The sequence below is a fragment of the Pipistrellus hanaki genome, assembly GCF_964339955.1.
Source record: "Pipistrellus hanaki genome assembly, chromosome: 3".
In the NCBI taxonomy this organism is placed as follows: domain Eukaryota; kingdom Metazoa; phylum Chordata; class Mammalia; order Chiroptera; family Vespertilionidae; genus Pipistrellus; species Pipistrellus hanaki.
In genome coordinates this window covers 163,996,950-164,118,845 of record NC_140505.1, presented here as the reverse complement: position 1 = coordinate 164,118,845, position 121,896 = coordinate 163,996,950, and the positions used below count along the sequence as shown (strand labels likewise).

The window sequence follows — 121,896 nt, the reverse complement described above, 5'->3', positions numbered from 1 at the left end:
TTTTTGTTTTTGTTTTGTTTTGTTTTGTTTTGTTTTGTGATACCATTAATCTGATAGTCAATAAAACACTTTCAGAAATCAAGAGAATTAGAGGTTGGTCAGGGAGGAATGAATGCTATAAATCAAGATTATCTGAAGGGGATATGAGAGATAAGGGTTTAAGCCAAGTAAAGAGATAGTAAGGGGAAATGTCCAAGAGCTTGGACAGATTTACCAATTTCTAGGAGCAGATTTCTGAGTGCTTTTTCAAGATAATAATAATAACAATAAGCGGATCTCCGAGTGCTTTTCCAAAATAATAATAATAACAACAACAACAACAACTGGTGAAAACATTTTCATATAATAAGAATATGGTTTTCTTAATTTTGTATACAGGCTCAATGTAGGGGCCTTTGGCTGCATTGGATTGCAGTGTTACAAGAACAAAAGAAGAAAGAGATGTCCCTGTCAGTTGCGGATGGGGTCAGACCTGTGCTCTGCAGGTCACAGAAAACGTTCTCAAATCCCCTGCCTTTCAGGTCTTGGCCATGGACAGAAATAGAGCACAGAAGGTACTTCCTAGGGAAGGCTTCATTTTCCCAATCTTTCCCAAGTGAAAAATAGAGCAAATGAGTGGCTGGGTGTAGACCCTTGGCACTGAGTGCCTGGGAGAAAATGGAACACTACAGGAATGCAGAACCTTGCCCGCCACTGATCATATTACCAGAGAAGTACAGTACAGACCCAGCAGGCTTCTGCAAACAACGCATCCCTTTAAGTTAATTGGTGTTATAGAGAAGCTGAAATGCTCTGCTTATTTACAAAGCTACAGATTTATGTAAAGCAAAACCAATTACACTTAATGCCTAAACTATTCCAGGTGCTCAATGATAATGTTGCTAGGCACTAGAGAAGAAACTGCTGTGTGGATGCATCCCGTTCCGAATGGAAGCATGTGTAGTTACTGCAATTTAGCTAATCACGAGTGTCAACCCCAATGTGAGAATTCTAAGCTCTTTGGGTGTTTGCTTCGGGTCCACTTTATAATTCTGTGGATCTCTTTTTATCTCTAAGGACGAGTGAAAGCAGAATGAGCACTTTTTTTTTTTTTTTTATCATGATGTAGAAATTAAGAGAGGAAGGCACATTTTATTTTATTTTTTTTTTGAAATAACAACAAAATAATACCCTTTTTCTAATGATGAGAGAGACTGTTCGATCTTCTCATGTGTACTAAGGTGAGGTGTTTAAAGTTGTTTTGATCTTTTGGGTGTTCATTAAAAACTCAAGTTGCAAACTTGGCATTGAACCCTCTGTAGCAAAGAAAGCATCTACCACACATCAGGGGTTGGCCTTACTGTTTTGTCAGAGAACAAATGCTAAAAGATGATTGGAAGAAATTATAGGGCAAGTATTGATGTCTGTAAAAGCTGTTTTTTCCCTTGTTTTTTTCACTTGTCCTTAAAACAAGCCAATGAACAAAATATTGTTTGAGTAAGAGAAACACCCAGTGCTTTACAGCTGCTCTTTTGCAATAAAAAATGCATATCATACCTAATCAAGATAAATACATCTTTTATTCTACAGATCTAAAACAATTTAGGTATACACCAGGGAGAGCACTTAATTGCAGAATCATTTGCAGTCGGCCGATAAACCCGCCTATCCTATTCAGTGTGAACTGTCCTAGAAGGCAGGGGAGCTAACCAATAATTCAGGTCTGTCTGTTTAAACCACTGATTCTTGGAAAAAGATTGGCAGTAAGGCAGTCTGTGGTATGGGGTAGAAGGTTTGCCGGAAGCAGGTGGTCTTCAATCAGACTTGGACATGCACTGCTGCGAAGATACACAGTGGTAGTTTTATTTACCTTTTTAGAAAACGAGTTTTCACATAGTTTTGCCTATCCAGGAAACATCTCTTCTGAAAGACAATTTTCTGAATGTGTTGGAATTGGTAGCAATGATGACCCAAAGATCTCATTTGGGTTGCAGTGGTTCTCAAAATTTCTAATGCCACAACCCTTTAATAGTTCCTCATGTTGTGGTGACCCCCAACCATAAAATTATTTTCATTGCTACTTCATAACTGTAATTTTGCTACTGTTATGAATCATAATGTAAATATCTGTGTTTTCTGATGGTCGCGACCCACAGGTTGAGAACCGCTAGCAGAGTTGCCTAAGACCATCGAAAAACATTACGATTCATAACAGTAGCAAAATTACAGTTATGAAGTAGCAGCGAAAATAATTTTATGGTTGGGGGTCACCACAACATGAGGAACTGTATTAAAGGGTCACGACATTAGAAAGGTTGAGAACCACTGGGTTAGGGGATCCTGTAAGCATCTCTATTTGATTTGACCTGTTGCCGCCTACTTCTCAGCACTCATTTAACCTTCCTTAATTTTTTTTCTTTCCTTTAATCCCAGTATTTGCACCACATAATTTATTTTACAATTTCTTCAGCATTTGGGTATCTGCTTGTTGTTAAGATCCTTTGTTTTAGTAACATTGCTTTTCAATTCTGAGAAAATTTCCTTAGTTCACATATAGATAGTGTAACATCAAGATCCAATATAGTTCAATTATCTGTAGGTTTAGTATTTGCTTAGACATAGTATACAATCACAATGCCTGGCATATAATAAATGCTCAATAAATATATTAAAAGGAAGAATATAACTACCATACTGTTATTTTTATTCTAATGGCACATTTAAACAACAACAAAAAAAATACCACATCTGTTGCTTTGAATGGCTGAACCATTGTAAAAAGCTGTGAAATATTGTGATGTATAGGAAACTGTCATTTTGTTGTATTCACTTAGACTTTGAAATTACTGTATTAATTAAAAAAATACATTTTATTTATTTTTTTACAGAGAGGAAGAAAGAGGGATAGAGAGATTGAAACATAAATGAGAGGAAAACATCAATCACCTGCCTCCTGCACACCCCCTACTGGGGATGTGCCCGCAACCAAGGTACATGCCCCTGACCAGAATCGAACCTGGGACCTTTCAGTCCGCAGGCCGATGCTCTATCCACTGAGCCAAACCAGTTAGGGCTACTGTATTAATTCTAATACATAGCATATTAAAGCAAAATCATACTGATTTATTAGAGTCACAATTAGTCTTTGTAAATATACAAAGTAGTATTCATAAAGGCACTCCATACGTATCAGCTCAAACTAAAATGCATAAAGTGTTCATTGAGAAAAACATTGAATACTTTGCTCATAAGACAGGTGGAATCAAATATAGTTTCAGAGGGCTGTCTCCCAGAGATCAATCCTGGAAGAAAATTCCCGTGTACTGCCATAAAGTTTCGGAGACTTTTCATGCAGGAAAAGTGTTTCCTCAAGATGACTTACACTGATGTTCTGGGCATTAAAATGATTTAGATTACAATATCTAAAAAATAAAGAAAAAAAGGGTTTTTTTTTTAGGACCAGATCATTTGCTTTCCTCCTGTGCTTGTGTACCTTTTATTATGGAGCCATAGATACTGGCACAACAGTGATGATTATTTAAGAGCACCGCTCACCAAAAAGTCTTTTATAACCAACGAAAGGCGGTTTAGTGCATAGGAAGGTATCTGTTAAAGATCTTTAGGTGGTGCTCTTTCACAACAAGCTGTGAGTCTGACAGTGAGAAAGTGAAGTGTGAAACCCTGTCGCCTTCAAAGATTTGGAGGCAGCCAGGGTTCACCAGTAAGGCTCATCAGATGCAGTGGGGATTTGTAAAGTTGATGCTGAGATTATGTGGAAAACATCATTGTTGAAGAAAAAAAAAATCCATGGACATATTTCTAGAATGTGTGCCTTCTACCTTGACCCAAGAAAGACCTGGCTTTCCTGAGTGTCTTCAAAATGCCAAGTACCATGCTAGGGCACTAACTATGCTCACCCCAACTTCTGAATTCTCCCGACAGCCCTAGAAAGATGGAATCATCCCATTTCACAGGCATGGAAACTGAGGTTCTAAAAGGTGAGATAACTTGCTTAGGGTTTGTATGAATAGTGGTTGGCAGAGACTGGATTTGGAATCAGAACTCATTTCTACTTGGAGTTCTGGCCTTTTCCTTCTATGTCCTGCTGCCTCTAAAGGCAAACAATTTTCTTAAACACATAAGCCTCAGGAGAATAGGAATCTAAGTGCTTTGTTCACTGCTTTTTCCTAGTGCCTTGAGCAGTACCTGGTACATAGCAAATGTCTGATATTTATTTATTGAATGAAGAAGTGAATATGGATTGTAAGTCCGATTTTATCAAGAACATATCAATTTCTGGGATAAGACATCTATAATATTTTGACTTGTGAAGGTTTCCAAAGCTGATCTCACCTTCTTTTCCTTCCTAATATGTTGCTAAAAATAACTGTAAGAGAAGAATATTCATGGTCATTTATAACTGACATATGCCACTTTCAATTGATATAGGTTGTACACAAAAGATTACTGGCATAATTGACAAAATAAGTGCAATGATAGATATAAACTCGATGTGTTTTACAACATCCTATATAATAAAAGGATACTATGCAAATCAACTGAATGGCAGAATGACTGGTTGCTATAATGCACACTCACCACTAGGGGGCAGATGCAGAAAGCAGGAGCTGTCCCCTGTGGTCAGTGCACTGCCAAAGGGGGAGTGCCCCTAGCCAGAAGCTGGGCCTAAGCCGTCAGTTGGACATCCCCTGAGGGCTCCTGGACTGCAAGAGGGTGCAGGCCAGGCTGAGGGACCTCCCCTGAGTGCACGAATTTCGTGGACCAGGCCTCTAGTTGATGATAAAACAAACACCCTTTTGCCATCTCCCCTGGAAACATGTATAACACCTGTTAATGTTAGCATCCAATGAGGGATAGGTATTGATATTAAGTACTATAGAGATATTTATCTAATACTTTTCAGCAAGAAGAAGATATTTTTTTTTCTGCCTACGTACTTCACCCACAACCTGGAGAGCCTCAGTTATGACATGTCACCATTTCTCTATTTCAGATTTCTTTGCAGAGACTCTATACAAAGTCAGGAAGCTCTTGTTTTTTTGTTTGTTTATTGTTTTTGCGTTTGTTGTTGTTTTTTGTACAAATTAAAGGTAAGTTTGGCCTGACATCCATGGGTAAATCATAACTCTACTCAGGTGATATCTCAGTGACCCTGACAAGATTAGGATGGATTTCAGACTTACATCAGGATGGCATCACACTGATATAACCTTGGTGATGGGGGTTGCCCTCTGGTGCTAACACAGACCTAATGACACCTGTATATTGATGAGGGTGCTGTTTCATAATTAATCCACTGTCCTTAAAATCTTTGGGGAAAAGAATAGGTCGGGACTGTCCTGTTCTTGATAAATGTGCCATTGCTGTTATCTGCCTCTGAACACCTTTGTGTTTGATAAAAATTGAATTGTGATTGGATGTGTATTGTGACCAAACACTATCTGACTCATACATAATGTTTCCACAATACGGTCCCTGAGACACCTGTGTTTTCTCCTGTTTCTTTGCATACTTGTTGTTCATTAGCATTTGACAATAAATATCAGTATAAAAATAAATCAGAGTCACGCACTTCTCCCTGAGGTCACTGATAGTCCCACCTTAATTTCCGTACAGTTTCTTGCCTAGATCTTCTGGGTTGGTCCATTTTATCCCAATGGGCAACACATACCCAAGGCAATATGTGCCTTTGCTCTAATAGTTGGTTCTAGCTATTTAATCTCTTTAGGCAAAATTTCCAAACTCTTTTTTCTTCTAATATGTGACACTCATTCTTTCCCTTTGGAGTGGCTGATTAACATGTGATGGTGGTTATAGTCACTTTAATGGAAGTGACTGGTTTTCTACCTACCTATGAGAGTGAAGGGGTTGTCAGAAAGAAAAAGAGAGAGAAGGGAGGGAGGGAGGGAGGAAGAGAGAGAGAGAGAAGAAATTGTTGTTCCACTTAGTTACCCATTTATTGGTTGACTCTTGGATGTGCCCTGATAGGAGATTGAACCTGCAACCTTGACATGTTGAGATGACGCTCTAACCAACCAAGTTACCTGGCCAGGGCTCTTTAGTTTTTTAAGTACAGTGTAACAGGGAGGTGATAGATATAAAATGAGGTTATCTGTGTGTACCTAGCATGCTGACTAAGACACATGGAAAATTATATTTTCCCCTTCCTGCTTGTTTTATCCTCTCTCTCTCTTTTTTGCCCTTCCCTTAAAAAGTATGCATTAAAAGAGAAAAGAGATGAAGAAGATTTAGTAAGAATCAGATTCATTCTAAATAAACCCTATATTATCATTTAGTTCGTTCTCATCCTCGGTTCCCCTAATCTCTGGTGCTTTGTATATTTTTAGTTTTGCCTCCTCTGCATCCCACTTCTTTATGGTAACTCATTTGCTTGACAACCACAGAGCAAGAATCACACTTACATATTTTAATTTGAGCACTAGATGCCAGCTTCATGTAGACTGGTGCTTTGCTTTTTTCAATTCTATTTTTCTAGTTCCTGGAACACTGCTTAGTATGCTGGCTGAATGAATGGATGAATGAATAAGCGAGTAGCTCCCTGAGCTAATAGTCTCTGGTTCCAGGGCTAGTTCTACCTGAACTCAGCTCATAATCATGGTCATCGTGGCCACATCTCAGCATGGGTCTAGAAGAATGAAAAGGAGGAAAAGGGAAGCATAGAGCAGAGTATGAGGCCATTATTATTAACATCACTAACTTTCTGAGCACTTACTCATCCTTACAACTTCACAATTGCTATTCTTATTGTTTCCATGTTACAAAAGAAAAAACAGGTTTAGCAAGATTAAACAGCTCCCTGAGGTTAGTGCAGCTAAATTGTGGGACTGAATTCAACTGAGCTGACCTTAGAGATTGCCTATTAAACTACGCCAAAACAGACAAGGGTCAACTCTTACAGCGGGGGAGGGGGGGGGGGAAGCAAACATTGAGAAATAGTACAGGCGTGTGAGAATTGGCAGATGGGCATCAGCCCTGTGCTTGGAGCCAATGGATGGAGGGGAAAGAGGCCTTGTTTCAGCTTCAGTTTTTGTTGCTGAGTCTATTTTTATTACAAAGCTGGGGATATTCTTGCTAGATCCTTCTGCAAGACTGATTATTTTATTTTTAACCCTTTGCACTCCGCTGTCCCCTCTCAGGGGACATCGGAATTCTAGCATATCACTCGGATGTCCCCTCTCAGGGGGGACATTGCAGTTTATTAGTGATTACGGGGAATTGAGTTAATTCAACGCACGTTTCCGCCGCAAAGTAGCGTCGAGTAGCTGGTAGCCAATGTCCAGAATGGTTGGGAGTGCAAAGGGTTAATTTCAGAATGAAATAGGCATTTTAGGGAAAGCATGCATTGTGGAGGGTCATTTTGATAACGTACACCATGGAAGGAAAGAAATGATGAAACTCACGCAGCCATTCAGATGTTTTTCATTGGATTTTTGACTGTTTATTTTTATTAAAAATATTGGGGTGACATAGGCTAAGAAAATTATGTTTCAAGTGTACAATTCTATGATACACCCTCTGTATGATTTGACCGTTAATCCCACCTCTCTCATGTACGGGACCAAATGCTCCATGAGAGCAGGATCAGAGGTGGCACTCTGCATTATTGACTCATTGACTTTGTATCCTTCTAATAGTTGACCACAGTACCTATCACTGACTGATGTTCTAAAGGAAACTTACTAGGTGGGTAAAAGGATGATTTAAGCAAGGGAGAAGTGATGATGGGGTAAACTTGATTAAATGTATAAGTGAATGGAGGGAAGTGAGGAAAATAAAGATCTGTTTGTTCCCACTATGTGGCAGGTATTATGCTAGAATCTTTATAAGACTTTATGTCCTTAAAGCCCATAAGAGGTCCTTATTATTGTCTTTATTTTTACATGTGGAGAGAGAGAGAGAGAGAGAGAGAGGGGGGGGGGAGAGAAATACTGGCAATGGATGGATGAATGGTAGATGAAACATATTAAGCCACCGAAGGGTCTCAGGTGACTGGCTAAATGATTTTTCCTAGTTTGTTATTGACATTGAAATGGTCACTGCTGATTCAAAAGCCTGAATGGAATCGGAATCTTAAGCATCATAGCTATTTATTTAATTATACTTGCTTTTAATGATAATGATTCATTCTCTTTTATTACCAATATAGTTATTTCTTTTTCTTTTTTTTTTTTAAACTTTTAAAGATATATTTTATTGATTTTTTCACAGAGAGGGATAGAGAGTTAGAAACATCGATGAGAGAGAATCACCGATCAGCTGCCTCTTGCACACCCCCTACTGGGGATGTGCCCACAACCAAGGTACATGCCCTTGACCGGAATCGAACCTGGGACCTTTCAGTCCGCAGTCCGACGCTCTATCCACTGAGCCAAACCGGTTTCGGCACCAATATAGTTATTTCTAATTCTAAAGTAGTACTACGTAATGGAGGAAGAAAAGTTTGCTTTAGAACATCTTGTAAAATCAACTAAAGAACTGTTTTTATTATAAGGCTTGATGAAAAAAGTGAATTCTAAATGGGACATTTCTGGCTCTGAATAATCTGTTAGATTTCTCTAATATGCTAATTTGTCTAGTCATGGCATACAGGATTCCCGTTGGCTCAGTGATGGTTCCCAGGTCGATATTTCTTGAACTCAGAAATTTTTCATTTTACCACACACATACCTTTGTGAAATACTCCAGAATCCCAGGACGTTCAACAATGTTAATGATGCCAAGAAGAAGAAGAAGCTCTCTAAATTGCCTTTGTTTAATGTGTTTGGAAACCAATTGCCTGTTTGGAATAAGTGTAATTGTTATTCAACAGCAGAGTTGTAAGTTTCTGTGAATATTTTATCATTCCACGATTCATAGAGCTTTATTCGCTTCAATAATACCTACAAAGCAAAAAAAAAAAAGCTCATCTGAAACTCATTGTCAAAATTTATTTAATTCTGTAAATAACAGGAAAATGACAAGCAAAGCACCCAAGGTCAGAAAAACTTAATTTACATAACAGTGTAAGTGCCAGAAGAACGGGGCTGTAAAAGTAACCCTGATTATCCTATTAATTTGCAGGAACCACATTTGTCTTATTCCTGTCTAGTATGTAGAACAGTGGCTGGCATGTAGGGATTGTTTAGTAAATATACATTAAATGAATGAAAAATATTTGCCATGACCAGGTAGTCTGATGCATATGCTAATTGTAAGGTTATTGAGATAATATGTGTAGATGCTAGATGCTACATTATTTTGACAACTTAAATAAATCTAGTGTTATTTTATTATAATTACTTGCAATCTGATTGTCAGAAACTATTTTCTTGAACTGGTGAGTAATTCCTTCAATTTAATACTTCCTTCTGATCAAACTAGTACATATGAAACTATTAAATAAGAAAATGTGAAATTATTTAGGATTCAAGGTAATTGTTTTTATTTTGCTCCTAAATTTTGACTTTTGATTTGGGTCTTTGCTATAACTCTGTCTCTCATTCCATATCCAAATCTCTCTCTCTCTATCATTCTGTCTTTATCTTTCTATCTCTATTATCTCTATTTTCAGCTATACCTATATAATCTATTAACATCTATATCAATATCTCTGTGTATCATTTCTCTATACAGTTTTTCTTTAGTGAGTTTGAGATATTATTTAATACATTGTATGAAATATACTGTATTATGTTATATATGCAGTAGTCATTCTATGTAATGCCTTTAAAACAGCAGTGAGATCCTAGTATTAACAAATACATTGCAGATACATAGTATTTCAGAATGTTTTAAAGGGTGTTCAAAAGAGAGCTTCAATTCAATTGTGGTTCTGCATGTGTAGAATATTTTCAAATAATGAGAACAGAAATTGATCATCTTTGAAAAGACAGATGTCAAAGTTTCTGGCATTTTATTATTATTTTTTGAAATAGGAGCAGCTCCTACAATGGGTTGTGAAGAGGGTGTAGGATCAGGGCAATCAGTCCATATGCCAATAGACTTGATTTTCAGTGCCATCATTGGCACATGGATTGTGGGTTGCTTCCTGAACTAGAAAATGGTTCTTGGCCTCTCCCTTGACAGTGCATACTTTTAAATGGGATTTGAATTAAATGCTCTGTTCAAGGTTGATAGTCAGCAAGTGCATAAGTATGACAGTTGTGATTAATTGTGCCACTTCCCATTTAAAGCTGTTTCTCCTCTGTCATTTAACTTCTCAATGACTATTATTATGGATCAACCATGAAAATTAGCTTTTGTCCATTATAGTCTTGGACCTATAAATGAAATGTGGTATTGAGTTTAAAGCTATTTGTAAGTTCTACTTTCACATTTTATTAATTTGTGTTCTATTACAATAGAAATTTATGGTTTTATTGCTATATTGACATGATGCCTTTATCTGATATTTAGGAGCAGTTTCACTAATGTTTTCTCTAGGTCTGGCCATTGAATATTTTGTATCTCTCTCTCTCTCTCTCTGTGTGTGTGTGTGTGTGTGTGTGTGTGTGTGTGTGTGTGTGTGTGTGTTTGTAGAAACTAAGCATTTGATTGTACTTAAAAGGGGGGGGGGCGCGCGGAATGGAAGTCCATGTTGAGATAACATCACACATATTTCCAGAAAGAACTAATCCATCCTGCGAAGCTATTCGAACAGTCCTATTTTCTTATTTCTCTTGAATTAATATCCCAATCATATTTCTGCCCTTTTCATTTCACATCAGCACTTTGCATGCCATTCGATTATATCATTTGATCACTGTGTTTCTCTGGCTACAGTAAAAGGAGTTTGCACAGAGTATGCAATGCCTCAGAATTAACATGACATTAATTCTTCTTGGAGCATGAATTTTGGTCCATAGTAAGTAATTGGAAATTCTGTCTTTACATTATAATGAAGTCAGATGAATGAAAAGAATATAAATTCTATGAGATCTTTAAAGATAAAACAATATTTCTAAAATTGTGTAATTAGAGCAACTACTGGTTTATTGGGAGACAGCACCAGACCCTGGGACATGCCAGTGTGCTTTTGTCTGTCACTGGGGATACCGAGATGACCACCTCAGTATCCACAGATGAGAAGGACTATGACTTGGTATTATGGGCATTTGGGATGATAGAAGAATGTCTTACTAGAAAGGCTAGAGAAAGGCAGTGGAAGTTTTTGAGTAAGACAAAATAAACTGAGTGGAGTTATTTAAAAATAAAATGAAAGATTGCCCTATCACCTACCCAAACTCCTGATAACACTCCTATATTCCTCCTTAAATATCATTTTCAGAGTTCAGCTTTCTTCCTAATCCTGATCTTTACGTTAGCCTTATATTTTTGCCTTATTTAACTATAATTTAACATCCTCTGTGTAGCTAATTTACATGCTGAGCTTCAAGGTAAAGGGAACCATCACCTGAATTGATAGTGTGGAACAAACACTAGCATCAAATTGGAAAGAGAGATTCTTTATAAAACCTAAAAGTTGCTTTATTTATGTAGAGATTATCTATCTATACAAAGAGGTAGCATTTGGGTATAAAAAAAGCTATAGAAAGAGCAGGGCTTTGGAGTCAGAGAGTCTTTGGATGTCAATATTGTCTATTATTTAACAGTTTTGTTGTTGGGCATTTGCCCAACTCGACCACTTTAGCCTTGATTTCTTTTTTCTAAAATACAATAATAGCTCTCTCACTGAGCTGTTATGGGAAGTAAAAGAGATAATAGATATCAACAGTTGAACACAGAGGAGGCAGTCCATAAACATTAGATGATCTCCTCCCCATGCTGACTTTTAAGATAGCTGTTCCAAAAGCAGGTAGCCTGAGCTTGATCTTGGGCCCATTTCCTGTCAGATATTTCTTCATGTTCTGTGTGCTACACTTTTTTCTTTTTATCATTATCCCAGGACTGGTTGTAAAATGTTCCATTTAACATTGTCAGTTGACTCAGCTCTTAGGTACTATAATTTTATTTTAGTAGCTTATAAACTTTTATTGTCATAATTCACATTTGTGCCATTTTTCATCTGCCATTTCTAGTAGCTGATGGAAATCAGGAGTTTCCTTGCAAAGGAGATAAAGAGAACACTTTAGGTCTAGAATGGAACCAGCTAAACTTCTTCAAATCTTAGGTTGGTTGGGTAGGAAGATTAACAATATGAGAAAAAATGTGCCCTATAAAGATTCTGGGGAACAGTAAGTGACATTTGTTAATGCTCACAGTGAACCCCAGTTAAACATTTTAATGTTATAACCAGATAGTTAATAATGAGGCTAGATAACTGAGATAATACCACACACAAAATATTTGTTCTGAAGTCCCCCAAATATTTCTTGCTCAGTTATAGTTATTTGTTAATTTTAAAAGAAACCCCAAAAACTAATTTGAAAGAATATATGCACCTCTATGTTCACTGTAGCATTATCTAGTATAGCCAAGATTTGGAAGCAGCTCAAGTATCCATCAGTTGATGCGTGTATATAAAAGTTGAGGTACATGTATACAATGTAATACTACTCAGCTATAAAAAAGAGAATGAAATCTTACCTTTTGTAAGAGCATTGATGGACCTGGAGAACATTATGCTAAGTGAAATAAACCAGTTAGAGAATGACAAGTATATGATTTTGCTTATGTGTGGAATCTAGTGAATAAAATGAACTAATTCATGCACTTGGGGTGGGGGGGGGTGGAGTGGGCCTAAGCCATCAGTTGGACATCCCCTGAGGGCTCCCGGACTTTGAGAGGGGTCAGGCTGGGCTGAGGGAACTCCCCACCCCCCACAGTGCACAAATTTTATGCACAGGGCTTCTAGTATGTATATGTGTGTGTGTGTGTGTGTGTGTGTGTGTGTGTGTATGTGTGTGTGTGTGTATGTATATATATATATATATGTGTGTGTGTGTGTGTATATATATATATATATATATATATATATATATATATAAATAAATAAATAAATAAATTGATTTCAGAGAGGAAGAAAGAGAAACATCAATGATGAGAAAGAATCATCTCCATGCACGTCCTTTATTGTGCCTCCTGCACACCTTTTATTGTGGATTGACCCCAATTCCCTGACTGGGAATCCCCCTGACCTGTTGATACATAAGTTGATGCTTAACTACTGAGCCATACCAACCGGGCTCAGAGCACCTTTTTATCTACTAGATAGGATGCTGCCTGATTCACAAATCAAGCCAATTAGATCTTCAAATTTACTCAGTTGAGTTTTGTTTGTTAACAGATTGAAAATAAATGAGGTAAATATTAAACATAAGAAAATTACAAAACAAGTCTAAGGGAAGTAAAATGAAAAGAAATAAAGACGAGAGAAGAAAATCAATATATTAAAGTATAGTAGATTTAATGGTCCTAAGAGCTAATTCATTACTCAAAAAAAAAAAAAAAAATGTAACAACAAGAGCCCTTGACAAATCTGTTCAAAATATATGACAAAAAATATTAGAGAAGCCCTGACCAGTTTGGCTCAGTGGATAGAGTGTTGGCCTGTGGACTGAAGGGTCCTAGGTTCAATTCCGGTCAAGGGCATGTACCTTGGTTGCGGGCACATCCCCAGTGGGGGTTGTGCAGGAGGCAGTTGATTGATGTTTCTCTTTCATCGATGTTTCTAACTCTCTATCCCTCTCCCTTCCTCTCTGTAAAAAATCAAAATATTTTAAACAAACAAAAAAAAAATAGAGAAGACAACAATGTTTAGTGATGAGTGTTCTATATTAATGTAAAAAATCTCATAAAAATGGGATAATTATCTAGGAAAATATTAATTGCCAAAATTGAACCAAGAAGAAATGAAAACTATAATATCAAGAAATAGTAGGGGAAAGTTACAAAGAATTATGTGCAAAACAGACATTAGGTCCTGAATGCACCTTTCAATTTTTATGGAAGAAATGAATCTTTCCTTTAGATCTTTCCAGAGTGTAGCAAAAGATCATCAAGTATTGATGCTATCAAGTATTATTTATTTCTTGTAAGTAAAGGTGATTTAAAATTTAAAAATCTATTAATTAAATATACTATATAATGGCAGGAGCAGTAAGAAAATCAAAAGGCAATCTCAAGAGCTGTTTAAGAAGCATTCAATAAAATGTAACCTGCTTTGTTTAAATATCAGAAAATAAGAAATAGAAATCTTCTTATACTAAAAAATAACTTTAAAATTATCTTTATAAATCTACAAATATGCTTATTAGAAAAATAGAGGTTAATATTAAGGTCATAAGCAAGATAAAATGTGATTCTCTTCTGGTATAACCATTACTCTAGAAGTTCTATGTCCTGATAAAGACACAAAACATAAGAGCGAATGTTGGAAATATGGATAAAAATTATATTTAAGCTCTGCCTGGATAGCTCGTTGGTTAGAGCATTGTCCTGATATGCCAAGGCTATGGGTTCAATCCTGTCAGGGCACATATAAGAATCAACTAGTGAATATATAAATAAGTGGAAGAGCAAGTCAATTTCTCTCTCTCTCTCTCTCTCTCTCTCTCTCTCTCTCTCTCTCTCTCTCTCTCCTTCTCCTCCTCCCTCTTTCAAATAAATAAAAAATTAAAAAAAATGATATTTAAGATTAGATAATTTTGATTTAAACCTAAAAGATCAACTAAAATTCTCTCATAAATTTAAAAAGTTTAGTGTAAGGTCTGGCCGGTGTGCTCAGTGGTTGAGTATCAGCCTATGAACCAGAGTTCATGGTTCGATTCCCAGTCAGGTCATATGCCCGTTGTGGTCTCAATCCCCAGTGGGGGCATGCAGGAAACAGCTGATCAGTGATTCTCTTACTATTGATGATTTTATCTCTCTCCCTCTCCCCTCCTCTCTGAAATCAATAAAAATATATTTTTCAAAGAAGTTCAGTGCAAGATGCAGACAAACATTACTAATCTTATGTAATAGTGATTATCTCAGTGAGTTGTAATGAGGGGAAATGACTCAGTTCATAACAGCAAAAAGAAAATGAGCATAAAATTCCTACAATAACTCTGACAAGAAATGTTCAGAATATATAAGGAAAGAAGAAAATTTTGCTAAACTGAATTTTTAAACATTGAATAAATAAAAAAGTTATGCTGTAGGTGTTGATGGGATATGAAATATTATAAAGGCTTTATATTTTTTCTAAAATTAACTTACCAAGTGTTACTTATTAAAAAATAGAATTTGGAGAAAACTGATAAAATGATTCTGAAATTCGTCTGGAAATATAAACCATAGGAAATATTATTTTTATTACTGAAGAATAAGCCATAAGGAGAAGTATGATCAGTAATATCTGATATGTAATTTTAATCACCAAATTGTAATAATTACAAAGAAGATGATACTAAATCAAGAGATAGCTGAAACTGTTGCCAGCATATGCCATTGGTGAAATTCCTGTGATGCTAGTGGGAGTGGGGTTCTTGCAATATCTTGAGATAAAAATTTTTCTAAGACTTGCATTTCTGATTTCTTTTAAAACAACAAAAAGGGAGGGTTTTTCATCACAACCAACTTTTCTTCAGCAATTGAAGACTTGGATAACAACCTCAACACTAAAACCTGAAAATCATATGCTATTCATGAAACTGTCCTAAGACATTGTTTTGGAAACCCTCATACTCTACGTAAGCATAGTAGTCTATTCTGAACCCTAAAATTCACTCACCTCAGGCACACATGGCATTATATTCAGTGCTACAGCATATTGCTTTCTAATCAAGGCAGATTTCTGCCGTAATTTTTTAGAGGCAAAAAACCACAATATTTCCTCTTTTTTTACTAATTACTATTTAATTTTGAATGTAATGGAAGTTTTCAAATCTGAAAATGTGCCTTTTGGAATCTTTCAAATAATAGTTGGGCACAGTAAGCAATTATTTTCCTCAGACTTGGTTACTTTTCTTTTTTTAACGTTACTTTCTCTAATGCTCATATCTATCAATAATCCAAAGTTGCTGAGACAAAACTGAAATGAATTTTATACCTCAGTTTATTTTAGACACATCTATGCTTTTTGCTTGGGAGCGAAGAAGTATGCAATTAAAAAGATGTAGCAGTCTTTCTCCAGGGGGTATGTGCTGAGGTGCCACGGGAAATAAACCCTGTGCAGTGAAGAGAGCTTTGGTATCGGGAAGCCACCATTGCTATGTGATTTAGGCGACTTATATAACCCTCTGAGCTCATTTTCTTCTTGTATATGGTGGGGCTACACATATCTACCACCAAAGGATTGCTGTAAAGATTTAATGAAATAATATCTTTGTGAAATGCATACAGCAAGGTCTGCATGTAACTGACACTTAATAAATGTTAATTTCTTTCCTTCCTCCTTTCAGTAACCTGATTTAAATGCTTCATTTGAGATTCATAGCTCTCCTACCTGAGTTAATTTTTAAAACACATTAATTTTCATGATACCTGAAGGAAATAATACCTAACAACTATATTCTACTTTGACTTTTCTGTCATTTTTTCATATTTATCTAGTAAGTACTCAAACGATCACCTTTATTTCACAGATAAGGAAACAGAGGCACAGGGAGGCTGAGCTGTATTTCAAAAGTCATTTCAAGGAGATAGAACAAATGCGTTGGATAAAATGGGTGAGCTGAGATGGGGTCCCAAATCTGCAAGAGCTCAGTAGTTTGCTCTCATAACATTGTCGGCATGGACACTTAAATTTGTATTTCCACTTCTTGGGAATTGTGGATTAAAATGAAGTCAGTTTGCTGTTTTGGGGGATACTGTGCCTTTCAAAACTGTAGAGAATTCACAGTGCATTGTTCACCTGATCTGCACGGAGAACTGCATGGGTGATATTTGGGATAAGAAGCTTTCTTATACTGTGAGTTTCTCTTCTTGAAGAGCACTGGGAGGTAAAAACCCATCAAGATAGTGTGTTCTCATGATGATTTCAATGAATTATCATGGAAATGAGTTTTAGAAGAGAGGTAATGCTTTGTGATAATAGCCCGATAATGTCATTAGGCATGAACTGTAATTGTAATAGCATTAGTCAAATGAATATATCTGATATTAATTTCAGTGTCAACTATTTCTATAAGGCTCTTCTTGTTAATTAAATATCGGACTTGGTATTATTAATTGAGTACTTACACATAGTAGGAACCCAGTATGTATTTGTGGACTGAATTAATAAGTCAATTCCTAAGTGGAGCTACTTAAAATAGTAAAATGTTTAATTTAAATCATTTTATGGATATAGCAGGAACTGACTTTGCCCAATATCTGCTTATTTGTAAAGTCTGTCCTCTTATTTGCAACTCCAGTTAGCTAATGGTGTAGACTTAATTAATTTCAGAATTTGAGAAGAAAGCTTTTCTCAATCTTTTTTGCGGATTTGGAAAGAAATAGCCTATAAGACTTACCCCAAATTACTTTAATTCAAGACTAGAGTTAGTGCCTTTCTTCCTGTATCTTGTAGTCTTTACACCATTTAAAGATCTACTGGGTAGCTTCATACCTTGAGCACCTGAATGTCACTGGACAAAATAATGTTTCAGGTACTTTGGTTATCAGTCTTTATCATCACCAGTATTAACTGGGCCTTCAACACTGCCAATGATACCATTGTAATTAATTTAGTTATTAATAACAGGAAAGGAGCAAAGGGAAAGCCAGATATTATAGGCATGTCATTTAGGCAGCTTCACCAGGAAACTACAACTTTACACTCCCCAGGGGTCCAACAAAGGGGAGATGGATGCATGCCCAGTGAAGTTGAGGGGACTAGCAAAGGTGCTTATTGTCAGTTACACTTGGGAACAGAAGGTTGGCCAGAATGAGTGTGGCCACTGCAAGTGCATGAAAATTTGGGATATTTAATCCCCCGAAGAAAGCAATTTGCCCTCTTGTTGCTCTTGTGCTTTTGGGACCATTGAACTCTTGCTGCTTGGGTGTGCACTAATTTTCTGTGGGCCATGTGGACCACCCTACACACACACACACACACACACACACACACACACACACACACACACTATACTGCAACTAGCCTGATGCTGTACTTGACCTGGCTCCAATATGGAAAGGAAACTCCTGATGCTGGTTTTGCTTCTAGCTGTACTGAAACCCTAGCTACACTTCTATGACTGGATTAAGCGAAACAAACACTGGAAACCCAGGCATGGAATTCCATACAAATAAAAATCACTCATCTTCTCATGCAAGTCTCAGAAAATTTGTTAAGGAAAAGAATCCCCGCCCCTTCATCCATTATCACCAGCATTGTAACATTTATCTTCTAAATCAGCTTTGCTCTCTCTTGCAATGAGTTCATGTTCCCTTGTTCTTCATATTCATTCTCATCTTAATCCCCTTGTGTTCTCATGATTGACATGCTGCTTTATAAAGAATTGGGAGCCTTGAAAGGAAGGCTCCAGCATCTTTCCAAAACCAGAGCTACACCCACTTGCACCAGCACCATCCTCTCCTTTCTCTCTGTTTCAGAGCAGGGAAGAAGTATCCATTCTTTGATAAGTCAATCTCCCTCCTTTCACTTGCATTTTTAACTTCTCCAGATATTTTTATCTGCTAAATATGCTCAAGATTTCTGAAATAAGAAAGTATCTTGAATCCACATCCAAGTTTCCCGGATAAAATATAGGGCTCATAGTTAAATTTGAATTTTAGATCAACAATAAATTATTTTATAGAATAAGCATGCCCTGAATATTGTACAAATAATTTTTTTGTTTATAGTATACCTACAATATTTCATAAGACATATTTATACTAAAAATTATTCACTGTACACCTGAAATTCAATGTAACTGTGTCTCTTATATTTTTATTTGCTAAATCTGGCAAATCCTTTTACATCTTCATCCAACCACCGTTTTATTTAAATCTTCAGTGCCAACTTCTTCAAAAAAGGTGTTTAATGCAATACCTTTATTTTTTTCCCTTACTAGATATTTCTTCACCCTACTCCAACCAGGTTCTCATTCCCCTGTCACCACTGAAGTGACTCTTTTTAAAAAATATATATTTTATTGATTTTTTACAGAGAGGAAAGGAGAGAGATAGAGAGTTGGAAACATCTATGAGAGAGAAACATCGATCAGCTGCCTCTTGCACACCCCCTACTGGGGATGTGCCCGCAACCAGGGTACATGCCCTTGATTAGAATCAAACCTGGGACCTTTCAGTCCAAAGGCTGACACACTTTCCACTGAGCCAAATCAGTTTCGGCTGAAGTGACTCTTACTGAAGTCATTAGTGATCATAATTTTGTTAAATCTATGAATATTTTTCAGTCTTTATTCTACTTGATCTCACAGTAGCATTTAATACAATTTACTAATTTCTACTTGAAATAACCCTCTCATCTTCAGTGAAATATACATAAGCATACACACATATGTATGTATATAAATATATACACACACACACGTGTGTGTATAGATTTGAAATTTTTTCTCCCACATCTTTGGCTGCTAATTGTCTTTCTTTGGCAGGCCATTTCTCCTCCATCTAACCTCTAATATTGAGGATATTCAGGTCTAGGTCCAGAGCTCCTTTTTCTCCTTATTCTTAATACTCACACTAGGTAATTTCATTCACTTCCCTGGGTTCAAATGCTATTTTTGTGCTAAAGATTCTCATATTTATATATCTGACCCAGATCTTTTTTCTGAGCTCCAGATATTTCTATATGGATGTCAAACAAGTATGTCAAACTTAATGTGTTAAAAAAATGAATGGGTGACAAGTTTTTAAATCTATTCGTCTTCTAGTATTCTCCATTTAGAAAATGGAAGCTCTGCCTACCCAGTTTCTCTTGGCAGCATTTGGGATGCCTTCTTTATACCTCTCCTTTTTGTACCATACTGCCCCCTGACTCTATGAAAACTATCACTAAGGACTATTGATTCTACTTTAAAAATCAAACTTATATCCATTCATTTCTCTCCATCTGCTCACTTTCTCATTAATCCATCACTATCTAGATTTGCCTGGGTGACTTCAGTTGCACCCTTCTTACTACTTCCCAAACCATTTTTTTTTTCTCTTCCAAATTATATCGTATCCACAGTGATCTTAAAGCCAAATAGGTCATGCCACTCACCTGATGTCTTTATGAATTCTTATTACCTTCAAATTAAGTAAATCCCTGCAAGCCAAGGATCCTGCATGATTTTGTTTCTAACTTTATGTGATTCTCTCATATTCTCTGAATATTTACTGAAAATATTTACTGAATATTTGTAGGTTACTGATCTTCTTTGAGTTCCTCTGATGTACCTCTTGATTCTCTACTTCCAAGACTTGGTATATGTGCTCCCTTCTGGAAATAATTCACTCCTATGCTTACCAAGCCAAATACAACCCATCCTTCTAGTGTTGATTTTAATCACATTTCCAGGTACTCTTAGTGTGGATGTGATTATAACTATCTAGATTTCTAAGTTTGCCATGCAAAGGGACCTCCACTAATGACATGGGTACATGAGACCAAGAAGAATCTCAGAGCACGGCTTTCTTTTAGCTCATCCTCATCTAGACTTGGAATTGAAGTTGAATAGGATGACTGAGCTCTGCATTTATGAAATACACCCTTTTTTGAATAATTATTAAGTGCCATACCAGAATATCATATCCATGACAATCCTACAATAGTTCACTCTAAAAATATTGAAATCTCACTCAAATTACAATAGCAACAACAACAAAAATCATTTTTTTTTTTTTTTTGCACTTTGATTTATCTGGTGCTTTATATTTAGTTCCTCTTTTCCTCATAGAATTCTTGGAAGATATTAGTGACACCATGTTAGAGGAGAAACTGAGTCTCAGAAAGTTAAATAATGTGCTCAAGATCTCACAACTCTTTTTTAAAGTTTAAATTCAGGTTTATCTGACTCATAGTTGTGCCCTTTCTACCACTTGTGGGCCAATAGCCATGAACAATTGCTTTCCATAGTCTGGAGGGTGATCTGGGCTCTGCCTGATGCTATTATGAACCTAAGGCCTCTGAGCAGCTCCAAGGGTTTCTGTAGAGATGAAGGTTGAGGGTGTAGAATAAATTGTTTCTGAAATGCATAACACCATTGTACAAGGAGGGCTCTGCATCTAATTTTGACTGAGGACCATAAGCGGGGTCTGCCCATGGGAACTGTTGGGGTCCTGCCTACTTAGCCACAGGAACTCGGGCATAAAGCCAGTGGACAGGCAGTAGAGTTTGGTCAACTAAAGATAGATTATGGGGAAGCAGGCCACTTCTTTTCCCCCCTGGCTTTAAAAATCTGTCATCTCAAAACCCATGTGAAGTTGGACCTGAGGCTTTCATCTGAATTTGAAGAAACACATCTCTGGAAAAATAAGCATGGGCCTGTGAACATCTTTCCAGGTGCATAATAAATATTTTCTTCTTTCAAGTTTACTGCAACTGCAAACTCCTCTTTCAAGAGTGACTAGGTGATTCATGCTGACATGGCTGTCAGGGGCCTCAATAATCATAGATATTTAAATGAGAATTTTAAAATCATATTTTTTAAATTTAAAATGATCTTGATGGGAATTAAACAGTTAAAATTCTTTGTTTCTTTCCTGAATTCTGAGGAAGAAGGACTAGCAGGAACAAAAAGATGTATACCTTGACCTCTTGATTCTGTCCAATTATCCCCTTTCTCTTTAGACGTTTTGCTTTGGATCTTTCAATCACCTGCACGTCCATAACAAAGATGTCATTTTCCACTGAATGCTATTTTGTTATTTTTTTGTCAAAAGGTAAGCCCGAACTCGTGTGAGAAAATTGATCTGGTTGCTAATGGGATGTAGTTGAAATAAGCAGTTTGACTGACTTCTTCACTCCTTTATATTAGCATTGCTACTTTTAGATAAACTATTCCTGAAATGATTAGTGTAGGAGGATGGGTTTAGTCTTGTATCTTCTTTAAAGCACTCAGAGTTAGAGATCCCAGAAGGATCAGTTTTCTCACTTGTACTGAAAATGTCACTCTAACAGCTATCTGTCTGCAAAGTCAAGTTTTGAGAAATCTTTTGAATTTACCGCATTCACACCATTCTCCATCATGGTGCTAAAAATGACTAATGTAGCTTGGAGACTAGGAGACTGTGATAGCTGATTATCTTTTCCAATCATGCACTAACACTCACACGCTCTCATATGCACACATGCTCAGCTGACATGAATCTGTAAAGGTTTAAAATATCCTATGTGCTAAATGGAATGTGGAGGCATGTGGGGTGCCTAAACATATTGTAGTAGTGTTGGTTTTATTATGCTCAGCTCTGTCAAAAAATTGGTCTGGTTGTTTGACTAAACTGATTTTGTTTGTAAGCAAATGGGCCACTATAATTTTATATTTAAAGTAATCTCTGACATTGAAATTTTCAAATGCTTATTTAATTTTATCTTCTTATCATCTCTGAGAAAAGTGAAGTACAGCATTTCCTCTTTTAAATAAGAGGAAATAAGAGAGATGATGACTTACCCAAAGTCAGGCATAAGGTCAAAGGACCCTTCTCCTTTAAGGGATCTAATTAGTCACTATAAGGCAGTAAAAGATCACTAGATCCAAATCATGTAAATGAACTTCATTTTTTTTCTTGATAAATGCTAAAGGGACTGTCATAAACAAAGCCATATACTATTCTGAGAAAAACATATGACAATGTGTCTTGTGATGTCATTCAGGGAATGATGGAAAAGTGTGGAGGCTAAATATAGTAATTAAATGAAGTGGGAGCTGCTTAAGTCCCAAAGGGAAGGGTTAGTTGATTGTCATTAACTTGCAGTGAGGTCTTTAGGAATTTCCCATAGGCTCTATTTTTGGTTCTGTCCAATTCAACAATTTATCAATTACCTGGAAGAGTCTAGTAACTAGACTCTAGTTACTTCTTTCTAAATTGGCACATGATGCAAAGCTAATAAAGAAGTGAATGTTAGTAATTCAATGGGTGACAGAATTAAGTTTTTAAAATGTGTTATTTAGGATGATGAGCTGACATTTATTAAGGATAAATATAAATTCATGTGTTTAATTAGAAAAAAATTGTGATGAGTGAAACTGAATGGGGAGAAGCTGCTAAAAATAGAAAATAGTTTAGGTTTTAATTGCCCATAAGCATGATGCACTACTGAAAAAAATCAATGCAATCCTTGTTGGGATTCAGAGAGAGAGAAAGGGGGTGAGGGGGGGGGGGAGAGAGAGAAAGAGAGAGAGAGAGAGAGAGAGAGAGAGAGAGAGAGAGAGAGAGAGAGAGAGAATGAGAGAGAGAAGGTTAATCAACATGACATATCTATCATCTTGAGTATTGTGTTTGATTCTGGAAACCATATTTTAAGAAAGATACTGACAGATAGTTTCTTGTTTAATTGATGGAGGGGGTTTTATAGTGAAAAACCAGGTAATAATGCAATGTGAGAAAACTGGGTAGTTTATAAAATAGAAAAGGATCATAACAGCTCTTTATTGAGCATTTACCATATGCATTAATTACTTAATCCTCAGAAAAACATGATAAATTATTTATTGTCATTGAAACTGAGAAGGGCACATAGCTAGACTATCTGGATTCAACTCCAGAAGCTACTTTCTTAACCCTGTTCAACATTATTTCTTTGTTTATTTTAATTTTTTAATTAAATTATTATCTGTGTACCTATACCATTGCCCCCCCTCCCATACATGCCAAATTATTTCTTTGAATGTTTATCAAATGCTTGAATAGTTGCTATGTGGACAGAAAATTAGACTTTTTTCTATGGAACATAATTCTCAACAGATAGGCAGACTCAGTTTGGCTGCTTTTCTGATCAAAGTTTCTATGGGGAAAAATTTTCAAGATTACTGGTTAATCAATGCATAATTTCTCTTTGGTTGCATAATCATGATTTCTGGTGAATTACAAGGAATAAAGGATTATCCAGATACCTCTATTTACACAGGCTGTATCTTTTCTGAAGATTATCTATGTGAGCTATGATGCATTATTAAATTTGGCCTCATTGAAAGACCTAATAAGAATATAATGACCAGTTTGTTTTAAAATACACCAAAGAAAGACAGCAGGCGAGGTCTCATGAGAAATTATATTCTGTAATTACCTCTTCCTATCAAAAGAAATACAATTCTCAGAAATTAATGAATGCAGCAAGAGTACTTTCCTATTTTAATTGCAAAAGTGGAGCAATTAAAGGAACTACACTGGCAAAACCCCTCTTCTTAAGGTTTTTGTCTTCCAATTTTCTAGTCATCAAATCAATGTAGATATAAACATACCATAGACCTATTTTTACCTGCTGAGATGAGGTATACCAATTCCACCAGCAGTGCTCCCATGAAACAACCAAATCCATTGAACAGGGTCAAAAAATTCATCCAGGTTCTTCTGATGGTACTTGGAACAAATCTGTATGATAGTACGGAGACTAAGAGAAAAGAGATCTGAGTTAGAACAGTCTCTCTAACATACTTTCACAGATACCATTCAAATTAGTGTTGATTATATGTCAAAGAAATGTTACTGATGGAATTAAAAATTACTACAGTAAGATACATTTTGGTCTTAAAATTTATAGAGGTCTACAAGGAATAAAATATGGCTAAATATGTCTTTGTACAGCTACAAGAAAATTTTGATCAGTTAGTGGTTGGGGTGCCAATATACTATGCATCCATAAAAAAGCATGAAAATTTGCTTGTGTTACAATCTGCATGGCCTTGAGGTTATTATGCTAAGTGAAATAAGTGGGATGGAGAAAGACTAAAATCCTTTGATTCCAATTAAATGTGGAAGCTAAACAAAAGAAAACAAAACAAAACTCATAGATACAGAAAATATCAATAGAATGGTGGTTGCCAGAGGAGCGTTAGGTAAAATTGGTGAAGGGTCTGAAGAGGTATAAACTTTTAGTTATATAGTAAGTAGCTGATGTGGATGTAGTGTACAGCATGATTATAGTCAGTAATTTTATAGTGCACGTCTGAAAGTTGCTAAGACAATAAATCTTACAAGTTCTCATCATACACACATACAAATAAACCCATCAAAATTCATAATTTTTCATGGTGACGTATGGTAGCTAGACTTACTGTGTTGATCATTTTGCAGTGTATTCAAATATCTATTCCTTAAGTCATACACCTGAAACTAATATAATGTTATATATCAATTATACCTCAATAAAAAATGAAAAAGTTAATTAAAATAATTTTTTATATTATAAATAGATGAAAATAAGTATGTATACTTTTGAACATACCATATTAACATAACTACTAAAATATGTATGAAAATATAAGGCATATATGCTGAAATATTTATGATATATATATATATTATATCTGGGTTGTAATTCAACATTATACAACAAGAAGGAACTTAGTATGCAAGTGAGGGTGGAGATAAAACAAGTTTGGCTGTGCGTTAAAAATTGTTGAAGCTGGCACATGGTACAGAGGAATTTATTACACTAATCTCTCTTTGTATATACATGGCAAAAATTATAAGAAAATAGATTGAATAACAGGAACAGTTTTAACTTTGAATGGTTGAATTACTAGATTTTTACTTTGTCTTCTCCTTGCTTTTTTGTACTTGGCAAATTTTATTGCAATGAGAGATCATAAGTAAACATTAAAGCTCATTTAAAAAAAGAAAGGTGCCCTAGCTTGTTTGGTTCAGTGGATAGAGGATTGGCCTGCAAACTGAAGGGTCCCAGGTTTGATTCTGGTCAAGGGCACATACCTACGTTGCAGGCTCAATCCCCAGTAGGCAGTGTGTGGGAGGCAGCCAATCAATGATTCTCTCTCATCATTGATATTTCTCTGTCTCCTTCCTCTCTGAAATCAATACAAAAATATATTTATATTAAAACAAAAAGAAAAGTGGTGATAAATCAACATCTTGTGAACATTAAAATTTTAGTTTCCTTTTCTATAAAATGAAAAAAACTTTTCTTCTCTGGAAAATTTCACTCCTGATTTAGCAGCTGCTCTTTACCCCAGTAAATGTACTTGTCCAGCTCTTTACTTTTTTCATTATTTAAAAAAATATATTTTTATTGATTTCAGAGAGGAAAGGAGAGGGAGAGAGAGAGATAAAAGCATCAATGATGAGAGACAATCATTGATTGGCAGTCTCCTGCATACCCTACACTGGGAATTGAGCCCACAACCGGGGCATATGTCTTGACCAGGAATTGAACCGTGATCTCCTGGTTCATAGGTTGGCACTCAACCAATGAGCCATACCAGCTGGACTGTCCAGCTCTTTTAAAACAACTTACTAATCCTAAATAATAAAAGGGTTACATGCAAATTGACCCTAATGGGTGAACAACCAGGCATGACCAGTCGCTGTGACGCATACTGACCACCAGGGGGCAAGTGCTTAGTGCAGGAGCTGCCCCCTCATGGTCAGTGCACTCTCACAGGGGGAGTGCTGTTCAGCCACAAGCCGGGCTGATGGCTGTCAGTGCAGCGGCAGTGGCGGGAGGATTTCCGACTGACAGCTTAGGCCCACTTCCCCCAGGGAGCTGGCCTAAGCCATCAGTCGGACATCCCCTGAGGGTACCTCGGCTGCCAGAGTAATGTATGACTTCTAGCTTAGGCCTGTTCCCTTGGCAGCAGGCCTAAGCTGGCAATTGGACATCCTTGAGGGGCCCTGGATTGTGAGAGGGCACAGGCTGAGCTGAGGGACCTCTCGAGTGTACGGATTTTTGTGCACCGGTCCTCTAGTACATAATATAAACGTCAAATGTTGCTTCCTGCATTCAGTTAGCATTTCTCTTTTGTTTTCTGCATGTCCTCAACATGTTTTTATTTATCATCTAACAAACATTAAAAGGCATCCCTATCTGTACCCTAGGAAATGTGCTGAGTACTGTAGCTGATGGTGGGAAAAGGCATGGATATTTCCTCCCTGAGTTTTAAACTCTGAGAGGGCAGAGAGCAGAGATATGCCCAGTACTAAGGGCAGTGCTAAATAGGCATTTAATACCATACATACTTATTGGAGATGAAGATAATGATGGTGATAAATAGAATACTGTGGAGAAGGATGTCAATATTGGTGGCAATGGACTGTGGGTATCCCAGCTTTCTTGTGCAGTGCAAATCACCAGGAGGAGCCTCAGGACATGCTGCAAGTTTTTCTTTCTTTTTTCAGGAAGATCCAAAGAACAGTATGAGAGAAATGTTGAAGAGCCATTGGGAAGAAAGGACTCACAGTTATAAAAAAGATTTGGCTTATGAACTTTCCTCTCTATAAATATGAAGAGACAAACAGTGGGCAGAAAGACTAAGTTGGGTGATTTCTTTCACTGAGAAAAAGAACGTGCAAGCCCATTATTACTCTGCTAGTTAATTATTAATCCTATGCTTTTCTCTTGCTAGAACTTCTGGTGCGGTATATAATTCATGAACACACTTTGCCAGCCTCTGCCTGCTGGTTAATCTCTCTTTGGTGTCATTTTAGGGGTTTTGAAAGCCTCCAGTTTGCTTTTATGGGACTTAGCTTTTCAAGTCCTCGGGTCTCTGTATTCAGGCATCTTCTTCATGTTCTGTTCTTTTTCAGCTTTAGTAATCATCAACTTGAGTTTTTGGGCTCCATGGTACTCCTTTTAGTACACTTTGCTTTGGGTATTATCAATAAGTCTGTCACTGCTCTCAAATTCTCATTTACTGTGAAGACACAGTAAAAACTATTCAAAGTGTATGTAAAAGCTGGTCTTCTTGCCAATGAGGTCTGAAATGTGCCTGAAATGTGCCTCCAGGTGGAGGCTGGTTAGTGCTTGTAACATGTCCCATCACAGAGCATGCAGAATCTACAAATTATGGGCCATCACCACCTTCCTGAGGCATCCAGAACTGGGGACTCATAGCTAGAAATTACCTTTACTCCAATTGCTTTAAAACAGTTAAAATGTGTTTATTCTGTTTGCTAAGAAGTTATTTTGACCATGTGGAGAACTGCCAATGTCCATAAAATTGAATTTTATCTAATTACCACTTTCAAGTCATTATTGCTTTCTCATATCTAAAAAGCTTCAGATTTGAATATCATATTATCCGATTATATGACCTAAGAGAACTTATGTGCTGTCATCTGCCAATTTTTAGGCCATTTCCCCCTATTATTCAGTTATCAGCTACTTTCTCATCATCACACCCTCCAGTTCTACTCCTGCCTTAACTCTTGGCAGTTTTGACGTACATACAGATTATCCTTCCAACCTTCCATTTTGACAAATCTTGGTGTGTTTTTTTTATCCCTTGTACTCCTTCCTTTTCAATATCATTGTCCTCCACTCTACTTTAGTCATTCACTGACTCTTGTACCCTACACCAGGGTTGATGAACTATGGTCAGGTAAGATCCAATTTGACACTTATCCTATATAATAAAAGGATAATATGCAAATCGACTGAATGGTGGAATGAACAGTCATTATGATGTGCACTGACCACTAGAGGGCAGATGCTTAACACAGGAGCTGCCCCCTAGTGGTCAATGTATTCCCACAGGGGGAGCACCACTCAGCCAGAAGCTGGACTCACAGATGGCAAAAGCATCAGCGGTGGCAGGAGCCTCTCCTGCTTCTGCTGCAGGGAGGCAGTAAGGAGTGAGGGGTCCTGGATTGTGAGAACCCCAGACTGTGAGAGGGATGTCTGACTGCCAGTTTAGGCCTGATTCCAATCCCCGGGCCTAAGCCAGCAGGTGGATAGTCCCCAAGGGGTCCCAGACTTCGAGAGGGTGTAGGCCGTGTTGTGGGACACCCCCATCCCCAAGTGCATGAGTTTTATGCACCGGGCCTCTAGTTTATAAATAAAGTTTTATTGGAATACAGCCACATCCATTCTTATGACTGCTTGTATAAGACCAAGTTGAGTAGTTGTATCAGACTGGTGTGCAAAATGTATTTGCTCTCTGACACTTTACACTAAAAGTTTATCAATCCATGTCTTAGACCAATAATTGTAACCACTCCATAATTTCAACTTTGTGTTTGCTCCTTTGATTATCACCTTCCATCTTCTCAGTTTGATCTCTTCTAATCAACCATACAAATATTTGTACACCTCCAAAAACTCTACTTCATTGCTCCTTTTGTTATTTTCACCTCATGTCTTCACTACTTTTTTTTACCCAAGTTAAGTTTCATGGTCAATTGTTTTAACCATATTCCTTCTCATAGTCTCCTTCCCTTGCCTACCTCGTGCTTTCTAGAACTTGATTGGCAAAACAATTCACTGTCTGCCATCTCTGCTCTTATATCCATGCAGCCTAATGTGGCTGAAGAAAAACCTGTAACCATGTTGTTTGAATCAGTTTAAATTCCTGTCCATAAAACTCAAATGGCCTCCTAATACTTCCCGACAAACATTCTATATCTCTCTAGTTTGTTCACTCTTCCATTGTCCTAGAGAATAATTTTATAATTCTACACCCTACATCACTGAAAAAATGGGATCTAGAATGACTTGTCTGAGAAAGACACAAATCTGCTCACACTACCAGGTTTCCTGGTGTTTGAGTTATGGTGGTTGTGGTAGAAAGAGCTATGAGCTATGCTTCAGCCTTGAATCTGAGTCTGTCATTCTAAATTTATGTAAAAGATGATAAAATGATGATGATAATAACAATGATAATAATAACAGCACATATTATAGCTGATAATTATTAATTGCCATCTACAAATCAGACACATGCTCTTTCCTTTACATAAAATATTTCATTTAGTGCTTTCAACGACATTCCCCATTGTACAGATGATGAGAAAGACTCAGAAATACAGAATAACTTTGCCAAGGTCACACAACTACTCAGTGGCAAAACTGGGTTTTAATTCAGATCTGTCTTACTTTAAGACCATAGATATTAACCTTTACATTGTACTGCAAGAGTAATTCTTGATTTTACATTTCAAAACACCTTTCTAAACTTTGGAATATAACTCTCAAGGAATAGACTACATTCCCATTGATTGTTACACTGATGCTATGATATAAAGAAGAATTATATTTATTTCCATATTAAAAATCAGAAAGGTAAAACTTAAAGGTTAAATTAATTCTCAAGGTTACACTTGTAATAAATGACAAAACTGGAAGTCCAAATAAAGTATTTTAAGAAATATAGATGCCAAAACCGGTTTGGCTCAGTGGATAGATCGTCGATCTGCAGACTGAAAGGTCCCAGGTGTGATTCCGGTCAAGGGCATGTACATTGGTTGTGGGCACATCCCTGGTAGGGGATGTGCAGGAGGCAGCTGGTCAATGTTTTTCTCTCATTGATGTTTCTAGCTCTCTATCCTTTTCCCTTCCTCTCTGTAAAAAAAAAATCAATAAAATATATTTAAAAAAAATACATATATATTTAATTCAGAGAGGAATGGAGAGGGAGAGAAAGATGGAAACATCAATGATGAGAGAGAATCATTTATTGGCTGCCTCCTTCATGCCTCCCACTGGGGATTGTGTCCGAAACCTGGTGCCCTTACCCAGAATTGAATCTTGACCTTTTGCTCATAGGTCAATGCTCAACTGCTGTACCACACCGGCCAGGTCAAACAAAGTCTTGTGGTCCTTACCCCGTTACCTCTATAGTGGATAAATCAATTGAATTAGTTGGACTTTAGTGTCCTTACAGGGAAATCCAGGAGGGTGAGCTAAGTGATTTATATAACATAATCTACATTTGTGTTTTGAACTGGTGTTGCTGCATTATTGGGAAATTTCCTGACTGTGTTCACGCATCATCTTTATTCATTACCTTTCTTCCTATCTAGACTGCAAAATTTAGGCTGACTAGTTCCAACAGTTTTCTGTAAATGACATCAGGGAAGTTACAAACACTTGTGTAGTGGCTACTTTTTTTTGTATTCCTCATAGTGTCCAATGATGTCAACATCTTAGGATCTCATAAAATAATTTATTCATGCAAAATATATACAATGAGATAATTTAAAATTATATAGTAAAAGAAGCCTCACACAAAAATATGACTATAATTATACAAACTTGATTTTATTTTGACGTTTTGCAATGAAATGCTTTGCGAAAACATTACACACACACACACACACACACACACACACACACACACATACTCCAGAGGCCCAAAGCACTAAATTTATGCAAGAGTAGGCCTTCCTTCTTCCTGCTACTGGCACCAGCTTCCCTCTGGCACCCAGGATCCAGGCTTCCCTCGTAGCCCCGGCTTCATCCGGTAGGTCATCTGGTCTAATTAGCATATTATTCTTTTATTATTATAAATATCTTTATTAAACATTTATAGCTAAGAAATCTATACTAATAAAAGTGTAATGTGCTAATTAGACTAGATAGACCTCATGTCTTTTGGATGTCCTTCCAGACATCCTTCTGGACAAAGCCACATTGGCAGTTAGAGACAATCAGGTTGGCAAGAGGGAGCAGTTAGGGGCATCAGGCAGGCAGGCAGAGGTGCAATCAGGCAAGCAGAGGCAGTTAGAGGCGATCAGGCAGGCAGGGGAACAGTTAGGGATATCAGTCAGGCAGGTAGAGTGGTTAGAGGTGATCAGGCAGTCAGGTGAGTGGTCAGGAGCCAGCAGTCCCGGATTGCAAGAAGGATGTCCTGTAGTCAGACATTCTCCAAGAGGTCCCGAATTGGAGAGGGTGCAGGCCGGGCAGAGGGCTCCCCCCCCCCCCCCCCCCGTCATGCACAAATTTTGTGCACTGGGCCTCTAGTTTAAAAATAATTCTGAAGATAATAGAGTAATTGAAGTTTTAGATACAATGAAATGATTAGAATTGCCATTTAGGATGATTACTCTAAAGGTTGTGTATTGAGTAGATAGAATGTGAGAGATATTAAAATGAGAAATATAGGAGTTATAAAAATAAGCTTGGTGAAGTATAATTGGGCTTGAGTTACAGAGTTCCCACTTCAAGGCAGTATAAGGAAGATAGAACATAAGACAATAGGTTACACTGATAAATGTACACATAGACACACACTACTGTATTTCAAGAAGTCACTGAAATATTTTAATGAATTTTAAAGTGACTAGTTTAGTTAATAATAGCAATCTAGACAATCCAGAAAACCTGGATATTTAATAAGTTTATTTTGAACCTGTCTTATGAAATGCTAGTGATTACAATTTAGTTTAAAGACATTGAGTTATCTGGAAAATTGCCTAATTTTCATAGGCTCTCAAACTACATTATAAATGTCATTTTTGGAGGGAGTATACATGTGAATTTATCTCTGAGTGAGAGGGAGGGAGATGAGAAGAGGGAAGGTAGAAGAGTTTTCATCTGAGTGCATTGGAGTTTTAGCAAAGTTTTTTTTTTCTACTTTCACATATCTGACCAAATGGTCACTGCTTTGAATGAGGTTAGTAAAGTCTTTCATTTCATTTACATTCAGATAAAATTAATAATTTTTCTGAATATGATAGATGAATGAAGAGAAATTAAACATTAAAAAAAAGAGGGATAAATAGGCTTCTTCTGAAACATGGGAAATTTCCAGGCAGTGACTAGATTGCCAGCTACTCTAGTGATGTGTTCTGTGTAGAAACTCAGTGTATCCTAACATGACGTGACAAACTTGTTACTCACAGGCTGGGTTGACCAGTGTTTCAGCCACTCCAAGTAAGACGTACTGAAGAACCAGGTGGAAACATGGCATGGAGGAAACAGTGAGAATTTTGCCTGAACGAAGCTGCTCCACTGGAGGGAAGTGTTTCCTGTGTATTTCAGAGAAGCCAGCTACCATCACAGACAATGCAGCAGAGAGTTGTCCAGCCACTGAAGGAGGGGAATGCAAAAGAAAAAAATATTAAAGAGTCAGTGTACTAGTAAGTGGCCATAGCATTTCTCACACATTAACTCTAGGGAATATTTCCTCAACATTTTTTTTTTCCTCCTGAAACATTCAGGTGATGGCTAACTGTGCTGTCTGACTATCCTTTGCTGAGGCTCCAGTAGGCTGTGGCTGCATTGCTTCCCTGTTTCCTGACTTACTGGTCATATGTCCTCAGGAAAGTTATTTAACCTCATTATCACTTTCTTCAGCTCTAAGATAGGGTAATGATGATTACTTATAGGGAGGCTATGGGATTTATTTATTTATTTATTTATTTATTTATTTATTTATTTATTTAACTAGAGGCCTAGTGAACAAAATTTGTGCACAGGTAGGGTCCCTAGTCCTGGCTGGCAAATAGGGTTAATTGGGGCCTTCTGGCTGCCAGCTGAGGCTTTCCTTCATACTGTGCCACCCCCCTGGTGCCCTGGTGGTCAGGGCACGTCATAGCAGATGATCAAACTACTGGTCTCCTGGTCAAACTCCCGAGGGGACAATTTGCATATTAGGCTTTTATGTATATATAGATTCTATTTATTGATTTTTGGAGAGAGAGGAAGGGGAAGAAGGGAGGGAGGGAGGAAGGGAGAGAGAAAGAGAAAGAGAGAGAGAGATTTGTTGTTCCACTTATTTATGCATCAATTGTTTGTTTCTTGTATGTACTCTGACTGGGGATCAAACTGGGAACCTTGGTGTATCAGGATAATGCTCTAACCAACTCAGCAACTGGACTATTTAAATAAGATAATGTACTTGTATTATTATAATAGTTCCTGATAGCAATTAGTAGTAATTATTATTAAAGCTAAAGCAATAGTTTTGAACTTTTATCCTCAGGTAAGAGATGTCACTTTTGATAGCTATTTTAGTTATATAGAAATAAAAAATGATTTGGGGTGGCATTTAAAATAAAATGATCTCATAACTTTTTAAGAGTTATTTTTGAAATCATTTTGAAATAATCTGTAAGCATTATCAGTCTTCAGTTGTCTAATATTTCTCTAATCTGCAGAGAAAGTAAAGTAGCTATTAGAGAATTAAAGACTAGAAACTTATAAAGAGGAAAAAGTATTAAAGGTAAATTAACTAGGTAAAGTGTATAAATGGAAGCAGCTTTCTCTTTTACTTTTAAGGAATTGTCTAGGAAATTTTGATTGAAAATGAATAGATATTTTGCTATAGCTTTTTACAGTTTATGTCTATTGCAACCATTTTATTTCTCAATTTATCATTCATATAACTGGACTTAATCCCATTGTTAAAGCATAGGCAAAATTTAGAAATTCAATGGAATTTCGTTGAAAGTCACATCTTGCTAACTTGCACAAATTTTCAGATACGACAAAGTTTTCAATTCAGAAAAATCAACCTAGTGTTTGTTTTGTTTGATAGAGAAACTGGTAGGTAATTTTTTTATTATATCTTAGCATTTAAATGTATCAATAATAGTCTGTTCTTTACTGAATTCCCAAGAAATAGAAGGCATAAAAAAGGGAGGAAACATGAATAAATTAGAAAATTTGAGGGATTATTTATTTATCATTATTTTAAATTGTTTCATAAAGGCCCATTCATAATGAAGTAGAGATTTTGGTTTTGTAAATAGCTCATATAGAAAACATGAATTTCAATATGATCTACCTTTAAGCCCAAATTCATCACATAATTGCATTTTCCTAGATTACTTGGCACATTACACACTCATCAGAAAGGGAGCTAATAGGCCAATTTGATTTAATATTTGCTCTGTTGTTGCTATATGAAAGGCATTACATTAGGTACAGTTGGGGGATATAAGATGAGCAATACCTATTTTCAGTCATTGCAGATTTTATGTTCTGTTAGGGAATGTAAGAGGAAGAAGTCATTTATAGATGGAGAAACGAGAGGAATCATTTTATGCTCTAAAGAAGAGTTTCAATAGCAAGAGGTGAAGGCAGCACAAATCACACGAGCAAAAGTTGTGAGTATCAAATTTTCAAAATGCCGAGAAACTCAAGTTGTTGGAAATCAGAGGAGAACACAAATTTGGGTAAGATCATAAGAGGCATTTAATAGACTTGTAAGGAATTTTGAAATTACTCTAACAATGATGGAATCATTGAAGATATTAGACACAAGTGAAAAGATTAAAATTGTCATTTGAAATTATTACGTCTAAAGGCCATGTGCTGGTTGATGGACTAGGAAAGATACTGGAGGTTAAAAGATAGTTAGGATGTTAAAAATAATCTTGGTAAAATACAATGGGGGCTTGAATTACAATCAGGACATTTACTTCTAGAAAATATAGAGAGTACAGACACAAGATGCCACTGATAAAACCATAGCATCTGAAATAAAGAACATGGAAGCAGCAGATTCAATGCTGACTATAAGTCCAGGGGTTTGGAACGATGGAAGTGACAACAATACAAAAAAAACTTACAGTAGACATGGAGAAAATGAATTTGGTTTAAGTTGAGTTAGAGCGACAAAAGGGTAATCTAGAGAGCAGTGCTCAGAAAACAATTGAAAATGTGAATCATAGGTCAGAAGATTGGTTGAGTCAAGAGAGAAAGATAAATGAATCATCTACATAAAGTTGGAATTTAGGGTCAGGTGAAATTGAAAAATGATTGAGGAAGGAAAGAAAAGAACACCTAAGCAATGCCTTAAAAATATTTGCATTTAGCCCGACTGGGTCAGTGGTTAGTGTTGACCTATAAACCAGGAGGTCACTGTTCAATACCCAATCAGGACACATTCCTAGATGTGGGCTTGATCCCCATTGAGGGGCATGCAGGAGGCAGCCAATCAATAATTATCTCTCATCATTGATGTTTTTCTCTCTCTCTTTCCCTTCCTTTCTGAAAGTAATATAAATATGTTTAAAAAAAATATTTGCATGTAGGGGCAAGGAAAAAAAAAAATTACAGATAGAGAATGTCTAAGGGAAGGTTTCTAAGAGGAGTATACATAAATGGATCTTTCCCCCACTTTTTCTCCTTCACTCTTCTGCATCACCTCCTCCAGTACCTTAGGTACTCAAGGCAGAAATCTGGGGTCCCCTTTCTTTTGTCCTATCTTCAAATATATTATTAAATTCTCTAGATTTTATTTCCAACATTTATTGTAAATTAACTTGCTTCTCGCCATCATTCTAATCCAAATCATATATATTTTTTTAAACAGTACTATCTTCAACAAAACATTAAATTTTGGTCTTCCTGTTTCCACTCTTGCCCCTCTACAACCTGTTACACACCTAAGAGTCAGGATGATCTTATGTAAATGCAAATTCAATATTACTCTTCTGCTTAAATTTTCCCCAAGGGTTTTCATACAGTTAGGATGAAATCCAAAATTCCTAACATGACCTGTATGATCTTGCCAGCTCTTTTTACTTTACTCCAATTACTTGCTACTTTTTCTTCTCTGCTATGATTCCTGGTACCTAATCCCTCACCATGGCACAATACCATGACATTTAGAGCATCATAGAGAGAAGAGGGCTCCAGTTAGGAAAAGAGGTCATAAACACAGGAATGAGCATCAGAAGGGCATTGGGCTCCCCAAGTTCCTGGATGATATTAGAGCAATAATTTTAAAATTCTGAAGAAAAATGACTTTCAACCTAGAATTCTATGTACCCCAATTAATTAAGTGCAAGGATGAAAAGAAGACTTTTTCAATCATACCAGTTCTTGGAAAATATATTTTCTTTGTACTCTTTTTTAGGAAGTTGCTAAAATATCCTATCTAATAAGGAGAGAATATGCTAATTGACCCTTACTCTGCCACAAAGATGGTGGGGCCCACAGCCAATAAGGAAGGAATATGTTAATTGACTGCCCCGCCCTCAAAGATGGCAGTACCCACAGCCACAAGATAGTGGAGCCCAGTCCCCTCAGCCCCACTGGAACGGCAGGCCTGTCCCTGCTGTGCGCCTGCCTCCGGAGTTCCCTAGTCCCCTTAGCCCCCCAGCCGCCCAGGGCTGGCAGTGGCAGCAGCAGAGGTGTGATGAGGGCATCGCCTTCCCCTGATTGCCGGTTCGCCTCCCACCCCTGAGGTCTCCCAGACTGTGAGGCGGGGCAGGCTGGGCTGAGGGAACACCACCTCCCCTCCAATGAATGAATTTTCATGCACCAGGCCTCTAGTAAATTATAATAGAGGAGGAAGGGTAAGTTAGAGATCCAAGAGGCGAGCATCATACACCTGATTAGAGGGCTGTAGTTGAGACAGAGAACACCATGCAGAGAACAAAGGCATGGGAGTCAGCAAGAAGATCTCCAGAGAAAAAAGGAGCCTTGGGACATTACCTTATTTGTGTTAGCACTGGGGAAAAGCTAGTGATGGTACGATAAAACTGGTGATGCAGTTTGAAAGTTTAAGGAAAACAAATTCATCAGCTTTTGCTGCCTACTCCTGAATTTTAGCTCTGATCTAATGAGAAATTGTGGCATTTTTACCTGGGTCATGGCTGCCTGTACACGGGTATGAAATGTGAGAGAACAGTCTTTTGGCTTCTCCCCATCCTTGATACAAAGTATAGTCCCTGACCAGTAGCATAAGGATCACCTGGGAGCTTGTTAGCTATGCAGACTTTCAAGCTGCACCCGAGGAGGACTGAATGAGATCTGCATTTAAACAAAATCCCTAGGAGACTCCTATACACATTACACTCTGAGAAGTACTACTCCAGCATAGAGCACTCTGAGAACTGATCTAGCAAAATCCAATGAAAGATAGTTCTCCAGACAATTTCAAGTGAGGCACAAATATTTAACTTATTTATCCAGACGTTTTCAGGCAAAGCATATTTTACCTGAAGGATCTAGATAACTACATTTACTTTTTATTTGCTACTGCACTCTGGTGCCAGTGAAAAATGACTTTTTTTGAAATTCAAAACAAAGTTTGATTCCAACCTAAATTTAATCCACTCCATTTTTATTCTTAACTTCTTTGAGATCATAAGTCGTCCAAAGCAGAGTGCAGTTTATCAGAATGTACACATTCTAAACCTCTAGTGGGCCTGTATTTATAAGATAAAGCACATGGTTCCAAAGGAGATATTATACTCAGATAAATAATGTATATTTTAATATTGGCTACGTGGTTGTAGACAAATCCATAAGAGTATTGAAGCTCTTAAAGTTTATTCTATTACCCCACCATGTAATAATTTGTCAAATTAGACCACAATGAAATAAAAGAAAGTCAGAATTTATTCAAACATTAAGGTTGCACTTACCATTTTGTACTGAAGCAAAACCCCACACTGAAAAATAGAAATGTGAGGATTCTCCAGTTATTGGCTAAATCTACTCACTGAGAAAACTATGGGTGTTTTATGAGTAGTCTGATGCATGAATCTCTGATATGTAACATAACTGTAAGTGTGAAATTCTATTGAGTTCTTGAGAAATTGTCCTTAGATCCATGACTTTGGCAAGTTCCCAGAATGGGAAATTTGCTCATCTGAAAACATACCAGTAACCCAAAAACCACTCTCATAGAGACACCTTTGTGGAAGACATTTCTCACCCACCATTAGGATGGCATATATTTTTTACTTTTGTTGTTTCTCCGATTAGTGATGTATTTCTTTGTTTGAATTGAGCTATCTGTGTTCTGCCTTTTGTTTCTCTTTAGATTACTGGAATTCATTTCAGGAGATTCAACTGCAGTTTGTGTTTAATTTCTGATACATACATGCACCTATAAAGATTGATGGTCTACTTCACCTCAAATATTCCAATGTTGCTGTCAACTTTAAAAAAGAACATTAATGTGTTTTTATTAAGCAAATGAGTTATTCAGACTAGATATTTACACATTTCTTTTTTTTAGTGTTCACAAATTTCCTTCTATGAGATATTTGCAATGGGTATACACTATGATACTTCTCGGGAAAATCAGTTCTGAAATTATAATAGAGGAAAAGTAGTTTTGGCAAAGTACTCTTATTTTTGGTGAAGGTGATTGGATCCCTGACTCGATTTTTAATTTATCAAGCACCTTTGTTCCAACCAAAAAAAAAAAAAAAAAAAAACCCACAAAACTTTGTGTTTCAACCAATTATTAGAACTGGGTGAAGTTACCATTATGTAAAAACCGAACAACACTTTGGCTCTACCTACATCATACAGACTTTGAGTTAGAATTTAAATTTTCAAGTTTTTATTTTAAAGAGGAAGGTCTGGCAGATATTTCAATGTACTTCATCCACATTTCAATCTAAATGTCATTTAAAAGCCAAGATAATTGCTACCCACTGTGCTGTACACTTCTGCTTTGTGTAAGGCTTAATAACAATCTTAATTAGGCTAATTTTAGTCAGATTAATACTTGTGTGTGTCAGCACTAACTACTAAATGCCACATACTGCAGGATTTTAATTAATGCTAAACAAAGGAAATACTCATGATGCAAACATTTTTGAACTAAAAAAGCCTAAATGAAGTATGTCCAATTAACATACAGATAAATCACAATGATATCACTGGTTCTAAATTTTCGGCAAATTAAGGTTGACTTTTAAATAGATAAATCTCCTCATATGTAACGTTAGGAAAAATAATCTTGATGAAACACTCTGAGAATATCAAGCCTTTGTCTTTCACAGTTCTGGAAGTTTTGGAGATTTTTAAAAATAATTAGTGCTGTGATTATTAGTTCTGGGAAGAGAATGACTGAATGTGGAAGGGAATGGGGGTCTAACGAGTATCTTTCCATTGTGGTAACAAAATAATTTTTTTATTCACTTAAGAGCCTTATTTGAAAATAACAGTAAGGATGCAAAATTAACACTGATAATTTAACTTATATAACTTAATAGTTATGCAGAACTGGGAATTGTAATAATAATAATAATGGTGGTGATGATGCAGTGGCTTGAGAATTAGAATAAGTGAATTCAAATGACATCTTATCTTTGAGATCCTTGACCTAACACATGCTGGTTTATCACGAGTTTAAGTGGGATCCATATATGAAAATATCTAGTTTCAAATTAAGAACTAATAAATATTGGTTTATTCAAAATTTATACACATATATTACTCACATTTTAAGGTACTTGACTTTAAAGTGATAAGAAATTTTAATATTAGACTAATTCAGTTACGTAAATTATGATCATAAAGGGCTATAGGTTTGTGCTTATTTGTCCTGATGAAACATCAGCTTTTATAATCATAAGCAGAATATGGAAAACTTAAACACCTGATTTAAAGACGAATATCATCATACTTTTTTATATTACCATAGCAAAATATTATGCAAAGAAATGAATAAGCATGTAAGTGAACAAATGAACGAAGTGAGGTTCAGAAACAACCGAATTCAGTATTCTGTACTTAGTGGAACTTGACTCAAGTTTTTCAAATGAGTCGAGTTTTTTCTTTTTACTGTCCAACAACTCTGTTACCAATCTTGAAGGGCAATGTTAATTCATTAACATCAAACAATATATCAGGTAACGCTGTCAGATATCAGATTCCCTTTATCTAGAAAAATATTCTTTAAGAACAGACATGATTTCCACTACATAAGATTGGAGAATTGTCCATGAGAAATTTGCTTATGTTTAAAGTGAATTTCATATTTCCTATTTTCAGGAAGGATTTTTAATGTAGTGCTTTCAACCATATTGTGAAGCATATTTTTCCTAAGGTAGCCCAATTTAAGATTTTTTATTTTTATTTTTTTTATATCTTTATTGTTGAAAGTATTACATAGGTCCACCTTTTCCCCCATTAACTTCTTCCAGCCCACTCAGTTCTCCCTCTTCCTCCTTCGCCTCCCAAGCCCTCACCACCCCATTGTCTGTGTCCACAGGTTGTGCATATATGCATACGAGTTCATTGGTTGATCTCTTCCCAACCACCCTCCCCTCTTTCCCTCTGAGATTCAACAGTCTGTTCATGCTTCTATGATTCGGTCTATGTTTGACCATCAGTTTATTTGGTTCATTAAATTCCACATATGAGTGAGATCATGTGATACTTATTTTTCTCTGACTGTCTTATTTTGCTCAGCATAATACACTTCTTTTGTTATTAAGCAAAATTGGAAATTCAGGCCGGATTTTCATGGTACTGTGTAAGACTGCAAAAGCTTTGCCATTTTGCAATATGCATTTATCTCCATGTTGTCCTGCATTCATTCTTTTTTAATAGCGTTCTTGCTGAGGGTATGCAGAATATCTTACTTTTCTTTTGTATCTTCAAATAATGCTGGCCATTCACTAAATACATGTTTGGGGATTTCTACATTGTCATACACACAAAAAACACTTTTTAAGATTTAAGGTTTGCCAAAACCTTTTAATATTTATAGTTTGCCTAACCCTGTTACAATAGATAAAATCACGGTTTGGCTTAGGAAATAGTTCAGAAATGTTATGTACTAAAGGCTTCTATAACTGAAGACAACAAAATAAGATAAACTAAGGTGAGGTTAGTCACTTTGAGTTCTTTCCAAAAATATATCTACTCTGTGATGTAATCTGGAGTAATCTTGTTGGTATTGTTAAGTAACAGGAAGCACACTAAAATGTAACTTCTATAAACAGAGAATCAACAAAAAATATAAAAATGGGTTACTAGAAGATTGCTTAGTCTCCACAGATCTCTAAAAAGGAGGAATTAAGAATAAGAACAGGTTAACAAAGAGAAAGGAGCCCTTACGCCTGGCCCTATTTCAAGGGAATTATCTCTCAAATAGACAATAAGACATTAGATTACCATTATATAATATTTCATAAGAGTTTCCCACCTCCCTTTGCTTTCTGTTTATGCCTATCAAACAATTGCAAATGATGACTCAATACTGGCTAACATTTGTAGAGTTTTCACAATGTGTCAGGACCTGTCTTCTTGCCCATGTCAGTGCCCAGGGAACAAGGCTAGGGAGAAGAGAGTATGATCAGAATGGGCTTTAGCTTTTTCTCTCCTAATTCAATCAGAAAAAATATATCTTATGGTCTATTAATTGTGTCCTAATTTTTTTTAATCCTTACCCGAGGATATTTTCCCATTGATTTTTAGAGAGAGTGGAAGAGTGAGGGAAAGACAGAAAGAAATATTGATGTAAGAGAAACACATTGATTGATTGTCTTCTGCATGAGTCCCGACCAGGGCCCAGGCTGGGGAGGAACCTGCAACCGAGGTAAGTGCCCTTGACTGAAATCAAACCCAGGACCCTTCAGTCCGTAGGCTAACACTCTATCCATGAGCCAAACCGGCTAGAGTGTCCTAAATGTTTTTGTGGGTTTTTTTTTTACGAAAAAAAAAAAAAAACCACACATACACACACACAAAACAAAACACATAAGTAGAGCTTTAATGTTCTTAAGCATCATAACAACAACAAAATGGTAATTATATGAGGCAAAGGATGTGTTAACTAATCCTATTGTGGGTAAACATTTTGAAATATGTGTACCAAATCATCGCATCATACACCTTAGACTTACACAATATTATATGTCAATTATATCTCAATGAAGCCGGAAAAAATGTTGATGTTGGAAAATTATTGCTATTATACCTTACTATTTGAAAAAGTACTATACCGAAGCTGTGAATTAATGTACTAATTTTTCATAAATTTTGCCACTGGTTCAGAAATGAACTCTTCAGGTTCATTACTTAAGTTATTTTTTAAGAACATACTCAACATTGACTTAGGAGTGAGGACTATTTACTTGAAGAAGGATAGGCCATTTGGTGGTACTGGAAGTTTTACCATGTCTTTCTATCAGGTGTGTCTACTTAGAAGGCATAAAAGAATGAGAGGAAAATGGGGCAGACACTGATGTCTGCATAGAGATTACCTGCTATCACACTCAAATTCACCTTCTACCCAATTTGTCCAAATCAGACTTTCCTTTTAGAGCGTATCTCCAGCTTAGATCTCAGCAGAGTGTATTTTTATTTTAAAAAGTTGCAAATAATTTACTTGTAAATTGTACTTACAAATGCACGCTAACAGAAATGGTCCATCTCTCTTAGAGGGAGATAGGCAGGTGCCAAAATATTCCATACAAGGAGCCAGAATTAATAGTGGCAGGATGCTGGTGACATTCATGACTGCAATTGGCAGAAGAAATCCATCCAAATTCAGGTTGGAATTCATGGTCTGCAGATAATATCCTGAAGGAATCTATAGTTGAGAGGGCAAAGGAGTCAAGCATTAACACAGTGGTTTAACTTTGGAGAAAGAATTCTGCAGCAGATGCCTTGTCTGTGACAGATGATCTGAATGTTCCTTAGGTCTTCAAGGTCCCAATTATGAGCCACCAAAGGGCAGTAAGAGCTCCATGTAGTCTACTGACAATACTATTCATTCTTTATGAAGGAATCTTGTCATCTAGTCTATCTTTTTAATTTTCCTATGAAAAGTAAAAATGGCCCCAATTTGTGTTTAGGATGACACAAAAAAATCAAATAAGTTCAGTTTACTTATAGCTTTTCTTTGAACAATAAAACAAAAACCAGTAGAAAGTATTAAGTGTTTTGTTTTCATTCTGATGAAAAAAGCGTAGGGTTAGAATAGACCCTTTATAATAACAGTTTAAAAACATGATTTTTTCTCAAGAAGTAGGGCCCATGGAGAAACACATAACTTGCTAGAGGCTGTGTTTGTGGATTGGCCCCATTTCTAACATGAGCCAAGCAACATGAGAAAAAGAAATACTTTTTGGCTCTATTCTCCTTAAAATTTTTTTTTAATTTCTTCTTTTATTAGGTGCTCTTGGTTATATATATCCTATATAATAAAGAGGTAATATGCAAATTGATTATCACATCCTTGCACAAAGATGGTCATTCCCATGTGGTCACAAGATGGCCACCACAAGATGGCCAGCAGGAGAGGGCAGGGCAGTTGGGGTGACCAGGCCAGCATGGGAGGGCAGTTAGGGCAACTAGATTGGCAGGGGAGAGTAGTTGGGGGGGGGGGGGGACCAGGACTGCAGGGAAGGGCAGTTGGGGGGGCCTGCAGGGGAGGGCAGTTAGGAGTGACCAGACTGGCACAGGAAGGTAATTGGAAGCGACCAGGCCAGTGGGGGACGGCAGTTAGGGGAGACCAGGCCTGCAAGGAAGGGCAGTTGGGGGTAACCAGGCCAGCAGGAGAGGGCAGTTAGGGGTGACTGGGCCAGTAGGGGAGGACAGTTGGGGGCGACCAAGCCTGCAGGGGAGGGCAGTTGGGAGTAATTGGGCTGGCAGGGGAGCAGTCAGGTGTTGATCAGGCTAGGAGGGGAGTGGTTAGGGGGTGATCAGGCTGGCAGGCAGAAGCAGTTGGGGTCAATCAGGCAGGCAAGCAGGCCAGTGGTTGGGAGCTAGCATTCCCAGATTGTGAGAGGGATGTCTGACTGCCATTTTAGGTCCTGTGGGATCGAGCCTAAACTGGCAGTCAGACATCCCCTGAGGGGTCCCAGATTGGAGAGGGTGCAGGGTGGGCTGAGGGACACCCCCCTCCAGTGAATGAGTTTCATGCACTGGACCTTTAATATATATATTTCTCTTGCTGAGTTCCAGAACATTTCTTCCTTCCTTCCTTTCTTTCTTTCTTTCTTTTTTTTTAATCCTCACCCGACGATATTTTCCCATTGATTTTTGGAGAGAGTGCAAGGAACGGGGATGAAATAGGGAGAGTCAGAGAAATATCAGTGTGAGAGAGACACATCAATTGGTTGCTTCCTGCACATGCCCCAATCAGGGCCAGTAATAGAGCTTGCAACAGAGATACGTTCGCTTGACCAGAATCAAACCCAGGACCCTTCAGTCCATAGACCAATACTCTATCCACTGAGCCAAATGGACTAGGGCTCTCTTCTTCTTTTAAATCAATGTGTGGCACTAGAGAACCAGAAAGGGAACTACATGAAAAAGTAGTGGATAAGGGGAAAAGAAAGAAAGGAAGGAAGGAAGGAAGGAAGGAAGGAAGGAAGGAAGGAAGGAAGGAAGGAAGGAAGGAAGGAAGGAAAAGAAAAGCAAAAAAAAGCAAAGAAAAAAAGAAACGCTCTGCCTCACTCCAAGTCCTCAAAGTTGAGTTAGAATGTCTTCATTTTTAAAATAACTCAAATACTATCTAAATCTTGAAGCCTAACTTGGAACCTCTCATATTCCAAACCTGTTGTTGAGTTATAACATCAGAACTAAAGCACATTGTCATGGAAAAGGGGGCCTCCTCTACACTTTTCTAGTTTATGAGCTTTGTGGGAATAATAAAATCTTTATCATTATCATTAGGAGCAGAGAATTTCTTTAATTCTCAGTAGCACACAAAGTTACTAAGGGGCTTGGAGGAAAAGTCAACCCGAGTCTTGCTCTTGAGGAGTGGATTCTCCAATTTTTCTTAATAGTGTGGGAACTATCTCAAGATTCCTGTCTTTCCACCATCCTGGGAAGGCAGCCTGGCTCAAACATCCAGAAGATAACTTCCCATTTGAACCCTTCACTAAATTCTTCTCTAACATTAATTGTGCACTTTGAGAGGGTATAGAGTCAGTCATAAATCAGTACCGCTGTTAACCCACCAATTGTACAATGAGCCTATTGCTATGTAGGAATGGGCCACATTTTCAATGAGATATTTCCCCCCTATCTATATAAAATATGTCCTGGTGATAATTTATTATTTATTTTTAAAAATATTTTTTGATGATTTTTTTACAGAGAGGAAGGGAGAGGGATAAAGAGTTAGAAATATCAATGAGAGACTAACATCAACCAGCCGCCTCTTGCACACCCCCTACTAGGGATGTGCCCGCAACCAAGGTACATGACCTTAACTGGAATCAAACCTGGGACCCTTCAGTCTGCAGCTTGATGCTCTATTCATTGATCCAAACTGGTTAGGGCTGTCCTGGTGATAATTTGTCTTACAATCTTTAATTTAACCCATGGGTCTGTAAACAGGGATTGTTTTGCTTGGGTACAGATGGCAAAGGTGAAGGGAACATTAGCTAGTTCAATAAACTTAGGCACATATGGCCCAATCAGAGGGCAATGAATGATATCTATATATTTTTGAAAAAGTGCTGGCAGCAGAACCACTGTAAGACTGAAAGGCTCCCAGCACAACCTGAAAGTTTCTGTTACTGATTTCAAGTGAGAATTATTGTTAATAGGAATAAAGTTATCAGCATGAATCACAGACACAGAAACCTGTTAACTTAATAATGTGGCAAATGTACTATTAATCTTTAGTGAAGTAATATTAATATATTGCCTAATCTAAGAAAAGGCTCCAGTGTCTTAAAAGCTTGAAATCATTTTGCTTCTGCCTCAAGTTCTGAAATCATCCCCTTTTAAAATTTTAAATACTTTTACTTCAGACAAGCCTCCCAGTATTCAGAAATAATTGCTATCAATAGAGATTTATTTTCACCTTTGAATGGCCAAGGAATGTCAAATGGCAACATTATTGGCCTTCATATCAACATATTTTTAATGTATGTCTTGGAACTGAAGGTTAATAATGGCTACTAAATTTAAAATGTGAAATTCTATGATGTTTTATTCTTGGTTCTTTGGTGATCTTTATACTGGTGATTATTTTTTCTGGAAGCAAAAATCTAATTCTAGACTATCCCAATGGAAGTTTCCTTTGCATCTCTTGAAGTACATTCTATTTTCTTTGAAGTTTCTAACAAACATGACTATATATAATGTGGAACTTATATAGTCTGTATTTTTAACCCAGCTGCAATAAAGGCATTGTGGGTAATAGCAGAGTGTGGGAGTTAATATCAGCTCTGTGTTGGAACGGGCGCTATGCAAAGTGACCTTGAGCAAGTTACAAGCCATTTAATGTCTCTTGAACCTCAGATTTAGGATGACAGTATGAGCTATGTAGGCTTGTTGTGGGGATTAAATTAGATACTGTGAAGTCATCTTTAAGAAGCTATGACACATACAGGTTGTCAATAAGTATTCATTTTGGTTCTTTGCAGTAAAATGGGCCCCTAGATTTGGTGAAATGCTTACAAATTAGTTTATCAGAATTTATTGTAATTTGTGTCAGATTAAAAAATATGTGACATTTTTCAGAGAAGGCTCAGTCAAAAGAAATATCAGGTATCACTACATTATGAAGATAAAGAACCAGTAATTTTTGTTGCTTGTATAGAAAAGTCAAGGCCAGCTATAAATCACTTAGTAATTTTGTGCTCATTAATTTTTTTTCATTCTAAATTGTTTTTATGGTATTGATTATCATATATATGGGTAATATTTTTGGGTTTTTGTGCCAACTACTATTGTGGAGTCAGGAGGAAGTTTGAATCTACTCAGTCAGCCCAGCTTTCATGCCTGATTAGAGTAAGGGTCACCAAACATGTCTGTAAAGGATCAGATAGAAATTATATCCACATACAGATTTGATTTCAATTACTCAATTCTGCTGATTTTATAAGTAGAACACAGTATGATAAACAAACAAGAATGGCTGTGTCCTTCCAAAATCAGTTTTTCTGAGCCTCAGATTCCTTTTCAACAAATGAAGTGGTTGAGTAAGTTAATCTCTAAATTTCTTTTCAGCTCTGTAGGTCTATGGTATATCAATACAACTCACTCAGTAGCCATCTAAATTCCAAGTTGAGAGTTAGCCACAAAGACAATCCCAAATTTCTTCATGGATTTTTGTAATCATTTGATATGTGAGAATATATTAAGAAATCATAATATTTCTTCATAATGCTCAAAGGTTAAAGTATGTTAACTTTTGAGCATTACTACATCAAAAATTGTTTAAATAGCATACATTTATAAAAGATACTTTGGATTTAGTGTTTTTCCTCTGATTTCTCCACAGCATAGGGACCAACTAATTCATCAGGAACTGCGAGTGGGTAGGGAGAGAATCACTTGCTTATTAGTACTTACACTTAAGAGTACAGTGGGGGTGGTACTCAAATCAGTCAATTTAGCTACTTGTTAGTAGCAGTTTTTAAAGGCTTAATGAAGGAGGAAGGCAAAACCTTTGGCAAAAGGGTGGTTGGGTAATTGCTCATAGATCTCATATTTTTATTTGCTGCTCTTATGCACTTTGAAGTATTGTCTGCACCTACCATCAGACGTTTATAGTTCTGTGGTAGAAACATAACAAGATTTTCCTCAGGTATGCCTCTACCTGTCCCCACTTCCTCTTGAAATTAGAGCCTGTAATAAATAGAAGCATTTACAGTTTAACTGCCGGATGAAGTGTATGGGAAATGTTTGCTGGGATGAAAACAAGTGTTTATTTGTTAATATGCAATTGTTTTATTGTTCTTGTGGGTAGTACTAATTACCCTTCCTTACCTGCATAATGCACATTTTGTAAAGAAGATGAAAAATGATGAGAGGGAGAAGGTTGAGGAAACATTTTGTCTCTTCCACATGGAGCTCACTGTAGCTGCCACCATTCTTTTCCTTAGCATGTTCTAACCAGCTCGTCAAATTTCCACGAAGATGGCAATATCGCAGACAGCATGTTTTCAGTGCATTAACAAACACCCCAAAGGTTGTCAGGAGGGAGCAACCTGCAAATAATTGGAGACAGTATGTATTAGTAAAGGAATTGTTCTTTCTTCCCAAGATGTCAATCAGAAAGATGACAATTGTATGGATGAAGGACAGTAAAGTGATTGAGAAGGCTTTAGCACCCAAGGGGTTGAATTCAAAGAAACAAGCTCTGACAAGGGTTCTGGCATTTTGGTGACCGGCCCAAGGTGGTGCTTGACAGCTGATGTAAAACATGAAAAAGGTAAGATCAATGGGAACATATTAAAAAAGGGAAGAAAGGAGAACAAAAAAACACCAAAGTAAAATTTTTAGAATCTCTCAGAAGTCTCTAACTTTAACTCATTAATGGATAAGACAACCTGAACTTTCTTTTACAGTCTTAACACAAAGAACTGGTACAATTTTTAATATAAAGTGTTATATAAATAATCTTCACATTACTTGTCATGTAGAAGAGGTTTCTTTTTTTCTTTTTTAGAAGGTGGTTTCTTATTTTGACATGGAGATGAAGGGAAATGTGTTCTCTGCTTTGACTTTATCCTTAAATTTTAGACATAAGGTTAAACTTTGAACTCATCAGATGACTTTATTACATGTTGATAGTGTCACTAAAAGTTCAGATTGGATTAGTGGGTTTTTGACTTTTCCAGTAGTTTCCTTTGAGTTTATATGTCTGTCGCTTTAGTAGCAGAAGCATTGTAATGCTTTAGATGTTTGCAGTCCCTCACTGCTAAGGATTTGCAACAGCATTGATGCTTCTTTTATGATTCAGATTCCACCTTTTCTTTGACTCCCTTAGGATTTCCTGATACAGGACAGATAAAAGACCACTGTTTAGTTAACAATTCAGTTGTGTTATTGTGATTGTTACAATTTTTTTTACAGAACCCCTCTGACCAGATACATCCATCCACAAATTACATTAGACACCAAATGGTAAATAGCTTAGTTTCAGGGTAAATGGCAAAGTAGAAGTGTGAAAATGTCTGAGTTTCTCAAAGAAGGCTGCTATAAAAACTCAAAATAGAGTGTGGTTGTCATTTTGATTATGTTCAAGTTTCCTAGAATAAAATTCTAGATGAAATGCATTCTAACCAAGTTCATTTAAATACCATAGAGTTTTGTATTTATATTTGAATAAAGAATATTAATATTTTTTTATGGTTAGAACGATTATATTGATTTGACCTGGTCTTTTCTTTCAGAGTTGTAATAGATCTATTATGTCAGTCTTTGATTAATTGTGGAAGCTGGGGCCTGGTAATTGAATATGGAGCCTTTTACCTCTTAGTCACTGAATCAAATCCAGTCCAAATTATTAGTGACCAAGAATTATTACAGCAGTGGCTCTTTGGTGGCCTCTGTGAAGTGTGTTGAGAGGTCAAGTGGAAGTATGTTGGGTAATTGCTGATGCAAGATGGGCTCATATGTGTAGTCACTATTACCTCTTTTACTCACTATTTCCAGACACAAATAATAGGCCCAAGGACTGAGAAGGTCAAAGGGACAAAAGCTCCTGTAAGTGGCCAAGGTTTGAATCTCTTAGGAAAAAAGTAATAGGGGTATCTCTTTATTACTGCAGGAAGAATTGCTCTCTTATGAGACTTGCCTAGCTACTGCAATTAGTTTACTTAAGGTTTTAGTAGGATGAGAACTGAGAATGTCTTGATGAACAAACTAGAGACCAAATTCAAACAGGTCTGGGCTAGGAGGCTTACCTTCCTGACATTTCTTTATGATTTTGGCTTCATTTCTTATCAACCCATTCTCTGCTCAACTCTTGCAAACAGGGCTGAGTAGAGAGATAGAATTGATGCCAGGGTTATTACTGGCATCAATTCAACTTATTCTGTACTTTCAAACAAGCTTTATTATTAAATGATAACTATTTGCAGAATGAAAGACTATTTCTAAAGCTAGTTTTCTTTCTATATTTCAAATTTAAGGACTTTATCAAATGTTTGTTTTAAACTTATTCTTTATTTTTTATGTATAAACAAATAGTATATCTGTTACAAAGTAAATTTGGATCTGCTCTTATGCAAGATAAATTGATATCTATAATTTTATTAAACAGTTAAATATTGCTATATATTATTTATAAAGAGAGATAGCTTAGATTAGTACATCTTAAACTAGCTGTGTTAAAAGCTTAGTTTTTAAAAAAATTCTGAACTATTATGGTCAATGCATCTGTGAAATACAATAAAAATGAACTACCAAAATAAAATAAGAAGCAAAGACATTCCAAATATAAGTCCTCATATTTTTATTAGATTCAGCAGACATGAAATGCAACTTCTCATAAATACTTCTACATCTTTTCTTTCATTGTCTGTATTTATTTTGTTGCAATAAACAGTTTATTGATCAGCACTGCTCTATGGATCAGGCTTTGAGTAGCGCTGTCTTCAACTGAATACACACTTTGAAAAAGGAATTTATTTAAACAAGTAAAATTATATCTGATGTGGTGATATAAAGCAATAAAAAACAAAATGGTTAAGAACAAGAAATGATTAAGCATGAATGAGGTCTAAAATTTGAGCCAGCACCGTGAGTGCTCATAATTGATGCCTAACAAATGTGAATGCACTTATTTATTCTTATTTATTCATTTAATATACTTATTAAGTACCTGCTGTGTGCCAGGGACTTTTCTAGGCCTTAAAAATATATCAGTAAGCAAGAGCTAAGTTTTACTGGGGGTATCAGTAAGCAAGCAAGAAAATATTAGACAAATCCAATGATAAAAACAAAATATAGATAACTTAGAGACCCATTGTAGGGTTTGGTGTAGAGGAAACTTTAAAAGTTGAAATTTGAACTGAGGATGGAATAGATGGGAAGTAAGTGAAGAAGTTTGCAGAAGGCATATACCAGGCATGTCATGAGCTGGGAGAAGTTCAGGAACACTTGAGACCAATGAGGCAGTAGCTCAGTTAGTGAGAAAAAGATTGGGAGGAGATGCAGTCCAAGAGTTGGTCAGGGGTCAGAGCAAGGAGCTTGGATATTATCTTCAGTGTTATGGGAGACCATTAAGATGTTTAATGCAGAGAATATTTTTTAAAAATGTACTCTGAAACTCTGGTTGGATAATGGATTTTAGGAATCAGAAGAAGCTAGGAGACAGATAAAAGGTAATGGTAACTTGGACATAGTAGTTGCAATGAAGAGAAGTGAACAGGATAGAATGTGCTTTTGTACAATCAATAGCATTTTGTGATGTGAAAGGAGGTTGAAGAAATGAGAAAATTGACGATGGCTACTTTTTCTATCCTGAACAACTGGGTGTTGGTGACTTACACTGAGATGAAGATAAGAAAGGAATAAATTTAAAGTTAGAAGAATCAAGAGTTGAGTTTTGGTCAGGTTAACTTTGAGATTTAGATAACCAAGGCAAAATGTTGAATAGGGCCCTAGCTGGTTTGGCTCAGTGGATAGAGCATTGACCTATGGACTGAAGGGTCCCAGGTTTGATTCAAGTCAAGGGCACATACCTTGGTTGCAGATTCTTGGCCTTGGTCTGGGGCATACGGGAGGCAACCAATCGATGTGTCTCTTTTACATAGTGTTTCTCTCTGTGTCTCCCTCTCATTCCCACTCTCTTTATAAATCAATGGAAAAAGTATCCGTGGGTGAGGATTTAAAAAAAAAAAAGTTGAGTAGGAAGTCAGGTACCATGAGTTTCAAGGTAAGAAGAGAGGTCTTCATGAAACTGAGCACTTGGTGTATAGTTGGCATTACAAACTGTGGGACTAGAGGTTACTTAAGGAAAGAGGGTGGGAAGAAAAGAGCCAGGGTCCCTGGAATGAATCCTAGGGCTCTGCATCAATTAGGAGGAGAAAACTTAGCCAAGGAGGTGGAGGAAGAGTAAACAATGTGCACTGTAAGTCAGAGGGCTGGAGAAGTAATAAACCTAAATTGATCAGCTGGACTGAAAGAGAACCAATAAGCTAGATAGAGAAGGCAAGCAAAGAAACTGTACAGTAATCTGCCTGTCTTATCAAATCGCAGGGTTATCACTGAAAATTAGGAGTTGAAAACATCTCTGTCTACACATCACATTGCCTCCTTGTATTAATCCATTAGACTTAATAGGAAACTCATACCTCAGTACAAATAATTTTGGGTGTCATGTAGACTCAGCCTTTAAAAAAAAATCCATTGTCATTATAATTCCCAAATTGCTTTTCTGCACCAGGAGCAGAAATGGGAAGTTGAAAAAAAACACACAAAAAACTGGAATGAAAATGCAACTGAGACTTCAAGCTCCAGTTTAAATGTGCAAGCACACCAGCCGTGCACATTTTAAAATAAAACAGATGAGCTATTTAAAGTGTTTTATTGCAAAACTTAAAGATTGTCACCATTACTATTAAAAAAAAAAAAACTTTAGAAAGCAATTTTTCTATTCTTTGTACCTTCAAGTCCTTGGCTCTGATGTTCTGCTCCTCTGACCTTCATCTAATCATGAATATCTATGCTACTTAATTATAATAAAAAAGCCTACATTGCACTCTAGATGGTAGATGCACATTTTTTCTTCTTTGGTCACCTGCCAGTTCTCAAAATTATAGCAGTGGGAAGAAATGCAAATGAAGGCCTTGCTTGACAGCTAAACATAATGGAATGCATGGTCCACATTTGAAAAGTTACCTTAAAATAAAAGGTAGCATATAAAAAATCATTTCTTTAAGGTCACCTATGGCTTTGAATTACAGCTTTGAGGAATTTCCAATTTAGTCATCAGAGAGGAAGAAGCCAAAATAAAGATTATATTCTTTGCGATAGGGAAGAGTTTTACTTCAGCAGAATTGGGTGATCTTATAACTTGGCAACACAAAACAAAATGGAAAAAAAAACACTACAAAATATTCACTTTATAGACTATTGTGTATAGTAAACCAGTGACAAACATTTCCTGTTACACTTTTACTAGCAGCTAATAAATTTTTTGGTCAATGTCCAAAGCAAGCTTACTTTATTGCATGTTAAAAAATTTAACAAGTGGCCCTAACCAGTTTGGCTAAGTGGATAGAGCATTAGCCTGTGGACTGAGGGGTCCCAGGTTCGATTCTGGTCAAGGGCATGCACCTTGGTTGCAGGCACATCCCCAGTAGGGGGTGTGCAGGAGGCAGCTGATCGGTGTTTCTCTCTCATGGATGTTTCTAACTCTCTACCCCTCTCCCTTCCTCTCTGTAAAAAATTAATAAAATATATTAAAAAATTAACATGTGAATCACAATAGGCTGGCAGTTAATGACATATATCTGTATAATTTGAATAATTTTATTTCTTTACTTAGATAACTATTTTTTTTCAAATATGAGATTGAAAAGCAAATGGATAGATACTAAATAGTTATTTAGAAATTTTGAATCTTCACATTATATACGTATATAGCATGCACACACAGAAAACACAGAGAATTATTTGATAACTAGTGGTCTGGTGCACGGAATTCATGCATGTGCAGGAGAGAGGGGGGCAATGTCCCTCAGCCTGGTCTGTACTTTCTCTAATCTTGGACCTCTCGGGGGATGTTTGTCACAACCTGGGACCGCTAGCTCCTACGGCTCACCTGCCTGCCTGTCTAATTGCCCCTAACCACTATGTCTGCTGGCCTGCTTGTCCCTAACTGCCCCCCCCCCCCAGTCTTCTCGCCCCCAACTGCTCCCCTTTGCCAGCCTGCTCACCCCAACTGCTTTTCCCACTGGCCTGCTCGCCCCTCACTGCCCCTCCCCTCCCCGTCAACCTGCTTGCCCCCAACTGCCCACCCCCCACCAGGCTGCTTGCCCCCAGCTGCTTCCCCACCAGGCTGCTCACCCCCAACTGCCCCCCCCCCCCGCCAGCCTGATCACCCCCAAGATAGAAAGGAACTATACCAAATAACTTTAAAACATAATCATTTTAGTGAACATTCTTAGAGGTTATACCATAAAGAAATAAAACCTGCAAGAAAAATCTTGAAACTCTTTTCAAACAATCATGTTGCTGGTGATAGTGTTAGTCTAAGACTATTGAATGTGTCTTTTGAGATAAAGTAAAGGTGCAAATATATTGCTGTTATTGAGAACTGGGATTTGGGGCATGAGAAGAAGTAGAAAAAGTCTAAGTTTGATAAGATTAGGTAAAAAATCCCATAGCACTGATTTTGACTAGGGCATTAGTATAATCCAAATGGTTATTCTCTTAGAAAGAAAGGAGGGAAAAAAGAACATTTTCTAGCTTTGTGCATTGAAAGATCTAAGAAACTGTGATAGACTAAGTAGCAATGAGCATCCCTATTGCGAAGACTGTAGTCTCTAGATAGCATTATATAGGAAAAGAAAACACAGGCGTGGGTTGTGTGGTTTTTTTGTTTGTTTGTTTGTTTGTTTTTTAAAGAGTAGATTTAAAGTTCAGGGAAGGAAATGATTATCCTGTTCTATCTTACACAAGGAAGCATGGGAGCAGTCAAAGGCAACAGAGGCTTGCCTTGGCCAGTGTGGTTCAGTTCATGCATTAAGAGGTTGCAAGTTAAATCCCTAGTTGGTGTATATGCCCGGGTTGTGGGCCTGATCACAGTGGGGGTCTTGCAGGAGGCAGCTGATTGATGTTTCTCTCTCTCCCTCTCCCTCCTTCCTCTCTCTCTCTCAAATCAATAAAGACATATTTAAAAGCACACACACCTGAGGTTTGTCTGAAGGACTCAGGCACCAACATGAAGGGGACCGCACTGCCTCACTATGGAACAATCTGACTATCACTAATTGTAGTAGACTGAAACACATTAAAAATTTTATACCCATGAATAAACGATATATATTTTTTTAAAGGCAACTAATAGGTTTCCTTTGGAAAACATTGAAGCTCAACTCATGAACTTGAAAATCTGAAAACAGAGGGAAAGAAATAGATGTCTCTTTTTCTTATACAAACTGTATATCTGTATAAGTAAGGAGTTGTTGAAACATTTCTCTATCTAATAAAAGAGTAATATGCAAATTGACTGTCACTTCAACACACAAGATGGCTGCCCCCATGTGGACACAACATGGCTGCCACAAGATGGCCAGCAGGGGAGGGCAGTTGGGAAGGACCAGGTCTGCAAGGGAGGGCAGTTGTGGGTGATCAACCCTGCATGGAAGGGCAGTTTGGGGGACCCAAGCCTGCAGGGGAGGGCAGTTGGGAGGGGCCCAGACCAGCAGGGGAGAGCAGTTAGGGGCAATGAGACTGGCAGAGGAGGGCAATTGGGGCAATCAAGCTGGCAGGGGAGAAGTTAGGCATTAACCAGGATGGCAGGGGAGTGGTTAGGGGGGGTCAGGCAGGCAGTCAGAAGCAGTTAGGGGCAATCAGGAAGGCAATTAGTTGAGCAGTTGGGAGTCAGCAGTCCTGGATTGTGAGAGGGCAGTTGGACATCCATTGAGAGGTCCCAGATTGAATAGAGTGCAGGCTGGGCTGAGGGACACACCCTTATGCATGAATTTTGTGCTCTGGGCCTCTAGTTTCAGGTAATAAAAGCAAAGAAATATAAAATATCACCACTTTGCAACTCCCAGTGCAGTGGTTGATTTGGGTAAAAATCAATAGGTGCTGGTCCTGAGAAAACAGAGATAATCAGACATTCTACCTTTTGATTGGAGTTCATTCATAACACCATCTATGAAGGAATTTTGCCAAAAGAAATATCTGAATCTAATTAAGTGTCTAGGTCCATCAGATAATTATGGGAAATGAAGAGGAGAAAAACCTGTTGCATGTAAGTAGCAAAATCTAGACTAAGGGAAATACTCTATTAAATGTTCAGATTTCTTAAACAATTTTTTTTTAAAAGACAGGGACGAAGGTGTGGTAGGGTTGGTTGTACTAATAAGTAGTCCCATGCATTGGGGGAATATATGTGGTTGAAGAGACATATCTACCATTTAGGCTATCTGAGCCTTATTTGCATTTGATTTGAATAAAGAATAAAACAACAAATTTGAAAAATGGGAACAATTGAAGACATTTTATAGTGACCAGGCATTTCTCTTAATATATAAAAACCCTGGGTCCGTTATGACCTGAGGCTTGACCAACTGGAAGTCAGTCATACAGTCAGCACTGAGTTGCCATGGCGACCCAACACTGACTGCTGTGGCTGCAGGTGCAGTGACCTAGAACTGACTACTGAGGGGGCTGCAAACCAAGCCTGGAGTGAGGCCTGAAAAGAGAAGCAGGGTTTAATCCATAGCCTGTGTGGCAACTGTTGATCAGCACTTGCCTCTCTCTTTCTTTCCAGGCTGGGCCAGCAAGCCATGCTTCCATTTTTCTCCAGGCATCCACCGGGGCTGCTGATCTGCCCTGCCTATCTGATCAGGTCCTGTTGATAGGCCCAGAGATGCTGACTGGCATAGAAACCGACCAATCAGAACCAAATTGGTTGGCAGGGGAGAGCAGTTGGGGGCGATATCAGGTCGGCAGGGGAGGGCCATTGGGGGTAAGATCAGGCTGGCAGGGGAGGGCCATTGGGGGTAAGATCAGGCTGGCAGGGGAGGGCCCCTGGGGGCAATATCAGGCCAGAAGATAAGGGCAGTTAGGGGTTATCAGGCAGGCAGAGGCAGCTGGGGGTGAGATCAGTCCGGCTGGGAGAGCAGTTGGGGGCAAGATCAGGCAGGGTAGCATAGACAGGGGCCATCAGGCAGGCAGGTAGAGGCAGTTAGGGGCCATCAGGCAGGCAGACAGGCAGGTGAGTGGTTAGGAGCCAGATGTCCCAGATTGCGAGAGGGATATCTGATTTTAGAGGGTGCAGTCTGGGCTGAGGGAACCCCCTTCCATGCATGAATTTTGTGCACCAGGCCACTAGTGTTATCAATAAATGCTCAATTTAATAAATAAATAATGAAAAACTTTTATTGTGTGTGATAATGACATTTTGATTATTTAAAAAAATAACATATATAACTATGTTATATACACACATACATAAGTTAAATTCTATAATACTTATTTTTTTATTGAAAATTGCCAGGAGAGATGAGAAAAAAGTGAGTAAAGATAAATTGGTAATTGCTGAAGCTCAAAACTGGATAGATGGGACTCATATATTATTTTTTTCTACTTTTGTTTATGTTTAAAACATTCCATTATTAAAACTATTTAACAAGGGAAAACTAAATGAAGATAGAGATTATTGATATTTTTGCAGACTCTGTTGCTCCCAAGTGTAATATCTAGCAGAATCTACAAATTCTATTGAAAGAGAAGTTACAGGGAATCAAGGAGGAAGGGGATATGTCAAGAAAACCATAAAAACCAGAAAGTTAATATAAAATGTGATTTACTTACATTTTTCTGGCTGATAAATCAGGTTACAATGCATCATATGAAGAGTTATCAGAGCCATAAGTATAGACATAAAGGGAATAAGTAAAACCAGGACCCAAGCCCCTGAGTGCTGAATGTAAGATATTCCCAGAAAGACAACAGTCGCATGTAGGTTCATGATCCAATAAAACCTGAGGTACACAGACAAGACAAAAATAAAAATACCATCGAGTTACTTCAGATAGCAACTGCTTATTTTATTAATGCTTTTATATAAATGTAAGCTATAAAATTGTGGCATGTTAGCTCAAGTACATTTTGCAAATATTATTGGATTCCTAAATAAGTTTATAGTTATCAGCTGTCTTATAGTTTCATTATCTTTGTTTCATTTCTATTTAGAAGATGTGTAGAAAGTGTATTCTCTTTTATCTAATTAGAAGCTGACAGGTATTTTCAGTACAGGTTCTGACATAAATAGCTTAGGCTTTGTGGGTCATATGGTCTCTGCAGCAGCTGCTCAACTGTATTATGGAGCTAAAGAAGTCATAGACACCTGCATACACCCAATGAACCTAAAAAGTTACATGGTGAAAGAGTTGAATCTTCTTATTTATTCCTGGGATAACACAGGAATCTTCAGGTTATGCTCGTACCATGCATTAAATCAAAGGAATGCATCAACTTTTAGTGTCTCCTCCTTGTGAATAGGATTTGCAAGTTTGGGGAAATCATCTATCTCTCAACCTTTTATTGGGTCTAAATCCTGCCCTTAGAATCTCAATGCAGAGGGGCCCTTAATATTAACTTAAAAATTATTAAGGTAAAGTTAAATATAATAAAATTTACCTATTTATTTATATAGTGTGATGAGCTATTATAAATGTTTTAGTTGTCCAAACACTAATATACCTAAGTTTTAGAGCACTTACATATCACTAAAATTTAAAGGGCTTACCTGATTAGACCAGGCCCACTGCAGTACCAAGACTATCTCCCTGTTGATGATCTCAAAACTAACTGAGTAGACCTTAATTTCATTGCAAAATCCCTTCACTTTGCCATCCTACATAATAAAAGCCTAATATTCTACGTGTTCAGTCATCTGGTCATCTGTTCAACCAATCAAAGCATAATATGCTAATGATATGCTAAGGTCACTAAACCTCTCACTATGATTCGCACTGACCACCAAGGGGCAGACGCTCCGACTGGAAGGTTACTTGCTGCTGGGGTCCTGCCGATTGGGACTGAGCGAGATGGGCCGGACATGCCCTGGAGCCCTCCCATTGTCCCTCCCCACCAGAGGGCAGACACAGCAAGCTAAGCAGTAAGGAGCAGCGCAGCAAGCAGGCAGGCTGTAAGGAGTGAGGGATCCCGGACTGCGAGAGGGATGTCCGACTGCTGGCGTAGGCACTATCCCTGGCAGGTGGACATCCCCTGAGAGGTGCTGGACTGTGAGGGTACACAGGCTGGGCTGAGTTACGCTTTCAGCGCACAAATTTCATGTACCAGATCTCCAGTATAACATAACATATTCATAGGGTATTATCTGGTCATTGTCATATTCTATTGGGTGGAGTCAGATATAGGTTACTCCCCCATTCAGAGGGATGGGTCTGTCAAGAGTGTGACCCATTGGGAGTCATCCTATGACATTTCCTTACATCTAATTGAAGGAGAGAGGAAATGAGGATGCCGAACTAGGTTGTTAATTAATTAAAGACCAGACTCCTTATCCTACCTCATTTCTCTAGCTGGCTGCGGATGGAGGCTTGGCTCCCTGCTGTGCCCAGCTGGCACTACCCAGGAGAATGGATTGGAGCATTGCCAATTTCTGCTGGGCAGGAGATAGAAAATCAGTTCCTCTCAAAGCTTCTCTAACACCCCCAGGCTGGGAATCAGAGTGCCCTTGCCTGCTTTCTGCTCGTGTGTGTGTGTGTGTGTGTGTGTGTGTGTGTGTGTGTGTGAGAGAGAGAGAGAGAGAGAGAGAGAGAGAGAGAGAGAGAGAGAGAGATCAGATTTCTGTTTTCTGCTGATACTATGGGGCCAGCAGAGGTGAGGGGGCAATTTTTCCATAGTGCTCAGCTGAAGTAGGGCAGGTATTGTCAACAAGATTTTCTTTCTTTCTTTCTTTAGTGGTTTTGTGGTTTTAGAACTCATGTAAGATCAGTTAAAACACTTTGAATTAGTTTTTCAGTAGGGTAATTTGTTTGTATATGATATATAATTATTCTAATACAATTTATTGAAAAGATGATCTTTTCCCATTGAATTTTTTGGCACCTTTGTTGAAAATCAATTGATCACATAAATGTGATGCTTTGTCCTGATTCTCAATTCTGTTCCACTAATCTATTCTTATGCCAATACCATATTATCTTTATTACTGTCGCTTTCTACTTATTTGTTTTTTAAAAATGACTTTATTGATATAACTGACATACAATAAACTGCATGTGTTTAAAGTGTACAATTTGATAAGTTTTGAAAATGTATGCACCCATGAAATGATCACCACATTCAAGAGAATGAACATATCCATCACTCCCCCAAATGTCCTTACGTTCCTTTGTAATCCTTACCTACTGCCACTCTTCCCCGCACCCCCCCCCCCCCCCCATACACACACCATGTCAAGGAACCTCTGATTTTTCTTTCTGTTGCTACAGATTTGTTTTCAATTGATAGATTTTATTTTTGTAAGTGGAATGATCAAATAGGTATTCTGTATCTGGATCCTTTCACTTGGCATAATTAATAATTATTTGGAGATTCTTCTATGTTGTTATGTTTATCAGTATTTGATTCCTTTTTATTCTCAAGGAGTATTCCTTTATATAAATATACCACATTTTATTTATCCATTTATCTGTTGATAGACACTTTCCCTGGCTCGTTGCTAATTACAAATAATGATGTTTTGAACATTCATGTACAAGTGTCTGTATAGACATGAACTGTCATTTCTCTTGGGTAAAATGTAAGAGTGGGATAGCAGGGTGAAAATGCTAGATGTATATTTAACATTTAAAAATTTCCAAATGATTTTCAAATAGCTGTAACATATTTATATAACCACCACCAATATATCAGAGTTCTAATACCTCTATATCTTGGGCAACACTTGGTATGGTCACTCTTTATTTTAGTTATTTTAATAGATGAGTGGTTTTATTTTGCATTTCCCTAATAACTGGTGATATTGAGCATCTTTTTATGTGTTAATTTGCCATCTGTATATCTTCTTTGGTAAAGTTTTCATTCAAATAATTTGTCCATTCAAAAAAACGGGTTATTTTCTTATTACTGAGTTTTTTTTCATGTAATAAATATATTTAATGTTTTTTTTAATGTTTTAGTTAACAAGCAACATCTCAAGAGCAGAAGAGTGTTTTTTTTTTATAACCAATAAATAAATTACATTCAGGAAAACAAGGTGTTTATATATGAAGTATCATATAGCCTTAAATGTTTTCTTAATACAGCACCCAAACTTCCAAACTATTTAGAAAGTATCTCCCAAAATATAACTCATATCTTGTCATAAAAATAAAGGCCAAGAAAAAATAAATTTTAGACAAAATTTACAATTTATATTAATTCCCCATTCAATAAAATACCAACTGCCAATTGTTAAAAGTAAATGAACTATATACAATATATATGCAATCCATTAATGCTGAAAATATGAAATATATAATTTTAAGAGTAATTCTTTTTCAAAGTATTTAAAATATTGCACCTCCAATGGCAAACCTGAAAATTATCAAGCATTTTATTTCCCTATCTGTCATACTTTTGCTCCTGTCCCTACCCCTTTAACCTTTAACAGTCATCTAGCTTTTCTTTCTTCCTTCCTTCCTTTCTTCCTTCCTTCCTTCCTTCCTTCCTTCCTTCCTTCCTTCCTTCCTTCCTTCCTTCCTTCCTTCCTTCCTTTCCTTTCCTTTCCTTTCCTTTCTTTCTTTCTTTCTTTCTTTCTTTTTCTTTTTCTTTCTTTCTTTTTTTTTTTTTTTTTTTTTTTTTATAAATATACTTATTTATACCCCAAACACAAAACACTGACAATACTCGCTGGGAACCAAGGAAACCCCAGAACAGCTTCAGCCTACAGCTTTGCTCTCATGCATGGCACAGGTGCAGTGACAGAGGAAGCCATCACCAGCCTTTCCTAATGCCTCAGAATGCTCCCGAGAGTCCATAGCTGTTTGAAACCTTGCTGATGCAATCCTGAAGAAAGTGTCTACACACCCTCTTTCTTCCTTGTGTTTTCTGGCAGATGAACTTTTAGGTCTTGCTATGGTCTGAATTGAAGCATAGAAATTCCTCCTTTGGAAAACTGCTGTTTGAAACTGCTGTTTGAACTACTCTATTATTTTAAGATAGTCTCTTATTCTGTAAAAGTAGAGGCCCCGGTGCATGAAATTCATGCACTGGAGGGGGGTGTCCCTCAGCCCACCCTGCATCCTCTCCAATCTAGACCCCTGGAATGATGTCCAACTGCCAATGGATCAGGCCTAAAGCCCCTAACTGGTTCTTCCTGCCAGCCTTTTCACTCCCTAACCACTTCCCTACCAGCCTGATTGACACCTAACTGCTTCCCTGCCAGCCCAATTGCCCTAATTGCCATCCCCTGCTGGCCTGGTCACCTTCTAACTGCCCTCCCCTGCAGGCCTGGTCACCCCCAACTGCCATCCCCTGCAGGCCTGAACTCTCCCAACTGCCCTGCCCTGCAGGCCTGTTTGCCCCTAACTGCCCTCCCCTGCTGGCCCAATCACCCCTAACTGCCATCCCCTGCTGTCACTCCTAACTGCTCTCTTCTGCAGGCCTGGTTCCCCCCAACTCTCCTCCCCTGCAGGTCTGGTCCTCCCAACTGCCTTCCTCTGAAGGCCTGGTCTCTCCCAACTGCCCTTCCCTGTTGGCCTAATAGCCCACAACTGCCCTTCCTTGCAGACCTGGTCCCAATTGCCCTCCCTTGCTGGCCATTTTGTGGCAGCCATCATGTGTCCACATGGGGTGGCTTTCTTTGACCACATGAGGGTGGCCATCTTGTGTTGGAGTGATGGTCAATTTGCATATTACCTCTTTATTATATAGGATGACTAGCTTAGTTTGAATAATAAAAAAAATATAAAAACTTAGCTGTCTGACCTTGCAAGCTAGCCATCTGACATAACAGGCTAATACTGATACTGATAATAATTCCCATATTCTTATGCCAAGTGTTGATTCATTATCTATTCAAGGTTACAAACTGTCTGTAACAATAACCTACACAGAGCTCTTTGTGAAATCTGCTGACAAAGAAGCTCAGTAGGTATAAATACAGGGAAACTTCCTGTATGTGTTTGCTCAGAGATTTGGGAAACACCTCCCACTGTGCCCGAGAGAATAAAGACTCCTAATTAATTGGCTCATTAAGACATCTCGTATCTATCTCGCTGATTTACAATATAACAAATGGCTGTTACTCCAAGACCTCTTTCTGTTTTCTAAGTCCTTATTTCCTATCAGATGCTTCTTCTCTCTCTGAGCTCTCTCTGTGCGCCTCCTCTTGGCCTCAAGCTTGTTTTCTGTGGAAGGTGGTGATTTCTCTGGGTGCTTTGCATTTAAAAGTTTTCTGCTAATAAATATGTAACCACAGGGACATGATTTACATGAAACAGGAACCTGTTGGTCGCACTCGGGGCATGATTTGGTGGCCATCTTCACTTTCTTGGCTGGATTCATGGACATGCTCCCCTCCTGCAGCGGTGGTGGCAATGGCAACTTATTATTGAGTTTTGAGAGTTCTTTATATAACTTGGATATGTCCTTTATCAAACATGTGGTGTACAAATATTTCTTCCAACCTATATTTTTATTTATTTTTAATTTTCTTAACAGTGTCTTCGAATAGGACAAATTCTTAATTTTAATGAAGTCAAATTCTCTTACAGATCATGCTTTTGGTGTTGTATCTAGGAAATCGTTGCTTAACTCAAGGACCCTCTCCTTCAGAGAAGAAATCTGAGCATTGGAGACTGATTCATCTCAATTCTCACCCTGCATTGTTCAGAGCTATGGGTAGAAGCCACCTCTTCTATGCAGCCTCTAAGGAGAAGCTATCTGGGCTCTGTCTTTCTTATACTTCTTTCCAGGTCTTTCAAGTTACAGATTTTGTGACACCACCGTTCCCTCATTAATCCAGGGTTTAATTCCAGCATTCAAATTACCTTTCACTCATGGCTCTTAACATGTTTTATATAGCATTAATTATAAATATTGTCCTTTTCTTTGGGACGGTTGTCAGTAGACTTGAGTTTGAATTACAACTCTGATAATCACATTATCTGTGATCTGAGTCTCTAGAATTCTGGGTCTTCCTCTTTAAAATATAGGGACTATATCTTATGCACAGAATTTTTGTAAGGATTCAATGAAGAACACAGACAGTAGCTGTATAAGTACCAAGCAAATGTAGTTGCTGTTCATTTTCTCCAATCTTGATTTTAGGAACAAAAAAAGCAGTGATATTAGAACATAGCGACAGGAACAGAGTTAGCAAAGAAGACAAAGCAGTTAACTGTGGTCCATACCTTTTAGGTCCTTGAAGTTTGTGGTAAGGTGTTTGGATTTTATTTCTAGTGCTTTGGGGAGCCATTTGAAGGGAGTTTAGCAGGGGGATGATTTCAGATGAAAAAAAAAAAAAAAGATTATTGTGTCAGCTCTCTGAATTGTAGATAGGGCTTGGTAATCATCTGGATAAGAGCTAAGTGTGAACTGGACCAGAGTGGTAGCAAAGGAAAGGGAGAGTAGATAGATATGTGATATCTATTTGCAAGGATGTGTCCAATTAGACTAGTCTCCTCCCTATCCTATAAAATGCTTGCTCATTTCCATTCCTGTAACTTTTTATGTTCTTTGACTTGCCCTGTCTCACTTTCATAGTTCCATATCAAGTGTATTTCTCTTCACACATTTTTCTCGTGAATATTCTACTTCTTTTTTTTCTGAAGTTCTAAAGCAAACATGAACTGTCCATTTTTCACTTTTGTCAGTTTTGTGTTCTCACTTCTAGATCAGTGAGCATCCTGACAGCAGTATTTTATTCTTTATATCCATGTCTTCATGGGACCTAGCACAGTTCTAGTTCCACAATAAATGGATAATAAATAACTAATTGGTAATAACGTGACATCTCTGATAAAAATTTAAACAAGTGACAACATTAACAAATCCAAATCTCTAATAATTGATCTAGGAAAGTAATTGCATATCAAACATGGCCATTCTGAGGAAACCGACTTGCTGTAATTCACTAATAGAAACATCACTAATAGAAACTAATGTAAGTGAGGTACAAAGTGAGAATTTTCTAGGACAACTGGATAGAGTCCCTAGGCTCAGCCTCGGGTCATCCTTTCATGCTGTTGCAAGCTGCACATTTGAGTTGTGACTGTAGCAATGAAGAGAAGCTGGAGCTGAAAGCAATGCTATATTTCTTTCAATCTTTATGAAATTCTTTTTTTTTTTTAATGTTAAGTATTGCTGAGAAAAACCCAAGAGGACACTGTGTGTCTCTTCAGTACACCACATGGTGATGTAAGCTGAATTCTGTAAAGAGGGTCAAGGAAAATTACAATTATTGCAAGACTTAAATCTTGTGAAAGGTAGTCAGAAACCAAAGAATTATAGGCTGAATATCTATGTATAGAAAGAGATTTCACATAAAGTACTAAATGTGTTTGAACAAATGCCACCCAGCCTATTTGATTGGGTAATTTTCTGAAAGAATTACCTAATATAGGCATGCTTTGTATATGTCTTTGTTGATCCATGAACAGGACAAGCCATAGATAATTAAGGTTGAAATTGTATATATATCAATTGTAAAAAAAGAAAAGAAATAAAAATCCGCAGTCTTCAAATTCACCATTAAGACTCTTTTTCATCTCATAGTTCACTAGCAAATTGAATATATAAAGCACCTTTCACACAGAAAGCCAGAGAGCAAAGCTCTAAAGCAAAACAAATACCAGTGATTAAGGAAAATTGAAAGCAGCAGTAAAAATATGTTTCTTTAGGTCTACTTTTAAATACAGACTGGGAACTGCAAATAACTCGAGTAAATATAAGTGGTAATTATTTTTTTGTCTTCACGATTTTATGGTGTTGAATACAAATAAGGTGAAAACATTGTTAATGTAAAAGTAGCAAAAATATTTTGAGATTATTTATTTTTAATATTTACCTGCATTTGTTTAGTAATAGTTTTAAAACTCAATTGTTCTTAGGCTGAACCATGTTGACGTGCTTTAGACAGACTTTAAGTGATTTTAGGAGAAATGGTTTAAAATGTTCCTTCCGAGCCCGAGAAGTATCAAACGTTCAGATTGTGATCGCATTAGTGGACAGTGTATAGAGTTCAGAGTGAATATTTTATTCTGCGGTGGAACAGTATTTAGGTAATTCATTAGGGGATTTACAGCTCTTCAAAGGGGTAGAGTTGAACTGTTTAGAAGAGTCAGTGAAACACTTGGGTGCTGATTTCATGGCAAATGGCCGTTGTCAATCATTGCTTCTTTTAGCATAACCATTGGCCCATTGAAATGTTTCAAAGAATACTCTGGCAGCCATGAATTTGGAGAAAGAAGGATAAAATGGAAATTGTATAGTTCTTAACTTTTAATCTATACGTTGTTTCAACAATACTGTTAAAGAAATGGCAGTTTAATACAGGAAGATCATTGATTTTGGTGAATACACAGCAAGATTAAAGTAAAATATATATCTCTAATTAAGAAATTTGAGGGAATGCTACATTCTCTTCCTCCTGTACCACTGCCTCTCTTACCTTTTTAATGCTCTCATTTTCTCTCCTTTTTAAATTCTTGCATTATTATTTATTATTGTACTATTTTCTTTTGAATTTTTAAAATTTAAATTTATTGGGGTGACATTGGTTCACAAAATCATACAGGTTTCAAGTGTACAACACAACAAAACATCATCTGCACACTGCATTGTGCGCCCATAGCCCCAAGCAAAGTCTCTTTCTGTCCTTATTTTGCCCCCTTTGCTCACCTCCACTTTATCCTTCCACTCCCTTCCCCTCTGGCTAAAACCACACTATTGTCTGTATCCATGGACTATGCATATATGATTTTTTTTGCTTAATCCCTTTACCTTCAAATTTCATCCAGCCCCACAATTCTCCTCCTCTCTGATAGCTGCCAGTCTGTTCCATGTATCCATGCCTCTGGTTCTATTTTTTTCATTAGATTCCACATTTCAGTAAGATAATATGGTATTTATATTTCTCTGGCTTATTTCACTTAGCATAATAATCTCCAGGTCCATCCATGCTGTTGCAATAGCTGATTCCTCTCCCCTCCCCCTTTTTTTAACAGCTGAGCAAGAAGTCCATTGTGTAAATGTACCACAGCTTTCTTATACACTCATCTTCCAATGGCCACTTGTGCTGTTTCCAGATCTTGGCTATTGTAAATAATGCTTCAATGAACATAGGATAGGATGCCAGCATACTCATGTTAACAGTTGTTTATATATATAATTTTCTCATTTCTCATTTCTGAGTTCAAGACCTTTTGTTTACTAATGAACATAAGTCCCTACTCATTCATCTACCAAACTTAAAAACTACCAAGCAGAGCTTAAGAAAAGCAGGAGATAGCAGGAGCAGTAAGAAATATAAGGAATTGTCATCTTACCCCCCTCAGTATTCTTTGGTTTCCACAGTTAAATGTTGGAGAGATATTCTGAATGTATTTCCCGAGGGCTTACAATGTTGGTAGAGGTAAAGAAGGAGGTGCCTTTTGTTATTAGGATGAGTGAGAAGCATTTGTTCAACTTGGCTAGAGCCCATGCAAGTAGAATTTTGAAAGGGCTAGTGATTTTTTTTAAAGCTATTTATAGGTTACTCCTCATTATGCAACTCAGAGGATTTTTTGAGTATTAATGAGTCTGCAGGATTATTCCATGAACTGCTTTGATTTTGTTGGCTGAAGTGTACTTTATAAATAATAACTTACTATTGCGGAATGTATTGCAGATTCACATTTTTTTCTCTCTCAAGGATTATGTTGAATTTCTCAATCTGGCAGATTTTGAAATGTGAAAAATAACTATGGGATTGTCAAAATTTACAAAGAAGTCTGGCACACATTAGGTATGTTCAGTCAATGTTTAGTTCCATTTCTTTTTAAAGGTATTGATAGACTACTTTTGGAGTCTCAATTCCTTATGTCTCTGGAACTATTTTCAAAATCCTAAAGCACTTGCTGAAAATGTACATTCCTTAGTGATGCTCCCCGAAAATTCTGACTTATGAGGTTGGGGGTGAGTCAAACAACACTCAAGTGAATATTAACACAGCTTCTGGAAAAGTGCTGTAGGATAATAAAATTTTGCCTCTAGTGTTTCCCTAAGATAAAATATATTACATTTGAGTAAGTAAGCATTTAAAATCAGAGCATTTTAATAGGAGACAGATATCATGTAGGGTCAATTTGAGCACTAGATATCAAACTTTCTGGACTTTTTCAAGAACTTTATCAATATTCTATTTGGCCCTTTAAATCATATATAATTCACTCTGGTAACTAGACTATGTTGCCAATAGACTATGTTACATAGACGTGATGTAACTTATCAGGTGAAGTAAGTAGAAAAATGTGGAGGTAATATTTAAGATTAGTTGTAATAGAATTAAAAAATAATGGCCATGCCAGAGATGTAGAAGCATGAAACAGACTGTGGACTCTCGGAAAGTGAAGGTGGGTGGGAAGAGATCAACCAAAGAACTTGTATGCATATATGCATAACCCATGGACATAGACAAAAAAGCCTGAGGCAGGGGCCTAGGGCCAGCTAGAAGGGATTAATGGGAGGAAAAGGTGACATATATAATTACTTTCAACAGTAAATATTCAATTAAAAAATGATGGTCATGAACAGACTTAATTATCCACTTTCTTTTGTTTCTAGAAAAGATTCTGCCAAATAAAATAAAAACAGACTCATAAACACAGAGAACAAACTGATAGCTTCCAGAGAGGAGGGAGTTGGGGGCTGGCTGAAAAGGGTGAGGGTATTAAGCAACAAACAAACAAACCCCGTAGACAGATAACAGTACAGTATAGTGATTACCAGAGGGAAAGGGTGTGGGAGGAGATAGGAGAGGGTAAAGGAGGAATAAATGGTGATGGAAGGAAACTTGGCTTGGGGCAGTGAACACACAATACAACATACAGATGATGTATAATAGAATTGTACACCTGAAACCTATATAATTTTATCAACCAGTGTCATCCCAATAGGTTCAATTAAAAAAAAAAGATTCTGCGCAAGTGTATTTACCTAGAACCTCCGTGTGGTGACACTTAATTGTACGCCTCAGATTTTGGAAAATGCTGAAAAAGCCAAGTTCTGCTCTGGATAATGGTGCAAGGATGTTGGCAGATCATTATGCTTCTTGATTTTATGGAGGTTCGTTTCATTCTTTCAATGAGGTACACAGTTGAGGAAGATCTAGTACCAGATGGTAATGTTGGCTGGGAGTGGTTTTACTCACCTACATTTGGCAGCTCTACTTGGAAATGGTACTTTCAATGCCTGGAACTTCCAGTCTGCACCACTTAACATGATCATTGGGAAGCTTTAGGTGGTGCAGATACAATAACCCATCTCATTAAAGGACTTGTAACTATGAACATCTGACATCTGTGCTGAAAAAAGAACTGGATGCGGTCTTCAAGTAGTTATAGATTCCAGCGGTATTTTTTTTTTTTTAAAGACAGTACTGACATTCGTTATATTAACCAGACTTGTAATTTCTGGAGGCATTTGTCACTTGGAGAAATAGATTATAAGTGAATGGGCTGCCCATTTGAAAGATAGCCTCCTCTTAAATGGGTTCCCTCTTTTTCAGAATTTAGACAATGATTTTAGCCAGCCGATAACTTATTTGTCATGTAGTAATAATAGTAATAGCTGTCCTGATTTGAACACCTATAATGTGCTAGGATACTTTATATATAAGCTATAAATATATAAATGGCCCTCCAAGGTATTCCCATTTTGTGGATGAGAGACCTGGGTTTTTGAGAGGCTAAGGTACTTGCTGAAAACCATGAAAACTCTAAAGTGACAGAGCCAGGTTCTTGCCAGCTGTGCGGCTGCTCAATGGGGGTCTCTGTCGGTTCTGTCACCAGTTCCTGCAGTATGTACAGGAATAGTTAACATTCATTTCTATAAACTGCAACAAGCAGCTGTTCCTAAAAATTTCTTTAGTTAGTGTTTAAACTGAAAAACAAACAAACAAAATAAAACATTTTTTTTAAACCAACCAGATTTAGCCTTTAAGGAGCTTATTATTAAAATAATTTTTTTACACATTAATAAAATTATACCCTGATTCTTTATACACATTTTTAGGTGCTTTAAATTAAGTTTTAAAAATACCTAATGGCTCTTCTTGTTAGAGATTTTAATGAAATTAGGAAATAATAGGTAACCAAATCAGAGTGCCTTCATCCTAAATTTGGCCTGCTCCTCACAGCTGCAGAAATTCATTTTTACCCAATTCCCCATCCCCTTTGCAAAGTCCTAAAGCGCAAACCCACTGGGAGTCTCCACCAGCTCTCAGAGGAAATATTTCATTCATATAATGTCTCCTTTGTAATCAACAAGGAGAAATGTCACTTTGATTAAACACAACTCAATGACTAAGACCATAGCTCAATATATTCTCCAGAGCTATCTTCCAGAACAACCGATTGCTCGCCAGTCTTCATCCTCCAGAGTCTTATTTAATCAAAATGATGTTGCTAATTAAGGATTAAAACTTCTGAATAGAATTAAAGAAAAAGATTTTTCTTTCTCCTTTGGGCAGGTCAAGGAGGCAGAATTCTTGCTATAAAGAAGTGAAGAGTTCCTTCCACCTTGGGTAAAACTTCATCATTCTCTGACATTTGGACTTAATCCAAAATAGGCCTGAGTGCTTTGTAATATTAATATAATTGGGGAGAGGGAGGGAGGGAGGGAGAGAAGGAGATAGATAGATAGATAGATAGGTAGATAGATAGATAGATAGATAGATAGAACGAACACGAACTGCCTTGGATAACTACATGTACCTAGCTAACATTTTTTTCATTTCATATAACTTTCCTAAAAACATTCTGTCTGATGCTCTCTGGGCATTGTTTTATCTATTGCTAACATTATTCATTGTTAACGTTGGAAAGACAGACCATTTTAGAAAAACGTTGGCAACCCATTTCACAGAAAAGTGTGAACAAAGGACTTAATGTATCTCAGATCTGTTTGACATCTACTGACAAATAATAAAAAATACAACAAAATTCTCTATGAAATGCTGAAATGCTCTACCTTAACATAAAAATTTCAATTTTTTTGAATTCATATCTATAATAATGAAATCATAATATGCTAATTATCCTGGACAACCTTCTGGACAAAACCGGGTTGCAAGGGCAGAGTACAGCAGCTGAGCCCCTTGCACAAATTTTGTGCATTGGGCCTCTAGTTTGATAATAAAAATTGGTTCCTCAAAACCACATAAAACTGTATAAGAACTCATTGGAAGAGGCCAAGACCCACAGAAACGTGGTTTGGTTGTCAAGGAATACAGACTCTTTCAGATGATGGGGGCGAAGTGGATGCAAAGCAGAGATACTTGTTGATGTTTTAAAAACTATACAAGCCCTGACAGGTGTAGTTCAGTTGGTTGGGTATCCTCCTGTGCACCAAAAGGTTGCTGGGATTCCTGATAGGGACTTGCAGGGATCAACCAACTGATGTTTCTCATCCATGTTTCTTCCTCTCCCTTCCTCTCATAAATAAATAAATAAATAAATAAATAAATAAATAAATAAATATTGTGCAATACTTCTATCCTTTTTATATTCTCTCTGTTTTGCCCTTTGAATATATAATCCATGCTAGATTAGTCCAATCCAATGTAATCCTATCTCATAAAGAGGGAATATGCAAATTGACCATCATGCCTTGACAAAGATGGTGGTGCCCATAGCCATAAGATGGCAGTGCCTAGTCTCCTGAGCCCCGCCGGAGTTCCCCAGTCCTTTAATCCCCACTGGGAAGGTGGCAGGCGCATGGTGGGGTCAGAATCGCCTTCAGCCCTCAGCCACCCAGGGCTGGCATGAGGCATAGGCAAGCCTCAGATGGTGGCTGCCCAGCTGCCCAGGGTCTCCTGAGGCTCAGGTAACCAGGGCTGGCCAAGGCTTGTGCTGCCAGCAGTGGCAGCAGCAAAGGTGATGGGGGCATCGCCTTCCCCTGATAGCTGAATGCTTCCTGCCCCTGAGGGCTCCTGGACTGTGAGAGGCAGCAGGCTGGGCTGAGGGACCCCCACTCCAGTGCATGAATTTTCATGCACCGGGCCTCTAGTAAGTCATAATAATAGCTTCTGCTTATTGATCACCTACTACGTGCCAGGTTCTCTGCAGGCAGTATATACATTATTACCTCTAATAAAAGCCAAGAAGAGGCATTATATCTCTTTAGGAATGATTCCACTGAAGATTATAAAGAATAAATGATTTGCCCAAGGTCAGGCAGTTATGTCAAACAGAGGTGAAACTTCCCTCTAGGCCTGCTTGGCTCCAAAGCCACATTCTCTGCACTGTGCCAAGCCATTTCACACTTGCTTACTTGAAAGTAAATTATCAATGTGTTTCCAGAAGGTGCTGGGAAGTTGCATTGCTTTGTACCCGGCTCATATGTTCCTGTTGTTACAGCCTGAGTCATTGTCAGGGATATTGTCACATTGTGAATCCCCTAGCCTAGGGGTGTCGAACTCAATCAGAGAAGGGGCCAAAATCTAAAATCCAGCCTAAATTGCGGGCCGAATGGTTTACTGAACAGTCATAAACTGACAATGTCATAAACTGACAGCGGAGTGCAGTGATGACAGCGCGGTGCGGGCCACATTGCAAGGCCTGGCGGGCTGGATTTGGCCCGCGGGCCTTGTGTTTGACACATGTGCCCTAGCCCAATCAATGGTGAAGACTGGGCTACTACCTTCAAAAGGGCACCACAGAACAAACAAGGAGAAATCCCGAAAGAGAGAGGAAGGCCATAAACCTTGTTTCTCTCCCAACCAGTGCTACCTACCAGTTACAAAAGGACACTCGTTCCTGTGATCCAGGCTTCTGGAGGCGGTTAGCCCCCCCTGGACAAACGATGGCTCTTACTCCTCCCGAGCCGAGGCAGAGGGCCAGCAGAGCGATGCAGAACAGCCTGCTCTGCTCCTGTTTTGGTATGTGGTTGGTCATATGGTGACCACCTACATAGAAATCTTCCACAGGAAAGGCAACCACAGACAACAAAGCAGTGCCTGTGGACAGGGGAAAAGGGGAATAAATATGTCATAAACCAACTGAACCACCAAATCACATCACAAGTAAGGTTTTCCCTCTGAAAGTATTAAAATATCTGTTAACCATTGCCATTTTGGAGACAGCAGGATTTTTCTAAATGTGAAAATGTCCTTCAATATGTATTTTAACTAGTCTAGAGTCCTCGTTTTCCCCCCTTACATTTTAACTATTGTTTTTCTCAGAATGTATAAGCAAATCGTGCCCATTTAAACAAAAATTAACTCAGGAATATATCCTGTAAGAAATTAAAGATGCCTGTAATCTCACCCCCAGAAAAGAACACTGTTACCAATTTTATTTGTTCTTAATCAATAGAGTGACAAAAAGGTGGTGATCTCAGACATCTCAGAAGCCTGCTAAGTAAAGCATTTTAAGAATAACGTAGTTAGAGGAGAGCAGAGCCTCTTTTCCTTTTCTGCTTCTGTTTCTCCTCTTAATGCCCTTCTTTCTCTCATTCCTCACGCAGTGCGGGGGAGAAGGGGGGAGGCAGAGACTCACTTCTGCACAGAGAGGTGAGAAGTGGTGATGAAGTAAGAGAAAGCTGCCTTTCTGAGCTCAGGTTTTAGCAATTCAGACAGAAGACACATTTTATTTTATTGTATTTATCAATAGTTTAATTTTAAAAATTTTTTTTTGATTTTTTACAGAGAGGAAGGGAAAGGGATAGAGAGCTAGAAACATCAATGAGAGAGAAATATCAACCAGCTGCCTCCTGCACACCCCCTAACGGGGATGTGCCTGCAACCAATGTACATGCGCTTGACCAAAATTGAACCGCAGACTGAAGCTCTATCCACTGAGTTAAACCGGTTTTGGCGGAAGACACATTTTAATAGAACCTCTGATACTCAGTGACAGGTTGGGAATTGATGGCAGCCATGAGTGGGGGACACAAACAAAGAACTTACATGCATATTTGTATGCCACATGGACACAGGCAATAGGGTGGTGAAGGCCTGGGGCCAGGGCTTGGGGGGAGGGTGGTGAAGGTCTGGGGCCAGGGCTTGGGGGGGGGAGGGGGCCTAGAAGGGAGCAATGGGGGAATAAAGAGGTCATATGTAATACTTTCAACAAAAGATTTAATTTTTTAAAAAAGAGAATACTTTTTAGTAAAATGAATTAAAATGAATGGACATGGAGTTTGATTTAAGTGTTTTGTTTGCCAAAGTACAAAACTTGAAGTTCAGTCCTACTCTGATGATTTGCACAGGAATTTAGACTAATAGAAATTACATGTTAAGTAGTTACCAAGTGTTACTGCTATGGCCTGTTACCAGGTTAAGAGAAAATCATTCAGGCCCTTGCTTAAATGTCTCCTTATCAGAAAACATTCCCTGATACAGAATAGCGAACCTTGTGACTGTCTAGTCCACCCTGTCCCCTTACCTGGCATATTTTTCATCATGACACTCATTAACACCTGTCATAGTATAGGTTTACTTGTTTTCTCATTCCCTGCAACAGAAAGTCAACTTGGGCTTTCTTTTCTGTTGCATTTGCAGATTCTAGAACAATGCCTGGGACAGAGTATTGATGTCAGTGAGAAATATTTGTTGAATGTTGAATGAATATTTGCCATGCAGTGGCTTAGTTTTGATTTCACAGATGGAAGCAGTAAAGAAGCTTATATGGCACTAGCCAGTTTTGCCCAGTGGATAGAGCGTTGGCCTACAGACTGAAGGGTCCCAGGTTCAATTCAGGTCAAGGATACATGCCAGGGGGCTCAATTGTGGGCTCAATTCTCAGTGGGGAGCATGCAGGAGGCAGTCGATCAATGATTCTCTCTCATCATTGATGTTTCTCTCTCTTCCTCTCCCTTCATCTCTGAAATCAATTTAAAAATACTTTAAAAAAAAAGAAACTTATATGTTTATATCACCCTCTAATTGTTTCAGCAAGTGACCATTTACCACCTGCCTGAAATAGTGTGATATGTTGCTTGTCTGATACCCATCCCTTCCTCATTCATCTCACCAGCTGTGCCCCAAATCTACATTTCTGCTGCACTCCTTCATATTGGTGGACAGCTTACACGTTCTAAGTTCTGCAGCTCAGAAACTAGGAGCTGATTTGTATTCCTCCATTATATTTATGTCATAATTTAGTTGCCTAGTTTTTATGTGTTTTTTTCTTCTTCACATTCTCTCCTGAATTAACATGTCTCTATTTCTTAGACCATCATCCTGAGATTTTCTGGTGGTTGCGCCTACCTTTTATTGAAGAAATGCATTTCCCAAATGTTTTCATCATATCATCAGTGAGTCTTTGTTGTCTAGAAGGACAACTTGAACTTTTCAGCCTAAAATTCTAGACTGTTTATCAACTTGCTCTCTAGACCTCAAACAACCTTGATATTTCCTAAACATTTCTCACAATCACCTTACTCTCAAACTTCAGATATATTTACTTTTCTCTATGTAAAGAGGCACAGAGTAGTGTTTGAATTCATTCATTTTTTTTTAGCATATAGCCATATTTCATGATATAGAAAAAACATCTTCATATGCAATCTTAATTACTGTGTGACTAATTAAAAGACCACTGCTTGATGAAAACATTTCTCAGTTACTCTACATGAACTTCAGGAACCTTTATAGCACATTCTAATTTAGTTGTGGAGTATATGAACTACATGTTTCACATAGCATTTGTCATGAATTTGGATTTGGGATAGGACAGGGGACAGGAGGCATTCTAAGGAGCACAAAAGACAGAAATGTAAAGAGACAATTGTTATAAGACATAATCAGTACAATGATGTAGGTATCAAAACATCCTCCAGCACACACACACTTACTAACATCCCTCAAATAGTACGGAAAATGAAATAATTCGAAACAACATTCTTACTTCCCTGATCGCATTTTACCCTAAGAGCAAGGCAAAAACAATATAAACTATAAATCCTAACGACAATCCATGCAATTAAGTTGCAAAACAACCCAGTCAGAAAGAGGACACTCACCTAGAAAATGGAGAAATAAGCAAACATAGGCCAGTTTGTTTCTTCCTAGACAGACATCAGCAAACCACCCCGTGAACACAGGGCTGAGGATTGAAGCTCCAACAAAACACAAGTTCAGAATGGCTGCCTGGTGGCTGCGGTAGCCAAGCTTGACCATGCAGAATGGGATCATGTTGCAGACGACTTCGAAGAACGTGAACCTCTCGCACAGCTCCACCAGGAGCCAACAGATCCCAACCTGGATCTTCCCCACACAGTGCGATGCAGAGAAGTAACCAGTCTGTCTTCTATTTTTCTCCTTCCCAATGCTATGATTTAAGAGTACTTCCTCCTCGGTTATTTTGAAGTCTACAACAGACATGACTACCCTCCTTGAATACGACTGATGTTAGTGGCTTGAACTTGGATATTTTTCACCCCTACCTCGCTAATGAAAAAATAAGTAAGATCTTGGCTTTGAATTTCACAACTCCATGCTAAAGTTTCATAGGATTTTTTTTTGCACGCGAATGCTGTTCCTTTTGATGAGCCAGACACATAGGAGAGGAGACATGAGTATCTGATGTTCATGGTGGTCCACGGTACCCAATCAAATGTGTTTGTTTAATTACTCAGGGGCTAAATTAGACTCTTCCTCCCAAATTATATCGAAGTGCCCAAATCTGGTTGCATATGTGTGGGAAACTCATCTGCCTCACACTGATAAAGGTTTAAATACCGAATCAGAAGAAGCTAATTTTTTTTTCTAGAAGAATTTGAGCACTAGATCAAGAAATAATTTGAGTCTAATAATTTCTGATACTTTAATTAAACAAGCCAGAACACTACCAAGAGATAAAGCACGCCAGGAAATCTGTTTTGAGGGGGCAGGATACCTTATCGTTATTACATTTCTTGTTATTTTTGGTTGGGATTCTGATAAGAAAGCTAATTAGGTAACAAAAGTGCTAGTACATTTAGGTAACGAGCAGAGTTTGCAAGAAAGTAATTTAAGTGCACGAATGAAAGGAGAAAATATTACACGAAATCCCTCTTCCTTTAAGTTGACCCCATGCTTGTAGAGCAGCTTCTCGGAGGAAATCAGAATCAAAAGGCACCATTTGACTCCTTATTACTAGTCAGCAGTAGGGGGGCAGCAGCCATCCTGTACATGCTTTGGGGAATATTGGATCTGGGATCACCCTGACCCTCCAGCTGGGTGAATGGATGTTAGCCTTCTATTTTGGAAAGCAGGAGGGCACCAATTAAGCTAAAAAAGCAGCGGTAAAAGAGAACACTTTTAACATTCAGGGGTTTAGCTGCAAGGACATACAAAGACAAGGCAATGCAACTATTGGGTCAAAGTCATAATAATTCAACACATAGGGAGTGAGGCTGGAAATGTTATTTTCACGTGGGAGTCAAAAGCAAAAAGACTGGTAAGGGCTTTTGACTCTGATTCTTATCTTTTGACCTGAGAGATTGGGAGCAAAACACTTTGTTTTGACCCCTGCTAATAGTCTCATTGTAATGGTAGCTATTTTCATCTGCTCAGCATCACTTCCCCGTCTTTGGTAACAATGCCCTCTTTTTCCTTTGTGTAGAGTGATAATGCAATTTATTATCCAAACTTGGACACTTTCGCGAGTAAAAAAAAGGAGTCTATTTTTAGTTATTCCTGAAAAACAGTTATAAATTGGGACTGTCTAGGGCAAATCCCAACATGTGGTCATCCTACCTTTGGGACTGATTTCCATCTATTGCATGAGATTTCGAATTACTGTTAATTGGGGCATCTCTTTTCTTCTAGCCAAGGAGATTAGCACATGGTGAAAGCAATCCTTTCACTTTTTCTCCGCAGGAATTTTAATCATGAGGGGGGCACTTAATACGGGCCCTGGTGGAAGCTGAGTCATTGGATGGCAGCACCCAGAAAGGAATTTCCCATGAGGCTCTGGGGGAGAATGCAATGCCGCCTTGGTCCTTACGCTCCAAGAGGCAGGATTCATTTATTCTTCTGAAAAGGACTCAATTTCCAATCAATGTGGATTTGGTTAAGTTAGCCACTTTGGTTTCTGTGGTGTACAAGGAACCCTAAGTGATAGTTTGTGTTGCTCCAGATGCAAGATACAGTTTTCCTGCAGCCACTGGCTATGTTTAGGCAGCTGCTGACAAGGGATTCCTGGAATGTTGTTTCACAATCCATATGTGCTGCCCCTCCCAGAGCCCAGTGATGGTTATGTGTGAATTCTTTGGCTCCTCTGTGTAGCCTTGCCCAAGAACAGGCCACAGGGGGAGGGAACCTGTGGTTTTTGGGGTGGTCAAGTTAGGGAGAGTAACAGCATTTGCAGAGTAGAGTTGAAGCGATAGGGAAACAACAGTTTCTTATTGGTTTTTCTCAATACCAAGCTCAGAGTGAGCTTGAAGGACAAATACCAACTCAAATGAAAGCACTTGGCAGAATCTTGAATGTCCTCATCTTTATCAGCAAGCTTGAGACCTTGAGTGGGGACTTAACATCCTTCAGTTTTATGCAACTCTCCCCTCCCCCAGGCTTATTTTCTGTTCCTCTCCTTCCCCCGCCTGACTTCCCTGAATAAAGTGATGTTTTTCTTCCGTTTTAGAAGCAATGTATGTACATAAGATGCAATTTGGAAAATATCTAAGATAGATGTAAAAGAAAAAACAAATAGTGAACATTTTTGGAGCATTTTGTGTGTGTGTGTGTGTGTGTGTGTGTGTGTGTGTGTGTGTGTTAATCCTCACCCAAAGATATTTTCCTCTTGATTTTAGAAAGAGTGGAAAGGAGGGATGGTGGGGGTGGAGGGAAAGAAAGAGAGGAAGGGAGAGAAACGTCAATGTGAGAGAGATACATTGATCGGTTGCCTACTGCACATGCCATGACATGGGCCGGGAATAACCCAGGGACATACCCTTGACTGGGAATCAAACCAGAGACCCTTGGTGGGCTGGCTAATGCTGTAACCACTGAACAACACTGGCCAGGGCTCGGAGCATTTGTTTTAATATTTTCTCCTTTTTTTCTTAGTAGGCTTTAAATTATATAATTTTATACAATTGGTGTATAATACATTTTTCACTGCTGTTATAGGTTATGTTGTAAGCACTTTAACATTCCATTATGAACTCTTTGTAAACATGAATCTTTATGGTTGCATTAATAGACACATTATTCACTTAACTATTCTTCCACTTTTGGTAGCATTTGTCTCAGATCAGTTATAAGCAGTCTTTCTTTAACTTTTGACCATGAACTCACATTTCAAAGAAAAAACACCTTTCACAATACTGGGATGGATATATGTACGCAAAGCTACTCCCATGCGCACACTATATTTTTAAGCTAGTTTATCAGAAACAATTTTACTGGGTTAAAGTGTGGGAAGGGCTTTAGGTGTCTTAAAACATAATGTCAAATTACAATATAAATTTTAGACTTTTTTTTTAATTGAAAAGTCCATATTGTTTTTGAACACAGAGACTCCACTTGAATGCATGCTCTCTGAAATACAGAACCTATTACCGTTGGAGGACATAAAGAAGTTGTTTTTACTGGTTCAAGGTAGGAGCAGATTCAGAAGGCCTGCACCAGGGGGCTACAGAGATATGAGAAGAAATGAGTGATGAAGCTGAAAAGCAAAGAAAAAGCCAGATCACAAATGGCTCCATAAGACAAAACTTTGATTGGTTGTTGAAGTCATTCCTCTTTTTATAACCTGACCTGTCTAACTAAATTGAATTCTTCAAAAAGGCAAGGTATAAAGGATTAAAGTCTTTCATAACAAATCATTTTTTTTTCTATTCAAGATCAGAAGTATGAGCAACAGCTAAGAGGCATTGACAAGACAATAATCCTTAGCTACTTGTTTTACTACCACCACCACCTAGAGTACTAGTGTAGCAATCTACACAAAAAGGAATTAAAATAAGGAAGTACCAAGATTTGGAAGAAAATTGGAGGCAGGATTTTTAGGATTAAACGAATGTGTGTGGCATGAGGATGAGGACATCAAGGATGAGTGTCTAGCACAGGCATCACAGTGGACAGTGGTGATATTACGGACAAAGGGACAGATTTAGGGTAAAGTAAAATGACGCTACTGTTTGACAGATTGAGTTTGAGACACCTGTGACATATCCCATAGGCGATGAAAGAGAGGAATCAAATTCCCTTTCTTGTTAGTGTGGGAAGAGTTAGAGGTGAAGCATAACCTTAATGACACTTTGTGTGACAATGTTAAACATTTTCAAGGCAAAAGCAGCTTTTAGAACATCACTATTTAATCACTTATACTGAATACCATTAGAATTTCATGACAAATTATGGGGACACTGTGCTGTTCCTATGCAAAGCACCCAGAAAAGGCTATAGGAGACTACAGCCAATGCTAAACATACATGATAGGACAACAGTAGACATTTTGGAGAAAAAGTTAGGTTTCATTAAAACAAGAAAATAACTGTTTTAGTTGTTTTGAAATTAATTACTAAATACTAACCTGATTCCATTTTGAACCTCAAGCCACTTCCTTTTTTTATTTCTTAGAGTAAACTAATCAATTTGGCTGTGACTTTAACACTAGATTATATTTCCAGAAAAGAAAAAATGTAAGCATTTGGATCATATGTTATGTTAATGTGAAGGTAAAATTATTTCCTTGTCATTTATTTAATATTTGGAGTTTGCCTGCACCAATTTTAGAGAAGATGTATAGGAATAAGTAATTAACCTCTATAGTAATGGCCTTAAAACTTAAAACATTGGTGAACATTGAAGCCCACATTTTTAAACCAATAATTTCCTTAGACTATAATCTTGACCAGTTTAGGGACAAGGAATAGTGGCTTCCTTAAGAGAGGCATCTTACTGTAGGGGAAGAGAAGAATGGATACAGAGGTAGAAGGCACCTGTCCCTTATTTTCAAAATGATACCGTCTTAGATCTGAAAGAAGGCATTTTGGACAAACCCCGTTTACAATGGAAGATCTGAGAGTTGAGATGACTGGTCTAAGCTAACTTAGCTAATAGCTTGGCTTATAATAAAATTTATGTCCCTTTGCTGCCGTCTAATTTTATTTCTATAACATTGTAGTTGAGTAAAAATCTGCCTCAGAGCTTTTTAAGTTTGAGTATCTTGAACACTAGAAATTGACCAGGACCAATAGAACTTATGCTTAATCAAATCCAAATATTACAGAAAAGGCTTTTAGACTCAGATCTTCTACTATTGCCACAAATTTGTACAATGAACTTAACTCATTAGAACCTCAGCCATCTTATACAGTGAATAAGGACTTTAGATTAGGCAATATTTAAGGCCCTTTCAAGTTTTCTGATTCTGATTTTCTTTTCTAAAGGCCTGGAAATTTACAAGAAATATATCATTTTCACAGTAGTAATAGAATTGTCTTCCTATATATTTTACTTTTATATATATATATATATATATATATATATATATATATATATATATATATATACTATGCAGAGGGCACAAATAAGATTTAAGTATTTTAAAAGTTGCAATTATCATATTTATGGCTAGATTTCTCTGTGTAGTATTGTCCCTGTGGATCCAATGTGAGAGGTGGAAAAGGTAGAAAGCAGAGGGAGAGCTACTGTATTATTCTCCCTGTCTGGACCCCCAAGTTAAAAAATTATCCCTGGCCTTTAAAAATTTATGCAGGAGGAAAAATAAAATTTTTTTAAAATATGGTTATAAATAGCATATTGGTTCTGATTTCATTGTTTCTTCAAACTCTGCAAATTTTATTCTGGGGACGTTATTCAAACACATGTAATTACCCAAGCTAAGCAGTTTTTCATACTTTCAAGGTTCTTGCATTATTGCACCTGTACGACGGCTTTGTAATTCAGTAGTAATTGAACAGCAATTATTTTTCATGATGCATGTACATTTTTATATCAGATTGTTGGCAGATATTCTTTATGATGATGTCGTTTTCACTAATGAGGAAATTAGAGTGAGTTATCTCAGGATGAGATGTCTCTTTCTGACTCATTTCTTAGCTCTTGACTTGGATTTTAGAAAAATTTTTGTATTGTAAAATAGCATAATCTAATGGGAACAATGTTATCTCTGAATTCATGGCAGGTAGGGCAAGTGGTAAACTATTTTATAAGCCTAATAAGACCCCTCCTGTCTCATCCATATGATGGACTCTGATATTAAATGTATGTACGTATCCAAGTATATATTTAGATTATAAAATTTTAAGAGAACAAAGACCAGACTTTTTAAGCTTTTCATAGTACTCTGCCCAAAATATGTTCTTAAATAACAGAGACTAACTTACTTAAAGGTTTGGCATAGGACAAGAGAACAGAGGATTGGCATGATTTTCCAACAAACTCATGCACCGAATAAACTCAATCCAATTTAGGAACAATAAAATTTCAGCATTTATTCAACACCTTTTGTATGCCAGGTACTCTGCTTGATGCTCTGTATTCAATAGTGAATAAAATCTGATTTTTAACTTCCATTTTTTTTCTCCAATAAGTATATTATGTATTTTAGACATGCCATATTTATAATGTCATCATGTAGCTATGATGAGATTACTTCTTTCATTCAAGAAATATTTATTTGTTTTGTGCTAGAAAATTTTAATAAGTAAGAAGGACCTAAGATTTCAAGGAACTTATAGTCTGACAGCAGAGACCAAAATAAAAATACACTTAGAGAACAGTGACAGTTCTCATAGAAGTACCCACAGGCCACTCTGGGCTAACAGTGCACCTTAATGAGACGGTACAGAAAAGACTTTCTGGAGGAGGTAGTGCCTGAGTGAAATCTTGATGAGGAGCAGAGGGTTTTCCAGGCCAAGAAGGAATGGAGGTGCATTCTGGGAAGAGGGAGAAGTGGACTACAAGCAATGATGTGTGAAAGTGAAGAGAGCTTGAGAACTGCAGATATTCTGTTAGTTAGAACGAATATACAGAGAAAGAGTGGTGAGAGGAGTTAAATGGAATAAAATTGTGAGAGTCTTGTGTTAAAATAAAAAGTTTAGATTTTATTCTGAACTCTGTAGAAAGCCAGCAAAAGTATTCCATGGATTGATGAAGGATTATATTCAAAATAAAGAAAAATTAAAAAAAAATTATATTTGAAGAGCAATGAGAACCATTTTTCTAGAAGCAATGGGGAGAATGGACAGGGGGCCATAGAAACTGGCTAGGAGTAAGGTGATGAAACTCTGTTTACAGGTGTTTTAATGGGAATAGGAAACAGGGTACAGATAAGTGAGGCATTCAAGAGGGAACATTTATAAAAGTTTCTGAGTAATCTAAATATTTTGTGATGGGTAGAAGAAATCTATCTTGATGCCAGATTTCTAGCTGGAGAAATTTCATAGTTCCTTGAGACACAAATTGGTGGAGGGGGTTTGCCATTGGAGGCTAGATAGGGGTGAAGGAGATAATGACCTAAGTTTTGATTTTGAGCAGCCTGTGGGACATACACAAAGAAACATTCAGAATATTCATATCTGAAGGTGAGGAGACCAACCTGGACTAGAACTATAGATGAACTCATTTGTTTACTGATACAACATGAAAACATAAGAGTGGTTGAAGCCATTCAAGAATGCAGGGAAAATAAAACAAAAGAAAAACAAGGCACCTGGGAGAATTTCAATATTTAAGACAAAAAATAAAAAAAGATTGTGTATGTGGAAATGTGGAAAGAAAGATTTACTGGGAGATATGGGAAGAACTGAATAGTCAAATGTCATGTTATTTTAGAAATAAAATGTACCTTTGTGATTTAATAATAAACAAATAAGATATTAATAATCATTTTGAACAAAACCTGGCAACTTGAAAACATGTGTGACTGGGAATAGCCTGACCTTCCCCCTTCTTGGCCTCCAGTTTCCTACATGTCCTCCCTTCTCCCCCATCACTCGTTGATCAAATCTAAGTAAAAACCAATTGGGAAGGGAGTTTTAGAAACAATTTTTCAGAGGTCGGCTTTCAGTAATGTAGAGCAAAGTAGGTGGAAGGCTGGGAATGGACTTGACAGAAGTGATACTTAAAATGGACAAAAAAATATAAACTCCTTAGAGATGTCATAGGTATGTTTTGTCATAGGTATTGAACCTACATATGCTGATTGATTGGAATAGTGCAGGGATACTGGCCATTGGGGGATGTGTAAAAGGTGACCTAATTCCTCCTTCCCCAGGTCCTTACACACTTTTGAGTGGCCTTTAACTAAGATGGAGTCAGGTATTTAACTTGAATTTAGGCATATAGTTAAAGTTACCAGGATATATACAAACATTGATAGAATTTGGGCAGGGGCACAAGAATATGAGCCATAATAATATTGATTTGGGAATCATCAATGTATAATCATTAGAGCCAGTAGAACAGATGAGGTCATCTAGGAAAAGTGTGTATGGTCAGAAAAAATCACCAAGGACACAGATCTGTGGGGATTCAGCAATTCTGAATTGGATATTGATAATGTCTGTTTTCATCAATTCTGAAGTTGTCACTAAGTTGTCCGTGGCAATTGGATAAATGAAATGGAAAATGGAGATTATTCTAATATTGCTAAGACTTCTATTATTTCTTTTGAGAAAGAATTACTACTGAGAGAAAGTAATATTTGGATTGTTTATTATTGTCTTGTATTTTTATTGTTTTTAACAATTAATCACACTAATGATTTGGGTTTGTTATTGGTGGAAGCAGACTTCTTGTGGTGCCTTAAGGAAAAACTTTTCTGAGGTGCCCACAGGAGGATGGGGTTTTGTGGAAAGCTTTATTAATGATATAAAAATAAGGGGGTTCCCCTCCAAGGTCCCATCTCTGTCCTTCCTGCCATGGAAAAAGTCCAACCATGTCTTCAGCAGGACCAGAATTAAGGATAATGCCCAGAATTTCTGTTCCATATTAAAGTGCAGTCCAGTCCAGCATCTGGCTAGCTTAGCTTGTGTTCCCAGCTGCAGTCCATTGTATGTGGGGTCCTCACAGCCTTGGGCCATGGCTTCTTAAGTCCACATAGCTATGAAGAGAGAACATGTGAATATATGGGTGACGACAGGTCACAGAGCAAGAGAAAGCAAATGAGCAAGGGCAAGCAAGAGAAAGGGGGCTCTTGGGGATTTTAACTCTCCAAGATTTCATAGTCCTGAATTGGGTTTCATTCCCTGGCCCATCTATTGTTCCCCAGGCTAGACTGACAGGTAAATACCTTCCCTGGCCAACCCCCTCTCCAACTTCACTGCATATGCTTCTCTCCTCTGTGGTTTGATCCCTTTCCTGAGTGATCTGCAGGGAATGGACTGGTGCTTCCCTGGGGAGTGTGAAGCTGCCCAGATGACCATGCTTATACTTTCTAGCCTCTCCGTTGCTCTCTTTCTATTGTTGATATTAATAAATAGCTAATTACCATGATTACAGGTTGACTCACTTCATTTCATCATCTAATTTCCAAACACCTCCTTTTATTTTGGCTTTTGTCCTTATAATCAGACCCAGTTAATCTGCTTTTTAAAAAAAGTCTACTTTGTGCCTTATGTCAGCCACCTCTACCGAGTGAAATCTATGATGATTTCCTTCATCTTTTTTGTGCTGTGCTGACAGTCTCCATTTAACACCAGAGAGCACAGAGCATTTAGTTGTTGCATTCCCTTACATTTGCAATTCATTTTCTGTGTCAATTCATGTGGTTGATATTATAAAAATCATTTTAAACCTAGTTTAACTTTTCTTTTTTAACGTTTGGCTTATTCATAATTTTATGAGCTATAAATTTTATTGCATTGTGAATTGCCTTTCCCATCTGCAGATAACTCTGAGGAAGTCCTTGGAGGAATTGCTCAGGATGTAGTGAAAAGGAAAAGAAAGGGACTTCTGTTGTGATTTGGTGTATGTTAGGCCAAAATATATCCTTGAGCAGAAAATGACCAGGGAGGAAAGATTTGGACCTCTGTAAGTCTGTTTTTATTTGAAGTATTCACTCTAGCTGAACAGGTAAAAACTTTTCACGATGTGCAGGATGAGTATGAAATTACATTGCATGGTTTGCTGAAACAATAGTTCTAATTAATTTATATAAAAACCTTCTCTGGTAGAATCTTTTCACAGAATTATCCAGATAAACTGTCAACAATAAGTAAAATAATAAGAAAATGGAAGTTTCTGGTTCTCTCTCTCTCTCTCTCTCTCTCTCTCTCTCTCTCTCTCTCTCTCTCTCTCTGAAATATTTACTTAGTTTTGGTACAGATAAAGATTGGGGTTATTATGGTCATACCAAATATTTATTGAATGTTTTAAAAAATATATATTTTATTGATTTTCTTACAGAGAAGGACAGGGAACCAGAAACATCCATGAGAGAGAAACATCGATCAGCTGCCTCCTGCACACCCCCCAGTGGGGATGTGCCCACAATCAAGGTACATGCCCTTGACCAGAATCGAACCTGGGACCCCTCAGTCCGCAGGCCAACACTCCATCCACTGAGCCAAACCAGTTTTGGCTATTTATGGAATGTTTTAGGATTCCCACACTCATATTTTATTGTTAAGGCAAAAGGCAGAAATATGCAGAAGAAAAATTACATTGATTGGTTTCATGATGGGTTTATTTATATTGGCAAAGTCTAAATCACTCAGAGGATATTAAAGAACAGCTACAATGAATTTTGGGTCCAAGTTCTTTGGGTTTGTTGATTCAGCACAAATATAATTTTATCCATTCACTATTTAAAACTACTGTTTTTATATTTCTAATATAATTTCTAATATAATGTATAATTATTCCCCTAGAGAGTTTAGAGAGGTCCAATATCAGAGTATTAAGAAGTAAGATGTCTTGGATTTAAATGCAGCTCTTCTGATTTAAACCTTACTCTTAATTTTTCTGCCTTGTAGGCACTCTGTTTAATATACATTTTCACTATGTCCATATACACGCAAAACATACCCCTATTATAGAGCCATTTTATATGCTCTTTCCTCTGCCTTGAATGCTTTCCCTCTGATATACTCATTCCAACTTCTTCACCTCCTTTAAAATTCTACTTAGACACCATCTTCTCAATTAGGTTACTGAGTTCCTCTTTAAAATTGCTTACTATATCCCTGCATCACACTCTAGATCACATGTGTCAAACACAAGGCCCGCAGGCCAAATCCAGCCCGCCAGGCCTTGCAATGTGGCCCGCACCGCGCTGTCATCACTGCACTCCGCTGTCAGTTTATGACATTGTCAGTTTATGACTGTTCAGTAAACCATTCGGCCCGCGATTTAGGCTGGATTTTAGATTTTGGCCCCTTCTCTGATTGAGTTCGACACCCCTACTCTAGACTGACCAACTTGTCCTGGTTTTCATAAGACTTTCCTGGTTTTAATCTCTAAGTGTCACATGCCAGGAATCTTCTCAGTCCAATATCCCCAACTCTGACCAAGTTCATTGTCTATCATCAATCTATAATCTATCTATCTATCTATCTATCTATCTATCTATCCATCCTTTATCCATTTATACATATATACCCCTTTCCATACACACATTTAATTGAATGTTGCTCTGTAGTTGAATTAAATTCCATAATAGCAGAAATTTTTACTGTTTTTTTTTTCTTCCCACAGAAACATTTAAGGGCTTCAAAATAGTGCCCAATGAATACTTGCTAAATGAATAAAAAAATGTACATGTCCTGGCAGAGTAGTAAAAATCAGAATAGAAAGGCCATGTTGATGTTCCATCTGTCCAAATAGCTACCAAAATTATGTTTTGATTTTTATCATTTCCTAACCCATACTTACAGGTCAACTCTGAATGAGTCAGAGATTCGAAATGGCAGGAAATATAATGCCTTATATACTCGTAGCTGGAGCTGAAAATTGAGATTTATGTAATGAAAATGCTGATTCATATCAGAATTGTCCTGCAGGAATATCAGATTGAATGGAAACATTCAGTTGTGCCTCAGTCCATTGGAGACACTGATAGAAAAATAAAGAGAAGAGAAGGAAATGATGTGCCTAGAAGAGCATTATAAAACCAGCTTGGCATCTGACATAAAGAAGGCATAGCACAGTAAACAAAAGCAGATTTAGATTCAAATTCAATCAATCAAAAGTGCTTAGCCACTTTGATAAGTAGCATACAGATATATGTTATACAGTAAAACAAAACAAAAAACCCAACACCCCCCAGAAAACAAATATAATAGACATGGGTATGATATTAGATGGCCTCATACTAAGTATTTCAAGTAAAAATGAGGACATTTGTTCAGGAAATGGTGTGATTTACCAGGATTACTCAGATATTTCCTCTCTCTCTCTCTCTACATGTCTTTAACATGGTTTCTTTTAGCTTATTCCTAGACCCATGGGCCAGCGTTGTTATCTTTCATTACCCCTTCCCCATTTCCACTTAAACTTGGGAGGTTTTGGATGTTCCTGCTCTTTCACTGTCCTCCACATCTAGTCATTTGTCAGGCTGTACATTTTTATATTCAGATATTTTTCAGATTGTCTTCTCCTTTCTATCCTTTGTGTTCCTTATTTAGTTCCTCATTATCCATTGCCATAATTTTTGCAAGAGATTTCCTTCTGATTATCCAATCTCCACTTTGGTGACATTCCAGTCACTTCTCTATTCATCTGCCAGAGTCCTCTGTTTACCATGTCACTCTCCAGAATGAAGCCCTTGCTCCTTGAGAAGACTCCCATTGCTCCCCTAATCTGGCCTCTGCTTTTCATTCTTCAGTACTCTTTCTGCTTTAGCACTGAACTACTTGTGGTTCTTAACACAACTCTGGCCTTAGGTTTTTTCCCTTTGGCCTATGCTGCCTCTTATTTCATGAATACCATAATTTCTAGCTGGCTAAGTTTTACTCATGTTTCAAGATTTATTTCGGGTTTCCTGTCTTGTAGGAAGATGTCTCCAGGCTTTAGTCCATGGCAGGTGATGTGTTCTTTGTCCTTGCTACTATAACACTGTGCTTCAAGGAATCCTATCTAATAAAAGAGAAACATGTGAATTGACCATACCTCCACTATGCCCACAAGCCATGTTTACCAGCAAGTAATCAAATTAACCCAACCCAACCAAGATGGTGGTTAATTAGCATATCCAGGTCAGAGCAAAGACTGAAGATAGCATAGAAGGAAGCCAAGCACTGCAGAAGGGAGCAAAGCTGTGGAGAATAGAGTGGGGCAGCAGAGAAGGGAGGGAAGCAGGCGGGGTGGTAGGGGAGGGAGGTAAGCAGGCAGGGTGGCAGAGATGGGAGGGAAGCAGGTAGAGCAGTGAAGATGGGAGGGAAGCAAGCAGGGCAGCAACCACTTCAGGAAACCCTATTCTTACAGGAATCTTCCTGCAATGGGCCTCTAGTTAAATATCATTGTCTACTTACATCTCTTTCCCCCAGTTTGTCCTTAAATCCTGCACATGTGGGTGGAGTCTTATTCTTCTTCACATTAACAACATCTGGCAAAGGGCTTGGTTATAAAACAACTGGTTGTTAAATGACTGAGTAAATGAATGAATGGTTATATGACTTTACTGTTATCAGCATTACATTGATGGGCACATTCAAGTCATTCATTGGTCAGCAAAGGTCTTCAATTCTCTTTTTAAAAGTTTCTCTTATGGAGAATCATCTTTTACTCCTTACCTGACAAATGAGTCGCCCCTCAGTTGTAATGAAAATTTCCTCCTATAGCCGTTTCTCTGTTCTTGATGAAAGGATCCACGTTAAAAATGTTTATTTTACTCCCTTCAGACTATTGTAATGTTGTTTTTTTGTTTTTGTTTTTTGGTAATGTCCTAGCATACATAATTAACAGACCTCAGTTGGTCTGAAATGTTGCTGCTAGAATCCAATCCAACACTAGATCAAATAAGCATATAAACACTGGCTTTCATGTCATCAAAATTAGAGATGGGAACTTATTATTACTTCCACATATACCCTGTTCTTCTGGGGAGTTAAGGCAAAATTGTTCCCCTCTGGTGGTGTGTCCACTGTGAATCAAGCAACATTTTCCTTGGGAGAGTTTTCACTGTCAATTAGAAGTGATTAAAACAAAAGAAGAAAAAACACCTTTAATTTATTGGGTCGGCAGCTAAGTAATTGCGGGTTTCACACATATATGGCTTCAGTTGAATTTTTAGGTTTGCAGACGTAGTACAAATGTAAAACACATTTTGTTATTTGATAGTTGGCTATTCAGCTGTTAATCAGTAAAAAAAGTTTTTTGATCTGTTTTGTAGTTTTTGTTTGGTGTTCATTGAAAAATGGAAAATCAAAAGGAACATTTTCGTCATATTTTGCTTTTTTATTTCTGCAAAGGGAAAAACGCATCGCAAGCTCATAAAAAGTTATGTGCTGTTTATGGTGATGAAGCCTTAAAAGAACGGCAGTGTCAAAATTGGTTTGCCAAATTTCGTTCTGGTGATTTTTCACTCAAAGATGAAAAACGCTCTGGTCGTCCAGTTGAAGTTGATGACGCCCTAATCTAAGCAATAATCAATTCGGACTGTCACAGTACAACACCTGAGATTGCAGAGAAGCTTCATGTATCACATACATGCATTGAAAATCACTTAAAACAACTTGGCTATGTTCAAAAACTCGATACATGGGTTCCTCACGAACTGAAAGAATCACAGTTAACGCAACGCATTAGCAGCTGCGATTTGCTAAAGAAACGTAATGAAAATGATCCATTTTTAAAACGACTGATAACTGGCGATGAAAAATGGGTTGTTTACAACAATATCAAGCGGAAAAGATCGTGGAGCAGGCCAGGTGAACCAACTCAAACAACATCAAAAGCTGATATTCATCAAAAGAAGGTTTTGTTATCAGTTTGGTGGGATTACAAAGGAATTGTCTACTTTGAACTCTTACCACCCAACCGAACGATCAATTCTGATGTCTACATTGAACAACTAACGAAATTAAACAATGCAGTTGAAGAAAAGCGGCCCGAATTGACAAATCGAAAAGGTGTTGTATTCCATCATGACAATGCAAGGCCACACACATCTTTGGTCACTCGGCAAAAATTAATGGAGCTTGGTTGGGATGTTTTGCCACATCCACCATATAGTCCTGACCTTGCACCATCTGATTACTTTTTGTTTCGATCTTTACAAAACTCCTTGAATGGTAAAAATTTCAATAATGATGATGATGTCAAATCGTACCTGATTCAGTTTTTTGCTAATAAAAACCAGAAGTTTTTTGAACGTGGGATTATGATGCTGCCTGAAAGATGGCAAAAGGTCATTGATCAAAATGGGCAATACATTACAGAATAAAGTTATTTAGTTCCATGAAAAAATTGTCTTTGATTTTCTTTTTAAAATCCGCAATTACTTAGTTGCTGACCCAATATATCAAGTTTTCTTTGTTTGCTCCACCCCCTTCCATCAATAAGTTCATCATCAGTGTATATTCTAGCTTCTGCTCAGTTGAATTTTGAAGCATCTATCCTTGACATAGTCTAGCCTTTGGCCTTTTGGTTTATTTTCCTTTGTGATACTCTTTGAAGGGATTGCCTTTATAATGACCTATTTAATCCCACTCATTTGGAAATGAGTTAAACACTACCGCTTTCACACAATCTAAATTGGTCTAACATCTTTCCATACAATTTATTTGTGTTAATTCCCTGCACATGCTAAAGTATATATCTCAATCTGACTACATAGACATCAGGTCCAAACAAATGATTTCAAGGGCCCCCCGAATGAATTATTGTATTGATCTATTAAATAGACCTAAAACACTTGTTTGGATTCGGAAGTCACTTGCAATCAGCAGCATTTTACTGAAAGGCTTAGGCTGTGCATGACCTAGTAGTAGGAGGCAAAGCCATGTTGCCTAACTAACTAAAGGGATTGGTATTCCAAGGAAGGCTTTCACTAATAGCAGGCTTTGCTATGAGGCTTGATGCCCATTTTCTCCATTAAGATAATCCTGGAAATTAGATTATGGACATACAGAAATTTCCCCCCTGCTAATGCTTCACAGTTACAAACTACATTTATTAGGGAGGAATTTAACACAAGGGAAAGAAAGCTTGCTGGTATTTGAAGCCAGATGGACTTAAATTCAAGCACTGATTCTCTCACCTTCTGTGTGTGAAACATTAAAAAAAGTTATTTGCTTTTCTAAATACCTAATTTTGATTTATAAGTTAGGAATAATAGTGCAATACTATGTGATTGTTGTGGGGATTAAGTGAAATAATGAATGTAATATGTCTTGGAACATGGCAGGTACTCAATAAAGTTTTTTATTTCTTTCTCCTGTCCCTTTTGCTAAGAAGACTATTCTACCACACGAATCAGTGAGGGTGTGCTGGAAAATGTAGATGAACATCTGGGATGAATTTAACATGCATTTTATAGAGATAGGTAATCAAGGTACACTTTATATTTGATTATTAATAAATCATTTTAACTGACATTAAATAGAAGGTTTCATATAAATTCAAGATTTTACTGCCATTGCTAATATTATTATCCACTTAGCGATCAGTCACATCCCCCTTAGTAACTCCCTCTTGATCTATAAAGCCCTTTAAACTTTTTTTTCAATGTATCTTTCTATCCTGGAATATTATTTGGGGCATCTCAGTCTTGCTTGATTATATCAACAGCATGTAAATGTTTCATAAAAAGTTATTTCATACATTCTGGAAGATGTTTTTCCCCTGTCATTTACAATGAATTGTTCAATAATAATATTCATTAAGTTCTTAGAGCAAGCAAAGTGTGTGTGTGTGTGTGTGTGTGTGTGTGTGTGTGTGTGTGTTGGGGGTGAGAAAGAATATTGAGCATAAAGTGAAAGAAGCATTATGCCTTTGACTTGATCCTGTCTCCCAAGTTTTCATGATCCTCCAGCCTGATTTTTTAGGTCCTCAAAATTTTTATATTTGTTTTGTTTTACTGTATATCCTCCTTTATTGCCTAATTAATAAGAGCAGTGGAATCTTTGGATTTAGGATGTGGGTGTGGTATGGGGTCAAGCAAGAGGATTCCAGCCTCACACCACAGGATGGATTTCTTGTTAGTCTTACCTAAGCCTACAGGAAACCAAATTGATCAAAATCCTGTAAGAAACCCAGGAGAGGATGAACTGCTATGTGGATTATAGTATTGAGTAGATTAGTTGTAATAAAGCTAGTGGTAACAAAATTTCTAGGTTGTTTCAAACTAAGTTATTATTTAGTGAAAATAATCCAAACCTTTTTACTCTCTAATTTGTTTTTCCAGAAGATTTTCGGTTGTTCTAGCATTTAATTTGCATACATCTTATTTTATTTTTTCATCACCATGTATTCCCTCTATACCCTCTTCTACCTCTCCTCTTCCACAATCACCATATTACTGTCCATTTCCATGGACAACATAATGATTCAACATTTTTCTACCTTCTGATGTGATCACCATAATGTCTAGTAACTATCTGTCACCATACAAAGCTATTACAATATTGACTATATTTCTTGTGCTGTACATTACATCCCCATGCCTTATTTATTTCATAACTTGAAGTTTGTACCTCTTTATTTCTCTTTGCCTTTTTCACCTTTCCTCCACCGCCCTCCTGTCTGGCAACCATTCATTTGTGTTTTGTATCTATGAGTGTTTTGTTTTGTTCAGGTTTTATTTTAGATTCCATCTTTAAATAAAGATTTTTTAAAGATTCTGCTTTTAGATAAAGGGCACTAATCATTAAACCCTCTTGATTTAATTACCTTATAAAGTTCCCATTTCCTAATATCATGGGGTTTAGGTTTCAACAAATAAATTTGGGGGGGGATACAACATTTAGATTATAGTGTACGTAGTTAGGAATGGAACTGCTGAATCATAGGGTGTATTTATGCTTAGTTTTCCTCAGCATTGTCAGAATAAACTTTTTTGCAATTGGCTATAACAATTTGAATCATTACCAGCAGTGTGTGAGAGACTCTTGCCTTGCTTTCGATTGACTTTTTTTTTAATCATTTTAACTTTTTAAAAATTACTTATTTCTCACTGTGGTTTTAATTTACATTTTTCTGATTACCAGTGTGGGTAGGCATATTTTCACATGCTTAGGGCTAGTGTTGCTTTTGTTGTGAAATGCCCATTCACATTTTTCTATCGCATTGTCTTTTTCATATTGATTCTGCATATAAAAACATGGATAACAAAAACCTCCCACTCTGTGATTTGTATTTTTAAATCCTTATGTCTTTTGGTGAATGCAAGATTTTAGTTTTAATATAGTGAAATATCCATCTTTTACTTTACTGAGTGCGGGTTTTATTATTTAAGAAATTCTCTGCTCTCTGTGGTTGCAAAGATACTCTATATTTTATTTTATAATTTCTGTATTTTTACCTTTCCCAAATGTCTTAAATCTATAGAAGTAACTGATTTTTGAATATTATGTGGGTTAAGAAACTATCTTAATTGATTAGCTTATAGATAACCAATTCTCCCAGTACCACTGATTGAATAACTATTATCTCCCCCCTTCTCACCTAACTGATATCTAATTCCTAGGCCATACTATTAGTGTGAGAATATTTAAGATTTAAGATCCTATTTTTTCAATTACTCTCTTTATCTAACCCCATGTGAATGCCACATTGTCCTATTCTAGCATTAACAAAAATGTCAGTGTCAGATAGGACTAATGTCCTACCCTCCCTTGTTCTTATGGAAGATCACCTTGGGTAGTCTTTCTTTGCTGTTCCATCTCACCTTCAGAATGAGATCACCATGTTGTTATATTTGTAGATTTCATTGTTGTTGTCATTTTATAGATAAATCTAGGGGAAATTTGGGGATCTAGTTCATTTTTTTAATTTTTTACATTTACTTAAGCACATTTTTTTTTGTGTGTATAAGTTTATCATAAGCCTGACTTTGATACTTTTTGCTTTATATGGGTTGTAATTTCAGGTCAAAATTAAAGATAAAATAAAGAGGTAACTGGTAAATATTTTTGGAAAGAAGAAAAAAAGAGAGTTTTGTTGTTGATTAAAGAATAAAGATCACATTCAAAAGACAAAAACACCCTTAGGTGGAAACAATGAAAGTACAAGTCATAAAATAAACATGAGGAGCAAGGCATGTGCCTGATCTTGAAGAGCAAAGCAAGGCAGTGGAGGCCCCATTGGCTACCAGCTGGCTGCCATTGGCTCAGGATGGCTAACCGAATTCTGGAGCGCTCCCCGAGGGAGAGAGCAGAGGAGTCTGAGGTAAATACTGAGGGTGGAAAAGAATGAGTTCATTATGTAAATAGTAGTTGCAAGCCAGATGTTCATAGCTTGGGTATACCTTACTTGCCTAAGGCAGTTGTACAATGCATTTTGAGTGAGTTTTCATATCCTCAGGGGCCTTGCTATCAAATTCCAAAATTACTCCCTCTCCTCCGACAGCTTTCCTCACAACTGCTGAAAAAAGAAACCGTTAGGAAGGTCTCACATTGGGGAAGTTTTGGTAAAGTGTCTTATACGCAGGCAGGAAGATAGCAGGAAGTAAGCAATTCAGATAATTACTGTCACAAATGCTGGACCATGTGAGAAAGAGAAAAGATTTTTCTTTTTAATGTTTACACTGAAGTACATAAAATCAAAAAAGAATGCCATGGAGCTAATTTTTTTTAAAAAACTAAGCAGGCTTTTACCTGTTCAGATCTCATAAAAATCAAAAGGACGAATGTGACTTAAACTTGCTTTACTGAAGCAAATTTTCATAACCTGGCATTTAAATTAAGCTTTGGGGCACTCAAGTAATCCCACAGGCATATAAAAGCTGATACTATATCTGCATCTAAGTATTCTGTTCTGGGATTTGGAATCCCAATTGGCAACCTGGGAAAACCATATTACTTACACTTGCTCAAATAGTCTCTAATTAGTTCTTCTGACCCTCTTGTATACTAATAAATGGCCCATTACAAAACATTAAAACTGAATTCCTTCTATTAAAAAATGATTTCCTTGCTAATGGACACGAGCTAGGTTTAATGTACAGTGTTGATTAACATTAGATTGTTTTAAAAGTACAGTGAATGCTTTCCAGGATGAAGTGATTGTAGCACTAATTAGACTTTCTGTCTCAGTCAGTTAGCTGAGAGGGGGATGAGTCTTCCAACAGTGGTCTAAATATTGCTTATATTCTTAGTTTGTTTTTGGTCTATTAATTTTTGATGTAAAGAGCTGAAAACTCTAATGTGAAATTGTATAATGAGCCTTGTAAAATGATGAGCCTAAAGAGACTTCTAGATCACCTCATCAGGTCAATTTTCAAGTTTTATTTGGCTAGTGGTGTGCGGAGGCTGCAGCAATTGGAACTTCTTTTGGGATTCTGACAGCTTTGCAGACCATTCCAAGGCTCTCTCGGTACCTAATAGAATATCACACATAGGAGATGTCCAGTGACGACATGTTACATTAATATTGCAAAGTGGTTCTGAGTGACTGGTAATTAATATTTCTGAAATGCTTATCTAAAAATCAATAAACATATTTATTGAGCACCTACATGTGACCAGAATTGTGCATTGGCAAGCCGCATAGAAAATTTTTAAAATGCATTAACTATGGCTCTATGAAATAGTATCATAGGGACTGGATCTTTAGATGTATTTGAGAAAAGTATAAACTATCTTAGATTGGGAGTGTTCCACAAAGCATGGGCCATAGGCTCAGTAACTGCATGCTAGTCCGAATGAGGAACAGGAGGTCAGGGAAGTTTTTACACAACCACCAAGTTTTCATTGTTGTTCTGGTGCTTTCCCCTCCCTGAGTTGATATGGTGAGAATTTCACTCACTGAACTAATATTTATGAGGCACTGGGGAGTGCCAGGTGTCCTGCTATGCCCGAGGCACACAGACGAAGCATTCTGACTGCCTTTCAGAAGGCGTGTTCAGATGGGAAAGAGGGAGACATGCTAACGATTATTACAGTAAAACGGAGTAAGCACCCTAAAGCTGTTCTCACAAGTTTAGCCTGGCTGACCTCATTGCCCTGCTGAGCTGGGCTTTGCCTATCCAGATGGAGAAGCAAGAATCCTATGACCAGACAGGGTTATCAGGCGAGATCAAAGGAGTTGGTCGAGGATGTTGAATAAATAGAAACATAGAGGAGGTCGGAAGCAGGACAGAGGATGTATTTATTGAATGGCCTGAAGTCTGGTGGAGCTTTGGGGACTTGGTTGGGATCTCGTTTTGCAAGAGCTTCCCAATGGCTCTTTCTGTTTCCAGCCTGGACTCATAATTATTAAGTGAATCTTCTTCAAAATAGAGCACATGTGTGTGATCCTCTCAAAGGCGCTCAGATGCCTTAATTTGTTTTTGCATTATTCCTTTTTTAATTTTATTTTTCAGTTGCAGTTGACATTCAATATAATTTGTATTAGTGTCAGTTGTATTAGTGTCAGGTGTTCAGCACAGTGGTTAGACTCATATGTTTTACACTGTGATCTCCCTGATATTTCCAGTACCCACCTGGTTCCATACATAGCAATCAATTACAATGTCATTGATTACATTCCCAATGATGTACTTTACATCCCCAGGACTATTTTGTACCTATGAATTTGTACTGTTCAATACCTTCACCTCTTTCACCCAGTCCCCAGCCCACTCCCATCCAGCAATCATCAGTCTGTTATCTGCATCTATGCAAATTTCTTATTTTGACATGTGAGATCTACTACAGGTTGTCCCCAACATATAATTTCAACTTACAAAAATAGCATTTTGGTATGTTTTAACCATGTAACTTTGTTTCCCTGCTCCACAAATATAATCAAGTTTAGTCAAGCTTGGTTCCTTTATTGTTACTATGTGTTTTGAAAAAGTGCTGCTCATTGTTAAAAGCCCCTTTCTAATATTGCTCCTCTAGGAGGCTCTTCCTGGTTCTTTTTCACACCCATCCACAGTAGGATTCCTTACTTACCTCAGTACACACTGTAACTTATTTCTCTCTATAGTGTCTTTTTTTTCTTTCATTTTTTATTAAGGAATTATATGTATACATACCTTACAAATCCTCCCCCCCCCATTCCCATACGTGCCCTCCCTCTCCAGAGTTTTTCGTTCATTGGTTATGCTTCTCTATAGTGTCTTATAATTATTTATGTACATATATGTTTTTAACTTCTTTAGTTATAAGAGATTCTTACTTTATTCAACTTTTGTCCCCCTTCCACTACTCTTACAGCAAGTAGCATAATGTAAGATCATAAATAATAGTGATCAAAATCAAAATGAAATGCTTGATGGAGTTGATAGTGAGAAACTTGAAAATCCAAGGCAGAAGTGAAGTGTAGGAGAGATGTTGGGCTTTTTTCTGCTGCAGGACTGACTGAAGAATCTTCCTCTCTCTTTTTCTGTTGCGTGGGTGTATGTGTTTCTGTATGTGTGTGTGATACGTTGTGTTTGAAGGTATTAAGATTAGGAAGTCTCTGCTAAAAGCATTAATAGCTGTATCTATGCAAAAACACTATATCCTCCTTAATAGTGGTATAATGAGAGGCCAGGTGCACGGATTTATGCATTGGTGGGGGGCATGGCCTAGAAGGTTCAGCCTGCTGTGGGAGTGCCACTCATCCTGGTCAGCTGAGCAGCTGTGGACCTGTTTCCTGAGCAGCTGCTCTCACTGTGGGAGCACACTGACCACCAGGGGGAAGCTCCTGCATTGAGCATCTGCTCCCTGGTGGTCAGTGTGTGTCATAGCAACTGGTCGACTGGTTGTTCTGGTCATTCCACCATTTGGTCGCTAGGCTTTTATATAGAACAATGTAATTTAAAACCTTATCAATAATGCAAAGTGCCTTTGTTGGGGATTCTAATGTACAACTTTTCCAAGAGTTTTGATGGATAAATACAAGAAATGTATTTAGGAGTGGAGCAGAATATCTATGGGTATAGGTAGAAAATTTGAATTCAGTACTTGTAAAAGGAAAGATAAGTCTGAAAAAAGTGAAAGGCAACATGAGTTTGAAACACACAGCCCATACTTTCTAAGTGGTGCTAATCTACCTTTGCTAACATGTTTCTGCTCAGAGTGCTTTTCTCATACCTATAAGTAGGAGAGTAAGCGTCTTTTCCAGTATGGAAATGGAGTCCTAGAAAGATCATGTAATTGCTCTAGCTTTTGCTCTAGTGTTTTCTATCCTTTGTGCTCTAGCGTTTGCTCTTTCTCCCTTCACCAACTAAAGAGAAACATCTTGGGAATTGGGAGCTAATTGCTCTATACTCTTCATGTATTTCATATTCTTGCTCTATTCTATTTGCTGGTCAGCCTTATAACCCCAAATCTTACTCTAAAATAGGGAGTTGTTCAGATGCAGATTATCTTATATAATAGACAAAATTCTTTTTGTTTTGATACCTTGTCTTTCTCTTCTATTTCGTCTGGAAGATTTATAATATTACTATCGATCTCCAGTTAAACTAGGCCTATATCTGTATCATTATTACTGTTTTCCCGATAAGAAGAATGGGGCCCAGAAAATTTATGAGACATTCCCAAAGTCACTTGGATTTTGGAATTATGGGTTGAAATGTGCCCCCACTCCCACATGCAAATTCAGTCCTAACTTTCAGCAATTTCAGAAGGGAATGGACAATAAATGCAATGACCATATTTGGAATTATAAGGTCATTGCAGATGTCATGAGTTCAGATGAGCTAAATTGATGGGTTCATAATCCAATAAGACAGGCATTCTTATTAAAATAGAGAATTGGGAGACATACACCCATACATGGAAAATGCCATGTGAATATAAAAGTAGAGTTCAGGGTGATATTTCTATCTTATATAATTAAAGCCTACGTGGCATCACATGTGACATCATCACAAGATGGCCACCATAAGATGGCTGGTAGAGGAGAGCAGTGGAGGTGATCAGGCCAGCAGGGAAGGCAGTTGGGGGTGAACAGACTAGTAGGGGAGGGCAGTTGGGGGTGACCAGGCTTGCAGGGGAGGGAAGTTGGGGATGATCAGGCCAGCAGGGGAGCAATTAGGGATCAATCAGGCTGGCATGCAGAGCTTTTAGGGGCAATCAGGCAGACAGACAGTTGAGCAATTAGGATCCAGCAGTTCCAGATTGTGAGAGGGTACAGGCCGTGCTGAGAGACCCTCCCCCTAGTACCCCCCTCCCATGCACAGATTTTGTGCACTGGGCCTTGAATAAACTATAAAATTTCAAAGATTATCATCTAACCCCTCAGAAGCAAGGGAAGAGATATGGCATATATTCTACATCACAGTATTCAGAAGGATCCAACATCTTGATTTTGAACTTCTAGCTTCCAGAATTGTGAGACAATTTGTCTTTCAAGCCACCCAGTTGATGGCACTACATTATTACAGCCCTGGCAAACTAATACAGGTTCCAACTGAATACTCAGATACTGTGTTCTTTCTACTATATCACAGCTGCATTTTCTGAATAGATGTCATGTTGACTTGGGTATTTCAAGGTCTAGGCTTTTTATGCAAGGTTATTGGGAAACACAGAAGAGGAACTGACTTCTGCCTGCGTGTTTCTTCTTGTCTGCCCCACTTTTCCTTTCCCCTCACTCTTGCTTTGCTTTAACTCTGATTTTTAGAGAACCTGGGCTTAGATATTGCTCTTGTGGCGCATTGAAGACCTGAACTACACAAGTCATATTTCAGATGATGATGGAGCCCTAGCTGGATTGGCTCACTGGATAAAGCATTAGCCTATGGATCAAAGGGTCCCAGGTTTGATTCTGGTCAAGGGCACATACCTTGGTTGCAGGATCCTCTTTGGCCCAGGCCCTGGTCAGGGCTCATGTAGGAGGCAATCAATTGATGTGCTTCTCTCACACTGATGTTTTTCTCTGTCTTTCTCTCTCTCTTCCACCCTCCTTAAAAATCAATGGAAAAAATATCCTCTGGTGAGGATTAAAAAGAAAAAAAAAAGAGTGGGAGATGTGTGATATAATTAAGGGAAGAAATGTATGTATTTGCTATTGCCTTGGATTAGAATTGGGTAAGGGAAAGTAAGGGAAGCAATTATGGAAACTTGGAAGTTTATAGCATTGGCAACTGCTGAAATGATGTATTCACTGAGATTTAAAATATTAAAAGTTTAGAGAGAAGGCAATGAGCTGAATTTTGAATACATTTTACTTAAGGTAGCTGAGGGACATCCAGGTGTCGAAGTCTCAGAGGAAGCTGGAAATGTGTTCTTGGCGCTAAGATGGTGGCTTTAGTAAATAAAAGGTTGAGGTCAGTTTGCTACAGTGTAAATTTTTTATACACATTTTTTTTTTTTTTACGGCCACATTTCTAGCAGACATGTAGGTGTGTTTCAGCAGTGAATATAACACCTTTTGGAAAATAAATCATCCAAAAGAATTTATTTGAATGTCCCTTGCCCTAAAACATTTTTACACTCCTGTCATTTACTTTGTCCAAATCATCTATCATTTATCCTTTCTTGGCTAAGGTCTCATTTATCCACAGGGCTGGATGTGATGTGCTACCAGAGGTGCCACTGAAGCAGCTCTGTCTCAGGAAGTATCTCTTCTACTGCCTTGATAAAGCTTGATTTTCACAATTAGTGGTTCTACTTTTGAAATGAAAGGTGTAATTTATCAAAATTGTTTAAGTCATTAGTGGGTTTGGAGTGATAGGGTAATAGATTCTCCATGAGAGAAGGTTTTCATTGAGAGAGAGAGAGAGAGAGAGAGAGAGAGAGAGAGAGAGAGAGAGAGAGAGAGAGAGAGAGCGCGCGAGCACGCACACGAGCATTTGGGAGGTGCCATCAATGGTGGAACATGGTGGTTCTATTTAGTAGTTAAGAACTCATGTTCTCGTGTCAGGCACTTGATTTGATCCTAGCTGCCTGTTCTGTTGGGAAAGTTACCTCACTGAGATTTGATTTCACTGCATCTGTGAAAGTAAGCACAATCATAGTAAATGCTGATAGAGCTGTTATTTGAATTAAATGAGAAAATAAAGAACACTTGGTTTATGTAAGCGCTTAGCATTTTTTAATTATATTTTTAAAGTGTGGATTGTGATGCCCAACACAAACATTGCCTCCCTTATAACTCTGCCTGGAAAAGGCATCATCTATAATGTATAGTCACTCGAAAGTAAATTGAGATGTGGGATCTAGTTTTTTCCTCTTAATTTATTTACTTCATAATTGAATACAAGGTTGGTACCAATTGTCCCCTCCTTCACTTCTGTAGAAATCTCATCTACTTGCCTCATTTCTTGGCTCACTGAGAAAGCAGCATCTCAGTGTGATGGTGCATACTCTTGAAGGTGTACTGTCTGCCATGTCTCTAAAGCTCCTTAAATTTCCCACCTCTTCACAGTGACATGATCTTGACAATAGGACTCCAAGTTTCATTCCCCCCACCCCCTTAAAATGTTCTCTTTTCAACACAGAACCGTTCTTTTGATTTCTGTTTTGACTGGAGTGAAATTAAGACTTCTAACCATGCCATCCAAAGCCTCCCATTAGTAGATTCTTGGCAATCTCCAACCTCACTCTACTACAGCCACAAGACTTTATCCTCTTTCTCAAAACATCAAGCCTTTTGCTTCTTTTTTTCTTTTCTTTCAGGGGCCTTTTTATTACACTCATTGGCCTGGAATGCTCTCTCCCAGCTCATGATGTGTCAGAAATGTGTGTTCGTAAGTGATCTCCCTAATGTAATTTGCCATCACAACATGCCTTTCATTTTCTTCATAGCTTTTAAAAAATATTTTTATTGATTTCAGAGAGGGAGAGAGAGATAGAAACATCAATGATGAGAGAGAATCATTGATTGGCTGCCTCCTGCATGCCCCCTATTGGGGATCAAGCCCACAACCCAGGTATGTGCCTTTGACTGGAATTGAACCTGGGACCCTTCAGTCTGTAGACCGACGCTCTATCCACTGAGAAAACTGGTCAGGGTTCATAGCTCTTATATCACTTTTTTTTTTTTTTTATAATTATCTTGTTTCTTTATTATTTCATCTGGACAAGCCTCTCTATTCTATAAGAATTTCATGAGGCCAGATACCTTATTCTTATGTTATTTATCTTTGTATCTTCAATGTTAAAAGAGCTTGACTTGGAGTAGGCACTCAATAAACATTTGTTTAGTGAATGCACATAGGAGGTATTATTGCCCATCCATGTCTCTATGGCATCAGTAAATGAGGTAACAAAGAAGGCCACCCACATAACGATGATATACAAGGTATCTGTGTGCCTATAGGTAATTAAAGCAAATAGGGGGTATTTAACAGTTGAGAAAGCAGTGCATGATATTGTTGGAATTATAATAATCTGGTTGTTAATTTAACAGGAAAGGCACAAAGGGAAGACTAAATAATATAGACATACCATTTATACAGCTTTGCAAAGAAACTGCAGTTAACATCCTCTAGTTCTGTTCCCTGCAGATAGCTGGGGGAAGGGAATGGACTATAGATGCATCCTCAGTAAGGTCTGGGTGACATGGGAAGGTGCTTATCTGTCAGTCACACCTGAGAACAGGTGAATGGCCAGAATAGGCATGGCCACTGCAAAGGTGTAAAACTTGAATGTTTAAACTACTGGACAAAGGAGAGCTCGCTCTTGACTTTCTCTCTTGGATGCCAGGCTCCTGGCTCTCCTGTTGCAGGGCATATGCTCCCCTGCATTCACTCATGCTGCTCACAGCCACACTCTGGACTGATGGACTGAATCTAGCCGGATGCTCTGCCAGACTCAACTCCATCATGGAATGGACACTATGGACAATGACCCTAGTTTTGGCTCCACTGGAACCCCAGCTGCATCTTTTTCAGGACTGGGTTAAAGACATGGGACTTTGCAACCCAAGAAATATTAATCCATGCCAATAAAAAATTCATTCTCCCATAGGGGCCTCCAGAAGGGCTCATCCAGGGGTGCCCCAAGAACCCCAATTCCACTAATATCAGGGAAATTGCACCCACTGATTTCTCTGGAAACAGATTAGCAAGCCAGGCAGGGAGAGGTATAAGAACTGGGACCCGTGGAATGTCTGAAAAAAATCCCCTTGCAGCCTCCAGACCATCACTCAGAGAAGGAAGCAACAAGAGAGATGAAAGCACATTGTTTTTATTAGTTTACTTGCCAGAGAGTGTTCCAAGAAATGTAGCCATATTAACTCATTTAGCTCTCACTATAGCCCCACAAAGTAGCAGCTGTTATTAACATTCTTATTCCATAGGTGAGGAAATGTGATGTTCAAGATCACACAGTTAGGAAATGTCAGGACAAGGTATGAGCCCACAAACATGATCACCCCACTCTGTGGCTCTAATGCAGCCTACCAGGCTCCTCCTTGTGACACTGATGCAAATGAAATCCAGAACCATGTATTACTAATGCTTATATTCACTCAGCACTTAGCCCATTGCCTTACCTGTGGTGATCATGTATCAAATTGAATCAGTTATTGAAGTTCCTGGAAATGTCAGCAGGTAGGTGAGGGAAGAAAGATATTAAAGTTGATGTTCAAAATCAACAAGTTAGTTGGGAGAATGTCCCAGAGATTATCAGAAAGCAATGATGATTAAATAAAAGTGGTGAGTTTGGTGATAATAAATGCTAACAATTGGGTTCCTATGGAACCCAGGGAAAAAAAATAGGGTAAGAATGAATGTTTTTCCAGGGGGAAAATGCACTCAAAAGAGAGAGGGTAAGTTGAGTAGGAAACACATATATGATTAAATTGTCAAACAGTCCTTCAGTGGAGAGGAATGACTCATTGGCTTTATAGTTTGATGAAAACATCATCTCTTTAGGCCATGCAATTTTTATTTCTCTGATTCCATATTTACCAAGCATCGTTCAAATTTAAATTCAATTTCTCAGTGTTTTCTGACCTGGATAGGAAAGCACTCAGAAACAAAAAACCAAAACCACAAACAACCTGTCTGCTTTACAGCAGAATTTTCATGGAAAACTATTACATTTTCTCTCTGCTCTCAATTCAAGCAATGCTGCTTGAACATTTAATCTATACAAGGAACTTTTCCAGTACATGGGGTGGTATAAGGTGACTGGAACTTCAACCCTGTTCTCAATTTAGAATGTTGGGAAGGCCAAATTGTGTTTCTTTTTGATATAAATGTCAACCTTACTATCATCTGGAGAAGCTGACCATTACATTCCTTGACCTGTAGCATGGAGAATCAAACACTAGACCCATATTGCTTGGATTAATATGTTTCCACCTTAAATTATCATCATTGCAGGACATAAACATTCCCTTTCAGAGAATTTGCTCACTTAGCTCTGTTCTACCTTCATTCATACTCCTCCTCTATCCTGAGAACTGTACTGACCTGGTGAACCAGCAATGAACTACTCCCAACTAAAAACTAAGATAATCCATGGCCTTCCATGATAGTGGCACCATGATATTGGTGCCATCATTCCCCTTTTAGTTGTGCCCTTGGGAAAACTTAAGAGACAAAGGTTGGGTGATCTTTGCAATAATCTAAACAATTTTTTTTAATCATTTACTTGTGTTAGAAAATCACAGAAGAATAAAACATTTAAGCCTGTTTGGAGAGTGTTCATTTTCAATCCAGAATCATGTAATTTGAGAACTCTCTTATTCTCATACACGTGTGTGTCACACACACACACACACACACACACACACACACACTCACCCAGTCTCCCAGCATACCATTATATAATTTTGCAATTTGATTATACCCCTAACACAGACTAGAACCAAACGAATCACATGGAGTGATGATTTGGTAACGAGCATATAGATAACATTATCTTGAAAGATGTGAAAGAATTTATTTACCCCTGTGACCTTCACCCTTTGCCCACTTTGTGGCTGCTAACAGCTTATGATTTTCAGCATTACCCCCTGAGCTTTCTGCATAGATCCCTTCCAAGGCTAATGTTAATAAGTTGACACAAAATACTCACCATTACATAGATCTTCAGTATCAACTAGGATAACATTTAAACGCATTCTAAGACAAAGGGAGTGGAGTTTATCACAGAACAGCTTAGTTTCCGATAAGGAATACAAGCTTGCTGGTTATTACACTGCTTTGTACTCCTGCATCTGTGACCTGGCCCCCCAGGCTTATATGGCAAGGCCTTAAATCCTCTTTTAGCCTTGATTGAAACCAGTCTAAAGTAAATATAAGGTTTTTTTTCCTTCCCACACCCCCTCTTCTGCTCCATTCCATGCCTTTTTTATAGTTAATGTCTACGTGGAACTAACTCACTGCACTGTTTTTCAATTCGTACTTCCCAGAGCCTCCTCTGGAGTCATAAAGCCACAAATAAGAGGAATTAGCAAACAGAAAGCCTATGATTTTAGAGTATCTGGGGTAAATGGGAATATAATTAGGCTGGTGCTGGTTTACAGTTAGGAGAGGGATTATGTCTGCCTTTACTCTCTACCTACCACAGTAACCTGGAGAAATATGACTAATTTGGGGGAGAATTATCATGTTAGCCCATCACTCCAGGTCAGCCTGTCTCTTCCCCCAGCTGTGGTAACCCTTCAGGCCCTTCTCACAGAGAAAACACCAGCTACCACCCCTGCTGCTTTATAAACGCTCTCTTCAACCTGAAGGGATTGAGCCCTCAGCACAGGGCAATTTTCATTTAGAAATGGGCTTCCAATTGTGTTGACACACCTCATTAGCTGAGCCCTACCTCTTAAGTCAGGGACTTTCCTACAGGTGTTAAGTACTAGAGGGGAAAAAAAATCCAAGTAAATGAAGAAAAGCTCCATCCTTCCCCTCAATAAATAAGGGGAAGGGGGCAGCGTTCCTTATTCCAAGTCCCTTGGGCCATCTAATTCTTAGGTTTACTTTTTGCTGTGGTCGCTGTTTATCTTATTTCATTTTTCTTTACTGTGGGGTAGGAAGTCCCGTTCTATGCAGACGATGAGGGTAAGGTTAGATAGGGGCTTGGCTCTTTAGAATTACAGAAAAGTGGCTCCATATGGTTTTCCTCGAGGTGGCTTCCACTGCTGTGCATTGTTCTCATCGTCAGGTGTGCCGTTTGGAAGCACGCGGTTAAATTTATTTAAATGTTTTATTTTATCAGCTTCTGCGGAGGGCATATTTGGCACTTGGTTTTACTTATTGGTTTATCCGAGGGCTTGCATCTCGGTTGTCTCCGGGAATATGCGCACTGATAACTGAAGCAGGTGTTTAAGCGTTTGGCAGGGGTTGACACTTGGAAGAGGACCAGCCCAGCTTGGGCCATGTGTCCCGTGGCAGTAAATTTGAGCTCCACTCTCGGTTTCTCTCTTGCAGGGATGATTTACATGTCAGGAGGGGCATCTAGGACGTTCTATTGACTTAGGTGACACTGCCATCCTCAGAAATGTTTCACAAATCAATTCCCATTAGAAGACCAGGCTGGAGACAACGGCTCGTCTGTTTTGCCCCTCGCTTCCTGCTTCTTTCGAAGCACTTTCCCTGAGGAAGAGAATTGCATCATAAACCTGCTGTGTGCAATTAATGTGTGATAGTTGCCTTTTTCTAGAATCCTTTTTATGTTTCACGATTCGCTTTTGCTAACGGCAGAAAGGGGAGAGAGAAGGTCGAGATAGAGAAGCTATTGAACAGGCTTTATGTGACAAACCATACTGAACATTTCCTGAAGAAACCCGGCTGCAGGAAGATGGCAAGGTGCAGGGGAAGCACTAGCGACCACCACAGACAACAACATGCATTTAATTTCCTTGTAGTTCTTTATTCGTAGATTCTGGTTCTGAAAAAGCATATGCTGGAATGCTATTTGGGTAAATTGGTAGGTTTTGGAACTCTACCATTTTTCTCAACTCAGCTCAGTGCTATTTTTCATGAAGTTTTTTTTTTTAAACCCTCTTTTCATTTGACCTATTGGTAACCTATAATTTTGCTTCAATCTAATATTGCCTGCCTTTAATGATGTTTCTAGAAATATCAAAGAATGACTCTACTTTCGAGTTGTACCACCTCACCTAAGATACTAGCATGTGGCCCCTGCCTGAAACACATATCCTATTCTGTTAAAAAAACAAAAAAAAACAACAACAAAAAACAACGTTCCCTATTATTTGGGAATTGTGTTAATGCCGTTACTTACTCATTTAAGACGTGGCTATATCACAATAATTCAAATCACAATGATTTTTTGGGGAAAAGAAAAGCCTTAGTCTAGTGTTTCCAAAGCTTGAATAATCCTAAGAATCACCTTCTTGAAAATACAGATTATAGCCTGAAACTAGACAGGTTTGGATTAGACTCTCCAAAAGGGAGAGGCCCAGGAATCTGTAATTTTGACAAAAGCTTACTCTGACTCTCAGAAAAGTTTGGGAAACACCTCTCTGTGCCTATGACCCACTGATGGAGGGGAAAGAGACAGACAGACATGGGCTTGAGTCTCTGTTTTATCATTTACCAATTACGAGGCCTTTGGCAAGTAAATATCTCCAAGCCTCACTCATCAAATCTCTGTAGAGAGACGTGGGTGGGCTACTAATAATCAAGGGCTGATCTTAAGAACATTTGGTGGTCAGATGACATGGCAGCACCGATCAGAATCACCACTGGCCAGAGCACTGTGCTGGACATCAACCATTTCAAGGCTAGGTCCCTAGTTGGGGAGGGTAGGTGGTAGCAAGAAAGACTGGGATGCTGGGGCATCAGGTGAGGGCACTTGGAAATGCCTATGTACTAACCCATGAGAAGGTAATATCGATACAATATTTTCACGATTGAAAAGGCTAAATCTGTATGCTTATCAGCAGACTAACTGCCCTGAAAAAAAATTAAAAAGTGGTTGTGACTATTAACATAATACTTGAAAACACAGGGCCCAGTACTTTGTAAGTATTCAACAAATAGAAATTCCTATTTTCACGAATGCTTTTTTTATGACTTGTATGGCATCTGTTATACTTGGGGTATAGAGCTGAGTCAGATCAAAGAAAGTAAGAATCAGGAATCCATAGACACCCGAGGGTTTCTAAAATCGAATTGTAACGAGTTTATTGATCTTGCCTTAGGAGGGCAGGATGGGACTCTAGAAAGAGAATATAAAATTGGGAGATGATGCCAAGAGGAAAGAACAGCCTTCATATGAATCAAGGTTAGAGTGAATCTCACGGGTCACTTTAGGCAGAGGTGGAACAGGTAGTGATTATAGTGTCTACAGAGACCCCATCTCTGTAGAGAGACCTGGCAGAGATCCACAAAGCAAGGTATTCACATATTCAGTGGGAGATGTCAGAAATCCAGATGCAGGGATGGGGCTCAAAGTGGGTGAAGGACCAGGTAAGAAAGATGGCTCAGGGCCAGGAACTCAGCCTTGCAGAAACTTGGTTGCACTCATCACAATGTCATAATAGCAAACAAATTGATTTAATGTGGAGCTAAAACTTCTTAAATATGAACCCTTAAATCCCTCTGCCTAAGGACGGGGTCGATTGCACTGTAGGGACAAGTTTTAGCCCACAGAGAAGTGCTAAGTGAGCATTTTCCCAAGCAATGATTTGATCTACATGGCAAACTCCAGGGGGTTACTTGAGAAAGGGGTGGGAGAGAGACCGTGGGGAGGACTTGCAGAGGGGCAGTCCTGCGCAACGGGAGAAGGCAGCAGTTATGGGAGATGTCCTCTGGTGATATGTCCGTTTTTCTCCCCACACGCACCAGCTTTCTCTGCCTCTAGCCCACATTTCTCTCATCTATTGGTATTTGCTCCCCAAACAATGTAATTATGTGGAAGCATATCTCCATTGCTCTAGGAAAGTACTACGTGCAAATGTATATATTAAGTGGAAATAGAACTATTTGTAGAAAGCTTAACTGTTTTTTAGGAATTCTATTGTTTAAATAATAGAATATTTTTAGAGCAGTTTTAAGTTTACAGAAATATTAACCAGAATGGACAGAGTTCCCATATACCCTTTGCCCTCTCTTGCACATTTCCCTATTACTAACATCTTGCCTTGGTGTGCTAAGTTGTTTTTTTTTTACAATCAATGGACAATATTGATACATATTATTAACTCTAGTCCATAGTTTGCATTAGGTTGCCCTCTTTATGTTTTAACTTTAAAATTATTATTTTTTATTTTTAAATTGAAGCTGACATTCAATATTACATCAATTTCTGGTGTACAGCCCAGCAATTAGACATTGTATAACTTACTAAGTGATCATCCCTGATATATCTCATTCATCTGGCACCATACATAGTTATTAGAATATTATGGACTATATTCCCTATGCTGTACTTTATAGCCCTATGACTATTCTGTTATCATCAATTTGTACTTCATAATCCCTTTGTCTTTTTCAGCCATCCTCCAACCCTCTTCTATCTGGCAGCTACCAAACTGTTCTCTGTATCTATGCATCTGTTTCTGCTCTGCTTGTTTGTTTACTTTGTTTAATTGAAAATACTGCTTTTAAGGTGGTGACAGCCCTGTGGCTTACAACCCTGTCATTGAACTTGGCTGGAAGGAAGAACCCAGCTGCTGGTACCTCTATGGAGCTGGGAGAGCCACCAGAGCCAAAATTAAGAAAACTGCATTTTGTAACCCACAGCAGTATTGATTATTCTCTCCTGTCTTTGGTGGGAACCAGAAATTAGAAGTGGCAGAAAGCTGGCCAGAGGCAAGTAGGAAAAGGGGTTTTCAAGTGGTTCAGGAAGCACCAGGGAGGGGAGCATCTGCTGACTGGCTACCTTTTGTAACCTGCCTCTACCTCTGTCTTCCTCCTGCCAGTGTGGATGTGGAGTAATGGGGGCATTGCCTCACTCCATTGTTAGCAAACATCAAAGAAAAGTTTTATCCAACTGTCTGCTGGTTGCTCTCATTTCTAAATTTTGAGCTAGTAATTAGAGTTACTTATAAGGTGGGTACCTTATACTTGATGACTTAAATAATACACATTTATTTATAACTTTAAATATGTTTCTTTAGGCACCTACTCTTCTGAGACGTGTCACAGTTAAGCTGAAGGGAGCGAGTTCGAGCTGGAAAGACAGTGTCTGTTTCTGGAGTTTAAATTATATCCTTGACATCACAGAACATTACTCATACATTACCATTGTCAATTGTGTGCTGGTTGTATGTTTTTGCTATTGCATTATTCAAAATTAAGTTAAGAATTCTTTTTATTGTGTCTTAATGTTTGTAGGATGTGGACAGATCAATATTTCTAGCCTGTGCACACATTCTACCTAAGGGCCACGAGTCATATTTGCTTTGAAAGAAATAGCTCTTAAGGCCTGTCAATCAAGTCAGTTGTAAAAAACATAGAACTCTTTAACAATTACTCTGCCTCCTCCTCACATCTAAATATAGCTAACCGGTTGGCTGATGGGTCTAAGAAATATAGCTCCACAGTTGTTTTTTAAATGGTGCAATTGCAATTAGTCAATGCAAATAAAAAGCATATATATATTTAACAAATATATAATCTTTGTTAAATTAACATTATACAACAACATTAGTAAGGAATATGTGTAAGGAAATGATCCAGTTTCCTAAAGTCATTTGTATGATGATATTACACTATTTTGTTAATAGGTCTATATGCCCAGGCTGGGAAAGCACTGGGCAGGGTGTGTGAAAATGGAATTTCTAGTCTCCATTTGGCCACTGTTTAACTGTAAGACCTTTAAAAACTACTGACTTCATCTCTTCCTTCCCAAGGTCTCAGTTTCCTTTCAGACTGTGGTTAAGGGTTACATATTAAAACAAACTGTATATTTTCAGTTTTACTTGCTGTGTCTCTGTGAGAGGCTGGCTTAATAACAATACATTTTGATATAGAAGAAAGCCTCAATTAACACTAAAACTGGCTTGCCTAATTAAGACCTGTTTACTGATCCTGAAGTAAATAAAAGCAAAAATTGTTTCTAAAGGTGTCTAATATGCTGATAACATAGCAAGTATTATCCATCAACTACTTACTTTACACTCATCACAGTGCGAGGTGTATATATATTTAATCTCCCTGTATAAGGTTTCATTTACCTATTCCACAGTTTATATTTGCAAAGTTATATTTGGATTTTTCTGGCACACTACTTCAAGGGTACCAATAAAGGAACCATATCATCCCCTAATACCTCTGATTATATTTGTTTTAGTGTCTGTAGAGGTTGTATCAGCAGACAGAAGAGTGGACTGTACCATTAAATTAGCATGATTTTGTAGCATCGTCTGGCAGAACCTCACACTTAATCCAAGAGGTTATTCAACCCTATCCAATATGATTACTCTATAAATATTTGCCCAAGCTCAGCACCAGCCGTTAGATCACTAATCACACACAGGTTTGTTATAGCGAAGACCCCCAGTGTCAGCAATTTGAAAAACAAAGCTAATTAGTTTTGATTTAGGGATGGGAAGACTTATTAAGTTGAACAGTTCACATAGTGTAGCAGCTATTTACAGCACACATGCATATGAAAAAGATTTACTATTGTGTGTGAAGGATTTTGAGGAGGCATGGAAATAGTGCCGCCTAAGAATACAGACAGTTGTGACAACCAGTGGCAGCAGCCAGTGATGGCTGGAGTAGGGTGGTGCAATAGAACAACCTACTTAAAAAATAGTTCTCCAAATAAATATATATTAAGTAAACACTGTTCTTTCTGTGCCGCCAGCTTTTTAGGACATGTTCCTGGCTTCCCCTTCCAAAGTGATCAATGCTCCCAAACTCCTCCAGCACAGAATTCTGATACAAATAGTGGTGGTGACCTATATGATTTGACTTGGGAGAGGGTAGCAAAGGAGACTCTTATCCCTACATCCCTCAGCTAGCAGTCTACTGTATCACTTGAATTATTATTATTTATTACTATTATTGTATTTGTATCCTTTAAAAATGTTTTGAAAGCTGTTCCCTTCTTTCAGGCCATTTGCCTCCTCCCTGTGAAGTAAGAGGAACAGGTGAGATCACTGGTCTCTTAACTTTTAAAAAAATTATATTATTCTATTAGTGAAACAAAACTTTAAGCTTTTACCTTCTGACATATATCACATGCACACATATATGTATATATGATTTATACTATTGTGCATTCAATCATTGAATAATAAGCTCATTTCTTAAGTTTTACACTAAAAAATATGTACACATATAAAACCTAATGTATTTTCTCCTCAACTGAGTCAATCAAGATTTCTATACACCCTACTTTGGAAACTACTGGATCAGATGATCTCCACAAGTTCTAAAAATCTATTATTCTAGGTCACCTGTTCAGATTTATAAATTGTAGAAAGAATGTACTGTTAAAAATCTTATTGGCACAGGCAAATTATGATAGAGGGGACAGAGGAACCTAGAAAAACTAGTTCAAGAAAGTTTAGTTGAGAGTCCAGAGCCATGTAATGTGGGGAAACTGGGAACTCAATACATTGGGAAGAAGTATAGATGAAAGCAGATGATGATGACCATAGTAATCATAATAAAAATAACAATAACAGTGATACTGTAGAATACTCTGGAGGTTTACCTACTCAGCAGTCATATTAATCAGGATTCTCTAGAGCACATGTGTCAAACACAAGGCCCGCGGGCCAAATCCAGCCCGCCAGGCCTTGCAATGTGGCCCGCACTGCGCTGTCATCACTGCACTCCGATGTCAGTTTATGACATTGTCAGTTTATGACTGTTCAGTAAACCATTTGGCCCGCGATTTAGGCTGGATTTTAGATTTTGGCCCCTTCTCTGATTGAGTTCGACACCCCTACTCTAGAGCATCAGAATGAGTAGGATAGGTATACATAGATGACAGATAGATAGAAAAAATGATAGATCATGTGATTATGGGAGCTAGGAAGTCCAAAATCTTCAGTGTGGACTGGCAGCTGGGAGACTCAGGAAATCCAATGGTATGAATAAAGGCCTACAGTACAGATAAAGACTGAAGGTAGTCTATTAGAGGATTCCGTCTATTTATTCTATTTAGTTCTTCAACTGATTGGATAAGGCCCACACACAATATGGAGGACAATCTGCTTACTCAAGGTTCACTACCCTGTTTCCCCGAAAATAAGACAGTGCCTTATATTAATTTTTGCTCCCAAAGATGCGCTAGGTCTTATTTTCAGGGGATGTCTTATTTTTCCATGAAGAAGAATACGGTACACATTTATTGTTAAATGAAAATAAAGGAAATTTATTACCTGTATACGGTAAGGTAGTACGGTAGTTGTCAACACAAACTAGACAAACTGTGAATCCTACAGTATCAAGAATTTACTCATTTATTCAATGACAATCATGTCATCATCTTCTGGAACATCATCATAACAATCCAATTCCTGAATTTCCTGGTGAATTTCTTGTGACTCCATTTCTTTCAGAATTAGTGGACCAAATCTCTCATGTTTAGTCTAGGGGTGCCTTATTTTCGGGGGATGCCTTATATTTCACTCAGAAGGAAACCAGTAAGTAGGTCTTATTTTCGGGGAAACACGGTAATATAAGTATTAATCTAATCCAAAAATACCTTCCTAGTTGACACATAAAATTAACCACCACAGCAGTATAAGCCATACAGTGTATTTCATCTACCTTATTTTAGAGATGGATACTTGGCCCAATCAAAACCAATTAGGGCCAAGAAAGATTATCTCTGTGACTTAATGTGTTTCCAGACAAAATACTCTCTTGCAAACATCGTGTAAGAGATTTCCTGGGATGTAGAAGACACCAAGAAAGCAAAGCAGCGTGATAGAGAAAGATCCCAATTTTATTTTTATAAAACTTGATCTAAACCCTTATAAAAACTAGGTATACCTAGGGGTCCACCCATATGGACCATGATGTGAGTTAATAGATCATATTTAGTTGAATTAGGGTTAGGTATTTTTGTAAGTGCAACTTTAAAAGTTATATCAATGCCTGGCTGCCATGGCTCAGTGGTTGAGTGTCAAACCAGGAGGTCATGGTTTGATTCCCCATCAGGGCACAAGCCCCGGGTTGCAGGTTCAATCCCCAGTGTGGTGTGTGCAAGAGGCAGCCAATTGATGACTCTCTCTCATCATTGATGTTTCTGTCTCTCTCTCTTTCTTCATTCCTCTCTGAAATCAATAAAATCTTTTTAAAAAAAGTTATATCGAAGTTAGACTGTGAAAGAGCCCAAACATTTTTAGAGAGAAATTAGACTGTGAAGGAGCCCAAACATTTTTAGATAACCCCAGGCTGCAGGCAACTACCATGCTCTTTCATAAAAAGACCAGGGCAGCCAAGTACTAGACAGATCCAGGATAGCATTGCAGACATTTTCATGTTTTTCTAGGTATCGAGAAAAGCTTGGCTGACTTTTTCTGCCAATGAGCTATTGTCTACATCATGATTTCACCTAAAGCTCACTTAATGGTTAGCAAATACAAAGAAATATGTAGCCATATACCAATTAAACCAAAACCAGAAATTTTTGAAGGATTTGTGACTAAAATTATGCTAATAAATAAATCCTATAAAATAATTCATGTTAACTTCAGTAGTAAAAATCTTCCAAGAATCAGGGGATACAAATATTTTTTTCTTTCTTTCTTTCTTTCTTTCTTTCTTTCTTTCTTTCTTTCTTTCTTTCTTTCTTTCTTTTTTTTACCAATCCAGGTCAATCTTCCTGTATTTCTGTCTATTCTTTTGCTTCTTCCTGTCTACCCAAAGGTACCAAGATGTGCTGTCTTCTTAAAAAGCATTTTTATGTTTATTTTCATCCATATTGATATTTTCTTTCTAAACCATTGAAGCTTGTATTGCCTATTCTACTCATTTGATCACTTAGTCATTTTTGTCTTACATCATTACCTGCAGACTTGTGTGCATGAAAGTAAAAGAGAGAGAGAGAGAGATGCATTACTCCAATTCACTCTTAGAAGACCAAGATAGGATGTACTAAAAAATTTTCCCAATGGGTTGAGCAAGAAAGAGCAAATAGAATGGGGGGGGGGGGGGCGTCTAGATGTGTTGCTCAGGCTGGGGGTGGTAAATTTAGAGATATGCATATGCCTGGAATTTCATATACAGTTAAAATGTCAATAATTTGTATACTTATTTGTCATTAAAATATTTTGGCATTTTAAAGCTATCGATGAAAAAGATTATAAGGGATGGAAGTTTCCTAGTGTTGACAGACAGCATCCTGTCACTGTCAATGTCAATGTAGAGCAAACTATTTTCAGATCTCATGTGAAGCATGAAGCAACACTTCAACACTTTCAATCATAATAGGGCGTTTACTCTCCACCCCTATCTTTTCCATCTTCTGTGAGTAAGAGAATTGAAAGTCATTGACCTTACAAAGAGATGGCAGACTTGGAGAGCATCATCATTCATAGCCAGTCAGTACTTAAAGATCATATTGAAAAAGATAAATAAAACAACCTTCTCATTGAGGTCATAGATAGACTTCATCTGTGTAGATGGCACTATGAGCAAGTGGCCAAGTAAAGACTGAGATTTCACAATAAGGATTCCAAAACAAGGTATAGCATAAGTTTGTTGAATAAAACTAGAGAAGAACATAGAGACGAAAAATCCATCTAAATCAAGTCATTCCCAATTACTGAGTTATTAAATTTAATTATTGCCAGTTTCTTCCCAAGGAGGAACTGGAACTGTGATCAGAGCCTGCTGGATGTTTATTGTTTATGAGTTGGTTGTACTCAAAGGCCCCTATATTCTCAACCCGTTGGTAGGAGCCCAGCTCAAAACCTCTCATAAGTTCCTGAAGGAAAATGAACTCCCTAAGAGCTGGATACTCTACTGAAGACTGCATGGGAAAAGAGAATAATGGTCACAATACACACTATCCCTGAAATCTTGATAAAAATCTTTACTATGTGTCTTCTTCTGAAGAGCCTCTTCTTCCCAGCCAGCTCATTTCTTTCTTAGCCCTTTCCTCAACTGCTCTTGGTGAGTGACTGGTATGGTTTTTGCTCTAAGGGACCATCTCCTCCCTTTATCTCTGTTTTACTCACTGGAGAGCTATTTAAACTCTCCTTTTTAGTTGCCTACTTCTTTTGAGGGTGTCAGGAAATGGTAAATTACACATTTTACAAGTTTATGTACATATACTAAGATTTATTGTTTTTCCCCCCAAAAGGCTTACTTAGTGATTTCCAACAAATCATTCAAACTCTTCAAAGAGAGAAGCTCGAGTTAATAACATAACTACTCCTTTGGGTAACAGTGCCAACCCAGAAATTGTCCAAAGAAGGCAGGAAGACTCATTCTATTTCCCAGGTACTTCACTTTTACTACAATATTATGATCCGATAGTTGAGAGTGGAAATGTATACTGGTTGAAGAGTGGCTTGATCAGAGCTGTGCTTCAGGAAGTCCAAATAAGCAGTGCCATACTGGTGGGAAGAGAAGCTAAAAAATATTTGTGGTAATATTCCTGTGGTCACCTGGAAGGTATTCATTGAAGAGAACCTGAGATAATTCTCCAAGTTCTAATGGATCTGGACAAGGCATTTCTTTTTTTCCTGACAATTTGTGATTTCCCATTTGGTTTTCCACCTAGAATGGGAGTACTTTATGAAGTAGATATGAGTAGTTTGATCAGTGGGAATGCAGAACTCTCCTTTTATTAAAACTATTTTTTAAATATTAAAAATTATGATTGTAATAGTGTATGCTTAAAAAGTCAACATTAGAGAGAGAAAGGGAGATAAAGAAAAAGAGAAACATCGATGTGAGGGGGAAACATCAATTGACTGTCCAATCCTGGGCCCCTACTGGGGATCGAGCCCACAACCTGGGCACGTGCTGTGACCTGGAATTGAATTAGCAACCTTTCAGTGCACCAGATGACACCTGACCAACTGACATATACCGGCCAGGGTCGAACTCTCTTTTTTAATTTAATAAGTTTGAATTCTGATTTATAAATAATAATATATCAGTATGAATTCATTTTGGAGAGCCTAAACACTTTCCTGGGCCCCCTAAAAAGGAAATATTTGAAAATATTTTAATATTAAATTAAATATTTAAATATAAATTATTTAAAGACAGGTATCTGTGAGCATGATCAGCCATGCCTCTCTCCCCCCAACACATACTTTATTGTTTCCTTGCCATGTGGCCTTTCAAGGACATTTAATTTCTATTCTTACACAGGAAAGATAATATTTGTCCAAAAGTTAAGAATCTAATTATCAGTAGAAGAAAAAAATAATTGTAAGTAAAGTGAAGTGCTACAAAAATTTAAAGAGATAAAAGGCCAACTTTGTAAACAGAAATTGTTTGGCCTTATATTCCTGATGGGCCATACCTGGCCGTGCTGAAGGGTAAGATACATTTAATTTATATACAGTGTATTAATGTTTGCTAAAATGTGTCCATTCTTTGGATTTGCGTTAAAATGTTGAGAAACATGTATACAAGTTTTATCTTCTAGGATAACATTTTTAGATGATATAAATTGTTAACTCCGTAAGTTATATTGAATGATTGGAAAGATATCCAACTCAGATGAGCAAAATCAGATGTTCTCAGTTTGGGGTAAGTTTTTCTCTGCGTACCATGAATACGCAGAGACCAATTATTAAGACCATTTAATAATCTCAGTGGATGAGTCTTCCCCCCCCCCCCTTTTTTTTTTTTAGCATTAATGCCATGCCTCAGCCTTGCTGGAAAACTTGTACTGTTGCTCCTACTGATATATCTGTTCTAGAAAGAAACAGGCTTTCATTCCCAGGACTGTCAAATCAGGAGCTTTCACAAGAATTCAAAGATTCACTCTATTATTGCACATCATAGACCTCATGCCTGTAGCTTGAAAACAGACGTCTTTGGTGTAGGCATGTGCTTGCTTGACAGTTCTGTTCTAAATTTTGAAGCCGGTGGTACTGTAAAGTGCCTGTCTGACAATAGAGCTCCAGAGCTTAGTCATGCAAAATAATTATTGTTCACGGTTTCTTAGCTAAAGTCAATAGCTCCGTGTAAAACACAACATAATGCAGAGATCTAACGTTACTAAATCAGGACTGAGAAAAAGAAGAATTTTAAAGCAGCTTGGCAGAAAAGAATAGCTTCTCTCAGACCTGCCAAGTGATTTCTCTCAGCTCATGGGAGGCTCTACTCTTTCCAGAAGGGGATCTGTGATGGAAACGCTGGTAACTTTTATCCATGCATCCTGGTCATTGTTGTCAGTGAGCTTATTTGATGTCAAAGAAACAAAAGCAGTTATGGAGATATTCACAAATGGTGCATGTTGCTTGTTTTCTAAACTTGAAATAACAGGCTCAGGTTTGCTTCTGTGAATTCATTGTTTTAAAGTTCCACTATATCATCTACACTGAAGGGGTTGATGAATTTAACCTGAGTTTGCAACTAAATTTTTTGTGAGGAGTGTCAGGGTGCCTCCTTGGCCTGTAGGGTCCATGACTCAGTGTAGTAGTGTCTGATGAAAAAGTCAGCATTAATCCCACAAATGAAGAATTATGTCTCCACATTGCCTGAAACATTTGCCAGAGACTCTTGGCAAGATTAGGTGTTGTTGCTTGACTGCTTGAAATGAAAGGGATAATGCCCTTCTTAACCCTAGCAGGCAATTGGGTTTGGGAATATCCCTCTTCTGTGAAAAACAATCTTTAACTTCCTTAGAAGAGGGAGAAACACAGTTAGAATTTCTCAAATTCTCTATATTTACCTATACTTGCCCTTTAGTACTTCCCATATGATATTATGATAAGATGGAATTGATAAAGATGAATCTAAGACTATTTTAGGCTTAGCTCTTTGCCAACTTTCACAGTTAATGAATTTTTAAAAATTCATTTGTGATTGGGGTAGAATTTGTATACAGTGAAGTAAACAGATTTTAAGTGTGGAGTTCAGTGAGTTTTGACAAGTATATACAGTGCTACATATAACTAATATTCTGAACCTTTCCATCCACTCCAAAAAGTTTTTTATGCTCTTTTGTAGCCAATCATTACCCATTTTACTAGAAATAACCACCTTTCCCATTTTTATTATCATACTTTTTGAAGTTTTTAAAAATAAAATGATGCAGAATATAGACTTTTACTTAACAGTATTGATATTCGATCATATTATTGTGTTTATCAGTAGTTTATTATTTTTCATTGTAATGTAGTTAACATCTATATATGAATATGTCACAATTTATTTTTCCAGTTTTCTGCTGGTGGACATTTACATTTTCTCATATTTTGGTAATTATGAATAAAGCTGCAAAGAAATTCTTAAACGATTCTTGTTATTTCTCTATGTCCTTATGTCTCCTGAGTGATACCCTGCAGTGGAATTGTTGGATGATAGCCTAGGTCTATGTTTACGTTTAAATATCTATTTTTTGTTGATTTCAGAGAGGAAGGGAGAGGGAGAGAGAGATAGAAACATCAATGATAAGAGAGAATCATTGATCGGCCGCCTCCTGCACACCCCCACTGGGGATTGAGTCTGCAACCTGAGCATGTGCCCTTGACCGGAATCAAACCTGGGACCCTTCAGTCCACAGGCCTACGCTCTATGCACTGAGCCAAATCTGCTAGGGCTGTGTTTATAAGAAACTAGGAGACAACTTACCTAGGATGTGTGTTCCATTTTATACTCTCACAGGCAACACATGTGAATCCCATTAGTTTCACAGACTCATCAATATCTGATCATGTGTCAATTTTTATTCTTGCAATAATGTTTGAGTAAAAGTATCTTTTTGTGGTTTTGTATTTCATTGTATCTGAAAACTAAAAATGTTGAGCACCTTTGTATATGCTTCTCAACCATTAATATATCTTCTTTTGTGAAGTGTCTATTCAAATCTTTTGTATATTTTTCTATTTTAACTAATTTTTGTCTCAATTATTGTTATAGTTATTCTTGGTATATTTTGCATATAAGCTCTTTGTCAGATAAATGTGCTGAGAATATTTTCTCCTATTCAGTGGCTTGTCAATTCATTTTCTTAGTGATTTCATTTTTTTCTCTCTCTCTCTTGTTTAAAATCTTTACTATTGAAAATATTACATATGTTTCCTTTTCCCCCCTCATTGATCTAACCTATCCTGCCCCTGTTCCCCACCCTATGCATTCACCACTCTATTCTCTGTGACCATTAATATAGTTTATATATACGAATACAAGTTTTTTCATTGATCTCTTCCCACTCACCCACCCTTTTCCACCTTCTCTCTGAAATTTGCCAGTCTGTTCCATGCTTTTATGTCACTGGATCTATTTTGTATATTTTTTTCATCAGTATATTTTTTTTACTAGAGACCCAGTGCATAAAATTTATGCATTGGTAGGGTTCCTAGGTACTGCCAGCTGCCACCAGGGCCTCCTCCTTTTCCCAGTCAACCCCGCCCCCTGATTGAACTCCCAGACTGAGAAGGGACAATTTGCATGCTATGCTTTTATTATATAGGACTAGAGGCCAGGTGCATGAAATTCGTGCACAGGGGTGTGTGTGTCCCTCAGCCCAGCCTGCATTCTCTCTAATCTGGGACCCCTCATGGGATGTCCGACTGCCAGTAGGATTGGGCCAAAATGGGCAGTTGGAACATCCTTCTCACAATCTAGGACTGATGGCTCCCAACTACTCCCCTGCCTGCCTTACTGATTGCCCCTAACTGCTTCTGCCTGCCAGCCTGATCACCCCCTAACCAATCCCCTGCCAGCCTGATTGATGCCTAACTGCTCCTTTGCCAGCCTGATTGCCCCTTACTTCACTCCCCTGCAGGCCTGGTCACCCCTGACTGCCCTCCCCTGTAGGCCTGGTCACCCCCAACTGCCCTCTTCTGCTCCAACTGCCCTTCCCTGTAGGCCCAGTTGCCCCAA

The 121,896-nt window shown here is 37.8% G+C and overlaps 1 protein-coding gene across 1 annotated transcript; it reads right to left on the bottom strand.

The window, feature by feature from the left end:
• Positions 1–3,253: 3,253 nt before the first annotated feature.
• Positions 3,254–76,397, bottom strand: SLC15A5 (solute carrier family 15 member 5; the record flags this gene model as incomplete). The annotated part of the gene is made up of 9 exons (XM_084876436.1): positions 3,254–3,401; positions 8,689–8,797; positions 24,296–24,427; positions 32,609–32,797; positions 42,821–43,007; positions 48,152–48,372; positions 57,668–57,837; positions 72,806–73,028; positions 76,037–76,397. 9 exons carry the CDS (start codon positions 76,395–76,397, stop codon positions 3,254–3,256), a joined length of 1,740 nt encoding a protein of 579 aa, XP_084732562.1.
• Between the last annotated feature and the right edge of the window lie 45,499 nt (positions 76,398–121,896).